The sequence below is a fragment of the Cryptomeria japonica genome, chromosome 9, assembly GCF_030272615.1.
Source record: "Cryptomeria japonica chromosome 9, Sugi_1.0, whole genome shotgun sequence".
Taxonomy (NCBI): domain Eukaryota; kingdom Viridiplantae; phylum Streptophyta; class Pinopsida; order Cupressales; family Cupressaceae; genus Cryptomeria; species Cryptomeria japonica.
Window position 1 is genome coordinate 568,043,504 of NC_081413.1, and position 144,179 is coordinate 568,187,682.

Genomic DNA, 144,179 nt, shown 5'->3' on the forward strand with positions numbered 1-144,179 from the left:
AATATTGTAATTAAAAGTAACAATTACTTAACTGACAATAGCAATTTTCCACAATTAGCAATGACTCTAGCATGTGATGTTAGAAAAAGAAAAGATAGATGGAAAGGTTAACTTAGGTTGTAGGATATTTATACTACTCCAATGTAGGATTGTATGGCTCAACAAGATACAAAGTAAAGGAGAACACACAAAAGTGATTGTTGGCCAAGTAAAGTACATAATACATTCCACAAACAAATAGAAAAGATTCAAACACCAAAGATTGTATACCTCTTTCAATTCTAAACTTACATTAATAAAAAACCAAATAAGCTTTCTATTAAGCACCTATCAGGATGAGTTTTTCCTCCCAAATTGGTATTTTCCCAACTAAAAAAATTGTGTGAAGCGTGTTGAATATGTTGCTTGCAATCACCAACATATATGCATTTTAACTATAACATTACTAGATTTAATTAAAACAAATTAGTTATTTACAATTTGTGTATTAAAGTGATTTCATAACCACAACCTCAATCTTTTTTGCAATTACAAATCATTAATTTACCAATGCCAACTTCTTTTATCTCAATCTTGTGATCTTCTACCTATGCTAAATCCCCAAGGCAAGATGGACTAAGGTTTGTAGAAAAGATATATGATATAGAGAATGGAATTGTGTAGTAATGGTGGTTGATGACAAACACTATAGAGGCTACAAGAAATTAATTTTGGTAACAAATTTTAAATTCAAAATGGTTTGTACCATAATAATTCAAAACATAAGACCTACAAGCGATCAAAAAGAGGCTTATATGAGAAAACTATAACCTTTTTGAGTTCAAAATATTATTTGACTCTGTGAAAATGGTAAAAAAAAAAGCTAAAGAGAATCATATATTTAGGGAAAACCATGTGTGGATAAGTGTTAAGGATATAGCTTCATTCGGATTGAAGCAAGTAATATATAACGACATTGAACGAAGGGTCATGTCCCCGTAGGGTCATGACTCTATGTGGCATAAGCCACGTAGAAGTCATGCCCCTACGTGGACATGACTCTTCATCCTTTTATTTATAGGCATCGACACTTGCTGTGAACCGAAACTAATAATTGTGGCAGTTTCACAAACCAACAAGTTGTCGATATTATCATAGAAGATTAATAGTTAGAGTTATATATATATATACACACACACACATCGGAGGTAAAACATATTCATTGCAGTGCTCTTATTAAAGTCTATCCTCACTACATATTACCAGACTATTGTATTCTCTATCTCTGATCTAAATTCCTTAACATGGTATCAAAGCCATTGGTAGAGAAATAATAAAATAGTGACACCTCTTTTCTAAAAAAAATCAGACTTGCACTCAGAATCAAAGGAAAAACAATCATGGTGAACAATGTTAGAGTGAAGGATAGACTCAAAGGCGCATCTAACTTCGTCTCATGGAGAATTCGAATAACAAAAATTCTTCAAGAACTCGAACTAGATGCATACATAGAAAAACATACTAAGATGCCCGAAGACGAGCCAGAGAAAACAACCTGGAAAAGACACAACAACAAGTTAAGAAAATCATAATTGATGTTGTTAAAGATCACATTCTCCCAACCATCTCAAAACTAACTACAACTTATGATATGTTCAAGACCATTCAAAACTCATGAAATAAATAATGCAAGCAGATTGATCACTTTAAAACAACAATTAATGCATATCTACATGAACAAACGAGAAACAATCACATCCTATTTCATGAGGATTTTAGAATTAAAAGACCAATTGTCAACTATTGGGAATAATATAGATGATATGAAGCTATCTCTAATAGAACTTAAGGGATTACCATCCAGTTGGGAATCCTTTATTCAAGGCATTAGTGCTCGTCCGACACTACCAAAATTCGATCAACTCAAGAATGATTGTACTCAAGAAGAATCTTGACTAATCACAAGAGCATTGGGTCCAAACAAAGGGGGAGAAATTCAAGCACTACATGCTAACACAAGCAACAAAGGAAAGGAAAGAAAAGGAAGTTCAAACGGAAGAGAGGAAATAATCACAAAAGCAAAGGCTTCTCCAAGATTCAATGCTACAAGTGTGATAAATTTGGACACACTCACAGGTTCTGCCCAGAAAGAAAGAAAGCTCAAGCAACCATAGCTGAAGTCAAGGAAGTAGAGAATCCTCTATTTTTCTTAGCCTTATCAAGAAAACTAAACTCAAACAAACATATGTGGATAATTAACAGTGGAGCATCTCGTCACATAACTGGTTTTAAAGATCAATTCGAAACCTTTGAAGGCCACTCAACTGAAGAAGTTACAATAGGAGACAATTCTACCTATCCAGTGAAAGGAATTGGGACCTGCTCAATTCAATTAAAAACAGGAGTTACATTACAATTGAAAGATGTTCTCTTTGTACTAGGTATCAAAAGGAATCTGGTCTCTATTTTAGGACTAGTTGATCAAGGATATCGTGTCACCTTCCATGAAGATAAAGTTCTACTCTAGCCTAAAAACTCTAACATAAAGAATGCTATTCCTATAGGATCTAGAGATGGTAGTTTATACAAATTATGTAATACTTAAAAAAAAAGCACTAAATCATGAAGTATCAAACTCTAATGAAATTTGGCATAGAATATTAGGACATCTTCAATTTAGTGCCCTACCTTCTATAGGAAAAATTACCACGGGATTACCCAATCTAAAATCTGATCATGTTGGAACTCAACAGGGTCCTTTCCCTCGAGTGAACACAAATCAAAAGTTGTACTAGAACTTGTCCACACTGATTTGTGTGGTCCAATGTCATTACCATCACTAGGGGGATTCTTGTATTACGTGATATTTATTGATGATCACTCTAGGAAAACTTGGATCTATTTCATAAAACTCAAAGAATCAAATGAAGTGTTATTGAAATTAAAAGAATTTAAGGCCCTAGTGGAAAATCAAACTGGGAAGAAAATAAAGACTCTAAGATCAGATAATGGGGGTGAATATATCTCCGAAAATTTTAAAGAATTATGCATTTCTATTGGGATTAAGAGGGAGTGTATTGTACCTTATAATCCTCAACACAATGGAGTTGCAGAAAGAAAAAACAGAACCATCATCGAAGTTGCTAAAGCTATGATGCATGATCAAAATCTACATATCTCATTTTGGGTTGAAGCCTCAAATACAGCTATGTACATTCAAAACAGATGCCCTCATTCAATCCTAGAGAATATAACACTTGAAGAAGCCTTTACAGGAAATAAACCAGATTTAAGCAATCTAAGAATATTTGGTTGCCACGTGTATATTCACGTTCCTAAAGAAAAGAGAACCAAACTAGAACCCTTCGGGAAGAAAGGCATATTTGTTGGCTACAGTGAAACCACTAAAGGATACAGAGTCAATATTCCAAGACGAAGATCCATTGAAATCAGTAGAGATATCAAATTTGAAGAAAATGCTTCTTATAAACTATCTCTAAGTGTAGAAGATGATCTAACCACAGAATTAGATGAAAATCCTACAATTGAAAATCAGAGGGAGAAAAGCATAGAAAATCATGAACTTCAATCACCTAATTTCAAGAATGCTGAAAATCCTAACAATAAGAAAATACCACTATGGGCAAGAATGATGATTGAAGAAAATAATGTGGAACCCGATGAAATCTTCAAAGATAATAAGAAAACAAGAAGTCAATCATGCTATGTTGCCTTCATGACCAAACTTACAAAATCTAAACCATCAAATGTTGAAGAGGCTTTAACATGTCAAGCTTGGAAAGATGCAATGATTGAGGAATACCAATCTATCTTAAAAATTGATGTCTGGGACATTGTACCTAGACCAAAAGACAAATCAAAGTGGTTATTCAAAATCAAATATGCACCAAATGGTAGTATTGAAAAACACAAAGCCAGATTCGTTGCTAGGCGGTTCTCTCAAAAGGCTGGAATTTATTACGAAGAGGCATTTGCTCCAGTTGCCCAATATACTTTTGTAAGAACCATCATTGTCATTGCAGCTTCCAAAGGGTGGAAGATACACCAAATGGATGTGAAGACCGCATTTTTGAATGGTGTTATTGAGGAAGAAGTATATATAGAACAAGCTGAAGGCTTTGCTACACATGATAGAAATCTCTATGTGTGTAGACTAAAAAAATCTCTCTACGGCCTTAAGCAAGCTCCCAGGGCATGGTACAGAAGGATAGATAGTTATCTCTCCAAACTAGGATATTCCAAAAATGAAGCAAACTCTAACATACACTTCAAAATATCGGATGGTGACATGTTAATACTTGTTCTCTATGTTGATGACTTGTTGATAATAGGAGAAGATCGCCTCATTGCAAAATACAAACAAGATCTTGTGGTTGAATTCGATATGAAGGATCTAGGTCTACTACACTATTTTTTTCGGCCTGTATGGCAATAAGAGAAATATATTTTCCTAAATCAAGGAAAATACACCACTGATATCCTGACCAGATTTGGTATGATAGATTGTAAGCCTCTATCCATTCTAATGGAAATAAATCTTCATAAGCTCAAAAGTGAAGCAGTAGATTCAGAACCTACAGATCCTACATACTATAGACAAATTATTGGATCTCTTATGTACCTGGTAAACACTCACCCTAATATTTGTTATGCTACCAATGTGTTAAGTCATTTCATGTGTGAACCTAAGAAGATTCACCTAATGGTTGCTAAGCATATTCTGATATACTTGTGTGGCACTATTGGACTTGGCCTGAAGTATAAAAATGTTGAGATACAACTCCAAGGGTATTTTGATTATGACTGGGCAAGAAGTTCCATTGATCGTAAAAGTACAACGGGGTGTTGCTTTAGTCTTGGATCAGCTATGATATCCTGGTTTAGCAGAAAACAGTTAACAGTTGCTCAAAGTTCCACTGGAGCCGAATATATGGCTGCCTCCATGGGACACATGAGGCAGTATGGTTAAGGAAATTGCTAGTTGGACTATTTGGGAAGCTCCTAAACCCCACTATGATTCACCGTAATAATCAAAGCTGCATCAAACTTTTTGTAAATCCAATTTTTCATAATCAATCCAAGCATATAGAAATCTCATACCATTACATAAGAGATATGGTAGACAAAGATCTCATCAAATTGACCTACATCAGCACTGAAGAGCAAAGTGCCGACATATTCACCAAACCTCTTGCAAAGTTGAAAGTGGAGTACTTTAGAGGTAAACTTAGTATGACTAAATTTTAATGGAAATTTCTTATATTAATCTTAATCATATGTAATTGATATATTCATGAATATCTTGAATGCAATATTGCATGTATGTGTTATGTCATGGAAGGCGACGATCTTTCATGTGATGTAAGTGTAAGATCGCTATTGTAAGGTGACGATTTTCACAATAGCCTGATCTGTTATCAAGATTGACTACATTAAGTTGTTGTCCCAGAATGTGCCGGAAATCTTGATACTAGACTTTATATGATTAGTTAATGAATTGTTATCATTAAATGATTGTTCTGAAATATGTCGGAAATTATGATAACAATCATATCATGATTGACTACATTAATTTTCTGTCTCAGAATGTGTCGGATATCATAATACTAAAATTATTTCACCTGTGATAATGACAATGTTATTGTCACTAGAATCAAGGTTGTAATCTGATAAGACTTCAAGTAGTTGTTGTCCCAGAGTGTTGGATATCAGATAATCCATATCTCTCTGAGATATGAAGTATTTCACTAGTAAGTGTTACTAAGTGAATGATCATGTCAAATGAATGTGTATATCTAGAATGTTGTTCCTTAAAACTTAATTATGAAATTCAATCCTCTTTTGCTAAGAGGGAGTGTTAAGGATATAGCTTCATTCGGATTGAAATAATACATAACAACATTGAATGAAGGGTCATGTCCCCGTAGGGTTATGACTCTAAATCCGAAGTAATATATAACAACATTGAACGAAGGGTCATGTCCCCATAGGGTCATGACTCTACGTGGCATAAGCCATGTAGAAGTCATGCCCCTACGTGGACACGACTCTTCATCCTTTTATTTATAGGCATCAACACTTGCTGTGAACCGAAACCAATAACTATGGCAATTTCACAAACTAGCAAGATGTCAATATTATCATAGAAGATTAATAGTTAGAGTTATATATATATATACACACACACACACATCGGGGGTAAAACATATTCATTGCAGTGATCTGATTAAAGTCTATCCTCACTACATATTACCAAACTATTGTATTTTCTCTCTTTGATCTAAATTCCTTAACAATAAGTATATTGAGTTTGTCAATTTTTTATGAGTTCACTACTTTGACATGGAAATAGTTCATTGATTTTGAAAAATGGCAAACTCAAATCTAAAGGTGGAAAATAGATTTTAGAAAAAACTAAAAGTTTAACACTTGACAAATGACAAATAAATGACAAATGACCAACATAAAGGACACACGAGAAGATCTTGAACATAGCATCAAATATCAAAGCTTACAAATATAATCACCAAATGGATTTTATGGTGGGGATTACAACATATTTAAGGTTACACAAATTGGCTTGACATCTTCAATCTACTTTTTTCAGTCACCACAATCAAACAGCTTGAAGGAATATAAAAAATTAACAACTTATTCTTTGAAACCTATATTTGATTGTTTATATCTATTACAAAAATAATCTAATGAATCTACAAATTGTAACCCGTGTTTTTTACACCTTGACCTTATTCAATTGCACATACAAGTGTAAATAGTATTTGATACCATTAACTTATATTTAAATAGTAATTCAAGAAACAATACACTAGTTGATGAAATTAAAATATTATAAGCAAAAATTGAACTAAATGGTTAAGTACATTATTTTAATTGAGAGTTTACACACAAAAGATTTATGTCTTTCACTTTAATTACATACTTCAAATACAGCCATTATATAGTGTTTTGTAAAGGAAACTAACAACTTAATAAATTTGGTGTTTACTCAAAAGTAAAGTCAGTAAACCCTAAGACATGCGATGCCTATGTAATTCAAAGTTGAAATGATCAAGCAACAAGTGACAAGGTTATTAGAAAATTAAAATGTTTGTTAAGAGTTATAACTTCTAACACATTACTCAATTTTAGGTTTTATGTGTTGGAAAGCTTAATTAATGAAATAATTAATTTGAATTGAAACATAGTAAAACCAATGTCCAATTATCACATTGCCAAATTTTGCTTCGAAGAAACAAAAAAATGCAAAATAAAAAAAGGCATAGAAAAAATATAAAAAAAATAAGGCTTTCAAAAATCTTTATAAATGTCAAATAAAATATTCCCTCAATCATAATTTGGTATTTTGAGGATGTTTTAGAGACTGATTGCCATTGACCAAAGACTCTGGCCATAATGTTGTACTTTAATAACCAAGATTTCTAATGACATCCATCTCCTCTTTCATGCCAACCACATCATCACTGCCAGCCAATCATTATTGTGTTTGGAGTTTGTTATATATTAGCAATCACAAGGGTTTGGATTGACATCATCTCATTCTATCATGTGGACATTCGAGTAATTTTCAGAGACATGCATCATTTGGGCTTGAATTCCTTATTCATCTAGCTTATGGCAATGACTTCTCCAATCACTGGTGGATTTGTTTCTTCCCAAGGGGAGAAAAGTTCTTTACAATCACCAATTGATCATGTCCTATATTCAAGCGTTCATCATTGGAATAGGAGCTACTTCTTTATGGGGGGGTTCAAATTATTATATTCTCTCTCCTATTGGTGGGATTTCTATTGTACTCTGTGACAGAAGCAATCCTTAGGGGATCATATTGAGTCCCATCCTTCTTTCACTAGTAAACCATGAATCTTGCAACACGAATGTGTTAGTACATCACATAGAATAAATAGAACGTATACACAACACTTACAAAAACAAAAACTAGAAAGCACATATATAAAACTATTACAGAGGAAAACTTATATTGCTGAGAAGAATGTAACAAGTAAGAAGTTTGATTCAGAGAGAATAAACTAATATACACAAAGAAAAAAGAAAAGTCAATATGAAGAAAATGCTTAGCTCAAGATCTGGCTTTCTCTATTGATTGTAAACATTAGTACAGTTAACAACATAAATAACATATACCATGGTGTTTCACTGTTTGGGGTGTGATTCAAATAATGGTGGTTTTTTTCAAGCATACTATACTATACTTACAACATGTTGCAAATGTTAGGAATGATGCCAAAACTGTGAATAGATGTGATAGTATATGCTTCCCTTTAAATAATTGCATATTTAGTAGTGTGTAAACTTGATTTTAATGTAGATATACGGGGATATAAGAAAAGAAAGGCTATGTAGGACGGATGTATGAAGGACATACACCCTCACTGTCAATGACGATTTGCCTCCATAACTAGGCAAAATACAGAGGTTGCGGTTGTGTTTGCACCAAGATAATCGACAAGGAAAACAAATATATACAGTAAGCAAGATTTATCATCACCAAATATATCCTTTTGTTATAACATAGTCATTGCTTGTTTTATTTTCATTGTTAAGGATATACCCATCTTATCATAACATGCTTGATTCAGAAAGTTTGGTGATTCGTATACATCATATATTCTTCTTGACACATTCAACATGTCATCCCATTACATTGCTTATACTACAATTTAATTTCAACACATTAGGTGCTACTACATTTACTAAATGCATTGATCATTAGGTATTCCATTCAATTCAGTAAATGTTTAATTCAATCAAATGAATGCTTCATTCCTTCCATTGGGTTATTTTCAAATGGGACTTGTATCTTTCGAATTTTCGACATATATTAACTCAACTTCACATGAAATGTGAATGGACGAGGATGACACACCTTTCCCTTCATGCATAGCTCTCTTTTGTTGTTTTGCTGCTAATTTTCTCTTTTTTCAAAAAAAAACTTATTTTTCTTCAATTGATTGTTTTCTTTGCTTTAATTAGACGAACCAAGGATAAGAAAGGTCTCATACTAATCAAAGACTTACCAACTATAGGAATGCAAACACACTCAAATGGGAATTGATTTTGTATGTTCGAGAAAGTAATTTTAGTCCAAATTCTCTTAAATATGTGCAGATCAATCATTTTTAGATTGAAGATTCTTTGTGAAACTACTTGAATTAATAATTTAGAATTTTGTGTACTGGAGTAACATAAATCCATTACTCTTGACTGTGAAAGTTTTCCTTTCCTTCCTAAGCCTAAAAGCATTCCAGCAACCATAATGTAGCATTGTAGTTGCAAGTGTATTCCAGCAGCCATTTTTCTTGTGTTTTCTGAATGTAAAGGTAATAATATTAATCACACAAATCTTATGAATTGTATTAAATACAATTTAATATGTGTGTGTTTGAGAAGGCCCAATTGTGCACCGTCTTGAATCATTTGAGTAATTGGTTCAATGGGGTGCATAGATATAAATAGCCAAACCCTGTGCATCCTAATTGCATTCAATCACTTTACATTGGGGCATAAATAGAACTATTTGCACATCTTGTTGAACCAATCAAATGTTTTGTTCAATGACTTGTAAATTTGGGTTTGGTAAGAGATTTTGGAACTGAGTAAATTTGTTTTACATCAAGAGAAAAAAAAATTATTAGTATTAATCTGCTCTAGTTGTTCATCTACTTAAACAAAATGAACTACTACTCGATGAAAAGCGAATACTAGGCTAACAGTGCTCTTCAAACCAAACTTTGTGGGGCTTGATTAGCCCTATTTTAGTATTTTTGTGTAATATTGGACCAATTGGCTTATTCATTTAATGGAGTGAATAGCTAAGGCCAGTCAGGTCCTATGACTCCACTTTTCCTTCAATCATGGTGCACAGTGCACACTAGGACCAGATTTTTCAAATGATTCGCTTATTGCGTCAATGGGGTACAAATATGGGGCAAATCAAGTCACATGCACCTATTTTCCTAGAATTAGTAAATATTAGGATTTTATTACCCTCATTTGTGCACGTTTTACAACTAATACAATAGTTGGGTTAGTGGGGTGCACAATTGAAGTCCTACCAAAGTAATTGAAAATTTAACTACTACAAATTGAGGCTTGATTGACACTAAATGCATGCCTTATTAATTATTGATAAATTGGTTCAATGATGTCTACGTTGGCTCAAAACATGTGTGTAATTCAATTTCCACCATTACCAACTCTGGTATCGCGTCTTAAGCAAGGAATTGTCCAAGTGAAACAATTACATTACTTTTGCAAATTGGCATCAAAAAATTGATCTCTATTACCTTCCAGAAAGAAATAGTAAAACGTTGAAAAAATACTTCTATTCTGAAACTCTGAAGCATTTAGCTCTGCATTTATTTGCATCTTATAGTTACTGCAGATCGCAATCCATTTTCCCTGTGCAATAATTCTACAACAGCAGAATACAACTCCTTTCCCTACCACACTAATGTCTAAGCTAAGTTGCAAGCCTAAAAAAGGAATTGTCCAAGTAATACATTATCTCTGTGGTACTAAACAGTTAATATCTATTAGCATACATATATGAATGGTACAATTTTGGAAAAAAAAAAAAAAATTCTAAGATGGAGAGCCGTTAACTCTCAATTTGCTTGGCATCCGATACTCATCTGCATATTGCTGTTGATTTTCACTATTCAATAGTTCTATAACAGCAGCTACAACTCCTTTCCCAACCACAGTAATGTCTAAACCTGGATTGTCAATCTTTTTCTGTAAGAGCTTGTCAAGCTCTGCTCTTAAATTCTGACAGTGCAAATAAGAATAAAGTAAATATTAAATATTGAAAACAGAAAGGTTGAATAGAACACTGCAAAAATTAGCACTAAAGGGATAATACATTAATGAGCATAAATTAACATATGGTGAATAAACACAAAAGATTTTACCTGAATTAACTGCATTGTTCTTTTTGACGCAGAAAAATGCAAGTAACCTTCAAGCATCTCAATCCCTTGCCCACTTTGGCTTAGAGCAAGACTGCCCCCAAACATTAGTAGAGCATAATCTGATATATTTGTTGAGTCTCTGATAAAGATATTAGTGGTTTTTACCTTCTCTTTGTACACTAGATATGGCTGAGGGAATGGACATACAACAGAATTAACTGATGCTGGATGGGGTTCAACTCTTCCATCCTCTTTAGTGAAAAGTAATGCTATTTTGCCCCTTCGCTTGCACTGGACTACATTGGGAAAAAGGCCAGCACATAGAACAGCAGAAACCATGTTTCTATCTGCACTGTACTGGTTGTATGCCTGAAAAGAATAACATTAAGCAAATAAAACAAGATCTTAGTCATCACTGTGGATCCATGCAGATAAGATCATTTTAATATGCAATTGTAGGCACAGCAAGCCATGAATAAGTAACTCATAACTTGCCTGAGAACCAAAGGACTTATCAATGAATCCTATCTCAGTGAGTAAATCACGAAATTGGTCTCGCATATCTTCCATCATTTGTAATGTATGCAAAGACAAGAAGTTCTGCCAACAAAATGTCCGTCCTTGACCATCACGCTTCTTTGCCCGTTTCCAAGCCTCAAAAGCCCTCAACAAACAAATGTGATCGCTGTGGTTATGTAATAATATAACAGTCAGATTTTGTTCATCAGTTTTACACAATACATTTTCAATGATGATATGATATGTCGTGAGGGTCCATATATACAAACACTAAAATTAAGATATGTTTCTTGACAGGGAAGTTTACAGAACAGTAGCTCATTTACAATAAGTTTTCCAAATATATACACACAAATACACAAACCCATATTCTTGCACCAAAAAAAGAAAGGAAGAAGTGTGTTTGAACCTATACGAATCTCCTGCGAAGTATCTCTTTACTTTATCTGCTTCCTCTTTTTTATCAATTGGAAGGACAAATGGATCCCGATAAGCTAAGGCAGCAGCTATTGTCAATGCTGGTTCTAGACACTGAAAAACAGCCCCCATGAGAAGCATTTTTCCAACCTTTGGATCCAAAGGTAATTTTGACAGATGGCACCCTGTGATCAAGAAACAAAACACAGAGTATTAATTACATAATTTCAAACATTAAAGGCATGCATCAAGAACTACAGACCACATTATGAGTTTGTACACAAATACCTAATGCAGTCAGTTCTTCCCTCTCATCTAGAGCTCCAATGGTCTTCAGAAGATTTATTGCATTTTGTACCGCAAGAATTTCAGGAGGCTCGAGTGCTTTGGAAAGAAATGCAGAAATATTTCCAAAATGCAAAGTTTTGATTTGTAAGCAAAGTTCTTCTAAAGGTGTCCGTAGAATTTCAGGAGATTGATATTGAGGCATGGCATCATAAATAATCTTTGGATAAAGATGATAACACCATCCAGGTTGAACACGACCAGCACGTCCTCTCCTCTGCAGGATTACAGTAACATCCAACAAGATGAAGTAAATAAAGTTTGATATCACCACTATATTGCTTATATTAATAGTTTTGTACCTGATGGGCTGATGCCTTTGAGATCCACGTTGGAGTTAGACAAGCAAGTTTGTTCAGAGCATCATAACTTGTTTCTTTTGCTTTTCCACAATTAACCACGAAAACCACATCATCAATGGTGATACTTGTCTCTGCAATATTAGTAGCAATTATGATCTTCCTGAAAATATAAATCAAATATTAGCAGAATATTCATGTAATATGCCTAATTTTTGTAGAATAAAAAATGTCTTTACTTCATGATTTTCCAAACGTTAATACACAGTAGGAAGTAAAATTTAATAACTCATGTTTATTTAATGCAAGAGATATTGCTGAATCTGTATCCCAATTCAACCAATAACTGAAAACCAACGTAAATGTTTTCTACAGTGATGGATAATTTAAGATCATATACAATAGAAAAGCAGAACTAAAACACAGAAAAGGAAACTAATGATTTGGAAAATAATCACATACTTGTCAATGGTTGTTGATTAAAGTATTAGTCTGCAGTACTTTGAATGGATACTTGTTTAATTTTTAAGCAAACCAGCGTATATATCTACTCGGCACTTTTATCTATCTTTAAATGTGTAAATACTTTGTAAACAAATGAAAAAACAGGTATTAGGGAAATGATAATTCTTAGTAAGTGTAAAACAAGTAAAACATTTCATCAATCCAAGATGAACAGCTAGAATAAGATCCTAATTCCTCTAATACAAATTTTGACAGCAAAATTAAATTCAATCTTCTAAACACCACAACCAATAATTTTTCTTTGGATGCAGGCAAAGATAAGGAAAGTTATTAAATGAAGGTAGATAAAAACTGTAGAGATGAGAATTAGTTGCAAGATTCAAACTCACCGAAAACTCAGCAAGCCAAGTTTTGACTTGGATTTGGCATAAACTCGGGAAAGTTTTAAAAAATATCCTATAAAAAGAATTATTTTTAGAATTTTTAATTTTAATAGTTTTTCTGTTTGTTTGTATTTTGGTGAGGGAGTGAGGATGGATGAGACTCAGCAAGTACTCACAAATTTTCATGACTATGGAACTTTGAGGAACAGATCTGCAGTTCTCAGATTCGTTTTTTTATCTAATAAGTGTATTTTCAGTCTTTCTGCAAGTCATCACATACAACTGCAAAATATTAGATAAGGAACAGTAGTAGAACATCTCTTCGAATAACTGTCTTCTAAGTACATCAAGAAAGCAGTTCACCATATGTATCTGAAAAGCATGACACTGTAAAAGACTTGCTAGTCAAAAGAATGATAGAATAAGATCAGACACTAGAGGTAGAGAAAATAATGCAACACAAGTCTTGGCAGATCTTGGGATATATGTCACATCTATCAGCATGTCTTCTAAAATAACCCTGCTGAGAAAGCTCTGTATAATTATTACAAACATCCACTGGTGCCACTTGCATTCCTTCAAACCCTACTGTCAGGTGTTTGCACATGTTTCCACCCTTACATTTAAGTTTTACCTTTCAGCACAAAACTGTCTTAATGATTCAACTGCAAATGAATTCATGATCACATGAACAAAGTGAAATTGATGGTTCCAAGTTCTTTCAACCATAGTTCACAGACTCAGACTCAGAGTACTTAATTCTTTTGATGCTTCTGGATTCGATTGTGTGCAAAAAAATTTTATACAAAATTTTTTGATAGCATTAATCAAAGAGTACTTGGCAAGCCAAAAAATTCTGACTCAGTTTGTACTTGACAAAAACTCAGCAACTTAAAAATAAAATTATGGTTTGGGGGAGGCAGCCCAAATGAAAACCCTCAAAACCACAAAGACCTTCCTAGCACACACCATTTTCATAATCTTTTAAAAGGCAAAAAAAAAAACTTTTAAAGCCAAAAAAATCAAAGTTTTTTGTAGTGTTTAACAGTAGCCCACATTTTTTCCATGATTTGACATTTTACTGGAATGGCAGATCAACTGGAAAAATTTTCTGAGTTTTTGTCAAGTCTTGGTGAGTTTTTCCAAATGCACAAAAAACTAATTTAGCGAGTAAACCTTGTCAGTACTCGAGCAAAAAAACTCACAAGTACTAAGCAAATCACCAAGTTTGCAGACAATGGTTCCAACCTAAGTTAACGAGTTCCTTACCTGGACCCCCTGGGTCCCAGTTCGGTTCCCCCCAGGTCCAGGTCTAGGTCCAATTCTTCCTGGGTTCGGACAGTGTCTGGCCCAAACTCTCTGGGTTTGCCCCTGCCGAACCTAGAAGAACCCAGGCAGAATTTTGCCCCTTTTCGCAGAACCCGTCAGGAATTTTGCAGAAAAAGTGTTTTTTTTTTTACTTTTTAAAATTGTTTTTTAATGCCAAAAAGGCAAATTTGACCCCCAACCCTAATTTGATTACTTAAGACACTAAAAAGGTAAAAGCTACTTCAGTTTTGCACAAGAGAATGAAAAACAAAACTTCTTTGCTCCATTGCTGAACTTAGTTTTTTGCCAGTGCCAATGCCAGTGCTAGTGCCGTTTCATGTCCCCTCCTTGGTCGTTATTTACATCTTAAATGAAACAATTATAATTATTAAATAATATAATAGTTATCAAACAAATGATTATTTGAAATTAATAAATATTATTTATCTCATTAATTAATAATTTTATAGTTATTTATTAATTATATAATTTAATCCATTCATGTAACAAAATATATATAATTTAATACATATTTCAAATTGCTCAGAATAATATAATTGTTTGGATCCATTATGACAAACAATATTTGATTAATCTGACTTAATTAATGTCTGATTATCATAACCCTTAATCGATTCACATAGTTAGTAATGCATTGGACAGAGGTGTTAGAAAATGGTCAAGAGACACGACCTTGGAAGAAGGCACACCCTTTTGAGAAGGCAAATCTCTCAGACCCAACCATTCACTCAACTTAAATAGGGTCGGGTGTCATTGCTGAAGAGGGAAGATAGAATTTGGGAGGAAGTGAAACAGGGGTACGGGGAGGGAACAATAAAAGATAGGAATAGGAAAAAGAAGAAAATCACCGATGAAACCGATGAAATCAAATCAGAACGGTTAGGAAGTGGCAGGCAGTGTTTGGATGTGATTGAGGTCTGTTCTTAAGACGGCGGACTGTATTTGATCAGATCAGACCGGAAGTGTTATTAGGTGACATGCAGAATCACCCTTGTTCTTGGTGGTATGCACGGTGACGTGCTCGATTTGAATGCTTAATATATATGAGGCGCGTTAATGTTCTTATGCAGAATTTATAATAAACAAATAAATAAATACTGATAATAGTATAATAATAATTATTACTATAATATAGTCTGAGAACTGCTCTGCAGTTGTATATAATAATAATAATAGTGTATATATAGAGAGAGAGAGAAATAATGTTTTGATCAGACAAATAAATATTATAATATAAATCAGAAGAATTCTTAAGTTAATATCAGAAAAGAAGAATATGTTTATATACAATTCTTGTTATTAGGGATCAGCAACCCATAAACCTTGAGGGCTTGGACCCAAGATAGGTAAAGGCTTGGATTGTAAACTTTGAAGGAACCTTTTGTATTTTGGTCTCTAAGCGCTTTGGTAACATACACATCCTCTTCTTCCTTAAACTGAAGTAGTAAATAAGGTTGACACTTGCACCAAGAATTATAAATGTATGACAGATGAAAAATTTACTTATTAATTAATTGAACTATGGAATATCACAGAATTGATTCAGGTTAAGATAGTTTTGTCTCCTAATCAGTTTATTTAAGTCATAAGTATATTGAAATAGATTAATTATGGTTATAGAAGCTTAAACATAGTAGGGGATTTTACATGCCGCTCCCAGTGGGCACTATTTGTGCTTCTTCTAATCTACCACAGCATATGGAGGATGATGATGATATTTTTGATGACCCATATGATATCTGATCACTGCTGGCTGATTGTTGTAGCCTGACATTATTATTTTTGAACTAAAACATTAATATGGTGGTGTATTTACTGTTTTACTATGTTATTTGAACTAAAACTTTAATATATGATGGTGTATTTTGCTATGTTATTTGACTATTAGCATAGTGATGTATTTTGAACTTAACTACTACTGCATATATATATATCTATATTTTTTATTTTTATATGTTTTTGTACTAAAGAACCCAGAACCCCAATTTTTTTTTTGCCAAACTTTCAAGCCCGAGCCCAAACCGGAACCGGCAACTTAGGTTCCAACTATAAACAAATTTGTCCTACATAGGGAAAAAGTGCGTAACCAAAGAATTGTCTTGGGAGTTGAATCAATTTTCTTTCCAAATTTTTGCATGCAAGATGTTCCATTGCCTCTTCATGTTCTGTCCAAATTTTTGCATGCAAGATGTTCCATTGCCTCTTCATGTTCTTTCCAAATTTTTGCATGCAAGATGTTCCATTGCCTCTTCATGCACTCATGTCTTCGTCCTTTAAGCATAACCCATTGGGGTATGTGCGAAGATTCTTCCTTCATGGAAGGGTAAGGAAGGATGTGTGTGTGTGTGTGTGTGTGTGTGTGTGAGAGAGAGAGAGAGAGATGCATTCCAATCATTCACTTATTGACAATTAAAGGTAGAATTCCATTTCTTTGTTTCTTGAGATTTTATGATTGCATGTAGACTTTGGTGTTCTCTAAATTAGGTACAAGTGAGAGGATGCTAGAATGGTGTTCCTGGTGGCCCTCATTAGTAGGGTAAGCTTGTACAACTGATTTTAATAATGGATTCTTTGCTGTAGTTTTATACCAAATTAGGTTTCTCCATAGTAATCTCATGTTATATTTTGTTTGTTGACCCAAGTTTCTCAAGGCTTTTGTTTCATTAAAAAAAAATTCTTAAGTAGATTTCATTCAACTCAATCAACAACCTAGAATCTTCACCAATCATTTGATAAGACATTCCTTCAGATTACAATAATTCATTCAGTTCTTCAAAGCTTTTTTTTTCCACCTTTTCCTTTAATTTGAAGGTAATTTGGAAGTGGGTCTTGCTCCAGCATTTTTTATAGCTCTTTTTGTATTTGATTTTCTAAGCCAAAGAGAATAATTCAGTTCCCTTGCAGACATTCCTTCCACCATAATTTCACTCTTTCCTACCAAGGCATCTTTCATTCTAAGACTTTTAACATACTATACGACTAATATCAAATGTCTTATTGTCTGTTCTCTGCAATTCAGTTTTGTAGCTTGATCACTTGTCTAAACACTATGAATAAGTTGAAATAGAATTGCATCCGTGCATCCATCCACACACAAAATTTTAAGATTTGACAATTTACATTGAACTATCAATTATCATCGATATTTTGTATTCAATTTTGTGCAAATTATGGTTAGATACATATATCCATGCATGCATGTATCCATCAAAACACACACACACACTTTCAACATTTGACAATTGACATTGAATTATTGTTGGTGTAATTAAGGTATTTTACCTTGGATATTTCTTACCTAGGTCCTAAATACACTTTACTTAAAGTTATTGAATTATATAGGAGCAGTTGGAGCATTTCCACTTTAGGTAGACTTATCATGTTATTACTTTATCATATCCACTTATAGTGGTTGCACTTTTCCACTTTTGGTGGGTGATCCACCTTTTGTGGTATTATCATGTCATGAGATGACACTTGTCATTATCTAATTCATTTCACCTTGGCTATATAACCAAGGGGTCTCCTATGTACATTTGTCTAATCCATTTTGTATTGCATCATTGATAGGAATATAGTTTATTCTTGTCACATTTATTCTCTCTTGTTATTGTGCTTTCCATTAGACCTCTAGATCTTTGGTGGCTACCTTCATAACCAATTCTTACATGGTATCAGAGTTGATAGAGTGCCATTGGAGAGGTTTTTTTTTGAGCAATTTTGGAGTTTTGGATTTGTGGCTTTTTTGTTGCAGATCAAAAGTGGAGCTTGTTGGGTCAAGTCTAACGCCACCATTAGATTCAAGAGGTTTGAAAAAGTCAAAATTGCCTTTTGTTTCGTCTAAATCTGACTCTAGAGGCCAAATCTAGAGCCATTTGAAGTTTGGAGGTGCAGTGGCGATTCGAGCATCATAGTTATGTAGGCAATTTTCTAACAATGATATCTCAATCATCTGAACTCCTTTTTTTGAGCAATTTTTATTATTTGGGGTAGAATTTCGTGCTCTTCACAATGGTGCAGGAGTTTTCTAATTTTCGTACACAGATTTTCCAAAAAATTGCGAAATCCTTGTTTTTGCAACTTTTGGGGCATCATTCAGGCTCATATGGACTCCTTTTTAGATGCATTTTTTTTTTAAAAGTGCATAACTTTTCTTGTATTTTGCAATGGTGCTATCAGTTTGTAGTCATTGTAATCAAAAATTTCACTTTTAGCACATGGCCTTATTTGACTTATTTTTGGCAAATGTAATGCATAGATCACAGTTTGGTCTTTTGCATATTGATTTGAGTCTAATATACGCTAATTGTGACAATTGTAATCACTAAAAATTAGAAGTCCACCTTGCGTTTGTTTTGCAAGTGGCTATTGTAATTGCATCAAGTATAAAGTGCCAAATCATCATTTTGGGGGTGGTTGGGTGTAATGTCTTCATTTTTTACCCTTCCTAAACATCCGCTATTTTCTAGGGATTGGCCTATCAGCAAGGTCCCGTAGGCCAATGAAATGGATAGGGAACCCATCCAAGGGTTGCAAATTCACACAAGACATCTTCTGACCGAACTTCAGAAGTTATCTAATGTTTCCAGGGGTTAGAGACAGTCTCCTAAATTTTAGAAGTGGCTCCTATTTTTTAGGAGGGTGCCTAATTTTGTGGAGGAGATAGGTAGAAGGCTCTGTGAACCGTTCTGGATGTTTAGAGATAGTTTCCTAAATTTTAGGGAGATCCCTGTTTTTTAGGGTCGGACTGACAGTTCACCCGGAGATCACCAGGAGCCTATAGAGCATAGCAGGAGACCCTATGAGCATTTTCAGTTGTTCAAGGATTGTCTCCTATTTTTTAGGAGTAGATTGGTAGTCACCAATGGACCCACTAGGATGTCAAGAGGATTGTCAGGGAGCCAATGGAGTGAATTTCAGTGATTAGGGGCACTTCCTTAGTATTTGAGGAAGATTCCTAATTTTTAGGAGAGACTGGCAGTTGGAGCACTACGCTCAGAAACCAGTGGCACCATCAGGTTTCAATTTGGGGGTGATTGGGAGTGATTTCAAGGAATATATCTGAATATTTATATGATCATAAAAAAGCATTGATTTAATGAAGTTACTTTATATTATTTTAATAAAGTAACTAATAAGGGGACCACCATGGGTCATGATGCCTAGGGAGGCTCAAATAAGCTGTTTTAAAAACAACTTAATAAAAAATAAAAGGGTACTTTGAGAAGGTTTGATCATCGAGGAGGGAAAATAAAGTGAATCTTTGGAGGGAGAATAAAAGTAACTTTTGAGGGTTCATTTCATTCATTCTGTGGCATTGGTTTTGGAGAGCAGTAGCTGTGTGGAGAAGAAATTCTCAGATCTATTGTCGAGGATGAAATCCCTTCATAATTTGGTGGCTTACAGAGGTGAAAGACACTCCAAGGGTCATAAATATCCATTTTCCTGCAGGTTATCAGCATTTTGGAGGGCATTTGCAGGCATCACAAGGTTTCTATTTGAGATGGTGTTGCAGACTTGAAGGTATTATTGCAGATCGAGGTCTCCTTTCAGCACATATCACCATTAATTTTATTTCCCCAGCTGGCCGTACCATCTAATGATCATTTCCAGCCAAACCCTATCTGGAAACTAGGGCTTTCAGGCCTCTTTGTGGCGGAACAGACCTAGGAATTAGACTGTAAGCTGGATCAGTCTTAATGGAGGGGTTAGATGGTGTTTCCACAAGCCATTGGCGATTTATTTGCTGACCCAGATTTTGTATCAGACCTATATTTTCTGTTAGGGGTATGTAGCCAGCCCTCTTATCAAATAAATATCAAAAAATTGTTATTGCTTGCAATTGTATTTGTTCCTTTCATTTCCAGCAATCATATCTCTTTATTGCATTCGTTTCCAATTTGCAAACAATCCAAAACTCAAAAAAATCAGAAAAAACTCACAAAATCACAAAAAAATCAGAGTAAAAAAAAACCTACAAAAAGAAAAAAAATCAAATTTGCATCAGCCAACCAGGGGTGGTATACTACATTGGGGTGGGGGCGGGAAGGGCAAGGGAGGGGAGGGGAGTTCTTTGATAGAGTAAATTTGGGGGGTGTCTTGTGTGTTTGTGCCTTCCTCTCTCTCTCTTGTGCTCTTTTCATTTTCAGTTATGGGTTCTCCTAAATTTGCACTTTTAACTCCACAAAATTATGCAACATGGAAAATAAATGCATGGAGTAAGCTCATGGAAAAATGATTTAACTCATTATATTGATGGAACCATCTTAGAACCATTACATGCTAATTTGAAAATGGATTGGCTTATTACAAATACTATGGCTCTTGGAACATTAAGGAAATATGTATCAATTGATCTTATCTTTCATATCAATAAGTGTAAAATAGTTAAGGATGCTTGGGATAAACTTGCTCAATTGTATGGTCAAGTTGATGAGATTAAAGGATACACACTTGAAAGTGATCTCCTAAATTTGGATCCTAAGGATTTTGATACAATCCAAGACTATGTCACTAAGGCAAATGAGCTAAGAACACAACTCAAGCATTGTGGCATTGAGAAGAAGGATGCATAGTTGGTCTTCAATTTGTTGGGGAAGCTTCCTTCCGAATATGCAACTTTTGCTTCTAGTTTCCACATTCATTGTTTGACAATAAGGAGTGTCCATACTACACTATCCTTCGATTCATTCACTAAGATGTTGATGGTTGAACAAGCAAAGTTGAACACAATGGTATTCTCAAGTAATCCAAATCGCATGCTTTGGTGGCTAATGGAAGCAGAAGCAATCAAAGCCAAAGACACAAAAGGATAGAGAACAATCATATACTCAAATCAGAATAAGAGTAATATAATGATTGTAAATATAGATATTGATAATAATAGATATTAATATAATAGTTATGGTTACATAATACTTTTAGAAATTACTCTGTAATATCACGTAATAATTCATACAAATAATAATTAATAAATGCGTAAAGGATTTATATGAATCACAATAAGATTGAATATTTAATTACGCCGAAGGCGTCTCCTTACTTGAAACGGATGAGCTGATTTTCATGATCGACGACATGTAATTAACGAGGGTTGCAAGACGATTCAAACGCCAAGAGCCGTTAGATTTTTTGTTAAGTTTTTTACTGGTCTCCTTGTTTTGTCCTTGCGCTTCTTTTTGTCCTCGCTGTTATTTGTGTAAATGTGAGTTTTTCGTCATTCTTTTTTCCCGAATTTCTCTTACCTAAAGTCTTTTCGGTGCATTTATAACGCGCTGACATTGCTGGTAGGAAAATATTATACGTTGCAGTTGAAATTAAATTGCAATGGATGTATCACTCAAAAGTCAAAGCCTGTTCCAATAAATAGAGGAGGATAATCTTATCCTTTTCCTGTCAGTTACCGATATTGTTTTAATAATTCATCTCAAAAGATATCATGAAGTGAATTTGTTATTCTGTAGAGAGAAGGTAAAAATAATAATATTAGTTATTCTATAGGTTAACCTTTCTCCATGGCTTATTTAGGCCAATTCAACAAAATTTATATATTTTGATTCAATTAATTTTGATTAATATAAAATATTGTGGGAGTAATAATTTTAAAATATCATATATTAAGTTAAAAGTAAATGTAATATGAAACATATTTGGTTTTAGGATGATAGAAAATGAATAATTTTAATATTAAGTAGATTTTAATCATTTGGGTATTGTAAAATAGACAGTCTAGATGTATTTATTGTTTAAAATTTTATGACAAGTGGTTATTAGGTTTGAGTTGAATATATAAATCTATTTTGATTAATATAAAAAATTGTGAGGGTAATAATATTAATATATTGTATATTAAGTTAAAAGTAAATGTAATATGAAACATATTTAGTTTTAGGATGATACAAAATAAATAATTTTAATATTAAGTAGATTTTAATCATTGTGGTATAGTAAAATAGATAGTCTAGATGTATTCATTGTTTAGAATTTTATGACGAGTGGTTATTAACTTTGAGTTGAATACGTGAATCTAGATCAATTTTGAGTGTATGAATTTGTCACATTCTTTGTGGATATGAAGCTTGTGTGATATAATTTTATGATACAGTTTGGCTGAGTCCGTGCATCTACAATACACACTGTTGAAGACAAAGTGCAAGATGATTCAAATTATCTTGATAGTTGAATGTTTGTTGTATTTCATTCATTGAATTGACATCAAATGTAGTCATTTCCTATACTAACCACAAAACTCTATAACTAAATGGTGACATCATTGTCATTACGTCGAAGGCGTCTCCTATCTGAGAATGGACAACCTCATTTTTCAAATCTAAGGTTGATATCATCTCTAAGCCCATGCAAGACAACTGAATTGATTAGAAACGTCTGTTTTCGTCAGTCATTTTCATGCATTTTTTCTCCCTGTACGCGCAAGAGATAAAGACGAAGTACTACCATTCTGGAATACATGGCTGTCAAGCTTCGTTAGCCAGCTTGGACATGCATTTGATGTGCACGCCTGGTCTGACACCAATGCCCGATGGTCAAATCACCAGCCGTAGTCCTCCTCGTTCCTTCTGATTCCATAAAATTAAATGGATGTGTCGTGAATTTCCTGTTGATGGTTTACTAGATTTGTTAAAAAATGAGGAAAATTAAAAAAAATAGTGAATTTGTCATGTGACATTGCTAACACAGCACAGGTTAATAAATTTCGTAAATTCTTTTTTTTTTAGTTGTGGCTGATTTTAGTAAAAAGTATAAGAATAATATTATTGTAGCAAATAAAACCCTTTTCCCGGTACGTGTTTCCCTAATCTCTTAAATAATTTGACCAATCATTTATTTACTACCATGGCAAAGATTAATTAGTCCATAAAATAGATGGAACCCATCAATTACCTTTAGGTGTTTGAAACAATAGTTTACATATTAAATCTCATCCGTAGAGAAAATTAAAGGAATTATGTCCATAATATTATTATGAGCTAAAAGTTGATTATATTAATAAATAATATTTTGCATTTTATACTATATTAATTATCTTTAATCTGTATCATATTATGGATTACTATTATAGTAATTATCAATACTAATTTAAAATCATAACTATTATAATAATATTATAATATAATTAAAAATAAATGAAGTATTTAATCATATATGATATTAAGTAAACTTTATAAATTAATATCATAGGCTTTTTAGTGAATATCTTTTGAATAAATTAAAATCATCTTTAAGAAATAAATTTTGATTGTTTTTTTACAATTAATGTCAAAAGAGGAATAGGAATAGGAGTTGAAATAAGGAGAGAGATGCATTTTTCAACTCGTAAGTAATATTATTCAGGATTCACTATATAATAAAATTGTATATTACATTTTTTATATTAATTTTTTCTTCACTTTAAATATAAGTATAGTTAATGTTGAAACTAAAGATAAATAAATTAATGATGCATACCATTTTAGTAATTAACTTATAATCATTTTTTAAAATTCTAATATAGATCTTATTTTATAATTTATCATTGTAAATTGTTTAGTGTCTTTTTAGATAGTCTTAAAGTAACTTGTTATGTACTCGATTATCATCATTACTTGTGCCACATTTATCAAATTGAAAATAGGATGTTAGAAAGTTACGAACAAAATTTGTTAATTAAATTAAATATATTTATTTATTTATTATTATATACGCTATTTTAATTTATCATAATATAAATTATTAAATATATTTCAATGAAATTAGAATATAAAATAAAAGCTATTAGAAGTAGTTTAATTTAAATCATTGTACAATCATTATATTTAAAAATTTATTCTCTCTATCTTTACCCACTCTCTCTATTTACTTGTTTTTGTCACCTTTATTTGGCACTATTGCCCTTTCTATCTCTATCTTCCTATCTTCCTCTCTCCCTCTCTATCTATATCTCATTATCTTCATCTATCTCTCTCTCTCTCTCTCTCTCTCTCTCTCTCTCTCTCTCTCTCTCTCTCTCTCTCTCTCTCTCTCTCACTCTTTATTACTTGTATGTACATCGACATCTTTCTCTCTCTCTCTCTCTCTCTATATATATATATATATCTCTCTCTTTTCATCCATATCTTTCTTCCTCTATCTGCCTATCTCTTTAACTTTTTCTCTAACCCTCTCTATACCTCTCTCTCACTATATATATCACTCTCTCTCCACCTCTCTATTTATCAGAATCTCTCTAACCATACTCTTGTGTGTGTGTGTGTGTGTGTGTGTCAATCCCTCCCTATCCTCTATCTATCTCTCGTCTTTTCTTCCCACATATATCTATCTCACTCTCTTCTTCTTCTCATATATCTAGACTACTTCCTCTTTCTCTCTCCTTGTCTCTCTCTTTCTACCTCTCTTTACCTCTATATTAATCTCCCCCTTCATCTTTCCCTCTATCTTCATCTCTCCCTCCATCTTCTTATCTCCCCCTATATGTCTACATATGTCTCCCTCTCTCTTCCTATGCCTCTACCTAGACTTTTGCAACTGTATATCTTTACCTCTATAGCTCTTTCCCTCAATATTTCTTCTTCCATCTCCTCATGTATCTCTAGACATGTCTCCCTCTTTCCCTCTTCATCTCCCTATTCCTAGATATTTATATATCTTTACCTTTTTAGCTTAAGTTCTCACTATTTCCTCCTCCATATCACCCTCTATCTCTATCTTATTATCTATCTCTCTATCACCTCCTATATCTATCTTCGTATTTCTCTCTTTCTAATATATATTTATCTCTTCTATCTCTATACATCCTTCTCTCCTCTCTCTTTGTCTCTCCCTCTCCTTCTCTGCATATCCCTCTCCATCTCAAAATATCCATCTCCCTCTATATCTCTATCCCCTAAATCTATCTCACTATTCAATCCTCTATCTCTTCCCAGATTTATATATCTTTATGTCTTTCCCTATTGCAAACATAATATGAGCCTATTCATAATGAATCGTGATTGTCTTCCTTATCTTACTATCACTTCCCCACTACTACCTTCATTGTGGAAGCAAAATTATTTTCTAAATTGTCTCAATTGATCTCATGTACTATACTATTGTATGCAAATAATAGACCAATTTTTTTCCTAATTGACCTCCCATACCTATTCGGCATACCCATTGCACACCAAGGTGCAATTGCTAGTATAGTAAGTTAGCAAGTACTTGATAGACTAAAGAAAGATCGAATATCATAGATTTGACTCGTGTGAGATAGACTTGACTCTTAATCAAGTTAGTATAAGTCATTAGTATTTTGAAAATAGATTAATTATTGTTAAATTAGACCAAACCCGAGTAGGGGACATTACAAATGGTATCAGAGCAACTTTCCTACCATCCTGTGGGAGTTAGTTAATGCTTAGAAAAGGAAACAAAATGAGTGAATGGCTGGGCAATGAATTAAAGGCACTCAGAACAAACAACCCAAACCACTCAAGCTCTCATGGAGCAAAATGAGAAGACCAATCATTTATATTCGATATAAACACTTAGTATTCAGTAGCATCACTGGAAACAACATATTATATTCTCAGCCATGCAAGGCTATCTAAGGTACGCTTCAGCATCAAGTCCAACTGCAATAAATTGTAATTTATGAATAAATAATGAGATAAACAAATAGTTGATAAACATAATATCTTTAAATTTTCCTAAATTATAATCAGTTTCGTATTTCTCCACATCCCCAAGGGAGACGGGAGTTGCTAGGGAGGGGCGGAGTAATTCCATCTGATAGGATGCCCCAAGGGTGAAAGACTCCTCCTGAAAATCTGGGCTGCATGCCCCAAGGGTGAAGGGATTGAGTTCAGTAATCTGGGCTAACTTGAGAGTTGGTTTCAAGCACCCTAGACAGCCAAGCCCTCTTTTGGGAAAAGGGACGGATTGGTTTAAGTTTAGGCATGGTTTCAATGGCATCACAAGTTATATTACGATATTTTGCATTTGAAAATGTTGATGATTATGTGCTTACTATATGCCTGATGTGCCTTCAACCTGTTTGCTCCATTGTATATGTATGTTTTGTATGAATGCTTATGAGATTGCTTAATGTTTCCAACATGATTACATCATGCACCTTTCTAATGTATGTTTCTTGTATTCCTACTACGTGTATTCATAGATTGCTTCATGTCTAATATGTTTTTCAACATGCATGCCTTGTGTCTTTATGTGTTGCTTCATAACTGATATGTTTTCAGCATGTCCACTCCAAGTGTGTCTTTCTCATATGTGCTTTATACCCTATGTATGTTTGTGTGTTGTTTCTTATCTTGTGTGTATACTTCATGCCTCAATGTATTGGTATGGTACTTTGTATTTTATGTGAATGCTCTATCTATGCTCCATGCCTTATGTATATTACCTTGTCTTTACTTGTGTGCTATTTCATACTTCATGTATATACTTATGGATTTGTCCTACCTATGTTTTTAAGTGAATTGCGTTATGCTTTAAGTTTATTCACGTGCCTTATGTATGCTTCTCTTAAATATATATACTCTTCATAATATGTGGATAATGATGTATTCACTGTGTCTTCAATATGTTTGCTCCATTGTATGTGTACATGTATAATTGTATTGTACAATTATGTGATCACTCCATGATTGTCTTTCTTATGAATGCCTTGTACCTTAGATGCATTTGCGTATTGCATCAGGTCTTATATATCTTATAGTGCATATTTCATGCCTTAACTAGTGCATATTACTTTGTGCTTTACGTGGATCCTCCATGCCATGCATCTATGCTCCATGTTACTGGTGCACTCATTTAAGTGCCTTATACTTCACGTGTATTCATTGTGCTTCAAGCGTATTCGTTTGTATGCTTTGTACTTCAAGTGCATATTTCTTTCCTCAAGGTATATTCATTTCTATGCTATGCTCAGGTGCTATGTACACGGTTCTTCATGCTTTGTGGATTCATGAACACTTTATGCTCTATGTGTTGCTTAGCGAATATGTGCTACATGTATGCTTCATAACTTATGTAAACCCCTGCTTATGCACTACATGATTCATGTGTTACTTGTATTTCACTTGTATATTGCATACCTATATTGTATTCACCATGCTTCACACCTTGTGTATATTCATGTGTATACTCCATGTCTGATATAGATTCTTCTTGCCTTGTATGCTTTGGATTTGCACCTTATGTGTTCTCTTATGTATGACTGAGGTCTTATGTAGTCATGTGTATTTCTAATGTATTGGGTTTGTACAAGGAGTGTTTATACATGCTTTGCACCTCCATGTGATGTGTACGCTTTATATCTTGTGTATTATGGATATTTCTATAGGTATTACTTTGTCTATGCATCAAGACTTCCATGTATACTTCAAACTTTGCATGCATTTAAATGACTTCGTGCGTATTACTTGCTTTACACCCATTTCGTGTTTAACATGAATTTACTTGTTTACATACCTTATGAATGATTCATGCCTTAAGTGTACCCTTGTGTATGATTCATGTGTATTTTCATGTATTCTTAATACATGTATTGTGTGTGTACTTCATATATGCTTCATACCTTTACCTATGTATCCCTTGTGTTTTTATTGGGGGATGACTCGGTTTGAGAAAAGTGTCAATAGCTTGAGGACAAGCAATTTCGGGAAGGGCGGACTGTTATGTCCCCACCAATGGCACTAGACCAAACAGTAAACAAATCTTAATTACAAGCTTGAAATTGTCTTACAATATGTAAGACTTCACAGTTTCCCCTTGATCGTTAATTACGGTGCTAGCAACGATGAAATTAAAGGTTTATGTTATGAGAGCAAGATTACTAAGAGGAAATGCAGAGGGTGTTTGTTTAGAATAAACAACAATTAATAGACTCTCGCTGATGTCATTTGATTCAAGGGAAAAGAAAAGTCAATATTCAAAGATGAATTAACTAGCAAGGGTTATTCATATAGAAGCAGCGATTGGCAATGATCAGTTTTCAAAGCAATGTATTAAGACCAGTTCTTATCATGCTGGCCGATTCAGAATTCAATTCATATTAATATAACTAGCCAAGATAATTAAGTACAATGTGCTAAGAGAAGTGAAGTATATTCTATCAAAGATACATATCCTTAAGAGGATGGGATTTGATTATAGCTAGTAATGATTTTCTAAGAGGTGCAATTTGGAGAAGATTTGCAAGTGAAGGAATACAATTAACAAATAAGACATGCCTCTTCAGTTAAGTGTCTATTCAAAAGGATATGATCCTTAGATGTAAAGATATATAGAGATTGGAACATGGGATGGAATATATAGGTATGGTTCATGAAGAGCATAAAAGGGCACAGCCTGAAGGAAAGAAAGACAGGAAGATAATTATATATATATTGGAACAGATATAGCATGTGTTAGATCAGATAAGGAGTGATATAATAAGTATGGTGTGGAAGAGGAAGATCTAATGTACATACACCAGCCAATGTGTATATAAATTATAAAGAGAATAAATCATTCAAAGACAGATTTACAAAAGGGATACATATGATGGGGGACCACTGATCAGAACACATCAGAATAGTATTAAGCGACGGCGTAGCATCCTTGACCTTGATGGTATGCGTGGGGATATACTTTTACTATATGAAATCCAATAATGTTTCCATGCAGAGGTTAATATTAATGAAAATATTAACATAGAGAGCACTATATTTAATAAGGATATCAAGACAGTGGCAGACCAGATCTGACATGTGTCACATCTGTCTGCCAATACCAGCCACTAAACACATTACGAATTAGGATTGTTTTAAGTAGTAATAGTATTAGTAATAATATAAAAAAAATACTAGGAAATCCATAAATAATTGGTAATACTATTTAATTCATTTATTTATACATACATATATATATATATATATATATATATATACTCAAATCAGAATAAGAGTAATATAATGATTGTAGATATAGATATTGATAATAATAGATATTAATATAATAGTTATGGTTACATAATACTTTTAGAAATTACTCTGTAATCTCACGTAATAATTCATACAAATAATAATTAATAAATGCGTAAAGGATTTATATGAATCAGAATAAGATTGATTATTTAATGTGGTAAGTTAGCAAGTAATTGATAGACTAAAGAAAGATCGAATATCACAGATTTGACTCATGTGAGATAGACTTGACTCTTAATCAAGTTAGTATAAGTCATTAGTATTTGAAAATAGATTAATTTTGGTTAAATTAAACCAAACCCGAGTAGGGGACATTACACAATCATACATATATGAATGTAATTGGGAAGGGATCTATTGATATTGGAGATGGCACCTTCAATGATGTGTGTGTGTAACTCACTTGACAAATAATCTTCTTTCCATCTATCAAATCACTCATAGTGCATGAAGGAATATTGTGGAGTTCACTCTTGGTTCAGTCATCATTAAAGACTTGGAGAGTAGAGTTATCATTGCTATTGGGGTGTGTTGATGTGTATTTTGTACACGACCAAATACAGAATAAAATACCTAAAGGTACCTTATCCTCTCTTGAGCAAAGTTTCCCGACTGCTAAAGATCTCACCGAAGGATCAGTCGAGGCAACTCCAAGGTTCTTGTATGTAGGTTATCTACTCGTGGATAAGCTCTCTGTGGTATGATATGATTTTGTTGGAATCACAAGGGGACTTACACTTCATGACTGAACGTCTGATTCGCTTTGAATATTACTGGAACACAGGATTTCACTAGTCGAGATTTTGAAAAAAAAGGAAACAGATGAGGGCGAGGAAAGGATCTAATTCTGACACTAAGAATGTAGGAGCAATGAATAACCTTTGATGAAATTCTAACTAAGTCTTGTTTTGACATCCCAGGACCATCTCCACAAGGTTAGTGCGATCTTCGGAGGAAAACTTTATGATGTTCAGATCATCGCTACAGGCATAGACACCATCAAGCTGATGCATATCAGTGAAGAAGCGACAATTGAAGTTAAGCTTAAACTGAATGATTTCAGTTGACTACACAAGGCAAGTTTGCAATCAATAAACTGCTAGTAATATGGATATACGAATTTCACCATCAATCAAACACATTTCTTCCACTCATCTAATAACATGAAATCAAATATGAGAAGTATAGAGACCATGCAAATTGTTGAATCGACCCATAGATTTCACCATTTCTTCAATGAAGTTTTACAAGTCTTTTACAACAACATCTTGGCAACAATCTTTGCCTTCTCTTTCTATTCTACTTTAATTGCTATTCTATCAACTGACTATTCACTATTTCTAACTATTCACCTTCTAACTACTGACTAACTATTAGCCTTTACAAATGAGGAGCCAAGGCTTATATAGCGCCCTCAATACAATTCATTGGCTTACATCAATTTGAGATCAATGGCCGAGATTTTACAATGAAAACCCTAATTAGGGTTTGTTACAACAAACTCAATTCTGGCCAATGAAATAATTGCATTATTTGGACACGTGTCTTCTCTGGAATCTTCGACCAATGGATAACCGGGGTAGGTACATCGAAGTTTGTGTCATCCTCGACGAGTCAGGTACATTGAATCTAGACACGCTGAGGTGGACCAATCCAATTGGAGGAATGATGACTGGGACACTACCTTGTCTGACACTTGGTTGATGTTCAATTTGGTGATGCTGAGAAGCTAACTTTAATTAACTCTTGCTTCAACCCCCTTAGTCTTTGATGAGCAGGATCGATGGTGTACCTTTCCTTGAAATGCTGGACTGGAAGAGGTCGTCCTTGATGATGCTGGACCGGAGAAGGTCATCCTTGCCCTGGCCTGGTCTTTTTTCATCTGCACAACAAACCAAAAGATGATTAAGGTCATATAACATCGCATTTTCCACCATAAATCATCAACAAGAAGATATAAAAAAAATAAAGCTTGCTCAAGATTCTCCCCAGGGACAGGCCCTATAAGAAGTTCGCCCTAGACCCTTTGGAAGGGTCAGGAGTGAAATTTGCTATTTTGCCCAATTTAGACCTCTCTTCAACATTATTTCAGTATTAGCTCCTCACCTAGCCCCAACAAGGTGAAAAATAGTAGTTTCAAAGGATTTCGCCCTGGACCCTTTGGAAGGGTCAGGAGCGAATTTTGCATTTTTGGACAAATTCCATCATGTCTCTACTCCAAAATGCCTTCCAAGGCAAGCATACACTATCCTTCTCCTCACCAAAGGCTAGGAATCCACAACTTGACCTTCCTCATGGGCAAACTAGGTGATTTTGGGAATTTCGCTCTGGACCCTTTGGAAGGGTCAGGAGCGAAATCCACTCTTTAGCTCAAAATCCTTACCTCTTGGACTCAAAACCTATTGAAACACATGCCTATGGCCATCTTTAGGTCCAATTTGCCTTGATCATCGTCTTGGCTTAGCTCAAACTTGAAGGAAACGGGACATTTTGTGAATTTCGCCTTGGACCCTTTGGAAGGGTCAGGAGCGATTTTCATCATTTGGCTCAATTCCTTCAAACTTGATAATTATTGGCAATTTGAAGTTATTCCTAAGGCCTTCTTTGATCTTGATCCACACTAGATTTGGCATAAAATTGAGGGTAAAGATAGGTTTTGCACAATTTCGCCCTGGACCCTTTGGAAGGGTCAGGAGCAAAATTCTTCCTCTAGCCCAAAATCATCATTTTTGGAGACAACAATCAATTCAAGGGCAATCTCAAGGGAATCCCTCACCTTAGTCTAGGCATGGCTTGGCACAAATTTTGGAGAAAATGATGGGTTTTAGGAGTTTCGCTTTGGACCCTTTGGAAGGGTCAAGAGTGAAAATCTTGTTTTAGGCTCATTCCTCCATCATTTCAACTTGAATCCACCTTAAAAGGCAAGAAAACACTTCTCCTCGCCCATCCAAGCTACAAAAACCCAAGTGTGACTTGACTTTGCTAGGAAAATAAGGGATTTTAGGAATTTCGCTCTGGACCCTTTGGAAGGGTCAGGAGCGAATTTCCTATTTTGAGCTTGTTTTGACTACTCCATTACCTCAATCCAATATTCAAAGGCAAGAACACATCAAAGTCCTTCTAACCATGCAATAAAACTCAAGAATTTGACCATCTCCAATAAGAAAATATGAGTTTCCAAGAATTTCGCTCTGGACCTTTTGGAAGGGTCAGGAGCGAAATTCACCCTCTTGGCTAAAATCCTTCATTTTTCAATGCTTTCAAACATTTCCAAAGGCCAAACATGTCCATTCTTCCTTTCAAGATACCTGGCAAATCAACAAGGAAGGGAATGAGGTCTAAGAAGATTTTCGCTCTGGACCCTTTGGAAGGGCCAGGAGCGAAAATCATGATTTGGGCTTGTTTGTTCAATTTTCAAACTTTCAATCTCATTTGGGAGCAAACATAGATCATTATTCATCTAAGGAGCAAGGTTTCAAGCTAAAACAAGGGAGCAAATGAAGTATATAATGAATTTCGCTCTGGACCCTTTGGAAGGGTCGGGAGCGAAATTCATCTCCTAGGCAAAAACTTGATTTTCTAAAGCATCCCACTCCCTCTCAAGGCAAGAACATACTAATTCCTCCTTCATCATGCCAACGCCTAGCCAAAACAAGGAAGAAAACAAGAGATATAAGGATTTTCGCTCTGGACCCTTTGGAAGGGTCAGGAGCGAAAATCATGTTTTGACCTTGATTCTTGATTTTTCAAACTCTAATCTTCCTTGGGAGGCAAACATAGACTACTTTCCTTTCATTTCCACCTTGGTCCTCACTTTGGCTAAAAGAAAAATGAGTGTTTTCAAGAATTTCGCTCTGGACCCTTTGGAAGGGTCAGGAGCGAAATTCCTAATCTTGGCCAAAATCCTTCACATTTTCATATCCCATCACCTCAAAACTAGAACGTTGGTCTAAACAAGGGAGAAAATGAGGTTTTCAAGAATTTCGCTCTAGACCCTTTGGAAGGGTCAGGAATGAAATTCCTACTTTAGGCTAATTTCCATCATTTTGTCACCTCAAATCTCCTCTCAAAGACAAATGTGCATCAAAACCTTCCCATCACGCCCCAGAAGTCAACAAACTTGGTCATGTCAAAAGAGCAAAGTGGAGAAAAATGAATTTCGCTCTGGACCCTTTGGAAGGGTCAGGAGCGAAAATCATCCTTGGGCTCAAATCTTGACTTCATTTTCACATTTCCTCATTCAAACAAGCGTTTTTACCTTCATTCAAGCCAAGGAATGCATTAGTTCTAGGTTTTGGTCAGAGTAGAATGTCTTATGGAGAATTTCGCTCTGGACCCTTTGGAAGGGTCAGGAGCGAAATTTGACATTTTGGTCTCTCCGTCAAGATCATTTTATGGAATATAACATTTAAGTATAAGTGTTATATTCCATATATACTGTCAGGATGTTTGAGAGTGGTTTTGGACCTCCAGGGGTTATATTGCAAAATCTAGTTTTTGGAGGATAGTTCAGTTTTCCAGACAATCAAATTTCAGGATCAGGACATTCCAGACAGCCAAATTTCAGGATCAGGTCATTCAAGACTTAGCCAAATTTCAGGGCATTTGAAGATCAAGCCCTAAGGAAGACTTTCAAAGAAACCCTAATTTTGGGGCCCCAAAGACTCACCTCGGCTCAAGCAGAACCTGCCATCCTAGTGATCCCCCTGGCGACACTCGAAAAGCAAAGGCTAACAGACAAAACCCTAGAAACCCAAAAAACAAACCCCAGAAAGCAAAAAAGCAGGGGTCCCCATTTGCAATGGGGCGATGTGTGAATACGTCACAACAGGGTGGTGGATCATGCATCTCGTTTGTACTCCTTTTCAGATTTTGTTCCTATTGATGACTTTGATTCTTCCGATGATGATCACACTTCTATTGTGGATTCCAATATCAAGGAGAACTTTGGTTACTTGAACTTGGGTGTTCTCACATGTGATTCAATTCTTGAGCCTTGCATTTCGTCTCCTCCTATTGACATCACATTTACTGTGGCTCCTGATGATGCTTGTGTTGCTATAATTTTGGCTTCTTATGATTCAATGCAGCAAGATATACATTGTCTTCAATCTACAATTCCTTGGCATGATTACTTGACAGACATTGCAAGTTTGTTTGTGGAGTCCTACATTGCAGATTTGGGAGACATCATTGATGATATTCAACTTCTCTTTGATGGAGATGATGCTTCTTCAGTTGTTCTGAGGGAGCACTTTGACCCTCTTGTCCATTCTCTATGATCATTCTTCCGAGTTTGATGTGATTGTGGATACTTATGTACAACATTTGGAGGTCTTTTTATCTTTAGATGAGACACTTGAGTCTTTGAATCATCCTCTGCATTCATCTTCACTAGATCCTGGATTGTCTTTTTCAGTAGTGTAGCCTAGCACACCTGATTTGGAAGGGGCAACTTTCAGCATCGACATGGGGACACTTGAGCAACTATCAGAGACTCTATACATCTTGAGTTTTCATCCTACATCTTCCTTTCAGGATTGGGGATACTTCATTCAAACACCATTGGTTTGTTTCTTCCTAAGGGGAAGAAACTGGCTACCATTGGTGCACATTCTACATTGAAGGGGGGCTACTTGGTCTCTCTTCTTCTCGCTTATGGGGGGCACTTTTCCTTCAAATGGGGTTTTGTCCTTCTCATTCTTCTTTGAGAGTTCTTTTGTATTGTCATATATCTTTTGGGGGGGAGTTTTTACCCACTAGGTTTTCTTCCTTCCTCAGTTGTGAGAGATAGCACTGCATTTGTACATGGATACCTAACATGGCTTAGTAGTTGGGACCCATCTTGCATTGTTATCTCTTCTATACATTCTCCCTAAGTTGCACTTAAGGGGGGGTGTTGGTATAATTAAAGTATTTTACCTTGTTTATTTCTCACCTAGGTCCTAATTACACTTCAGCTTACTTATGGAATTATATAGGAGTAGTTGGAACATTTCCTCTTTCGGTGGACTTATCATGTTATTACTTTATGATATCTACTTATAGTGGTTGTACTTTTCCACTTTTGGTGGGTGATCCACCTTTTGTAGTGTTATCATGTCGTGAGATAATGACATTTGTCATTATCCCATTCACTCCACCTTGGCTATATAACCAAAGGGTCTCCTATGTACATTTGTCTAATACATTTTCTATTGCATCATTGATAAGAATACAATTTAAACTTGTCACATTTATTCTTTGTAGTTAGTGTGCTTTCCATTGGGCCTCTAGATTTTGGGTGGCTACCTTCATGGCCAATCCTTACAATTATCAATTATCATCAAAATTTTGTATTCAATATTATATTTTTTGTGCAAATTATGATTAGATACATACATCCATACATGCATGCATCCACCGACCCACACACACACACACACTTGAATTACCCATGTAACCTAAAGCATCATTGAGAACATTAGCATCAATTCTCGAATTTGAAGAAGTTTGTGTAAAGAATACAGGTCCTCACATTGTCTCTTCATCATATCATATTCATTGTTATTTGTCGTGTAACCATTATCATGTTCATTAACAACTTCTTCTAAAATCAACCTCACTTGCAGCTTCATCTTCTTTTTGTGAAATTTCCTTTATGACAACACACTCTATATAATGCATTTGGCACACCTCACACGACAACCATGGATCATTACATGCTAAAATTTGATTTTCAGCATCTTCATTCGTGTCTTTTGGAAAAAGATCAATTGTGGATGAAATGCTCCACAATAAAAGGACAGATACACTAGCTCATTAAGCCTCAAATTCTAACAGATTTCCCTTAATGGCTCTACAAATCTAGTGTTATATACACAAATAGACCCATCATTTTTTATTTGAACACAATATATTCAAATCAATATCATCACCAACTGATAAATGAAAATAGTTTCAAGTTCTTCCTAGGATGAATAGTGCGGTCCCAGAAGCTAATATATCAATCCCTTGCATGTAATGTCCCTTTTTATTAAATGCACTAGATTTGCCCTAAAACTAAATTTCCAAGGAAGTAGGAGATGGAATAGGGTTACATACCAACTTCGATCACCCAAATTGAGGTCCTACAAACATGTTAGATAATCATTGTAAACATAATTAAACAAGTTTTTGTTAGAAATGGTAAGCAAAACATAGATCTCGTTACTAGGGTTTTGGAACATTAACTTGATTATAAGATAGGCATATTTTAATGATGGATCTCAACCATAGGGAAGCTAAGATAAATAGTATGTTAGGGAGCATGAATGTTCCTCTACCCTAGGCTCAAGAGCGGATATCCAATCCTTCTTGGCCTCAAGCGGCAATTCAGTCACTAGCACGAGGTGGCATACCTAGTGAGGATTCTCATAGTTGTTCCCCTCACCATCCTTCATTTATCTTCCCCTATGATCTATATTTCTTAATCTCATGGCCAATCATGGCAGATGGTATTCTATTAGTGCATAGAGTTTCATATAGCAAATTGGAGTTAGCGACATCTTTTACCAATTATGGGACACGATAGATCCTGCATATTTTGATCTGTTCTCTTGTTCTTCCCTATGCTCTAAGTTGAATGATCTTTTCTTTATACTTTACTGGTGAAAGAGTCACCGCCTTTCGTAGGGATTGAGGTACCACCTTTCATAAGAAAGGAGTCACCACTTTTCATTGCTGCCTTTGAGAATAATATATTATCCTCCAAACTGATCTCCCTTGGATCCCTTCCTCAAATGAACCTTCTTCCCTTTATCTCTCAATGCCAGGGAGAGGTCACACCTCTTCATCATGTATGCCTTTTGGCAAGAGACACACCCTTTCAAAATTAGCACCCTTTTGAAAGAGTGCAGCCACTTCCTTATCTACTTCTATTCCTTTTCTTCTTCCATTAATCTGTCCATGATTTAAAATGCTCCCTTCTTCCTTTTTCTCTCCTCCCCCTCTCAAATGAGGTTCTCTTCTCCCTTTTATATCTCATGTTTGAGGGAGTTAATAATTTTTATTTCATGTCTTTTGACCATTCATTAACTTAATTATATTCTTTTATATTTTTATTTTTATTTTATTTTTATTCTATTTGTATTTTAATTTTATTATTATTATTTATTATTAAATTATATTTCAAAGTGCGGACATTAAATTGCATCATCGCTTCACGACCACCTCATAATCTTTCATTATATTCATGAAAGCATGGAGATGCATGCGACCTGGTGTTAACTCATTCCTAGGAAATTGGGTTAATTGGTTTCTAATCTCAATTGGTATGGGATTAGAAAGTTGGGTATTCTAGTGAAATCTAACTGTTTATTTATATCAACAACAAAGGGTAGCCTCAAAGATTGACATTACTTAAAGGATGTTATGTATAAAATAATCCTGGTTAACAAATCCAAGTCTGCAAAACCCTTGGCTGGCCAACTATGGTTGAACATTTTGGGCTTGTAGGCAAGCATATTGAGTTGTCGATAGAGCAATATGCCACACACAACACACATATATGGATAGACACACATAATATATATCAATGAAAGATCAAGACTTTTGACAAAAAGAGGAGAGCATTTATGTACTTGATCCTCCATCCCGAGGAGGTGATCCACCCCCTTGAACATCAAACAATCTAGTATTCAATCCATAATCAAGCCAATATTCTTAAAATTGATCTATGAAGTTTGTAATCCTACAAACTAAGTTGCCAGCTCAGATTTGGTGCTTTGTCGATTTTTGTTTCTTGGTTTAAAGGACAACTAGGTTTGGTTGTAGTTTGTACTATAGTTTGGGGAACACTTTATCCTATTCAGTATCTAGATAGAAGGTAGGTCAAGTTGGGGATCACTTATGTCGTAAGTGTTAGTACCCAAAGCTTTATAAGGGTTGTTGTCCGCTTCTCATCACCAACTCATTTACCACCAATCTTATAGATAGACCACCTAAATAATACAACCCCCCACCCCCCACTTTCACTCATAGGTTGATCACAAAAATATTTGCTAGGCTGTGCACTATATATTGAGCTAACTGATGTTCAGGAAGGTTGATCACCTCCGCAGGATGAATAGAAATGTGCATAAATGATTTTCCCCTTTGTCCTCCTTTTGTCAGACTCCTCAACTAAAGGGGGAGAGCATTAATGCACTGACCATTCATCCTGGGGAGGTGATCCAACCTTCTGAGTATAAATCAGTCCAGTATTCAGTTCACAATCCAGCCAGTATTCTTATGAACAATCTATAAGTAAAAGCAGGGAAGTGGATTATTTAGATGGACTATCTATAAGATTGGTGGTAAAATAAGCGGTGGTTAGTTTCTGATGGTGTTAAACGAGATGGTTGTAAAGCTTGGGGCCCTTACACACAAGACACTAGCAATCTCCAAACTTGACAATGGTTCTGTCCAAGGACCCAATAGGACAAATCATCCCCCGGACTTTAGTACAGTTGAACCCAGCTGTACTTAACTTGGGAAACAAAAAATGACCACTGAACCTGAACTGGCAAATTTGTTTCTAGAGTTACAAATTATAATAAGGCAAAACATCCTATATCTCCATACATCCTGTACTGTTTTTAATATTTATTATCAAAATGCAAGTGAAAATAAAATCTTAATCCAAAGCATCAAAATATTTAAAACAGCTACAGAGAAGATATATAGTTTCACAGTTTCACCTCATGCCATTAGGTGGTTTTTGAAATATCTCTCGCTGATATTCTGTAGACATGGAACCATGTAATGGCAACAACAAATATTTTTCGGGATCTCCCAGAAGTATGTTTCCCTTAAGCTTCTCCAGCAATTTACTAATTTCATCCCACCCTGTGAGAAATACAAGAATGGCCCCCTCTCCTTCGTGGCGACAGATGTATTCTATAGAAGCTTCAACCTGAAAGAGGCAGACAGTCAATATAACTCATCAATACATTAGTCAAGTTGATAAATGTACCAGCAATGTGTGAGCTGCATGAAATATGTGGTATATGAACTGCTTGGAAAAATATTCAGTAATTAGTGATAACCTGACCTCTATGCATGTTGGTCTAAGAACTACACAATCACAACACTCTCTCAGAACTAATTGTTGAGGACAAAAAGAAACAAGCATGGGAAAAACTCAAGAGACACGTGCATCTGAAAATGCAATGATTGAAGAAAAGTGTTAGTCTGAAGTTATGGCAAAGGAGTACCTAACATGAATGTCATAATACATAAATTTTTACATCAAGTTTGATTTTTGTCATTTGTCACTATATTTTTCTCATTTTTTGTCTTCATTTTATTATAAGCCTTATCCTATTCCCATCATGCATCCTTGTAAAATTATTGTTGCATTGACCTATATGGTCATATTAGATTTCAATTCTAACTTTCTGTGCTGATCCTTTTGTTGATTGTAAATTGGCAAACCTGGTTTATCTGAATTTTTCATTAGCAATTATGCAATCTTACCATGAGATTTTAAGGGCTTTCCACCAGGTTTTCCTTACTATCTGAGGTATCTATGGTGTAAGACATGGAATAGATGAGGATTTGACCTTTTACTATTTAGTCATGCAATAAACAGATCCGTCCATTGTACACAGACAAACTTATCAAGCTTTCCATGCACTGAATCTACACAGATGGTTCACACTTCGCTATCTTCTTATTCTATAAATGGAGTTATATCTACTTCACTTTGTTGAGCCGCCATTCAGTGATTATTTCCAGCTTATAAATTTCAGTATATTTTAATGTAAAGAAACTTGATAATTGAAAATACTCATTATTGCATTGCAATACATAATTGCTTTGCGATTGTTTTAGAGTTTGTCTTCAAGATTAATTTTCAGAATTGTCCATTTTAACCCAGTTATATCTGCACTAAAAATGCAGGTTTGTTCCTATATTCTGGGCAGGAGCAGCAAACATAACAATTCCAAGCTATTTAGGGTTTGTCATCTACCACCTTTTATACATGAATTTCGTTTTCCTTGATTAATCTAATAAACTTAAGGCTTTCTTGGAATCTCTCTATGTGAAATTACCTAGACAAACTTTGGTCATGGATCCTAGCATTCCTTTATATTAAATTTCAATGTTTGGCACAAATAATTGTCCATAAAATTTTGTCTTTGACCACATGAACCATACAAAACCTTTGTTTTCCCACCAACCAAATCATATAAACAATAAAAAATGTGTTGCTTCCACCAAGTAGACCATCATCATATTCTTGTTAACATTTGTTGGTTTCAGTTTCAGTGGTTCTAAAGAATTTATGATTCAATGTGCAATGATATGCAAAACCAATTCAAAGTGCTCTTCACGGTGTTTGCCAAAACAATATTTAAAGGAAAACAATAGAGTTTATTAACACCGCAGAAGGTGTATATGTCAAATTCATGGCTTTTACCTTTCTAAAGATGTAATGTCCCATTTGAATTTTTAAAATGCTAGATGGAAATTTTTATAATATCCAATCAAGTTTAATTTCTAATTTCTATCCAATACTGTATACACCAGAAACTATACTTTTTTCAAATGGTATTTCTGATAATTAATTAAATTTGCACAATTACATATCTCTTCTAAAGATAGCAATCAGATTTACTAATAAAAAGAAAATGCTATTTATTAACTCAAAATTTTAATGATGTCTACTAGACAATCAGTCAACTTGGCACAAAAGTGATTTCTGCATGAAATCACTCTTGAGAAATTGTAGGTTTCCGTTTTTCTATTCCTGCCATGAGGGATTTTGTCCTCAGATTAAATGAACTGCAGTTCCATGTTCCAAAGGAGTAATGATCAGATAATAAAAGATGGTATTGTTCTTATGGTCCTCACTTCTCATTAATTGGTGTGTCTTACATATCTTTTTCCTTAAATAGTCTTGATTCTTCATATGCCCCTTGACTTTTGACAAAATTAAACTTTAATTTTATATTTTATTTTTTATTTTTTAATATTTTAATTCATTATTATAACTATAATCCAATTTTGAAAAGAGGACATTACCAAAGGTGCCAAAATTCAAAAGTTCATTCTTATATATGTTAAGTTTTAATTGATAGTATTATAGGATTCCCTGAAGTACCGACCAAATGCTTTAATCTATAGCTACAATTCTCAGTTATTTGTAGTGTCAACTAACAATGTGGACTGCACAGTTTAACTAATCCAAATTTGGATAGTTTTATTTTCATTTCTCTTGATAAAAATTCACGTTTTACCACTCTTATATCATGTCATAAATAACTTGTCCTAGAACATATGCAAAAACTAATGACTCTTGTCATTGCTTGATCTCAGGCATCAAATGTCTTTGTTCACTTGCTATTTTGCATGACACATCCTTGCACTCATTGCAAGGTAGTGCCAGCCACCTGGTACATTGTAAATCCTATGAATGATTTTAAACTTTATAGAGAGGAGGGATGTGGAAAGTCCAATATTTTGAAGGGGTAAATCTGGGTGCTTACACCAAGTATGAGTGCTCAGTGGAGTAGACACGTCATATAAATTATAAAAGTGAAAAGGAGAGAACAATTGAAAACTTCTTGTTTAAGTGTCAGTTTAATGATCAATAAGATGAAGACAAACTGGAAAAATATATAGGATGATAACTATAGACTATGCATGGAAGCAAAGTTTCAAGAGGACTATTTGGAATAGCAGAAAACAAAGAACAATATTGGAGAAAAAATTCAGGGAGACACGCAAGATCAAATAATTAGAAGCTTCAGAAAAATGGTATCAAAATACAACGCAATTCAAACATCAAACAAGCTATCATTAAATGTCTTATATATTGCATACCAGGCCCAGATCAAGTTTGCTTCCATCCCAAGCATAAAGAGATTCCTTTGTGCGTGCATTATATTGTCTGAACTCATAATCAATATCAAGTTCCTGCACAGAAAAAGTATAATTTTCTATAGACATCTTCAGAAATTTCACAATTTCAAACAGGATATAACATTCAAAATACATCATATCTAGGGGCGTGAATGAAAACATAGTCATGGAGATGCCTTACATCATAATCACAATCAGAATTCACACTCATTTAATGAAAGAAACATAAAAATTAATATACAATAAGGTTGTACGAGACAACTGTTTTCCAATAATTTCTAGCAAACAGGGCAAATAAACTTGTAATATAGCTTTTGCTATACTTTACCAATAATCTAATCCAGAATAGATTTAAAATATGCATGCGATAATTGTTGGCATAAGTACATAGTGATGGAATTACAGCAAATCAAAAGGTATAAATCTAGATCTTAAGTTCTTAACTTGAAATAATTCCCAGTGGAAATATATGAGATTATGCATTGAAAGAAAACCCCAAGTTAGCATTAACTTCATAAACTGCTTAATACTTGGGAAATATCGGAGAGGAGAATCAAAGAAATACAAGTGCAAACTAGTCAAATAAGCCTTAACATAATGCAAAAGGACAATAAGTAATGAGCTTCCTCAAGAAGAAATGTCATCAGCAGAAATTCAGCTCAAAGGACAGTTATACTATTAGACTATTGTGTGTATAAATGGGTCCAAAGTGACATTCAAAGCTTCATTCGCTTCACTGGCAACACAAAAATGACATGGTAACACTGCTTTGCAATCTAAATTTGGCACATTAATGAGAATAATAGACAAGAGCAAGGAACAAACCCCAAAGTAATTAGTAATGTCAATCCTTCGTCAAATTTTGCATGAAATGTCATTAGGAACATTGAAAATATATGAGTTTGCAAACAGAGAAGATTATAAGGACACTATCTGTTAAATATCAATCAGATTTGAATAGTACGTAATTTTAATTTTTGTTTATACCTTGATCACAATCTGATATCAATAGATAATATCAATTGAATCCTTCTAATTTGCTGTGTGTGTAATTCTGAGTTCACTGAGTGTATAATTCACGATATGTTGTATGCGTGATTCTAAATTTACTGAATATCTATCTTCCACAATATGCTGAAGGTAACAATCTGCAATATATATCTATATGCCACGATCCGTAATGTTCACGGACTGCAGTATATCAATTTCTCACGATCTATATATTCACGGATGCTTGTGTGTTATTCGCTCATCCCCAAGTGAGGGAGAGACGTATAATAATATATTGAATTCGAATGGCATCCTTCTAGAGATTATGACCCTTCATAACATAAGACGTTTTTCAATCGGTTATACAAACCGATTCATAGAAACCCGATAATAATGATTAATACCGATCACTAACACAAACCCAATAATGATAATAATCAACCCGATAAATAACATACCCGATAATAGTAAGTTTCGGTTAAGGCAAATTTAATCATAGAAACCCCGATAATATATAATCGGATTTAATAATAATATTAGGGGTGAATGCAGATTGATTGATACAATCAAATGTGTAAGGCCGATAGGCCACTTACACATTTGATCTGCATAGTTGGCCTTATTGGATTCCGACTGAAGCTATATAATCAACATTATCAACTCACTTTGCCCTAAAAGAGAACGCAGCATACTTCACTTTTCGGTTAGTGTGAATTTCAAGTTCACTTTGAAAAAGTCTTATAAAATTCAATGTTCCAAAATAAACAATTATTTTGCATCACTTACAAAGAATCTTGATATCTGATGTAAATCATTAAAAAAGTTGGTGATGCTCTAACTTCAATTCAATAAATTTTCAATTAAATGAGAGTATCTACCATTAAACATCACATTTTCTTCAATAATGGAATGGGGTTGATTCAATGCTAACGTTGTTTGCTGTGGAGTCTACAAGCCACCAATCCAATGCTTCCCATTTCCCAGTTTAGTTTTGGATGATGGAATTTAGTGGATTCCAAGCTTTTTCATCTCCATGTGATTGCTTGTCTCATCACCCTTTTGCTCTACACATCTGAATAAGATGTCATTCTCTCAGTCCTCACATTCTCCTGCCTCTAATAACTCATGTAAGGGAGCTTGCTTCTTTGAATCCATATATGTGTTTGATCCAGGCTCTAGTTCACTTATGCCAAATTATTTAGTAATTCCAAGGAATTCACAAATTGTATTTATTTCCGAGAAACCAATCTCCTTGATTTCAATATTGTCCACCTCCACCTCTGTTGGGCTAACAAAACTATTGGGTGCTTGTTCCACAATTTCCCGCTCTTCTATCTCTTGATCCCTATAGCCTTGCTCCTTCTCAAGGATTTTTTACGGTTCTGTCATAATTCAATGCTTTTAGCAGGGTTTGCCTATTTGAGATAACCTTAAGTTGTAGATGGACCTAGGTACAAAGTTATAAGGTGGAAGGGGCATAATTTTCTTCAATTTTTTGCATTCGTAGGAGAGCCACTCTATAGCCAAGTAAATAAATGTATTTAATTTTTAATTTACTATTTATTTTAAATTTTAAGTTTACAAAAATCCTTACTAAGTTATGAATGGCAAATGTTATATGTTGTTTATTTTTAACTTAGGGAGTAAAATAATATTGTAATCGGATTCTAATGGGGCTGGGTCCATACCTTCAACACGTTAGGCAATCATAAGGAAACGTGTGCATTCAAAGTCTAAATAGGGCTGGGCCCTTCTCTCCATCAACACGCCAAACACATAAACTTAACGTGTGCACACTCCTATAGGGCCGACCCTATATCAGCAACATGAAGTGTGGGAAAAGAAAATAATAAAAAGAAAGAGGTTGGCGCCAAAACTAATATTGGGCCGACCCAATATTAGTTCCCCTTCCACATATAAATAAGGATTCATTTGTATGCTTTCATTATTCATTTTTATATCAACACATATGTGAACTACCTTTGCAATTTTGGTGCGAAATCTGATTGAAGGTGAAATACATCTGCTGCTAGTAGGTGAAGTATACTTGTTGCTGAGTAATTAACTTCAGTCACTAGGGCAAGTTTACCATACAAGTATAATGTGAAATATCTCTGCTCATAAGAGGGTGCGAGATTATCCTTCTAAAGGTGCGAACTGTGTGTGCACTTGGAGCTTCCCAAGTGTGAAGAAGTGCAGACCTTAGTACAAAGGATGGTGTGCAAATTAGTATACAGAGAGTGCAGATGCAAGTATGTAGGGCAGATTGGTGTGCACCTTGGTGTGGGCTGGTCAGTACATAGACGGTGCAGTGCAGATGCAAGTATGAAAGGAAGATCTAGGGTTGTTTGTGTACTGACCTAGACATCTGGATCTTGCTGTTGTTCATCCTTATCAGCCTAACAGATAAGTGTGTAATCTGCCTATTTGTGAATAATTCATAATCAGATCTAAGGATCTATTCTGGCTGGGTTTTTCCTCCTAGGAGGTTTTCTCAGGGTAATGGTGTTTTGTCTTATGGTTGTTCATTTTGCCTACTTATTGTTTATTACTAATCTGTAACTACTTAACTAACTGCAAACAATCTGAAAGTAGATATTAATTTCTGAATTCTGAACTTACTGTTAATCTGAAAGTGGAAAAATTCAACATTATATGTGCAAATTTGTAGTGGGAATATTATGTTGTCATCTAAATGTTATATTAGCCATAGTGCATCAGTTATGAGTGCAACGAGAGTGTTTTTGAGGCATTCACACAAAGAAGCACAATAGATTGACTCACAAGCACTTAACTGACCTTGTCTATGTGTGGTATAACCTCCAATTGCATAAAAATAAGGTACAAGGGTATAGTACACATGAAGCACTTGACCTTTGATGACATTGATCCATATTCAAAATGGGTTGAAAAACTTGGGGATGTCGATGTGGATCCATTGTTAATTGATGATGATTTAGCTAACTTGGAGAAGGAGGCAACTAAATGGGAAGCAAATGTGGCAGCATATGAGGAGGCAAAAAGTGAGGTCAATAAGCCATCAAGGGTGTGTTCCTCGTATACACAACTTGATCCTATCACTATAAAGAGGCTTTTGTTGAGGATATTGCAACTATACCATCCACTTTTGCAACAGCAACAAACTTTATCGAGCTTTAGTTGTAGACAAAATTTATGATTTATATTTCTTGTTGATATTGATATCTAATGTCCCCTTCTTAGCCAGAGTCAACAAATCAAGATCAGTCTATTAACGAAGTCCTCGTAGACTGATAAGGACGGGTAGAGGGCACTAGACTAGTGATTTTCTCCTATTTCAAAGGGCACTTTAGAGTAAACATGGGTGGAATCAATCGACAGTATTGTTAACTCCAAGTTGCTAATCTAAAACTGCATTAAAACCTAGAATATCTCCTTCAAAGGCATACACGAGTCTAGAGAGAGAGTGAGGTGCTTCCTTGCCAGGTATCTATTAGAATATTTAATTATATTTTAGTCACCTATATTTAGTTCCTTGTTTAATGGTCATTTAGCTTTTTAGTTAATTAGCTTTTAAGCTTTATTTAGCATTTAGCTTTTTCTTTTTAGTTAATTAGCTTTTAAGCTTTATTTAGCGTTTAGCTTTTTGGTAGTTCACTTTAAACGACTTGTTCTTAATTTAGAACGTCGTCTTGTAATCTCTATATATACGCTTGTATATTGTTGAATACATTATCCGATTATTGAATCATTCATTCAATTTATTTTTCATGGTATCAATGCAGGTCGATGGGATTCTTTAAAGTTTGGCAATTTTTTTAATAAAAATTCATGGCCTTCTTTCTGGAATATTTTCCAGTTTTTTTTAAATTGTTTTTTATAAAAATAACGATTTTGCTTTTTTGAAGGCTTTTTGAGGGTTTCGAGGGTTTCTGGTTTGTGGGCGAATTTCTTTGTGCTGGGCAGCAATTCATGAACCTGGAGGTTTTTTTTTTGCAAATTGAAAATTTTCCTAGGATTTATGCAATTTTCGACTAGGGTTTTGACCCTTCAGTTCAAGTCGAAATTTTTTTCTGGTTGCAAATGTTAATTTTAGTACTTTCAGATTGAATAAAACTCAGAAAATTAGATTTAGATTAATTAATTTATTGTTTTCAGACTTTAAGCATAATAAAGGAAATGAAATGCTAGAGACAATGCACAATTACCCTGGGAAAACCTCCTAGGAGGAAAAACCCAGCCAAAGGATCCTCAGATCTGATTTATGATTTAGAATTCAACAGGAAATTACACACTTATCTGGTTTTACAGCCACCATGAGGGAGGAATAATTAGGTTACAGTCTGATTACAGCCCTTTAATGGAGTCTTCAATGTTGGATGATGATCTGCTGTCCCTAAGGGAGTTCGCTGCCTTCAATGTTGGATGATGATCTGCTGTCCCTAAGGGAGTTCGCTGCCTTCAATGTAAAGTCTGCTGCTGTTTGATCAAGTTCGCACCCTCCTATTTGGGTCTGCTACAACATGTGAGGAGGTTCGCTGTTTGCTAATGAAGTTCGCACCCTCCTGTTTGGGTCTGCTACAACATGTGAGGAGGTTCGCTGTTTGCTAATGCAACCCTTATGAAGTTCGCTGCCACTATATGAAAGTTCGCTGCTTACTATGTGGAAGACTTTGATCTTGCATAAGTATAAATTTCGCTTTTCACCAAAGATTGTTTTGTCAACATAAAACTTGATTGATTTAAATGAGAGGAAAGTGATGCATTTATAGGTGACATATAGATCCCTAATCATGTCGGCCTCCTTTATCCTTTAAACCATTTTATTGCTTTCCTTTTAATTTACCTTGATGGGGTCGGCCCTATCAAGGAGGCGTTTTTATTTGAGTGTGTGGCGAGCAACCTTAAGTGCCGAGTGGTGATGGGCCTAGCCCTATATGAAGGGGGGCGGATTCCAATGTTGCCTAAGGCAATAGGAATCCGCTGGCCCTAATTACAACCAACAGCAAATTCTTGGTGGGTTTTTCGAGACCTCAACTGGGTCGTCGTTAGATTTTTCGGGTGCATCATTTTCCGTGCCTCGATTTTTGAGCTGTCGGATCTGCATTCTGATTTCAAATTCTTGGTGGGTTTTTCGAGAGCTTTTCTAGGTTGGTCTCATATTTTTCTGGGTGCCTCGTTTTCTGTGCCTCAAATTTTGTGCCAGCGAATTTGCCTTGGAATTTAAAAACAGTCCGCAATTTCTGCTAATTCTGTGGACGTCGGGAATTTTGGTGTTTTCTGGGCACCGTTTATACTGCTTTAAGTTTGCAGAAATTTTTTAATTTCTGGGTTTCTTCCAAACCTTGAAATTCGTGCCTTGGAATTTGTGCCAGAATTCTCCTCCAGGGTTTCAGATTTTTTGTGCAGTTGCTTCTATTCTGATTTTTGAATCAGATTCTTCTGTCTCATCCTTTCACTAGGTTGATCTTGTTCAACTTCCATTTTCGTGATGGCATCTTTGACCAACATCATGTTGGAACACAGTCAAAAGTTCAACAACTGCCACAACACCTGGAAACAATGCATGTTCACGATATCTGAATATCGTTGCCTTGATCAGATTGATTTAGGCCAGACCTCGTCCTACAGGTCCCAGGGTTTTCACATTTTTTTCCCTCAAAAATTGTTCACAGGGTTTAGAATTTTTTCCTTAAAAATTATTATCTGTCATCTGCAAAGCTTGCATGGGTTTTTTTATTTTTCTCCACAAAAAAATCATGGGAGGGTTTTGCTTGATTTTTCCTCAAAAATTAGGGAGTGTTGTTTTACCACGTGATGTTTGCTATTTTACTGCGTGAGGTTTGTTGTTTTACCATGTGATGTCTGGTATTTTACCACGTGATGTTGTCTGATGTTTTCTTGCATGATGTCTGATGTTTTACCGCGTGATGTTTGGTGTCTTACCATGTGGTGTTTTGGGTCTTGCCATGCGAAGTTTCAAGGTTTTGTTCGATTTTTTCCACAAAAATCGTTTTAAAGGTTTTTACCATTTTTTCCCACAAAAAATGATGATTTGCAAGGTTGCATGGGTACAAGTACCCAGACCCTGGGTACGAGTACCGGAGACTCGGACGCGTATCCCGCACCGAAACTTGGTTGGAAACATCTCCATAGAGAGGAGACTTCCCGCTAACGTCTCCCACCGTCTCCAAGCCAAACAAAAAAAAAGGAAACCTTAAAATGTTAAAAAAAAAACAAGGACAACAAAATAATCAAAATGTAGTACAAATGGAAGAAAAACAATGCTCAAAACAAATGCAAGTCACAAGGATTTCTTAAAACGTTGCAACAACCATTATTAAATTATTATATTATATTTAATGTTCAATGCCATTATATTTTTAGAATTTCTATAAATTATTAAATTATATTTAAAAGAAATTGGCGTCTCCAAGTACCCACTTCTCCTATTTTGAAAAAATAGTCGTACCAGTACCAGCACCAATCTCCAAAGTCTCCAAGTACCCCCGTACCCGTGCAACCTTGATGATTTGTATCTTCAGTTTTGGAGGGTTTGTCGATTTTTCCTCAAAATCATGGTTTCAGGTTTCAGTTTGGTTACCCAACGTCAGGTTGGATGGATTCTAGTATTCTTGGTCATTAACACTTTTTAGATCTAGGGAGGGTCTCCACCGCAGCAGAGTGTTCTTTTCGTTTGTGATCAAAAGACCTACAGTGTCTTTTGTAGGGTAGTTAGTAGATAGAATGACCATTAAGGGAGGGTATTAGAATATTTAATTATATTTTAGTCACCTATATTTAGTTCCTTGTTTAATGGTCATTTAGATTTTTAGTTAATTTGCTTTTAAGCTTTATTTAGCATTTAGCTTTTTCTTTTTAGTTAATTAGCTTTTAAGCTTTATTTAGCATTTAGCTTTTTGGTAGTTCACTTTAAACGACTTGTTTTTAATTTAGAACGTCATCTTGTAATCTCTATATATACGCTTGTATATTGTTGAATACATTATCTGATTATTCAATCATTCATTCAATTTATTTTCAGTATCCATGAGGAAAGAAAAAAAAATTAAAAGAGATATTAAAGTTGATGCATAGAATTTCATAATCTCTCCTTGGGTCACTTAAAACATATTTATAATATTAAGTTTAACCTTTCCTATGTACCTATTCCTAGTGAGAGAGTGAATGGGGAGGAGAGAGATAAAAGGTTGGTATAAGTGGAGAAAACATATATGATAAAGTGTACGTCCTAAGTGGGAGAATTGTTATGAGGATTAACTTTTATTAAATTCATTAAATTTGATTGAGGTGTTAGGGTTTCAACCCTAATTAGGCAGCTTTAGGAGAGGTTTTGAAAGGTCATTAGAGACTCATTTCTTATTCATGTTTTTGCTGATAATTATTTCTGCCTCCTTGTGGTTCTTATCAACCTTAGGGTTTTGAAGACCTTGGAGATGGAAACCTCCATTGATCTTACACGCTTGCAGTTGTGAGAGACCAGCCAAGAGTGTGCAAGGGGATTCTACTTCAGGGATCTCAATTGGGCTACAAAGAAACTAGTTTTGGAAGAGGTATTTGCTGATAGAAATCTGAAAGAGGAGCTTGCTTGTTTAGCCACTCCCTATTTGGCTTGTTGGAAGTGAACAAGAGTCTTTCGATGCATTTCCATATTGGGCTTTGTATGAAACTCCATTTCTAGCAGTTTGAAGGTATTTGTATCAGATTTTGGAAGGGGTTTGGAGCAGCTTTAACATAATTTCTGAGTGACCTGCCTTTATGCTAATGTGGCTGACCCCTTTCTTGGCTTGTTTGAAGCTAAGGAGAGGCATTACTTAGTGTTTTCAAAATTAGGATAACAAGTCTTACTCATACCAACAAATTGGTTGAAGATTACATCAATTTGATAGGGTCTGGAGCATTTTTGACATATTTGCTCAGAGAGAAACTTGTGTGATAGGCTGACCCCTCTTGGCTTGGTTTGTAAACAAAGATGATCACTTAGTTTCAGATTTTGAGTGGTCTACACAAGTCAAATCCATCACCAACAGTTTAGGACAGTTTACATCAGTTTGAAGCAGAGTTTTGAAAAGCTTTAAGGTGAAATTCTGAGTGTGCAGTTTGCTTGACAGGCTGTACTCTCCTTGAGCTATTTTGGAACCAAAATAAACCCCTAGAGGTTGTCCAAAGAGGGAATAGTTGTAAGCACCATCAAGGAATCAGACCCAGCTGCTGAGCTATCTTGGAAAGGAAATGACTTGTTTAAAGCTACTGCAAATCAGATTTTCTGAGTGACTTGGTTGGCTGACTGCTTATAAATCAGACTTGGGAAAGTCCTTTCTAATTCATCCAGCCTCAAGTTTCAAAGATAGCAAATCGGGTATGCCTAAATAGACTTGAAAAGTCATTTGAAGTACTAAGCTACAGGGATATTGTAATATTCTGACTTTAAATTAAATCTGAAAGTTCTTTCATAGTTACAAAATATCATCATTTTATTTAGTACTAGATATATGCAATATTTGTACGAGTTCATATTTGTTTCTTCAAAAACATTGCAAACTCTTTAAAAAACACATCTTCTGCAACTTCTGTCTGGTTTTGAAAGACCACCATCAAAAGAAATATAGTATTTTTAATCTAAAATAAACAAGCAGGGAGCTACAGAGCATTTTCTAGTGTTCCACTGGGGGTGGGACACTACAGTGGTATTTGATAAGAATATATTCATAAAAAAATTAATTGATATCCAACCTTATTCTCATCAGTTGATAGGAGCATGGCGAAAATCAACCCAAGAGGTGGGACATTTGCAGTTTATAGGAGCTACCCATGAGTTGTTTCACCATTTGCAATTCATATCAAGTTGACAGCATGGCGCAGCGACAGCATGGTGGATTCTTCTTGATGAGTTTTTTGTAGCAAATCTGAACAGTCTCAGTAGTCCCAAAGAGTTTACAGGCAGAGAGTTAATGATGATCTTATGGTGAGATACATTTATCTCCTTGCTGTTGGCATGGGTGACAGAATGATTTGGGATCCTAGCATCATCATGATCAATGCTCTACTTCTTTGGGATCAAGATGAGTTGTTCAACCATTCAGGGCAAGATGATATTTATACCAGAGTGGTGCAGCGACAGCATTGTGGATTCTTCTTGAAAATAATTTGGGACCCTAGGATCATTCATGTTTTCAGTAGTTTCAGGCACCTTGTGGAGCTTATCAACCTTAGGGTTGTTGTTTATAACTAGGTAAGATGGGTTCGGATTGCCTTAAGGCAACATCCAAACCCATATAGGACTGGGTCCTACCTTAAAGGGGTAGCGTGCCCCCAAGACAAGTCCGGCCATCCTCCACGCCACACTAAAAGCACCACGCCTCAATAAAGTAAATTGGCGCCAAAAAAGGATTAAGGCCGACCTAGGATATATGGGTTAAAGACTCATATAAATAAAGGTAAATCGCAAACACAATTAATCACTTTATCTCTCATGCAATCAGCGAACTAGCTCTGCAACTAAAGGTGTGAAATTACTAAAGAGGATTGTGCAAACTTGTCCAAGTGGATATAAGGCATTTTGGTGCAGACTTGAAGTATTTAGAAAGGTAGATCTGATATACAAAAGGGATCAAATCTGGAGAAGCAAGCTAAGTATTGTATTTGTGCAATTAAGATTGAATACATAATCTGACCTGTGGGTCTTTAATGCTGGGTTTTTCCTCCTTGGAGGTTTTCCCAGGGTATTTGTGTTTGTCTCTTGCTTTCTTGGTTCATTCTTGAATTTACTTGATTATGGTTTACTAAATGACAACAAATAATTAAATGTTACAAATCTGATTATTGAACAAGGGCACAAATTTAACATGGTATCAGAGCTAAGGTGTCACTAACTTCAGATTTTAGTAAATCATTTGTTGCATATAGTTGCTGTTTGTTTTCAGATTAAAATGTCAGGGTTGGGGGCTGAAGATAGACTTGATGGAGCCCTTGATTTTGCTGCTTGGAAAGTTCGTATTCTACTGATCCTTGAAGAGAATGATCTGCTGAAATTCGTAGAAGAAGAAAGGCTGTCCCCTCCAGAAGATGCTGAAGAGCTGAAGCAGTTCAAGAAAGACTCCCTCAAGGCTAGGAAGATCATAATTGAATCCGTCAAGAATCATCTTGTCACTGTCATATCAAAATTTGCGTCTGCTAGGGAAATGATCAAACACTTGGAAGGGATGTATGAAGTCAACAACCTCAGTAGGGCTCTTGCTCTAAGGCAGCAGCTTCTTCACATGAAAATGAAAGAAGAAGACTCAATCATAGCCTACTTCATGAAGATCAATGAACTAAAGGACAAGCTAAGTACTCTTGATTGCCAAATTTCGGATAAAGATCTTGTTATGATTGCATTAAATGGTCTACCTGATGAATAGGAACCATTCATTCGTAGCATTGGTGGAAGAGTCGATCGTCCCAACTTTGAGCGTCTTCAATCTGATTGCATTGAAGAGGAATCTCGAATTGAGGTAAGAGGAAAACTCAAGAACTCTCACAAAGATGATAATCATGTTCTCTTAGCTAAATCTAGGAAAGGTGGACATTGGAATAAAGAAAAGAGAAGCAAAGATTTTAGATCCTCCTCCTATGATCCAAGGAAGAAGTCAAGAGATTCCTCTCACATTCATTGCTTCAGATGTGATAAGTATGGTCACTATGCCAAAGATTGTCAGAATGATCCCAAGGAAAGGGAAGTCAATTTAAATGAAGTTGCCGAACAAAGTGAGGATTATCTTCTTATCTCTGCTCTATCCAACAATGTTCCTACGGACAGTAATACTTGGATAATTGACAGTGATGCCTCCAGACACATCTCAGGTTTTCGTGAGCATCTTTCAGATCTGATTGAAAAAGACACCAACCTTCATGTGGTAATCGGTGATGATGCTCGATACTCGGTAAAAGGTTCTGGTACTACCTCTTTAAAACTAGATTCTGGTATTTCCTTACAAATCTGTGATATCCTTTTTGTACCTGGTATTAAAAGAAATCTTATTTCCATTTCTGCCTTAGAAGATAAGGGTTTGCAAATAGCATTTTCTGAAGGGAAAGTACTTGCTTGGTCGAAGAAATCTAATTTCAAAACTGCTCGTGTTATTGGAAATAGATGTGATAGTTTATATAAGCTTGCAGCTAGTCCAATTCAAGCTCTCATCCATGAGGCCCCTAAATCATGCGAGTTATGGCATAGAAGACTTGGACATCTACACTTTCAAGCTCTACCCACTCTCGGTAAAACTGTTAAAGGCATGCCTAAACTTAGTTTATCTCATGATGATGCTTGTAAAGGTTGTGCAATGGGTAAGAATGTAAAGAACCCTTTTCATAAAAGCGATAGTAGGGCTAAAGAAAAGTTAGAACTTATTCATTCAGATTTATGTGGTCCTATGTCTATAGCATCTCCTAGCGGCTTCCTTTATTATGTTATCTTCATAGATGATTTCTCTAGGAAAACATGGATTTACTTTCTTAAATCTAAAGAGTCCGAAGAAGTCCTAAACAGATTTAAAGAATTCAAAGCCTTAGTTGAAAACACTACAGGAAATCGAATTAAATGTTTAAGGTCTGACAATGGAGCTGAGTACACCTCAGGTAGTTTCTATGATTTTTGTGTTAAGGCAGGAATTAAGAGGGAGTTTTGTGTTCCCTACAATCCTCAGCAAAATGGAGTTGCTGAAAGAAAGAACAAGACCATTGTTGAAGCTGCAAGAGCCATGATTCATGATCAAGACTTGCAACCTTTTCTATGGGCGGAAGCATCCAAAACAGTAGTTTACATTTAGAATAGATGTCCTCATCGTGCTCTAAAGGATGTAACTCCTGAAGAAGCCTTTACAGGAATCAAACCTGACATCAGTCACCTAAGGATATTCGGGAGCCCGGTGTATGTTCATGTGCCTAAAGAAAAACGAACCAAGTTGGATCCCTCTGGAAAGAAAGGCATCTTAGTGTGATACAGTGAATCTTCCAAAGCCTTCAGGATCTACATTTCAGGTCAAAGGTATGTTGAGGTAAGTAGAGATGTAACCTTTGAAGAAGATATTGCTTTCAAAAGATCTAAAGGTTCATTATCTGACAATAATGATATGGTGATTGAAAATCAAGATTCAATAGTTGATGCTAACCCTGAGATACAGAAGGAGTCCACTGACCTTCCCGATCAGGAAGTTCAAAATGACCCAGCAGAACCCATGGACTCTACCGATATACCTCAGGATATTGTGGTCTGCAAGAAGAGACCACTTTGGGTTAGAAACACGATTCAAGATGCTGAAGGATTTGCTGCTCCCAGAGGAACCTTTAGAGATAGCAAGAGATTCCAAAATCACGCCAACTACATTTCTGTGATGTGTAATATCATTGAGTCTGAACCTCACAGTGTCGAAGAAGCTATGTCCCATCATGCTCGAAAATCAGCCATGGATGAAGAGTATGGGTCTATCATCAAGAATGATGGCTGGGACATTGTACCCAGACCCAAAGGTAAGTCTGTTGTTTCTTCTAAATGGTTGTTTAAAATTAAGCATAATGCTGATGGTAGTATTGAAAAATACAAAGCTAGGTTTGTAGCTAATGGTTTTTCTCAGAAGGAAGGAATAGATTATGAAGAAACTTTTGCTCCTGTTGCTAGATATACTTCTATTAGATCTATAATAGCTATTGCTGCAGCCAAAGGTTGGGAGCTGCATCAAATGGACGTTAAGACAGCCTTGCTCAATGTTGTCATTGAGGAGGAAGTCTATATTGAGCAACCAGAAGGTTATGTAATCCATAAAAGAGATTCTCATGTTTGCAAGTTGAAGAAAGCCTTATATGGGCTCAAACAGGCTCCTCATGGTTGGTATGAAAGAATTGATAAGTACTTACTAAGCTTAGGATTTCTTAAGAATGATGTTGATGCTAACATTTACTTAAAGATTTATAATGATGATATGATTATTTTGGTTTTGTATGTGGATGATTTATTTCTCACTGGTGAAAATAAATTAATCATAAGATGTAAAAAAGAATTAGCCTCAGAATTTGAAATGAAGGATTTAGGACTAATGCATTACTTCCTAGGGTTAGAAGTATGGCAAAAATCCAATGAAATTTTTCTAAGTCAAGGAAAATATACTATTGATATTCTGAAAAGATTTAGAATGATGGATTGTAAACCCATGCATACTCCTATAGAATCTAACTTAAAGAAGTTAAGTGTTTCTGCAGCTAACTCTGATTTTGCAGATCCATCTGAGTACAGGCAGTTGATTGGATCCTTGATGTATCTAGTCAATACTAGGCCAGATATCTGTTATGTTGTGAATGCCCTCAGTCAGTTCATGAGCTTGCCTAAACTTGTTCACATGGTGGCTGCCAAGCGCATTCTAAGATACCTGTGTGGCACTATTGGTTATGGGCTGAAGTATTCACTTAATACCTCAATCTTCTTGGAAGGCTATTCAGATTCAGATTGAGCAGGAAGTGTCAAGGACAGGAAAAGTACTTCGGGGATCTGCTTCAAATTGGGCTCTGCAGTGATCTCTTGGGCATGTAGAAAGCAATCTTCGGTAGCATTAAGCACTGCAGAAGCTGAGTACATTGCAACATCTGTTGCATCCAGAGAAGCAGTGTGGCTTCGCAAACTCCTTGTTGGATTATTTGGTCAAGCTAGTGGTCCTACCACCATTCATTGTGATAATCAAAGTTGTATAAAGATGTCAAGAAATCTTGTGTTCCATGACCGGTCCAAACATGTGGAAACGCACTATCACTTCATTCGGGATATGGTGCAAAGAGGCACCATTCAACTAAAGTATATTAGCACAGATGAATAGGTTGCAGATATCCTTACCAAACCATTATCCAGAGTGAAGTTCGAATACTTCAGAGACAGACTTGGTATTGTGGAAAATGAAACCCTAATTGAGAGGGAGCTCCAATCTCAGTGACTCTATCTGTTGCGCTTTGAACATTCTTTGCTTGTGTGCAAGAATGAAAAGTATCCAATCTATGCTTGTGTGCTAGATGGAAAATTGTAATTATGTAAAGACCCACTTGTGTATTACACTTTCTATGCTTGTGTGCTAGAACCATCCTATGCTTGTGTGCTAGATGGAAGATGTAATCCTATGCTTGTGTGCTAGATCCATTCTATGCTTATGTGCTAGATGGAACTCTAAAGGTTCAGATTATGTATTCTCTTCTTCCCTAGTTACGAGGGAGTGTTGTTTATAACTAGGTAAGATGGGTTCGGATTGCCTTAAGGCAACATCCGAACCCATATAGGACTGGGTCCTATGTTAAAGGGGTAGCGTGCCCCCAAAACAAGTTCGGCCCCATCCTCCACACCACACTAAAAGCACCATGCTTCAATAAAGTAAATTGGCACCAAAAAAGGATTAAGGCCGACCTAGGATATATGGGTTAAAGACTCATATAAATAAAGGTAAATTGCAAACACAATTAATCACTTTATCTCTCATGTAATCAGCGAACTAGCTCTGCAACTAAAGGTGCGAAATTACTAAAGAGGATTGTGCGAACTTGTCCAAGAGGATATAAGGCATTTTGGTGCAGACTTGAAGTATTTAGAAAGGCAGATCTGATATACAAAAGGGATCAGATCTGGAGAAGCAAACTAAGTATTGTATTTGTGCAATTAAGATTGAATACATAATCTGACCTGTGGGTCTTTAATGCTGGGTTTTTCCTCCTTGGAGGTTTTCCCAGGGTATTTGTGTTTGTCTCTTGCTTTCTTGGTTCATTCTTGAATTTACTTGATTATGGTTTACTAAATGACAACAAATAATTCAATGTTACAAATCTGATTACTGAACTAGGGCACAAATTTAACAAGGGTTTGAGGACTTTGGAGACGAAAACCAACGTTGTTTTGCACATCTGCAGCTGTGAGAGACCAGCCAAGGGTGTGAGGAGAAACTCCATTTTCAAGAGTTTCCATTGAGCATCAAAGTTGAAGAGTTTTTTGTAGCAAATCTGAACAGTCTTAGTAGTCCCACTAAGACTATAGGCAAAGAGTTAAGTTAATGATGATCTTATGGTGAGATGCATTTATCTCCTTGCTTTCAGCATGGGTGACAAAATGATTTGGGATCCTAGCATCATCATGATCAGTGCTCTACTTCTTTGGGATCAGGATGAGTTGTTCCACCATTTAGGGCATGATGACATTTATACCAGAGTGGCGTAGCGACAGCATGGTGGACTCTTCTTGAGAATATTTTGGGATCCATTGTCCCAAATCCAAGTTTGAGCTACCACTGGTGATTTTCTCCTATTTCAATTAATAGGATATCAACTAATGAATATATTGTGTTCTCCCACCCCAAAGTTGAGAACATTGGAAACTGCAAACTATAGTGTTTTTGTTTGTTTTCTGATTTCTAAAAGAACTTGCAACGAATATACTTAAGACAGCTTCAATACTCAATTTATCAAATACCCAGAAATTCTTATCAACTAGAAATGTAATTAAGAAGTAAAATCATGAAGTAGCCTCATACAGCAATCAATTCCAGATTTTACTACAAAGCTGTAACTTCAAAATTTGATTAAAAAACAAGTAACCCAGTTAAACAAAATGCTTTATATCTAATTTAGGCATACCCAGAAAAAGCTCTTTGCACTTTGATGAAGCTAGCTCTAAAACAGTTGATTGCATGTTTGAAACACAAAGTAGCATCCACATAGGTCACTCAGAAAATACATTCCAAATACCTTCAAAACTTGGGTCTTTGTTGTTGCACACTATAAACCCTCATCTTTGTAGCCCTAACTCACCATGTGCAGATTGGAACTCCTTGGATTCTTAGTTTGTCGAGAAAGGGGGCTGTTGGTAGCAAGCACCTCACTCAGATTTTCTGTAACAGCAACAAAAACTATCCCCAGCTGATTCCTGACTGATATAAACTTACTCAAATCTATTGGTCATGATATGACTTGATAAATCAATGCTGAAGATGCAAGGAAAGTACTTTCCTACACTCCAAACAAGCTGAAGTATGGGTCAGCCTCTTGTAATGTCCCCACTTTGAAATATAATTTAATAATAAAATTAAAATATAAAAAAAGAAAAAAAAAATATATATATATATATATATTAAAGAATATAATTAAATATAATTAAAATTTGATTATAGTTAATGAATGGTCAAAAGGCATGAAATGATAAGTTGTGACTCCCCCAAATATGGGGTATAAAAGGGACAAGAGAACCTCATTTGAGAGGGGGATAAATTGGAAATCAGAAGTGCACATTTGATTTAAATAAGAAGGGCAGAAATAATGAAGTGTTGCACTCTTTCAAAAGGTGCTAATGGTGAAAGGGTATGTCCCTTGCCAAAGGGCATGCATGATGAAGAGTAACCACTCCCTCAAATTGAGAGATATAAAGGGAAGGAATCAAGGCATCTAGTGTCACCACCATCGATTCGATCAGATCAGATCAGTACTGTTATTAAGTTACAGGCAGTAACGCCCTTGTTCTTGGAGGTATGCATGGGGATGTGTTTAATAAGTATGCTTAATATATGAAGCTCGATAATGTTATTATGCAGAATTAATAGTAATATTAATGTGGACTGCAATATGTATGATAGTCATACTTAATTTCATATGTATTCATAATATATAAGAAATTAGTATACTTATAGTCTAAATCATGTTATTATTGTCAATACTTAAGAAGATGGGAATGAGATGTTACAAAGAGGGGCAGTCTAAATCCAAGCAAAAGGTTAAGTCCTAAGATAGGGTGGGATCAGCAACCCATTAGCCTTGAGGGTATAGACCAGTGTTCCACGGGGATGCGTCCCCCCCCTTTTTGGGCGCGTCCCCCCATCAGAAACGTCTCGAGGATGGGGACGCGACGTCCCCCGCCACCACCACCCAAGCGCTGCCGAGACGCAGAGACGTCTTCGCGTGTCCTAGGGAGACGTGGAGACGTCTCCTGGGTGACGTCTGGGCATCTCCTTGGGAGACGTCTGGGCGTCTCCCCGTCTCTCGAGGGACGAGGAGATGCCCGGGCGTCTCCCGCATTCCCAAGCCAAAACAAACCAAAAAAAGCAATTTTTTAAAAACATGACTTTTGGGGGGATAAAGGGGTAACCCTAATTGGACGTGGGCCCCACCCTACCCCCCAAAACAACACAAAAGCATGTTTCTTGTAGATTTCACTCTCATTTTGGAAAACTGATTTTTTTTCCAGCAAGCTGAAGAGGAGGAAAAACTTGAAGAAGACTAATTGAAGGGGTGAGAAAAGTGATTGCAAGCGTGATAGGAGCTAGAAGAAGCAAGAAGAAGAGGAAGAAGAAGATTCTTCTACATTTTGGAGAGATTTTTCAAGCACAAGGCAGGGTTTTTCAACTTTTTCTTGTTTTTTTTTTTTATTTTCATTGTTCTATGTCATTTTTGGATTTTTTTTCCCTATTCATCTCAAGACTCAAAATGAGATTTGATGTTGAATCTTGAGGGCAAAATTCATCATTTTGCCCTCAAGATTCAACATCAAATCTCATTTTGAGATGAATAGGAAAAAAAATTAAAAATATATTGTTAAACTAGGCTGATTTTCATTTTCATTTTATTTTTATTTTGTGAAATGCAGTGTCAATTTCACAATGAGCTCCCAAGGCATGAGTGAAGATGACATGGAAATCCATTCTCATAGTGAGAATGATTCAGAATATGGACCTGAAAATGAGGGGGTTGACCATGGGGCTGATCCTAGAGCCCAATCTAGTTCTATGGCGAGTGCACCAGCTAGTACAAGTTGCCCTTCAGAGTTGTTGGCACCATATGCTAGGGGTCATTTTGATCCTAAGTCTCCTCTAAAATAGTTTGTTTCACGAATATCAGTACAAGGCACATCACATTCAAGTGGGGGAACAAGGAAGTGGAAGTGCAATATTTGTGACACAGAATGGTTCGGTAGCATTAGTAGGGTGAATGCATACTTTCTGTTTTGGAGAGGAAAAGGCGTGAAACATTGTAAGTTTTTGGAGGAAGCCAAAAATATACAGTACAGAATTGAGTTTAACAAGCTTTGGGGGGTTCCAGATGACAAAAATATTTCAATGCCTACTACTTTGTCTGCTAGGGCAGCACTTCAGGGCAACCAGAATGTGCTACATACTTCTCATGCTTCGCAGACGTGAGGAATGATGTTTGGACCTCCATCCACTTCCACTTCTACTGCCGCTAGGGCTGGGAAACGTAGGTTGTAGACACCACAGAGCAACCCCATTGCCGATATGTTTAATGTGCAGCTGAGAAATGAGATAGATGAATCCATTGGCAAGTTCTTCTTTCCCAATGGCATTCCATTTCATGTTACATGGTCTCCTTATTATAGGGAGATGATGGCTATGGTGGCCAAGGGAGGACCATCTTATGTGCCACCAGGGGAGACGAAAATGAGGACCTCGATCTTGGATAAATGCTATTCCAAGATCAATATTTTGATGGAGAAGATGAAGGCATGTTGGGTGGCATCGGGATGCAACATAGGGTATGGATGGGTGGACGGACATTAGCCATCATCCACTCACCAACGTCATGGTCACATGTGCAGAGGGCCCATACTTCCTTAGAGCAGTTGATTGTACAGGGCATCGTAAAGATGTTGATTTCCAGTTTCAGGTCCTCAGGGAGGCTATTGAGGGGGTTGGGCCACAAAATGTGGTCCAAGTAGTGACAGATGCAGCCCATGTGTGTAGAGCAGTAGAGAGACTCATTGAGGCAGCCTATAGACACATTTGGTGGACCCCATGTTGTGTGCATGCCATGAACAATGCACTCAAGGACATGGGGAAGATAGACTGGATTAGAGGAGTGGTCACCGATGCGAGAGATGTGCAGATGTTTATCTGCAACCACCACACTTCACATGCACTCTTCAGGACCTTCGCGAAGAAGGAATTCTTGAAACCAGTTGAGACTAGATATGCATCCTATTTCATTCTCTTGGAGAGAATGATTGAGTTGCAAGAGGCATTGCAACTCATGGTTATGACTAATGAGTGGAATAGGTGGGCTGAGGCCAAGACAGAGCGGGGGAGAAGGGTGAAGGAGATAGTGAAGAGTGATGTGTTTTGGACTGATGCGAAATACATTGTCTCCATCATTTCTCCAGTATTCCAGGTGATCAGATATGGGGATGGGGATGCACCTAACCTTGGAGAGGTGTATGAGTGCATTGACTCTATGCTTGACCAAATGAGGGTTGTTGTGCGAGTGAAGGACCCCTCTTTAGCATTCTACAATGAGCAAATCCTGCCTATCATTCAGCGTAGATGGGACAAGTTGAACACTCCTTTGCATATGGCTGCCTTTGCCTTGAATCCTAAGTGGTACACGGCTAGACCGGGTAGATAACACCGATTCAGGATGATGAGGTGAAGGCGAGTTTCTTTAGGTGCATAGAGAAGATGTTTGATTCCAGAGATGTCGGCACAATGTGCACTGAGTGGGGAAGATTTGCCACTCTTAGAGGTTATTCAGAAGCAGCAAAGATGGATATAGACACTATGGCACAGGAGGACCCACTTTTGTGGTGGAATCGTCATGGCCCGAAATCTTTGACCACCACTCTAGCCATCCGTTTGCTTTCCCAAGTTTCTAGTTCTTCATCTACTGAGAGGAACTGGTCTACATATAGCTTCATCCACTCTCTTAAGAGGAACGGACTTACCTCTAAGAGAACAAAGAAGCTTGTGGCTGTACATAGTGCTTTGCGTCTCATGGACTGCATGTCACTCGTGTACAAGGAGAGTCCAGCGGCACGATGGGATGTAGAGCCAGAGGAGCCTTATAGATTGATGAGGATGATCCTACCACTTCAGATACAAGGCTAGTTGGTGTGAGCTTGAGGGACCTTGATCTTCAGGAGTCCAACAGTTCTAGTGAGGAGGAGTTCGCAGATGATTAGAGGCCTCCATTAGCTACATTTTGAGTTTTGTCATTTTGTCTTTGACTCTAGTCTCTTTTGTAATGTTATTGCTACACGTATTTGTATTTGGCTACTCATTGTAATGATGAATCATGTAATCATCTTTATTATTATAGACTTTGCAATGGCATCAGTTATTCGTATTTTCGTTTTCCTTTTTCGATATTCATATGATAGAAATGAGAAATCTCCAGTTTGGCAATTTCATTTGTCAAATTTTATTTAGCATTTAGCAATTAGTATTACTAATCTAAGTAATCTTGGTATTTCCTATAGTTTCATTTGAAATCTAATTCTTATACTGTTATATTGTTACACATCTTTTCAAAACTAGTTTTTCAAGTACTATATGTATATGTATAAGTATATGAGCACCACCACCCCGCCACCCCACCGCCGTCATCCCCCCGTCGTCCCCAAATTTAGGCCCTTGGTCCCCCCGTCCCGGAAACGCGTCCCCCCATCCCCAACGCCCGTGGAACACTGGTATAGACCCAAGATAGGTAAGGGCTTGGATCTGTAAACTTTGAGGGAACCTATTGTATTTGGTCTCTAAGCGCTTTGGTAACATACATAAACCCTTCTCCCTTAAAACTGAAGTAGTAGTGGGGTTTGATATCTATATTAAGAACTATGAATAATGAAATTAATCATCTAATGAGGAAGATAAATAAGCACTTGTTAATAACATAAATTGAAGAATAACAATGATTGGCTTCATGATTAGTCTCTCAATCAATTTTAGTATATTGAAATGGATTAATTATGTTAATCAGGTAGGGGACATTACACCTCTCGAGCAAGTAGCTCCTTCATATTTCAACCAACAAGAAGTCTTCTAGAACTGATTTCTTTGTAGCCCAACTGAGATCCTTGAGGTAGAATCTCCTTGCACACTTGGCTGGTCTCTCACAGCTGCAATTGTGTAAGAACAATGGAGGTTTCCATCTCCAAACTCTTCAAAACCCTAAGGTTGATAAGCTCCACAAGGAGGCGGAAATAATTATCAACAAAAACATGAATAAGAAATGAGTCTCCAATGACCTTTAAAAACCTTTCCTCAAGTTGTCTAATTAGGGTTGAAACCCTAACACCTCAATCAAATTTAATGAATTAAATAATAGTTACTTTATCCTCATAACAATTCTCCCACTTAGGACGTACACTTTATGTTATATGTTTTCTCCACTTATACCAACCTTTTATCTCTCTCTTCGCCATTCACTCTCTCACTAGGAATAGGTACATAGGAAAGGTTAAACTTAATATTATAAATATGTTTTAAGTGACACAAGGAGAGATTATAAAATTCTATGCATCAACTTTAATATCTCTTTTACCTGGCAAGGCAGCACCTCACTCTCTCTCTAGACTCATGTATGCCTTTGAAGGAGAGATTATAGGTTTTAATGCAGTTTTGGACTAGCAACTTGGAGATAACAATACTGTCGACTGATTCCACCCATGTTTACTCTAAAGTGCCCTTTGAAATAGGAGAAAATCACGAGTCTAGTGCCCTCTGCCCGTCCTTATCACTCTACGAGGACTTCATTGATATGTAAAGCATTTTGCTAAACCAGGTTACTTGTTTTTTAATCAAATTTTGAAGTTACAGCTTTGTAGTAAAATCTGGAATTTATTGCTGTATGAGGCTACTTCATGATTTTACTTAATTACATTTCTAGTTGATAAGAACTTCTGGGTATTTGATAAATTGAGTACTGAAGCTGTCTTAAGTATATTCGTTGCAAGTTCTTTTAAAAATAAGAAAAAAAAAAAACACTATAGTTTGCAGTTTACAATGTTCCCAACTTTAGGGTGGGAAATTACATGATACTTGAAGTTCATAAGTATTCAGAGTTGACCTTGCTTTTTGGTCTATGATATGTATTAAATTTTAATTTTGATTTATGTATGATGGAAATCAGTAGTATGCTCTACAAATTCAGTAATATGTCTGTTTTTTAAGAATATTTTTAAAAATTTATGTATTTTCAAATGTTCAAATAAATTTGCCAAGATATTTCTAAGTTTTTCCTCAAGTTTTTACCAGGCCCTGATTTTATCAAAAATTTAGGCCTGCCAAGTAGTTGCAGAGTCCTCATTTTCTAAAAATTTTAGGCATGCCAAGTAGTTGCTGAGTCCAAGGTTTTCAAATATGAATAATATGTCAAACTTGAGAGTATCCTTGGAAGACTAGATACCAATTAATTTTATTATGAATATATTGTAAGCCTATCACATAAAGCAATCTATCTTATTGAGCATAAGAGTATCAAGCCAAATTCCACTTGTGCAACGCCCCAAAGAGATTATTTTGACTTTTATAATTCAACCTATAGCTTGAAGATGACAAGTCAGGTCATAGAGCGATCTAAAAAGATAGGCCTAATCTCATCTGCTGATTGCATACCTGCTCAATTAGCAAGAAACTCCATCAAAGCATATCCTCAGTGGTAGAAATTTTAAAGGCTTTTCTAATCCACCAGACATGAAAGCATGCTTGGAAGTCCAGTTATCAACTAATGTTTTCACAACTGCAATGAGAATTCATCACCAAGAGCAACCTATCTAAAAGAACCTGATATTATTGGACAACAGTTTCCTTGTGTAATGCCTTCAAACAACTATTTTGAAATTTATTCCTCAGTTTTAAGAAACCCGTTGAGCTTAATTGAGCCTTCTTAATAGCAATTTCTAATATCGGTTACAAAAGCAAAATTTTGAATAGTTGCAGGTACCCTGTCTTCTCAACTCACACTTGCATCCTCACTGCTCAAGATGATGTCTATGCTCACTAACAAAGATATTTCTGCCTCTATGATGTCCATGTCATGAGAAGAAATAATGGACTGAAAACCATTTCAACATTATTTTCACATATCCCAAAATGAACAAACTGCTTACAATGCTATATTGTGCTGAAGCATCTGATTCAAAAGGAAAATTGAGAATTGTACCCTGTAGAATCTGAATCCCTAAAATCTATTATACACATGACAAGTGACATCTAGAAGTTTCATACAGGCCACTAGACATATGGGTGAAGATCTCAAACAATGAAGTCGTGAACACTAAACATGATCCAAAAATTTGTATGTAGTTGACATTTGGACATGCCATTCTAGCTTAGAAATTTGCCGGGAAGCCCAATAGTAGAGTTCACCATTAAATCTGTAAATAGAAATGTCTTTGAACAGTGGCTTACTTGTGTCATTCTTACATAGGCTTTTTACTAGTATGAGACATCTTGGAATCTTCGTTGGTGGATGAGACAAGTTCTGGATTTGTTTCGGTTCAATCAGGACCTCATAAATGAAGCTATTTTACACGGGCAAAATGAATGGGTAAATGGAATCAAAAGTTGGATTTGACTGCATATTTGTATGGCCCTTGAGAAATAGTGCATGTTAAAAAAAACATCTAATTTCAAGTCTGGATGCAAAAGTTTTGGCCTTTGGAAGAAGTAGGCAAAAATGGCTAAATCAAGAATTCACCCCTGGTATGGGAATCAAGAGGGAGTTAGGTTACACCTTCTTCATGCCTGGGAGAGTAAGAAGACTCTTCATTTGGCATTGTTGGAGCCATAAGGAGGATATTTCTCTAGATAAACATGTAACTTTGTAGTTTTGTGTGTGTGCTTACCTATTTTCTACATTGCTGATGCTTTATATCTACGTTCAAATGATTTGCATAAGTTAAAGTGGGTTGTATGCAAGTTATAGTGTGTTTTGGGTGTTGCATCAATCGGATCTATTGTTGATGAGCTTGTGTGCAGAATGATGTTATGAAACTCGAACTTGCCTCAGTCTTAACAAGCTGATTTTGGACTCGGACTCAGCACAAACTCAGCAAGACTTGGCAAATTGAAAAACCCAAGAAATTCAGAGATTTTCAAGGATTTAAAACTTGTTTCATGCACGCTTTGATAAATAAACCTTAAAGACATAATAGCCTCATCAAATAGAAGCTACTTTGATCACATATACAAGTATACATCGATAAAATAACTATAAACACAAATTTTAGCTGAAAGAAATAACACACTTAGATATTTAAATATTGTCAAATGTATACAAAATTCATGGAATATGAAATCCATTGCATCAAAACAAACATTAAAACTAAAATTATAAGTCTATGGCTCAAAAGAGGTTGCATTACTCATCCCAACACCACAACAAGTCATGCGATGGCGTCTAAGATAGGTCTTGGACGATGATGTAGCCATGATATTTGCTTGTGTCTCAATGACTGGTGTGTATATTCAAATGTGGAATTTATTACTATTTTTTTCTTGAAGCCTTCAAGACTACATGTCTTGTTGACAAGCTCGTTAACAAAGAGGAATGATCAAGTAAAAGATAAATGGTTATGTTCTATTTTGACCTTAGCTAGAATACTAATAGATGGGATTCTTCTATGAATTGTCTATGAAAGACATGATTGATACATTTTGCATTATGAAAATGGCATTTCTTGCCAACTATGACTTAACTTGTATTCAGCAATACAAAGACATAGCATGCCAACTTTGTCTACGGCAGTCCCTGTATACTAGGCAAGTCCAATGTATGAAACAAGATAATCCTTGATAGTGACTTTGATTGTGAAGATCCTAATATTTGCAACAAGGGATATATATTTTGTAGATTTTATGATCATAATTTATCATTGGCCTATTACTTGCTTAGACTTATAGTAAAATAGCCGAATCTTTGCATCCAAACTCGCCAAGACTCAACAAGTCTGGCAAGTCCACCAAACTTGGCGATTCTAGTGAGATTCGGTATGCGAGTCTCAGACTCAATGAGGGTGCCTTGCAAAGTTTGGGTGTCTCATTTCTATAAACTGCAGAATATCATCCCTATTTATGGAAAAAACCATTATTGAAACTTGAAACAAAAAGAAACTTTGTGCCCATATAGCTCTAGGATCCAGATATATAATATAATTGCTTCCACAACAACTCTCAAAAGCATGCATAAGGACCCCAATAAATTATTCCTCAAGGAATAGCAATAATTTTGGAATTGAAAAAAAAGATGTTTGAGGAAATTAAAGGGAGCTTGGATGTCTTTAACCATATGAAACAATATGTACACAATTGATACAGAATACATATGAATGGACCTATAAATGAAAGTTTTGCCAATACAGTAGGTCAATCTATAATGCATTCAAGATTACATTAATTTTTTCAGTAGTGTGGCACCAAATCAATCTACAGTGATATGAGCCCTTTGCTGCAGACAAATCAATAGTGATCAATATGTTCAGGAAAAAAAATTTTAAAATCACGTCATCACAATGAATTGCATATTACCTTCCATGCAGGCATACTACATTTGATTTTTGTGATTATGCATTAGATGACCTAAACATATTACTAAGGCCTGTTCTGTATACACAGCAAACTGATATTAAAACTTGAGTTTTAACTACTTTTTTGGAGCACATTTTTTAGTTTTACATATTAGCTTCACTCTAAGAAAAATACAACCTAATTGCACATTTAAGCATATTGATACAACCAAGCTAAGAGAAATACAACCTAATTGCATATTTATGCATATTGATACAACCAAGCTAAAGGGCAAACAATCACCCTATAAATGTAGGATAAAAAAGTAAATAGTACAAACAAGTCTAATAGGTAGAAGAAAGCAGCTTGACACATCTACATTGTAAGTCGAAGATTGGTAGGAATATCAGAAAATAAGATTAGAAAATATACACAATCCAATTGCCAGGATAGTATATTTATTTATTAAACAGCACTAAACTTCCTACAATCACTCAATACAAGTGTGCTTCCCAAGAATCAAAGTTATACCGAAATTCAAATTATCAAAGGTATACCAAACAGGTAAAAGATGAACTTGCCTCAAACAACATAGTCAAAGGATCTCTCTTCTGATCTGGTTGTTTTCTTCTCCTCCCGAAACTGGATTGGGAGCTTTTTGATTCTGATTCAATTGCATAGCTTGTTCTTTCTAATATATCTTCTAAAAACAGCTCTTTGACAGGAAAAGTGAAACCCTAGTGTACAAGGAAAACATTAACACACTATGAGATTTATGGAACATATCACACAAAAAGCTAATAAGCAGGCAACAAAATAAAGATCATACAGAAACAACTAAATCACAATGAAACTATGAGTGAAAGATTTGCATTTTAACATACTGGTATATGCATCATTGGCGCATTTCCAAAATACTTTGAGAATAGTTCTGCATTAATAGTTGCACTCATTAAAATAACCCGTAGATCAGGACGACGAGGAAGAAGGTCTCGCAAGATTATTATTAAGAAGTCTTCGTTCATTCCTCGCTCATGGATTTCATCCACTATTACATGACTAACACCTTTTAAATCTGGTTCATCAATCTGGTAGTGCAACAGTACAATAAATATCAGAAAAGGTACAGAAAGTCATCACATTTGTTATAAACAATATCAAACCATTAGAAAAGCCAATAAAAACCTCTATTATGAAATAAAATTATACAAAAATTTAGTGGTTGCTCTGTGTCTGTATGAATAACAGTGTGATGAACTATGCATATGGATGGATGGGTGTGTCAATGCTTTATAAGAATTAATGTAGCTATCAAAGAAATTTGTTGCATGCCAATGTGTATGGATGCAAAGATGTTTCAAAATTCAGACTCATCCATGTGAAGAAATATGTTGGATGCCCATACACATTAAAGAGCAAAGAGAAAACGTAAGACACAGAATGATAGTCTATGAAAGCCCTATCCATCTAAGTATTGCACAACAGCATATGCATTTGCTACATTTAACTTCCATATCTCCTGTATTTCCCTTTCTTTATCATCAAAGCCTTTGACCAGCTCAATCAGCTGAACAATCTTAGGCAAAGACGTCAATGTTCTTCAATAACTTAACTAACACTACAACATGCAATAATATCTGATATTAAAGCCCTTGTTACTGTATGTTTGATGTAACTCCATAGCGTCTACCTGTTTTTCTGAATATAACAGCATTTACAACTTCTAGTATTTTCTTATGTCAATGGAATCAATAATATATATCTAGGTCACGACCAGAATTTGGAATTATCTTTATCTTTTGAAATGGTAAAGGTCTGTCATTTGATTCAGGAGTAATCCCCAGAGAAATGTAACACATGAGCAAACATGAGGCCTAATATAATGAGGGATGACACACAAAAACAAGTATTAAGACAAAGTGATAAACCAAGTCCACTGCCTATGCTTGCAAATATTAAAAGACCATGTCAATAGTTCTAACATAGTCATGCAAGATAGGGCATCAGAATTAAACCTACATACAGGATCGAAACCAGATAAATATATTGCAGTCTCTTCACTTTCAGCCAGCCACACAAGTTAAAGGTCAGAGTTTCACAGTCCAAGGCTAATAAGTCGATTCCCCTAGGCAACGGGTAACATGTCTCACATGGTAATGATAGATCATAGTTTACAAATTTACTTACGGGAATTTTTCTTGGGCAAGTATTTGGCATGTTTACGCAGGTATATGCAGATAAGCTCGTAGTGTGTTTTCGCACCAAACTCGTAGTAATGATAGATCATAGTTTACAAACTTATCAAGTACTCAAAGGAATTTTTCTTGGGCAAGTATTTGCCATGTTTACATGCATGCACATGCAGAAGAGTTCCCAGTGTGTTTTGACACAGAAATCATCAGCAAGTCTGATGCCAAAACTTGTTGGACGCAAGATTCACAAAGGGGCATGCAAAAAACAAAGAAACTACAATTAAAAAAAAAAAAATTGAGCACCCACACCTGTGCATCTTCCTTACACAGCATTTTTTGCATCTTTGGAGTATCCTCAGACATTAAGTGAATTGGAGTGGATTTGAAGAGCAGATATGAGAAATTTCAGGTTTACAAATTTATTCTTTTTTCAATACAGTAAATTTGTTCTAGAATGTTAATATTAAGTTTGTAAACATTATTTATAATTCAATGTGCAAGGAGTTTAATTTATGGGGATTTTATTGCTGATTTATGCACTTTTTAATGATATCACTGGTTTTTCCCCCAAACAAAGGGTTTTACGATTGAAAACCAAAACAATGTTATTTTGGTTAAATTAATTAACATCATTGTTATTTGATTACTGCACAATGTTTTCCAAGCTGCTTTTCTAAACCATGTTTTTTTGTATTTAAACACGTAGATCAGATACAATGGCATCTAGCACTGCATCAAACTGATGCAAGAGGGAGGATTCACATCAACACAATAGATTGATTTTTGTAACCCTTTAACCATATCAATGTACTAGGACAGAATCTGCCACTTGAGAATAGTCCTTAATAACTTTCACTAGAGACATAATTAAGCCAATCACTTCGGTGAAATTTAAGAAAACCTAAATACAAATATTTCCTCCAAGTTATAGCCAAATCCAACGGTTAAAACAAAAGTTATAATACTTTTTCCAAAACTGCTAGCCCTAGGTAGGGTTCCAAGCAACCTGCACCAAATTGCTTATAACTTTTGAAAGACTTAATGAAATTGAGCCAAAACACCTTTAGATTAAACTAGAATCATTTGTTAAACTTTTCCAATTGGTTTGAGGGATTTTATTGTACCAACAATTTCCATACCACAAATTTTGTAGACTGTTATCTTCACAAAAAACTGTCAAACTGGACAGCCTTCACCAAAATCGCCATATCTTACACATAAACTCAATAAAATTTAATGAGACAAAAAGATTTGGAAACTAAAAACAAATATCTTTCCATCCATATATTATAGTCCTCAATATGAGACCATTAAAGGGCCGTAAAATAGCATGTTTCAAACTGTAAATTCTGAAAACTTCAAAAAAAACAATGTAAGGATGCTACAAAAATAAATTCCTTCTTTATTCCATCCTTCTCCAACCTTCAAAAACCTTCAACAACTCATGGAATTCGTGTTGGAGGCCATATTTATGTCTTTTCCAACCAACAATGATCAATTACAACTGACTTTTAAATGACTTGACCCTTCACCTTCCACATACAACCAAAAATGCAAATACATTTTGCATTTGACAACATGACAACTTTTTACAATATTTTCCATGTAACCCACAAATGACCTCCTAAGACTCAAACTCAATACAAATAAGTCCAAAATGGTCTAAAAGACCTCGTTACATTATCAAAACACAATGCTAAAGCCAAATTTACAAAATTGCCTCCTGGATGCATAAAGTCCATCAGGTGCTCCTGCACCACAAACTAAGCATTGGGTTAGTCAAAGCTGTCCCAATGGAAGCCATGACTCCACATGTAAATATGTTGTAATAGGAGCAATATCAGGAAGTGTGATTTGCCTCTTATGCTCAAACAAGCTTAATGCAACCACCAACCATCTCAAGTACCATATTACATGCATTTCTGAATAAGATGTCAGGCCATGTGAAAAAGTAATAGAAGCAACAAAACAAGAGATAAGGCATAGCGGCAGCCACTAGTTCTAACATGCCAACAAATACAAAGGTAGATATCTCTAGCATTCTGAGCTCTAGTCATGGTCCATGAATGAGGCTCATCCTTCTCATCTAGTTCAAGCAAAACCCAATCATAAGGATTTTTTGCACCTAGAAATGTACCTAGAGCCAACCTTTGTTGCAAGGTATAGAGAGGAACAAGAAGGCAAATTCGACATGTGTGAGTTTTTGGTTTCACAACAAAATTCCCTTTAACATGGTGAAGAGCTCATATTGAGGAATTTGGTGACAACGTCAATAGTAGTCAGGAAGGGTAGAAGGTGCCCTCTCCAAGAGATTAAGTGGGAAATTTCTCTAAAATGATATTGTTCTTGAAGAATAAAAGAGGCAATGGTGAAATTTTGGATGCACCATTCTTTCATATGGAAGGACCACTGAAAGGAATCACACCATCATCAATTTTTTTGCAGCTTCAAAAGGCTAGATGGTTTTGCTGAATTCAGTTCATGTCCCTACCAAAATAAAGAATGTACACACTTTGAAACTAAGATTGGAAAAGGTTGGTTTTAAGTTGGGAATAGGAAAAATGTAGTAAATTATATTAATGTTCACAGATGGCCAAAAGTAGGTCTATGGAACACCCATATAAGTGTTCAATAAACTAGTACAAAAATCCAAGAAGAGGGAACATGAACCCTAAAGAACAAATGTTAAGGAAAACAAGAGTTCATCAAATATCTCTATTCATGTTTAAAATAGTGAAGTCACCAGTGCCAGCATTGATCACTATGAAAGAAGTGATAAAAGATTTGATAATGCTCATTGAGGAGTGTCGAGGGCCACAAGGGTCAAGAAAGGTACCCCAAGGATTACATCTAACATCCAAGGCCAAAGTAGCCCTTGTATTAGGGAAAAATCATGCATTGTTTATTTACCCCATGGGCTAGAAGTTGAACAAAGCGGAGTAGAGTTATGTCAACAGGAAGAAGCTAAATCGTGTGGTTAGAAAAAACAAGACCATGATATTGAGGAGGAACATGCCAAGACATAGCCTATGGCAAACTTCATCTCACAAGTCTATCCCCATCAATAAGAAAAGTAACAATATCAAAGGCCGTTTAAAATTGCTAATCTCCTAGATGTGTTCAAAGGAAGGTGAACAACATAGGGGCTCTAGAATCCTAGGAGACCTCTAGTAAGGAATTGTGTTGAAAGATGATGGCCTCCTAAAGATAAAGGACCAAATACTATTGATCCAAATACTTTAAGAACGTTGAGAGATTGTTGCCTAAGTCCCTTCGAGGCAATAGTTCTCATGATAATGGGGGTTCTGAAAACGGAATGCTCCTTGATGTCTACCTCCTAAGGGGAGCAAAGACAATAGATCTAATAAAGTTAAGGAATATGGTGATCTATCTTAACCTATAACAAGTGGTAACAAACCCTCATTTGGCCAAGGGGAAACCTCAAGCCATGTGACCAATGATGTTGAAGATAGTGAGGAGACCATAAAATGTTGTCCTCCACCTATAAGAAACGTTCAATGTAAAAAGCAAGCTTCAAGTTGAATAGCACAAGAGGGGAGGTCTAAGTGACTTGGATGTATTGCTTGTAGATGTCCCTTCAGCAACTTTGGCAATAATCTTCATCAAAGGAAGGAGCCAAGAGTAGCATCCGAGGAATACATGAAAGCAAGTAGTTTATCGATAGAGATGCCAATGGAACAAACGAGCAAGCTTGTCTCAAAGTACCAACAATGATAGCACCAAACTAGGACTGATGAAGCAATCCTCTCAAAAGAAGAAAGAGCCAAGAATAGATATCTATCACAACTAGAAGTAAAATCTCCTATAGAAGATGTGGCAGTTAAAATATTGCCTTGACAGAGACTGTAGTCACTTTTTAAACCCCTATGTGTTATATTGCTTTGATTTTCTTTTTGAGGACATAAGCAAAATTGATTGGATGAAACTAGTAATTGAAGATGAAAATACATCATCGAATATATTTATAATCATCATTGGATTCTTAACCTGATGAGAGATCGCGCCAAGGGAAAGAACTTGTGCAACCGAGTGTCGAAAAATTTGCAACTAACTTCCTAATTTTGCAATGGATTTGCACTTATTGGATGGGGATCGACAACTAATGGGACAACAAATGGGATTCCATCTGCAGGTCATTGATTTGTGTAACAATCAACTCTAAACCATAAATGCAATGGAGTACTAACTCAACCCAAGTTTTCCTACTCCAGTAGCTTCACAGTTCTTAATGGGAAGTTTCTAGAGAGACTCTCAATATGCATTGAGAGGATAATACCCAAGTTTGAGGTGGTGACCTCATTATTTTTGAGTTGCAAAATTACAAGCAAGCTAGGGGGAGGCTCATTTCTTTGACACAAAAAAAGCATAATAAGTTAACTCAACAAATGCTCAATGACTATGCAATACAATCTTTGACTTCACACAATGACTTAGATGATATTGATCCCTACAATGACTGAATTATGTAGGATAACGAGACCATATGTTCATAGAAGAAGACGTTGATTTTGAAAGGCAAGCTATAGAGAGTGTAGGTGCAAGAAAAGCAAAAGACTTTGGATAGGAATACATCATTGTAGATGATGTCCAACATGAAGCAAAGGAATAGTCACTACCAACAAGTACTAAGATGAAGTCATAGGCGCAACCTTCTAGTCTAAGTGAGCAGTTGCATCCAAGTGCAAGAACTATACCCTCTCCCTTTGTTTTCACTAGAATGAGGAAGAGGAATTTGTAAAATCTTGTAATTTGTAACTTGCCTAGATATGTAGTTTATGATGATGATTTTCAAAGACAATCATCTTAAATTCATAATAAATAACATATTTGAATGTTTGTCCAGAACACAAAGTAGATTGATATATACTATATATGCCACCAAATCTATTATCTCACATGATTAACACTTAAATCATCTCTCTACTTGACAGAAATGCTTTTTTTTATCTTCCTCGGGGAAGGAACAAAATACACATCTAAAATCACCCTTATGGGTGTAAATTATAACTATCTCAACTATTAGCAGCATAAAACAATTAAAAATTTGCTGATAAAAACTTAATATACTTGTCATTACAAAACACTTAAGTATAGAAATACCAACAAGGCAAAAAATAGTAACATTGGTAAGTCATTTACCAAACGCCTAAGTAATACTCCAGTGGTGCAAAATAGCAGCCGCGTTTGCATGGATCGCCTAGTCTCTAGCCGAATTTGATATCCAACTATCTCTCCCAAATTTTCACCTCTTTCAGAAGCCACACGAGCAGCCACAGACATTGCAGATATTCGACGGGGTTGAGTGCAAATTATGTTACACAGAGCACCATTAAGCGATTCTATCTGATCTTCAAGTATAAACTGAGGTAGCTGTGTGGTCTTACCGCAACCAGTCTCACCTGAAACCACAAGTACCTGCAAAGCATAGAACAACATAGAGGTAAAGGATACACAAAACCTCAGTATTATTTTTTTATATGTTTTAACTATCAATTCTAAAAAGAAGAAAAAGATTTTCTATCTATAAACAATGTTAATAAAATGTGAAACCAGTCTGCCTGAAACCACAAGTACCAGCAAGACCATAGAACAACAGAGAGGTAAAGGATATATGCATAAATTCAATATTAAATATGTACAACTTAAAGGACGTATGCATAATCTCAATATGAAGTTTGTAAGAGTTTTTAACTATCTAGATAAAAAAATTCCTGTCAGAAAACATTGTTAAGAAAATACAAGGCCTTTCCACTGGTCTGCTTTCATTGTAATCTTTTTTCCTCCATAACCAATTTTAAAAGCTAACTCCAATTATTGTGAAAATATTGACTCTAGAAGCTAAAGGTCTATGAAAAACTTTAAAGGCTAATGGTTTTTCAGAAGTTAAAATAATGTCCAAAGTCCTCAAGTTACTGGCACTTAAAACTAAAAACTATTGTAATCTTTTTTCCTCCAGAGACAATCTGAATGGCTAATCCCAACAGATAGTCAATACACTGGATGCTTCTAATTACAAGACAAAAAGAGCATCCAGGACCAAAATCAAATAGTGCAGGGAAAGTAGAATTGTGAAGAAAAACAATAATGCACACATAAAGGATAAACAGAAAACACAAATAAGAGGTAAGAGACAGAAATCCTATGAAAGTTTATTTTAGATCTTCATCAACAACTATGCATTCTTTTACAACCGTGTATTTTTATTTCCACTATTTGAGTGTCATCATGCATTACCATTTATTTGTCCCGCACATTATTAGCTTTACAGTATTGTCCAGTGATCTAATTTTTAATAATCTTTCCAGTGTTAGCAAAGTTAAAAATGTTGAAAACCTCATCCACAAAGGCCCTACCCACCTAAACTTCTCAAACACATCATCAGAACACATATCATGCAGTTTAGAAGTCTTCAAACCTCTTGTTTACCATCTTGTCTACTTGACAAGCAAGAATACTAGTGACAGTGAATAGTTCCCCTTTCTAATGCACTTGTATATTGAGAATCATCGCCAAAGAATCTTCTCCATGTTAGAATAATATTTATCTACTCTGTTAATGGTCAATAATCTATTTAGTTAGGTGATACTTTTGTAGTGTGTAGGTAGTTAGCTGGGTTAGTTGGCATATTAGATATCTACAGTATTTTATATGCCTATATATTGTAATTTGTTCTCAGTTAAAATTAACAAGTTTTTACCAATAAACCATCTCTGATTTTCACATGGTATCAGAGCTAGGGCACGGAACCTGTTTTTCTCAGAAAATCTGCACGTTTTTTAACGACCTAGGGTTTCTGCAACTTCGCCTCGGGTTTTGAGCATTTGTTTCAAGGCGAAAAAAAATTTCGATCGCAGATTCTTGGTGGGTTTTTTGAAACCTCAACTGGGTCACCATCAGATTTTTTTTTCGCCTAGGGTTTTGACCTCTATTTCAAAGCGAAAAATTTTTCTGGTTGCAGAATCGTTGTGGGTTTTTCGAGAGCTCAACTAGGTTGTCGTCAGATTTTTCTGGGTGCATCGTTTTCCGTGCCTCATTTTTTGAGCCCGCGAATTTGACCCTTCATTTTCAAAAAAATTATTCTGATTGCAGATTCTTTCTGGGTTTTTCGCAAGGATTTCTGGGTCTTCGTCATATTTCTCTGGGTCAATCGAAAATTTTACCTCGAAAACTATGCTAGGGTTTTGCGATTATCTCCTTCGTTTCAAGTCAGAAAAAAAAATTATTTGCAGAATCTTTGTGGGTTTTTCAAGATCTGAACTGGGTTGTCATCAGATTTTTCCGAGTCTTCCGTAAAATTTCTGCCTCGAAAACCCTCTGCCTTTGAATCCGTTCAGGGTTTCAGTTTCTGCCTTTGAATCCGACTTGCAGAATTTGTTTCTAAAAACCCTCTGTTTTCATCCTCTAGTTTTGTGCATTCATGCCTTCACCAATTCGACCTTGGGGTACGTGATGGCATCGCTAACGAACATTATGCTCGAAAGCAGCCAGAAGTTCAATGGCCACAACTACAACACCTGGAAGCAGCGTATGTTGACAATTTTTGAGTATCGATGTCTTGATGCAGTTGTTCTAGGCACGTCTCAATGTCCAGACACTGCCAGAAAAGATCAAGACAAATGGGATGAGCGCAACCAGGAAGCCGTCATGCTCATCAAACTCTCTATTACCGATGAGCAGCTACCTCAAGTACCGTCCGGCAAAACTGCGAATGAGATATAGGATCATTTGAAGAGTCTCCATGAAACCTCTAACAAGAGCAGAGCATTCTTTTTGAAGAACATGCTCTTTTCAATTATGATGGACGAAAGGACACCTCTGCAGGATCACTTGACCAAGATCAAGACATTCGTGACCAACTTGAGGCGATTGGTCGTACAATGGAGGAAGAGGACATGTTCGTCATCCTACTGAAGAGTTTGCCCAAATCTTATGAGCATTTCATTGAAACGCTCAATATCACTTCCATTGACATTGATTTGAAGTTTTCCGATCTTTGTAACAAGCTTTTATAGCAAGATCGCTGGCCCCAGCAATTTGGAAGCAGTACCAATTCCACCTCCACTGAGCAAGAGTTCTCTGCCAAATCTTCTGCTAAGAACAAAGGGAAGACTCAATCTTCTCAGTCGAAAGGCTTTGGTTCTTCTCAGGACAGCAAGAAGAAGAACGTTCAGTGCAATTATTGTCACAAGTTTGGTCACATGAAGGCCGAGTGTCGAATTCGATTGGCTTCTGAACAAAAGAAGCAGGGAGGGTCTCAACAAAAAGCAAATGTCACCAAACACTCTGAGCAAAAAGAATCTACTTTCTATGCTTTTATGGCCAAGAGAACAGCAAATCCAGTACACTCTTCTGCCTGGTATATTGATTCAGGAGCTTCACGGCATTTTACTCATCGTTGGGATTGGTTCGCGAAATTTGAACCATTTTTGGATTCAGTAATCTTCAGAGGAGGAGAAGAGTACACAATTGCTGGTAAGGGCACTGTCCAGATTCACTCAGGAGGTAGAAATTTAATTTTTCTTTATGTTTCCAAGCATGGAACATAACCTCCTCTCCGTCAGTCAGATCATGAGGCATTCTCCTCAATTAGATGTTGTCTTCAGTTCATCCATCTACAGTATTGTTGATAGGGAGACTCGTACTACAATCGCTATGGGAGTTGAGGATCATGGTCTGTATAGACTTGCTGATTCTGGTGATTCTCAGGAGCACGCTCTGGTTGCTCTGAGTACATCCATCAGAACACTTTGGCATCAGTGTTATGGGCACTTAAACGTGCACTATCTCTCTCAGTTATATCGGAAGGGTTTGGTTGTTGGTCTACCTGAGATCCAACCTCAAAATCATGGAGTTTGTGCAACATGTCAAGATGGGAAGCAGCATCGAACACCATTCTCGGCGAGCCTCCAAGGTCCTTCAGTTGGTTCACGCTGATGTATGTGGGCCATTGAACACTCCATCTGTTACTGATTGCAGGTACTTCTTGTTATTTGTTGACGATTTCAGTCGTAAAATGTGGGTATATTTTCTGAAAAAATAATTCAGATGTGTTCAGTACATTTAAGCAATTTAAGGCGTTAGTTGGGAAAGAATCTGGTTCTCAAATTGTCACTCTAAGGTCAAATAATGGGGGGGATTTTTGTTCCAGACTTCTCTACATTTTGTGCTACACATAGCACTAAGCGCCAACTCACCACACTATACACCCCTCAACAGAATGGTGTCGTTGAACTTAGGAATCGCACCATTACTAAAATGGCTCGTTCTATGATAGAGCATCGAAATGTTCCTAAGAAATACTAGGCTGAAGCAGTTTACACTGCAGTCTACCTTTTGAATCGGTCACCTACACATGTCAAAAAGACGACTCCTGAAGAAGCCTAGTTAGGACACAAGCCAAAAGTGGGCCATTTGAAAGTCTTTGGTTCTACGGCTCATGTATGGATTCCAGACGCTAAACGTGCTACACTGGATTCAAAGAGTCAAACACTTATGTTTATTGGTTACAGCGACAACCACAAGGCCTACAAGTTGATTGGTGTGGAGACAGATCGTCTGATTTTCAGTCGTGATGTTGTGGTTGATGAGACTACTGGTCCATTTATGCCTTCTAATACTCCTAATCTTGTGACTCTATCTATGAAGACTCCTAATGTTGGTGTTCGTCTTCCTCTTGGTTCCCATGATGAGAGGGCTTCAGAGCATTCTGACTCTGAAGATGAGGAATCTACTGATCCAGGACCACCTGTTTTTCCACAAGATTTGCATCCAGATGACTTTGTTCCGGAAACTCCAGGGGATGTTGTTCCTCCAATGCCAGATGTTGGTACTTCTATCCTCAGGCCTAAGTGGTGGGCCAAGACTATCGGAGATCTTCATAATGATGAGCTTATTGAGGGCAGATCCGCTCGCAAAAAGAGAAAGCAACAGAATACAGTCAATTTTGCACTTATGGCCAACATTCACAACATTCATGAGCCCCAGACATATTCCAAGGCTAAAGGCATTCCTGAGTGGGAAAAGGCTATGGAGACTAAATAGTAAAATACCATAGTCTTCTGAAGAATAACACTTGGGTTCTTTCTGATTTGCCTCCTGGGAAGAAACCTATCAGCTGTAAATGGGTTTACAAAGTCAAGAATCATGCAGATGGTACTTTAGATAAGTACAAGGCCAAATTGGTTGCTCGGGGTTTTACACAGCGGGAGGGCATTGACTACGAGGAGACTTTTGCTCCTACTGCCAAGATGAGTACCATTCTTCTTCTTCTCACCATTGCAGCTCAGTTTGGATGGAAACTTCACCAAATGGATGTTAAGAGTGCATTCCTCAACGGTGAGTTGTAGGAAGAAGTTTATATGACTCAACCCCTAGCTTCAAGGTTCCTGGTAAGGAACATCAAGTTTGCAGATTGGTAAAAGCCCTCAATGGCCTGAAGCAAGCCCCTCGGACTTGGTACTTCAAAATATATCAGTATTTGGTTGAACATGGTTTTCATCGCAGTCCCTCTAACACTAATCTGTATGTCAAACTCTCTGGTGATGATATCTTTTTTCTTGTTGTCTACGTGGATGACTTGATCATTACTAGAAATTCGCCACATTTGATTGCCACAATCAAACAGGACTTATGCCAAGCCTTTGACATGACAAATTTGGGGATTCTCCATTATTGCTTAGGTGTTGAAGTGTGGCAAACTGATGACAGTATCTTTATTTCACAGTCCAAGTATGCCCGCAGTTTGCTGGATAAGTTTCGAATGCAGGAGTGTAAACCTGCTTCCACATCTATGGAGAAAGGCCTGAAGTTATCAGCCAAATCTGATTCACCTACAGTAGATGAAACTAAATTCAGGCAACTAGTAGGCAGCCTCATCTACCTCACTGCCACTAGACCTAACATTTGTTTTGTCGTCAGCTACATCTCTCGCTTCATGACAGCCCCAAAAGATGATCATTGGATTGCAACGAAGCGAGTACTGCGATATGTGAAAGGCACTTCAGACTATGGCATTCTGCATACTAGGTGCAAAGATCCAAAGCTGATTGGGTATATTGACTCGAATTGGGCAGGATCAGTGGATGACAAAAAATCCACTTCTGGGTAAGTATTCACTTTGGGTACCGGTACCATCACTTGAAGCAACAAGAAGCAACAAGTCGTGGCTCTTTCCTTGACCGAAGCCGAATACTGGGGAACAGTCAAAGCCACATGTGAGGCAATTTGGCTTCGAAGGATGCTCTCTGCTATGCAGATGCCACAGACTGGTCCTTCTCCCTTGTATACGAATAATCAAGGGATGCTCAAACTGGCCAAAAATCCAGTCTTCCATGAACGTACCAAGCAATTCGACTCCGAAGGTTGCTCTCTGATATGCAAATGCCACAGACCGGTCCTTCTCCCTTGTATACTAATAATTAAGGGGTGCTCAAACTGGCCAAAATTCCAATCTTCCATGAACGTACCAAGCATGTCGAACTTCATTGTCACTACATCCACCAGCTGGTAGAAGACAGATCAGTTCAGTTGCAGTATGTTCCAACAGCAGATCAGACTGCAGATATCCTCACCAAGTCTCTTAGAAGACAGATCAATTCAGTTGCAGTATGTTCCAACAGCGGATCAGACTGCAGATATGCTCGTCAAGTCTCTGAACTCGGATAAGTTTGTAAAATTCAAGGGGCAACTTGGTGTTTTTGACAGATTGACCATTAACGGAGGGTGTTAGAATAATATTTATTTACTCTGTTAATGGTCAATAATGTATTTAGTTAGGTGATATCTTAAGTGCCTTTTGCAGTGTGTAGGTAGTTAGCTGGGTTAGTTGGCATATTAAATATCTACAGTATTTTATATGCCTATATATTGTAATTTGTTCTCAGTTAATATTAACAAGTTTTTACCAGTGAATCATCTCTGATTTTCACACTCCAAGGAGATGGTCATTGGTACCATTTCTGTTAGTGGACCAAAGAACAAAGGATTCTCAAATTGGGTAATCATTTGGAATACAAACAAGAATCGATATCATTAAACCATAAGTAATCCATATCAATGGTTCTGCATTCCAACAACAAACTAAAATCTACAGCAACAGAAGCAAGGAGCAACCAATTCCATCTGTACCAGTTTATCAACAATAGAGTGCTGTGTATGTTACAAGCACTAATGCTATAAAAGCTGACAATATTTTTTTCAAAAACAATATTGAAGAAACAATTAATAACCTATTGTATAAAACAGCTAAAATTTCAGTATTACTTAGGGCCAATTTTTCAATAACAGCAGCATCATCCAATCCTTTTATAATGTACAATTGCTAAAGTTTTAAAAAGCTGTCAAATTCTTTTCAAAAATAAAGTTAAGAAAAATTCAGTACCTGATTATTTGCCACAGCTTGTAGAAAATCATCTTTCTTCTCATAGGCAGGCAGTTTTTCTCTGAATGACTGCATAGCCTTAACAGATGAGCTATCCTACAAAAAAAGAACATGTAGGTCAGGCGGAAACTACTATAATGCATTCTATGTGGATGGACTTAATCTATTGCAACTTAATTTTTACTAAAGGAATGAAATGAATAGATCCATAAAGTTGTGATGCTAGTAGAAAGACCTTAAGGGCATGGGCATGTTGCCAATTGCGTAAATCAAGGCTTATTTTCTTCATTTCAGCGTCACACTTCATAGCTGAATTGGATTCCTGAGCGCTTGAAGTATATTCCGGCTTCAATTTATTTTGACTTGATGCCTCATCTATTCTCTCAGAATTACTGGTACCCTTGGCATCTTCCAGAAAATTTTCCACTCTACCCTCTGTAACTGTTGACATCCGGATCTGTCCATAACATAAACCAAATATTTACAACCTAAAGGTTTATATTGGAAAGAAAAATTATCACTGCTCATATAGATGAAAATATACCTCACGCTGTGCAGATCCATGCATCTCATCAAGATCTGCCCGATAATTTGGCAACGGAATCTTGCTTACAACAAGAACTTGGTTTCTCCCTTTATTGTATGCATGACTTTGGTTCACATATGCATACCAAATACATAAAGGTCAGAAAAAAATTAAAAGATATACAAATTAAGTATAATCTCATTGTTGAAATCAGCAGGTAGTGCATAGGCACCAGGATCATGATAACATCTAGCCAAGATAACAATTACTCTGAGTCTACCATTTAACAACATCTCAAAAGGAACATTTCAAATGTTATGGAAAAAGAAACTGTTCCCATACAATAATATAGCAACAAGTAACAATTTCTTCCACCAAGATATTAATTTCTCTTATTGGATCACAATTTAGAATATGAAAGTATCATGACATTTCCCACTCACAAGAAAAGTCCCACTTTCTGGGCCATGTCACTAAGAATACTAGCACCTTCTCTTCCATAATTACGCTTGATTACAATTTCCTGCTCATCTTGAAATTTGAACTCCTCTATTTTTTGCCACCACTCATTCTCATTTAGTTTTTCCACCTATACATAATACAGTAAGTTAGAAGACTTCTTTTAAAGCAAATTATATTCATCCAATAACAGTCTAATTGAATCAATTGAATGTAACTTTTCTTCCTACAAAAAAACCAAAGAAATAAAGAAAAGGTGTTAATAGGTTGGGATTACTCCATATTGTCAAATAATCAATAGGGGTTGGAGATCCCCAAGATAACAACTAAAGGAGCTGTTTTTGCTGGAAACATGGTGCTAAGACCAGTTGCAGAGGCTGTGCTTGCCAATCCAAGCTGATGTATAGGGTCAAGAAATCTAGAACTCCTTAAAGACTTATGACATAATTGGTCAAAGCATTCATACTTTTTAGTTCGTCACCGCATACAAAGTGACTTGATAGGAAGATGGTGTCAAACTTTCTCCATAGTAATTTAAGGGGCCAACTGATGCTTGTTAGCTTGTAGCAAGCCAATTTGGACCACATCACTCTTCTAGCATTCAATTTGGTCCCCTTTCCAGGATTCGCTGGTAAACAATTGGGTAAAACCGATAATTTTATAGACAGGGAACCTAAGGAATCATTAGCATATAACTTTCTCCATGGCAATTTACGGGGTTAAGGGATGCTTGGGAGATTGTGTCAAATCATATTTAACACTTTATTCTTCTAGCATCCAGCTTTTTGTCGTCTTGAATTTGCTGGTAAATATTAGCCAATAGTGAATATTTTATTGAAAGAATTATGGAACCATTAACCCCAACAATGGCACAACTGGCATCTTTTGAATTGATCCAAAAGGGTCTTTCAATACCTTTGTAGGTTACACCAGCCTTTCAAGTCCTTCATAAGTTGCAGGTTTACTCCCGTGTAGATTGAAAGTGAATTAGCACAAAAGCCCTCTACAACCACATGAAAAAAGATCTCTATGAATAGTCAGGTAAAAGGCAACTCTCACCACTCCTTCAATAGATGGTGGAGGTGATGAAGTTTGAAGTGCATTAACAAAGGAGATTCCAATCTATTCTGAAATTACAATTTTCTTTCAATCAGAAAGCTTTGGGGTTATCACAAGATTATAGATGCTCCATGAAGGATTGGAGATCTAGACAAGGATTCAAAAATCTAGTGTGATAAATTCTGCTAGCAATCTTTATCATAGAGATGAGCATTTGATTATGACTTGTTATAATTACCATTAGGAGTTATATTGCCTTATTGCATCCAATTGAGTACTCGTGCCAGAATCAGGAAATTTGAGAATTTTCATTTTCTAAATGTACTCGTTTATTTATAGAAAACCTGAAAAAGAAAACTATTAGACCAGTTGTGAAATGCAAGTTTTTCTTATATATGTTACATTGCATGATATCATCCAATTTATTATTGTGATAATTGATAATAATTGGCACTATTCTACAAAGACATGTTCCCCCTCCCCCAAAAGAAATTAAAAATCTCCATGTATCCAAGATGGGTACATTTCCAAGGTGCGAGGACTTGGGGAAACGTCCCCCCGCCACACTGCCACCTCCACCAAGTTGCCAAGGAAAATTGTGATAGAATTGTGAAACAAAAAAATTGTGATAAAACTATGAAAATGACATTCATTATGAAGGTCTCTGAGATTTTGGATTCCTTATTTGTGTTTGTTAGCAGGGGACTTGCCCCTTGTGCCTGTGAGAGGTGCTGCCCCCAAAGCTCGCGAGGGGCGCTGCCCCTCAACTCCACTAGGGGCTCTGCCCCCATATCCCCGCAAGTGGCATTACCCCTTGACACCACTAGGAGGTCTACCCCAAAACCCGTGCAAGGGGTGCTACCCCTTGATCCCATTGGAAGATCTACCCCCAAACCTCCACCCACAATTGTTAATGATCAATACAATCATTGCCATGTTTTTAATGTTCATTTACAATTCTTATACTTATTCTTGATTTGCTCTCAAAATTCCAAACCTCTGCCCACCATTAATAATGTTCAATACAATCATTGTCATGTTTTTAGCGTTTATCAGTTTTAACTTTACATAGCGTGCCAAAGTTTCATTTGCAATTCTTATACTTATTCCTTACACATCTTTTTATAACAAATTTTTCACATACTATATGTATTTGCGCCACCCCTTCACTGCCCCACCTTCCCCCACCAATGCACCCCCACCATCCCCAAAATAAGGCCCTTGGTCCCTATAATCTACACTTTTATTTGATTAAAATAAGGGTTTATCTCTTGATGATATATTTTTGGAGTAATCTGTATCCCTTGTTTTAGTTATATCATGTCCTTGGACTTAGTTGCAGCGAATGTTCTAGGCACCCTATTGTGCTTTCCTATCCAATCTCTGCAATGGTTGGTTGTTAGAAGTGAATTAAAGAATGGAAGCAAACATGTATGGGTTAGTAAGTAGACACAAGTAGGGAGGGCTGGGATGACTTCCCCTTCTGAGTAGGCCACCACATGTTGGATGGACAAAAGCTCTTCCCACTTGTGGGCCAAGGGGTGTTATTTCACGCCCTTGGGCTTAGTTGCGGCGAATGTTTTGGCACCCTATTGTACTCTCCTCCTCAAACCCTACTATGGTTGATTATTGGAGATAAAACACTATAAATTTGATCCACATATGAGATGTTATTTGATTTAATTGCTTATTTCCTTTAAAGATTCAATAGCTTTTATACGTTTTAATTATAGAATACTATTTCTAAACAAATTTTGTTGTGGAATTGTTACTTTGGGTAAAAATCAAGTATACCCCAGCCTGGAGACATTACAAATAATTCGCTCAAGGAACTTGCTTAATCCCATACAAAGATTTAAATAACATGTAAACCAGAGGTTCACGTCTGAGAATCTGAAAAACCCTTAGGATACACCATATAGAGTTCCTCATCCAAGACCTTGTTCAAGATGCCAATTTTGACATCCATTTGATACATCTTCCAATCGAATTGGGCGGCTATGGAGAGAGGCAACCAAAATAAGACCATCTTAGCAATAGGAGCAAAAGTCTCTTCAAAGCCTATACCTTCTTGTTGCAAAAATCACTCAGCAACAAGATGTGCCTCATGCTTGCCTATCGAACCATTATCTTTGCATTTAACTTTATAGACCCATTTGCACCCAATGGGCTTTTTACTTGGGAGGCAAATTGACCAATTCCCAAGTTTGATTTTTTAACAATGCATCATATTCAACCTTCGTAGCAACTTTCCATTCCAGTTTCCCCTATGCCTTGAAAAACTTTTGTAGTTCAGAAATCTAAGAGAAAAATGAATATGTTCAGCTACTAAACTAGTGATCATATTTCCTTTTCTTCAAGGACATTCATTTGATTGAAGAAGTTCATCCACATGTACATCTTCCAAAGAGGAATAGTATCATTCCAGGATATAATATGTCTTAGGTGAATGTTGTGAAGGCAAGTTGTCAACTAGAGCCTTAGTAGAAGTAGAAGCACCTTTAGTCCTATGTCTCTGATTGACAAGTCGTGAAGCAACCAAGAGCTCACTTATAGGTTGACCTAATGAACTAGAGGGTTCATCCTTCAAGGGTACCATAATACTAGATTCAGAATCTTCACTCACTTTATGCTAAACATTTGAAAATATGGCTCTCTTTTACTCAACGTTATGTTGTGAAGGCAAGTTGTCAACTAGAGCCTTAGTAGAAGTAGAAGCACCTTTAGTCCTATGTCTCTGATTGACAAGTCGTGAAGCAACCAAGAGCTCACTTATAGGTTGACCTAATGAACTAGAGGGTTCATCCTTCAAGGGTACCATAACACTAGATTCAGAATCTTCACTCACTTTATGCTAAACATTTGAAAATATGGCTCTCTTTTACTCAATGTTCATACTAACAATGACCTTGTTAATAGAAATATCAATAAGCTTGTATGTGTTAGATTGTTCTCTATAAACAACAAAGAAATATAGAATACCTTTGGGATCTAGCTTATGTTATTTTTGTGCAGGAACTAAAGTGTATGCAGTGGAAACAAAGGCAGAAACTCAAAAAGAAGTCACCTCAAGTTTGTTACCCATCCAAGCTTACTCCAGTGTGATTTTTTGTAAAGCGTACACAAACATCCATTCAAGATATAAACCACATTGTCATAGCCTCTCCCCAATATTGGTAGGGAACATTCCTACTGCACATCATCCATCGTGCCTCTCCATGATAGTTTCAATACGCCTTCCAACCACTCTATTTTGTTGTAGAGTGTATGGTATTGTTAACTAGCATTACATACTTTCTTTGTCACAAAATTCTTTGAATTGAGTGGAGGTGAATTCTCCTGATTATCAAATCACAAAATCTTGATCCAAAACCTTGTGAATGTTTCCACCAACACATTGAATTTGAGAAAGGTATAATAGCAATCAAAAAAAAAATTAAGTAAATCCAAATCCTTTTGGAGCCAATCATTCAACAATAGCAAAAAATACCTTGAAATGGGGAGGCCCACAAAGATTTGCAAGAATGGATCCAAAAGCCCCTTAGCTCACCATGCACTTTCTGTGGGAAACAACTTCCTCTTTTGCTTTCTAGCCAAACACCCAATACACAAATCTTGTTTCTCAAGTATAGGGGGTATCTCGTGAACCATAAGGCCTCTACCGAGTTTGGCCAAATATTTAAGATTCAAATGACCACACCTTTCATGCTAAAGAACACTAGTATTATCCTTGACGACTAAGGCATGCAAATTAGTTGTGGCAGGATCAATGAGCTTATGCAGGCCTCTTTGCCCAATGCCTATGGCAATACCTTTGTCCTATCACATCTGATACAATACATTTTTTTAACAAAACCTGACTTGAATGTTAGAGTTCTCAATTAGCTGACTAATAAAAAATAAATTCATGTTCATGGCAAGAACATATTGGATGCTAAAATATTGAAAAAATCATTTAATACAACCCCAAGTCTCCTATCCCTTCAATCACATGTGATCTACCATCCCCAAGCGAAATTTTATCCATATGATCAGACAGCGCAAAAAATTATTTACCAATCTTTGTGGCACCTGAAATGTCAGGATGCTTTTGAATCAAAAAACTAATATCTATCAATAGTGCTATCTGAAAGAGATGCCATGAGAGAAAACTCATCATTTAAACCATGTTCTTCCTCAATAGTAGCCATATTAGCTTCACCATACTGCTTGTGGGATAGATTGTACAGCCATTTCTAGCATTCCTTTCTTACATATCCAAATTTGTTGCAACAAGAACACTTCACCTTTTTCTTAGATTGAGTGGAAGAAGTGTTGCCAAAAGAATTTAGAGGTGTGTTGCCAAAAGAGTTATAAGATTTGTTTTTAAAATAGGCAGAAAAATATCTTTCGATGGTCTCAGATGTAGATTTTCCTATCTATTGTTGTCTTCACTCCTTTTGAAATAGATACTAACTCGCCTTATGAAAACTAAAAGCCTAACTTTCAACCAATAGATTCAATGATTCCACAAAGGTCTCATAGGAGGGCGGTGGGTTGTTAATGGTCAATGCAACCATGTCCTCATTGTCTACTGCTTCATTGATAGCAGTAAGCTAATAACTAAGATACTTGATTTAACCGATGTTATAACTAGTGAACCACATGGACACATTCCCCCCCAAACCCCTGTGCCTCCGAGACAAGGGGACGAGGACGACGTGTCCCCCGCTGTCCCACCACCGCCACCAGGACATTGAGGACATCCAAACGTCTTGGGGACTCCTAGGAATCTCCTGGCCATCTCGGGGACGCCTAGGAGTCTCCCATAGCCCCAACTTAGAAATTTGAACCCTAAGCAAAAATGGTGGAAAATTTGAGAAAATGGCATCCTTGTCTTCAAGCCAATCTAATTCTCTTCATCAGATATATACATGAAATATAACATTTAAGTATTATTTACTTATACTTTATGTTATATTTTATGTATATATAGGTAGGATGTTTGAGAGTCCTTTTTCCTTTCTTATACTTTAAGTTATATTTCTTGTATATATTGGCAGGATGTTTGAGAGTGGTTTCAGATCTCTAGGAGTTATAATGTAGATTCCAGGTTTTAGAAGACTTAAAAAATTTCAGACTTAAGTCAAATTTCAGTAATCAGCGACATCCTATCAGTATTATTTCACTCTCTCTATCTCACTCTCTTTGTCTCCCTTCAACTCTAGGCCTATCTCTCTACCTATCACTCTTCCTCTAACCCCTCTCTCTACCTCTCTCTATCTCACTCTCTTCACTTTCTAACAAGATCTAGACCTATCTCTACATCTCTCTCTCTTACCCAGACCCCTACCAAGGGTGCTACCCTCAACCTCGTTTTGGTGTTGCCCCTAAACCCCCATCAAACTATAATTTTAAGCAAGCAATAACTAATAAGCCTATCTCTACATCTCTCTCTCTTACCCAGACCCCTACCAAGGGTGCTACCCTCAACCTCGTTTTGGTGTTGCCCCTAAACCCCCATCAAACTATAATTTTAAGCAAGCAATAACTAATAAGCCAATGATGAATCATGATCATAAACCATCTTTTTGATATAATAGAAATCTCCAATTTGACGATTTCATTTGTCAAATTTTATTTAGTATTCAAAAAATCTTAGTATTTAGTATTTGCAATTTTACTATTTTACTAATTTGCCATAGTTTCATTTGAAATATAATTCTTATGCATCTTTACATACTAGTTTTTCAAGTACTATATGTATATCAGCATTGCCCCCTCGCCACCCCTTGCCACCGTCCCCAAACTTAGGCCCTTTGTCCCCCCGTCCTTGAAGCTCGTCCCCCCGTCCCCAACAGCCATGGAACATAGGTTATACCAATGACCCACCCTCATGCAATTTTGTAGAAAACATGTTCTTCAAATACAAGACCCAACTTTTCTTGGAAATTTAATACTTTTTTTTTAGATTAACCCATAGTGTAAGTTTAGATATGGCATTCCAAACGTGAAGGATTAAATCATCAAAAATAAATAGCTTGATTAATAGTCGAGCTTCTTGATGACAATTGTCAAAATCATCAAGATTGGTTGCAATCCCAGTTTTGATCCCTAGGATGATTCCATCACACATCCTATACTCAACAATCGTGAGTATTTTGTGACTCCAAATATTATAATGTTTCCTAGTCAGTTTTTGTAGCCTTCAACAACACTAAATTTTGGGTGCTTGCCATTATCCAAAAACATAGAGATTTCCCAGAATCCTAACCTCTTTAAACTTGACCCCAAAAAATAAGCCTTTCCCATAAAAATTTAAAATGAAGCTAGAAATTGCAAATAAAAATCTTGAAACACTACTTCATATATTTAGCAATTTCCACTAAATCTATGTTACCCGAGGATGTGTACCCAACCAAAATTGGGTCGTCTGGAGGTGGTAATGTTTGAGGGCCATAGGGATGCCTCGAAAACATTCCCAATCATCCCCAAAAAAGATTAAAAAATTGGAGAAGTTTCCAATAATTTATAAAACATCTAGAAACATCTGGGTACAGCTAGTCGTACTTGATGGCATAGCAAAGGAAAAGTGATTTTTTAAACAAAAATCTCAAAAATAATTTAAAAAAGGGGTGGGGGTGGGGGTGGGGGGGCACAAGGCCCCCCTCACCCCTTTGCAAAAGACTTAAACCTAAAAACAACAACAAAACATTCAAAACAACCAAAAAACTTATTTGTGTCCATATTCAAAGTGTGAATAGTTTAAGGAAGAAGAACACAGCTAAAGGAAAACCAAGTGAAAAAGGAAAGAGGAGTGAGCAAAGGATAAAAGAAGACTAGGTCTCCATCATTTGATGGTAAGTTCGTAACTTTTTTTTGTTTTCGTCAAAATTTTGAACACTTAAGAGGGTACTTTTGTGTGTTTGTCTTCTATGATTTCAATTGAAGCTGTCATTTACATTTCAACTAAAAAAACAATGAGCTCTAACAGCAATGAGGGTAGTGAGGATAAAGAGATTGAAATTGAACAAACATGCCATGGTAGTTCTTCAATAAGTGTGGATATTTCAAGGACACATGGTTCAGAAATCCATTTAAATGCCCTTATGAAACTTAGAAAAAATATGCTAAGGGCCCATTTAACCCCAAAAAACCCACTTTTACAATATGTGATAGCCATAGACACTTAGAAAAAAATTCAAAAGGAAGTAGAGTATGGCTATGTCATATTTGCGAGAAGGAATATAGGGGCAGCTACACAAGTTTACTCACATCTCTTCACCCTCACTACCCTCACAGAGATTGAAATTGAACAAACATGCCATGGCAGCTCTTCAATAAGTGTGGGTGTTTCAAGGACACATGGTTCAGAGAATCCATTTAAATGCCCTTATGAAACTTTGAAAAAATATGCTAAGTGCCCATTTAACCCCAAAAAACCCACTTTCCAAATATGCAATAGCCATAGACACTAAGAAAAAAATTCAAGGGGGAGTAGAGTATGGCTGTGTCATATTTGCGAGGGGGAATATAGAGTATGGCTGTGTCATATTTGCTACAGGAGTTTACTCCCATCTCATAGGCATAACTCACCAAGGGATAAAAAAATGCAAAACCATCAGATTTGTTGAGAAGGCCGAGGTGACTAGGTTACACATGGTGGGTGAAGCCAAAAGAATAGGAATGCCAATGGAATCTTCGCAGCTATTGTCTAGTGCTACAGCTACTGCTACTAAATCTACACATATTGAGCCTAAAATTCATAGAGGAAAGAAAAGGTCTATTGGTGATGCAAGCATGTTTAATATGCAATTAAGAGATGTAGTTGATAGTATATTGCCAAATTTTTCAACACCACTGTGTTGTGACGTATTCACACATCGCCCCATTGCAAATGGGGACCCCCACTTTTTTCCTGCTTTCTAGGTTAGATTTTGATTCTTTTCGCTATTAGCCTTGCATTTTGGAAAAAGTGTAGTATCCCAAGTGGCTATGATGTGGTCAGGACGAATCTCACTCTTTAGGATGAGGCCTCTCCCAACACTGTCAGTGGTTGCCCAAGCCCGATCGCTTCCTCATCTATCTCCCCTTTTCATTTCCACTTCCATACCACTTCCATCTCTTTCCACTTCACCTCACCTTTCAATCTTATTTTCCCATCTTTCCTCTACCCACACTTATTTATCACCTAACCCTACACCTCCTTTACATCCTAAACCTTCCTCTCACCCTCACTTCCCACCTATCACTCCCTACAACCCTCATCCCATATCTCATACCTTTTAATCCCCTTAGCATACCCCTCATAACCCCCCTTGCTAAACTATCATAACCTCTTTTCCCATTTACCTTCCCCACTTTCCATTTTCTACACCCTCACTAACCCCTTATTTCCCTAAGCTTACCTATCCCTTAACCCCCATCCTATCCTAGCTTACACCCTAACCATATTTCTTTATCACCTAAACCACATCCCATCCTAACCTATCCTACCCCCTCTCTATCTCCTCATGACTCCCACCGCAGCCCTTATAACTCCCTCCTACCTTACCCCGCCACCCCCATGGCATCTCTTTCTCACGTCCCATTTCCTCTTCTTTACCACACCCTTCCACCTCATCAACCTTGTTTCCTCCTCCCACTACCGTGCCTTCAGCTGGGCCCCACCAAAACTCTAATATGGGGAAGTTTAGAAGTTTTTTTAGGACTTTTTTTAAAAGCATGGCATGCTGGCCCACCAAATTTTAAGATGGAAAAGTTAAAAGTTTTTTTTTTGGAACTTTTTTTTGTGGCATGTTGGCCCCACACAAAGCATTATAGAGCAGATTGAAAATAATTTCCCAAGGCATTAGTATAGAGTTAGAGTCTTTTAAAATTAAAAAAAAATTAAAAATTTTCAAAAATACAAAAAAATTGAAAAATTGAAAAATTGAAAAAAATCAAAAATCAAAAATTTGACTGAGGCATGGAGAAGCATACGTCGCGCATAGCTTTCATGCGTAGCTTTTGCATACGTTGTGCCTAGCTCTCGCACCCACTATGCATTTTTACACTTATCATGTGTAGTTGTCGCACGTAGCTTTCGCACTCATCATGCGTAGCTCTTGCGCATATCATTGATTTTATGCTTATCGCACGAAGCTTTCGCATGCATCGTGTGAAGCTCTAACGTGTACCATTGATTTTTACATTCGTCATGCGAAGCTTTCACACCTATGCATTAGCTTTGCGTTCGTCATGCCTTACTTGCACACACGTCACGCATAAAGCTTTGATCAATCTCGATTGCAATGAAGAGGAAGTCACACAATGAATGTAGAACGAAGAAGCGTATAAGGTATGGGCGTCACGCGATGAGGCATTACGCAATGCAAGTCACGAAATCAATAATGCCTAGCGAACACTCAATGAGAACTTGCACTGCACGACATATCTCTTGCGTTGCATTCTATGTAGAATTTTGAAAACCAAGATCAATTCAAGCAATTGGTGAAGACATTCAATGCAAGTGGTTATAATAGTGAGCCGCAATTTGTAAGTTCGATGAAGGTGATAATAAAATTTCAACTTGGTGAAATTTAAAGGAGCATCATAATTCAATCAAACCACATTTAATGAAAAGCCCAGCGATTTGAAAAACCAAGAGTATCATTTAAAATTTGTGGATTAACATTTAATCAGGGTGGTCAAACTGTTTATTATCCCAATTCAAGATCATTTAATAAAAGTCGCCCAAGTTGTGATGGTCTATCGATTGCTAAAAGCTTCACATTGATCACTTTGTTTGATCAATTTGTTATTGATTTACCTGTGTCTGCCTATGACCGAACTGCACACAGCAAATGGATACACCAGTGATCAAATTTTGGTTAAGTTGGGAGCGTTTTCAGTCTTAGACATGCTGCGACTTCACTTTTGGCATTGACCAATTTACATCAGCAACATTAGCAATTTGGTGATCAGCAATTCATGTTTGAGGCTGTGAAAGATGGAAACCAAGGCACAGCAACTTCGTTCAATGGCGATTATCCACCTTGCATCATAAGCGACCACCTTGATCAGTAATTCACACTCACATTGTCTCCACAGTGATCAGATTTTGGTCAACAGCAATTTATAATCAGCTAACTCATTGATACATGTTCAAAGAGGCATCAAAGTACATGAGTTTGCACAGTGAATTAATAGTAAGAGGCGACAATTCTGAGTTTCGATCAGCGATTCATATTTCAACAAGTGATTAGAGGACAGCAAATTGATCTCCCACACAGCGAATTTGACCTCTAAGGTGGCGATTCAAGGCTCCGATCTGAGGTTCAGAATTGTCTCAGTGATTGCCAAATTCAATCAAAGTGTTCCTCTTTGGAACGATTTTGTGCATTTTGAAAGTGCTAAACATCGTCAAAACACAACCACTTCATTCTCCAAGTCGATCTCATTGTCAAGTCGATATTGTTAAATGCTTATATCAGCAAATTGGACTGATTTTATTATTACCCTGACAGTGGCAAAAAAGGTCAAAGTCATCTCATAAGCTCAGACATGTTTTGAAGGTGATTTTATTATTACCCTGACAGTGGCAAAAAAGGTCAAAGTCATCTCATAAGCTCAGACATGTTTTGAAGGTTTGAATAGCAATCAATCATTTAAGTATATGTATTGGGTCACAATGCATAAGTGTCGATATACGATTTCTCTCTGAAATTATGTGACAGATCTGAGACAAGTTTTTTTATTATAAGGGTTTTATTGTCTTCACTTTGCGTATTCGGGCATTTTGTTCAATAGGGGTCAGATTTACAACTAAGGGTTTTAGCTTAGCTTAGGTGACCAATTTATATTTATTTGGTGAAATTGACTTAGACAATTGGGGATGACCCCACAACGCAGTGGTTAGCTGCGAGCCTCCTACATGGGAGGTCTTAGGTTCCAGTCTATTTGACTGGTTGTTAGCTCCAAGGAAAAGCTAAATTACCGCTTCGGCTGTGAATTAACAAAAAAAACAGAAATTGACTTAGACAATTCTCACAAGTGAAAGATGGCTGGAGCAAGACGAGCTCTTGTCAAGAAGGATATTGCACTTCGAGTCTCTACAAGGCAGCCGATGGGATCGTCAAGTCACAAGCTCATATAAGGTAGGAACAGGAGTCGTATACATCGAGGGGAATACAGGAGTCACTCCAAGCGCCTTAGGCAAGAACACAATCCATCCAAAGCAATGACAAGGTCTAAGGCATTCAAGGTACAATGAGGATCAAGCATAGGCAAGACAAGGTCTACATTGAATACAACATCAAGGAAAAAGATAAGCATCAACGTCAAGCACTCAAGGTGGAAACTTTCACAATCTTGAATTTCCTTAGAAAATCCAAGAATCATTGCCAGTATAGCCAAATAAAGCTCAAGAATGCAAGATATCAAGACAAGCGATAATTTCAAAAGATTTAATCAAAGTTAGAAGATCAACTTGAACAAAGTCGTCATCACATCAAGAACTTGGACATGTTCGGTATCAAGAGATATGCCTCATTCATTCATTCACACACTTGTGATGAGTTACAAAGATCGAGCAAGTTGAGATGGCGCCCAATCATCATTTAACCAATCACATCATTTCAAGATAAGGCATCCAAGTTCAATGTACTTAACTCATCCTACAAAAGAAGATAACTACTACATGGGCACAAAGTTCGATGTACCTACCCTCGTCATCTATTAGTTGAATTTTCTAAGGAGGACATGTGTCCCATCAAATGTAATTTTATCATTGGTCAAGCATTAAATGCTTTGTAATGGGTTCAAAAAACCCTAATTAGGGTTTCTATCTTTTGATCTTGGCCATTGATCTCAAATTGATCTGAGCCACTGAATTGTAATGCGAGCACTATATAAGGCCTCACTTCTTCATTTGTAAAATTAATAGCAAATAGTCAATAGATAGTTGATCAATAGGTTAGCAATTAGAGTAGGAAAAGAAGGCAAAGATTGTTGCCAAGACATTGTTGTAATAAGTATGTAAACTTCATTGAAGATATGGTGAATTGAAATGTCGATTCAACAATTTGCATGATCTCTACTTCTCATTTGATTTTCAAGTTGTTTAGATGAATGGAAGACTTGTGTATGGTCAATGGTGAAATTCGTACATCCATACTACTAACACCTTGCCACTAGTAACATGCCTTGCGTAGTCAACTGGATCTATATTAGCCATGCTTGACTTCAATTATCGCTTCTTCATTTATATGCATCAACTTGATGGTGTCCATTCTTGTGGAGATGATTTGAAAATCATAAAGCTATCCTTAGAAGATCGCACTAGCCTTGCGAAGATGTTCATAGCATGTCAAAGCAAAACTTAGAGTTTCATCAAAGATCGTCCATTGCTCTTACATTCTTAGAGTTAGAATAGCCTCCTAAACCTTTTCCTTTTCTCAAAACAAGTGAAATCTCATGTTCTTGCGTTCTAGCATCATTCGAGCATTCAAGCATTCAGTGTAAGTCCACCTTGTGATACCTGCAAAATCACATCATACACCATTGAAGCTATCCAACAAGTCAAGACTAGACATAAAAGAACCTTGAAGTCATCTCAAGTGATCCTTATGCAAATCTTCAGCATTTAAGAGTCTTTACTCAAGAGAGGATAGAGTATTTAATACTTTATTTTGTGTTCGATAGTGCATCAAAACACCATCAACACACTGCCATACCATTTCATGTAAAAATGTTCAAAGATGCATTTGCAGTTGGTCCTTCATACGCTCCACCTAGAGATTATAACCTACACACCTCTCTCTTTGATAAGGAGTATTCTAAGCTGAGTATAATGATGAAGAAGAGGACACAAGTTTCGATAAAGGATGGATGCTCTATCATTATGCATGGGTGGACCAATATTAGATATCAGCCACTCATCAATGTTCTTGACACATGTTCAGTAGGCTCTTATTTTCTTAGAGTCGTTGATTGTTTGAAGAAGAAGGATGAAAGCTTCCAATTTCAATTTTTCAAGGATGCCATAGAAGGGGTTGAACCCTCCAATGTTGTACAAGTAGTGACTGATCCAGCTCATGTATGCAAGTTAGGTGGCTTAATGGTAGAGGATGCTTACAAGCACATTTTTTGGACCCCATGTTGTGTTCATGAGTTGAACATTGCATTAAAAGACATTGGAAAAATAGATTGGGTGAAGGAGGTGGTGTCAGAAGCTAGAGCCACACAAATGTTTATTTGCAATCATCTGTAATGACCCCTACTAAATTTATATGCACAGATATGTTTGCCCGAATTAACAAATAGGAAAATAAATCAGAAACAGAGAAATATCTTACCAAAAGGAAATTTTCTGTTAAATCCTATAAGACACCTGTACTCATAAATCATTACATACACAGCAGATTTTGAAGTTATACAATTGTATGTTAAAGGATTGTAAGCATAATTCATTTTATCATATGATTTGGAAACAAGGTATGACCAGGTTTGCCCAACCGTCCCATTCTGAGCCCAAAAGCAGTCACCCAGCCCTTTTGGCCCTGGCAACAGCTTAATCACCCACCAGAGTGGCCTACTCATTATGGCGTGGGTCTTATCCCCTTGATTATACCTTATTTCATAATTAATTAATTTCCCTATGCCAGGGAGCCAGTGGATGGTAGTGGTGGCTTATTTCTGCCAAACCCAAGCCCAGTAGCGGTCACCTGCCCTCCTAGCATATTGATTTATTACGATTCAGTAGGTGGCCTACTTGGGTGGACAGTATTTCCTCTACAAATCCCTTTACCTCCCTGGAATGATATCCATATAAGTGTAGATTAATAAGTTCATTGTAAATGTAGTTTATTATTTCTATTTACTGTTATTAATATAGAATTGTACGTGTTTAGTCTGGATTGATAAAATTAACCTGTTAGTATTACATCAGTTCATAACTTACATTGTCCTTTTATGTAATTTTTATGATTATTCTAACAGATAACCAGAATATGAATTCATTAGAGAACTTGTTGTGCTATTATGTGATTTATTTCATTATCAATCCTTATACGTATCATCAAATTAACAACATACTATATGTTACTGCATATCACATAGCAGAATTGTTACAGACTTATTAGTTGTTGAAAATGGTTTACACCCGTATCATATTGTGACTGTTTTTAACTTCTGATACACGTATTACTCTTTTTGCATTGTTAAACAACAGTTACCAACATTCTTTGGGATGACAATGACATACCTAAAGCGTCTCCTCCCTTTATAAAATCCAATGATTTTGGCTGGTACTAACTTTTCTTCCCGTGATCTCCTCTTATTAATCTCTCTGCCCCTGTGGGATGCCACCACGCACCCATAAATATCCCATGGGGATCAAAAATACAAAGTCACGCCCCTTAGAAGAGACGTGACTTGCTAAAGGTCACGTCCACCATTTGCTGACTGTTACCTAGGTTACATCCTTTAGAAATGGGGTAATAACCCATGCGATTTACTTAGGAATTGAGCACCGTTAATATAAATAGTCATTTATTAATATTCGCCATTAATTTAATAGTTAATAGTGATTCATATTAATTAGAGTCTAAATAAATATTTGTTTCTATTATTATCTAATCAATACAGGAACAGATTGAATTAATGATCAATGGTAAAGAATTAATGGAGAAAATGAAACCAATATCTGAATTCTGATTAAAATTGTAATACATGAATACATGTTTATTTGGTACATTTATTATTGGGACATGACAGTCCTCCCCTCCAGAATTTGCTTGTCCTCAAGCAACTTGAGTTGGGGATGGTTAAAAATTTCCTCCCCTTCTCATGTAGCATCTTCTTCTAGCAATCCCTTCCACTTAACCAGAAATTGAGGAATGGTTTTGTTCCTCGATCTCTTTTCCCTGATATTCAAAATAATCTCAAGTTCCAATATTACTTTGCCTTCATCATCAAGGGGAGGTAACTCAGCACAAGGAGCAACTTGCTGCCCCATAACTTTCTTAAGCCTGGATACATGGAAAATGTTGTGAATCCTGCTGTTTTCCAGCAGTTCGATCTCATAAGCTACCTCTCCAATTTTCTGCAATACCTTGTAAGAACCATAAAATCGTGTTTTAAGCTTTTCAGCACTCTTGGCCTTTAGTGAGGACTGTCTATAGGGTTGAAGTCTCAAGAAAACAAAGTCTCCTTCCTCAAAAGTTCTTTCTTCTCGATTCCAATCAGCATAAATTTTCTGCTGATTCTAGGCAAGATGCAAGTTATCCTTTAGAGAATTCAGGATATCCACATTCTGTTGTATAAACTATAAAGTCCTTAGCTCCAAGCACTCTGCTCTCTTGGATGGCCTATCCTCCAAAAGTAATAGCATCATATCCATAAAGGGCCTTAAAAGGGCTCATGCTAGTGGACATATGATGGGTGGTATTGTAGCAATACTCCCCTAAGTGCATCCATCTAATCCATGCGTTTTGCTGATTTGTAACATAATTTCTCAAATATCCCTCTAGCCACTTATTTACTATTTATGTTTGTCCGTTGGTCTAAGGATAATAGCTAGTGCTGGAAGTGAATCTGTACCTGCTAATCTGAATAATTCTTGCCAAAACTAGCTAAAGAAGCGGCTATCCCGATCATTGACAATATTCTTTGATAACCCATGCAACCGAAATACTCCTCTAAAAAAAACCTCTGCCACTTGGTGTGCTCTATATTTAGTGGATATTGCAAAGAAGTGGGCATATTTGGTTAGGTGATCTACCACAACCAAAATGCAATTTTTGCCTTGGACTTTCGGTAGGCTGGTAATGAAATCCATAGAGATAATCTCCCATTTTTGGTCAGGAATGGGTAGTAGTTGCAGAAGCCCGGCAGGATGAGTCTGTTCAACCTTGGGTTTCTGACATATTATACATTCTTGAACGTACTTTAGTACATCTCTTTTGAGGCCCTTCCATGAAAATTTCTCCCTTATTTGTTTGTATTTTTTATAATACCCCTGATGTTCAGCCAAGGGATTATCATGGTATTCCATCATAATTGTACCTTTAAATTTGGAGTTAGGTACAAAAAAAATTCTATCCTTATAGAGGATCAGTTCCTCCACGAACTTGTAGTCTTCACTTGGCAAGTTCCCTTCCATTATTTTGGTGGCTAAAGAGTCCTTGGCATATTCGGCTGTGATTTGAACCTTCCAATCCCCAATAATGCTAGTTAGAGAATTTAAATAAGACCACCTGGACAAAGCATCAGCTACCACATTGTTTGTCCCTTTAACATATTCTATATCAAAATCATAAGCCTGAATTTTGCTCACCCATTTCTATTGCCGATCATTGAGATCTTTTTGATTCATGAAAAAACTAAGGCTGTTGTGATCTGTCTTCACATTAAATTTGCCACAAACTAGGTACTGTCTAAATTTTGTAAATGTGTGCATAATGGCCAATATTTCCTTATCGTAGATAGAGTAGTGTTTCTCAATTTCAGTCAATTTACGGCTTTCAAAAGCTATGGGGTGCTTGTTCTGCATGAGGACTGCCCCTATTCCTTCTCCTAAAGCATCACATTGTAGCTCAAAAGGTTGTGTGAAATTCGGAATGGCAAGGACTGGGCATGAGCTCATTGCCTCCTTCAATTTTTCAAATGCTTCTTGTGATACCTCACTCCAAATAAAAGCTCTTTTCTTTGTCAAATCTGTGAGAGGAGCTGCTATCTTGGAGAACCCCTTAACAAATTGCCTATAATAAGTGCATAACCCTACAAACCCTCTTAGCTGAGTCAAATTTCTTGGTTTTGGCCACTCTTTGATGGCTTTGATCTTCTCTTCATCTACACTACCTCTTTGAGAATTAATCTTGTAGCCAAGGTAAAGAATTTCCTCTAAGCCAAATTCACACTTGGAAGCTTTAGCAAATAGTGTTTCTGATTCAAGGATACTCAATACTTCATCAATATGTTGGAGGTGTTCTTCCCAAGTTCTACTATAAATAAGGAGATCATCAAAAAATACCAATAATCATTTCCTGAGGTGTTTGCGGAAAATGTAATTCATGCATGATTGGAATGTGGCCAAAGCATTTGTGAGACCAAATGGTAAAACTAAAAATTCAAAATGCCCATAGTGACAACAGAAAGCAATTTTTGGCACATCCTCTTTTCTCATCCTTATTTGATGATACCTTGATCTTAAATTAATTTTAGAAAAATATCTGGCCTCATGAAGCTCATCAAGCAGTTCATCAATTTGTGGAATAGGGTATCTATTTTTTATGGTCTCTTTATTCAATACCCTATAATCAACACACATTCTCATTGTTCCGTCCTTTTTAACCAAGACTACCGAAGATGCAAATGGACTTGAACTAGGTTGTATGTGCCCTATCTCTAACAACTCTTTAATGGTTTTCTCAAATTCCTCCTTGAATATGTGGGAATGTCTATAAGGAGTGGTAATCACAAGCTTAGCTCCTTCTTCTTATTGATTTTAGGCAATCAGATGTTAATCTAGTTACTTGAATTATAATCAGACTAAGAATAAGCAGAAATAATAATAAAAGCACACAACACAAGACACAAGTACCCTGGGAAAACCTCCCTCTTGGAGGAAAAAACCCAACATCAAAGATTCAGATCAGTTCCTTATTTATAAGCAAATTACATGAATCAGATTACTTATCTGATTGAGCGCCAATCTAGGGCAGACTGAACCTAGAATATGCAGTTGTAGTATGTCTTCAGATAGAGCAGAATGTCGACACCACTTGAAGAGGGAGATCACTGAAGTATAGCACACCACCTTGCCCAGCAAGTTGTCCAATGGATTCGCTCTCTAACATGCCAGATTCGCTGACTGTTCTTGCACAAGGCTGATCACACTTGATAAGGATATGGTTGTGTAGAATGAATCTTGTTTATATACAAGATTCATGCTCAAGTTTTCCCAAGTCGGCTTTTGCCAAATTCCCTTTATTTTACATATTTAACCTGCACTTTTGACGCCCAAATTTGGGGCCTACATAACTTGCAAGTTGAGCCACGTTTCCTTTTAGGGCCCAGCCCTATAGGACATGAACCACACATTACATTTGGGCCCAGTCCTATTAGACGTAAACCACACGTTACATTTGGGCCCAGCCCTATTAGACATAAATTACTTTAACCTTATTACAATAAGATAATATTTTAATTGCCACATGGCATCATTAAAATATGATCCGAACTAGCTAATCATTTCAACACTTCTAACTCAATTGAGTGTTCAAAACCTCGACTGGGAGGAAGACCTACAAGAATGTCTTCAAAAACCTTTTTGTGTTTTCTTAAAAATGGTTGGACATCAATATGGATTACCTCATCATGGGGAGTGGACTGATCTAAAACCAAACATCGAGCAATCCACTCACCTTGTCCATGTCTAAGAATCTTTTCCATTTTTTGCATGTCACTATTTTTGCTGCTCCATCAGGTAGTCCCTTTAGGGTGACTTCCTTCCCATTGTGTCGAAAACAAATCTCCATATTTGGGAGATCCATAGTGAAGCGGCCTAATGAATATATCCATGGAGCAAAGTTTTAAACAGAGTATCAAAACTCGCCGTGAATCAAGCGAGTTTGCCGAGTTGGCGAGTCGAGCCAAACTCGACGAGTTTTGACAACTCATGACTCGGACTCGGCGAGTTTTGCCATAACTCGCCTGACTCGCGACAACTCGTGACTTGGACTCGGCAAGTTTTGCTCATAATTCACCTGACTCGCGAGTCAGGCGAGTTATGGAAAAACTCGTAGAGTCTGAGCTCCAGGACTCGCGCCACGACATGTCAATGTTTTGACTTGCAAAAACAAAAAAAAAGTTTTTTGACATGTTTTTTTTTGTATTTCTTTTTCATTTAACCCTAAAAGGTCTTCTAATTGCTAGTTGTGAGAAGAAGAGAGGAAAAGTGAGAGAGAGGAAGGAAAACAAGAGGCCATAGGTTGGCAACCAGCAGGGAAAAAGAGCATCAAGGAGACCACCAATCACATTGGGGAGGCCATAGGCTTGCATTGAGAGCATCAAGGAGTCCATAGCAAGACTTCTCAACTCATTTGAAAGAGGTAAGTGTTAAACTTTGTAGATTTTGTTGGTTTTTTTTGGTATGTTAATGGATTTTTTCCATTTGTTTGTTGATTTTTTTTAGTTTAACAGTTAACTTTTCAAATCTTGAATGTTTTTATTTTTTTAGTTTAACTTCAATGAGAGAAGTAGACTAATAGCAAAGTGCAAACCCTACATTTTTTTAGAAAAAATTTGTAAACATGTATTTACAATTTTTTCTTAAAAAAAAGTAAGGTTTGCTGATTTTTTCTATTAGTTTATAACTTTATAAAATTTTCTTATTGCAGCAGCCTTCACGTTTTAAAAACATTCATTTTTCACAATGCCTAAAAAGGATGAGGCTTGGAAATATACTAAAGAGTTTCCTGGCACGATCCAACACAGGCACAACTGATGTTGATCATTGCGGCACCTCACAGGCGGAGACTATAGCTACTCAGTCATCCAGGACCTACCTTAGACGCCTTTGTAGGAGGCAGACAGACTACTCTGAGGCTGAGGCTGAGGCTAAGCTAGAGACTGAGCCATAGACTTGCTTTTGTTTACAGTTACATATATGTTTGGGACCATTTGATGTCATGGATTTTATATACATTTGACAACATTTATAACTCTATATATCTATGTTTTTTATTTCCTTCAGCTACAATTTACATTTCTACGCATGTGATGGATGTATGTTTATGTATGTGATCAAATTAGCTTCTATTTGATGATGTTATAGTGTCTTTAAGCTTTATTCAATAATGAGTGCATGAAACAAGTTTTAAATCGTTAAAAATCTCTAAATTTCAAGGATTTTTTTAATTTTGCTGAGTCATAGGCGAGTCACGAGTCGAGTCGGCCTTGCCGAGTCCAAGTCTGGGAACTTTGGTTTTAAAACTCGGACTCACCACAAACTCAACAAATCAAAAAATTAGACTCAGACTTGGACTCGTGAAAGACTCACAAAAGGACTCGACAAAAAAAAACCATAGTTTTACAAAAAAAAACATAAAGAAATTAATGCATTTAGAGAACATAAGAGCCATAATTGAAACATTACACATGTCATATGATCTCCAAACACTCAATATTTGAGATTTAATCATTCATACTAATAGTTTCAAACTTTAAAATGTATAATAGCAGCATAAGTTTATAAATGTTTACAAAATTACATATAATGATATGTCCAAATGTGAAAAACAACAATAAACAGACTAAAGAGAAGACTACATCTTCCTCTTCAAAGCTCTAGTGAAAACCAAGGGAGAGATAGAACTAGAGGGTCTAGTTCTAGGAGTCTGATGTGCCTTCTCCAACTCACCAAAATTAGGTTGAGGGTAGCACCACTTGCTGGGGTCTAAGGGTGAGAGAGAGAGGGGTAGAGAGATAGGTCTAGATCTTGGGGGAGAGAGGAAAGAAGGAAATAGAGAGTGGTAGAGAGAGGGGATAGAGGAAGGGTGATAGGGAGATAAATAGGTCTAAAATTCGGGGTAGATAAAATGAATGAGATAGAGAGAGCGAGAGAATGCTAATAGGAGTCTACTGATTACTAAAATTTGACTGTCTGAAAATTTAAAAGATCTTCTAAAACCTAGAATTTGCATTATAACTCCTAGAGTTCTAAAACCACTCTCAAACATCCTGCCAATATATACATGAAATATAACTTAAAGTGTAAGAAAGGACTTATACTTAAATGTTATATTTCATGTATATATTCTAATGAAGAGAATGAGGTTGCTTTAACTTTCCTCTCCTCCTTCAAACCCTACAAGCCTGTTTTTACCAGGAAACAATGCCAAATGAGTGAAAAAAGTGAAAAAAAAAACACTTAAAAATCGTGGTTGGGCATATTCCCTTGAATTGCGCGAGTACGAGTGAAAGACTCGCACAAGTCCACTCAAAAAACTCGTGAGTCTTTGGGATGGACTCGCCTCGTGAGTCCTTGGCGAGTCGACTCGACCCACCAATGGACTCACGAGTCCGTGGCGAGTCCACGAGTTTTAAAACTATGCTATGGAGTATCCAAAATGGCATCATTGTCAAGGGTCACCGTGTAGAAATCACCTTTGATTGTATGGTTCCCTATGTTGAGCTCTAATTGTGGAATAAGCTTGCTGCATGGGGCTATGAATCCATTTGCTAGTGCCACCTTAAATCCCTCAAATTCTTGGGTCTTTATCTTTCTTCTAGTCACTAGTTCTTTGCTAATAAAATTGTGGGAGGCCCCACTGTTGACCAAAGCAACTACCTTTTGTCCTTTAAGTGTGCCTTTAAGTTTGAGGGGCATATGCCCATAATTCTGAAAGATGGTTGCTAGAATAACAGGTTCAGTGTCACTGAATTTTGCCTTTTAGCTCGGATTTTCCTCCGTTTCATCAACAAACTCCCTTTCTAAGTGGTCTACTTGTATCTTTTTACATTGGTGATTTCTTTCCCGGGTTCTTTACATTTGAAACATTAGTTCTTCCTTCTTAAATCCTCACATTGTTTCTTAAATTCTCCATTTTTACGAATATAAATTCTCCATTTTTACGAATATGGCCCTTTTCCCATGGTTCTTTACAATAATGGCAAGGTCTTTTATTGTGATGCTCTTTCCTATATTTGTCTCCCCTATACAAATTCTTTGAATGTGCATTAGATGGAAAAGAATTAGATTTCTCCCTGGATGAGGGAGTATCAAACTATCTTGCTTTCAAAATTGCCTCCTCTAGATTGCTAGGATCCATGGCACTTACTATACTACGGATTGAGTCTTTTAACCCCTCTACAAAGAGGTAGGTAAGCCTAACCTGTGAAATTTCTGGTACCATTACTGCTAACTTTTGAAATTCAGTGGCAAATTCTTCTACAGTCCCCTCTTGCTTCAATCAGGTTAGCTCCTTAAAGTACCACTGTGGGTGATTTTGATCAAACCTTTTGATAATTTTCTGAGTAAATTCTTCACAGGAGGTGATGTTCTGATGGCCTAAGGTGATGAAATGGTGCCACCAATCATGGGCAGCTCCCATGAGGTGTAATACTGCGAATTTGATTGCATTCTCTTCCGTCATGGCAAGTATCAAGTTTTGGATCCATGACTGGGCAGAAAATTTCCCTGAGCCATCAAAGTTGGGAATAGTAATTTTGATTATTCTTTCCTTAAGATCCTTATCCCCATGTTTTTTCCTTTTTTGGGGAATAGTTCTTAACTTAGCCTCATGGTAGTCTCCGAAAGATGCATTTGCCTTTAATTCAGGGTCTAACCTCGAATATGCCCTTAAGATTTCATCTACATTATCCAAGGGGAAATATTTTCTTCTTCCCCTTCTTCCCTACGCTCTTCTCTTGGTAGAAAAGGTTGGTCTTGTGGGCCTTATGTTTGAAATGTCATTAACGTGATTATTTTCTGAATGATTGAATTTTGTGTCCCTACCATTAATCTGGGTGGGTCTAGAATTATTGCTGCTTAAAGTTTGAAGTGTTTGGAGGAGTAATTGATTGGTTTTCTCATTATGCTCTATGAGGGCTTGGGTAGTGTTGGCTGTTTGCTCTATGAATGCTCTTAGATCATTGCTCAACTCTTCACTCATTTTGCTTCCGCGTCTATGCATTAACAACTCCTACAGGGTAGCAGGAAGGTTGCTCTGATACCACTTGTAATGTCCCCTACTAAATATATATGCACAAATATGTTTGACTGAATTAACAAATAGGAAAATAAATCATAAACAGAGAAATAACTTACCAAAAAGGATTTTTCTGTTAAATCCTATAAGACACATCTACTCATAAATCATTACATACACAGCAGTTTTGAAGTTATACAATTGTATGTTAAAGGATTGTAAGCATAATTCATTTTATTATATGATTTGGAAACAACGTATGACCAGGTTTGCCCAACCTCCCATTCTGAGCCCAAAAGCGGTCATCCAGCCATTTTGGCCCTGGCAGCAGATTAATCACCCACCAAAGTGGCCTACTCATTATGATGCGGGTCTTATCCCCTTGTATACCTTATTTCATAATTAATTAATTTCCTTATTCCAGGGAGCCAGTGGATGTAGTGGTGGATTATTTCAGCCAAACCCAAGACCAATAGTGGTCACCTACCCTCCTGGCCCACTGATTTATTACGATTCGGTAGGTGGACTACTTGGGTGGACAGTATCCCCTCTACAAATCCCTTTACCTCCCTGGAATAATATCCATTTAAGTGTAGATTAATAAGTTCATTGTAAATGTAGTTTATTATTTCTATTTACTGTTATTAATATAGAATTGTACAACGTGTTTAGTCTGGATTGATATAATTAACCTGTTAGTATTACATCAGTTCATAACTTACATTATCCTTTTATGTAATTTTTATGATTATTCTAACAGATAACCAGAATATGAATTCATTAGAAAACTTGCTGTGCTATTATGTGATTTATTTCATTATCAATCATTATACGTATCATCAAATTCACAACATACTGTATGATACGGCATATCACATAGCAGATTGTTACAGACTTATTAGCTGTGTGAAAATGGTTTACACCCGTATCATATTGTGACTGTTTTTAAATTCTAATACACGTATTACTCTTCTTGCATTGTTAAACAACAGTTACCACCATTCTTTGGGATGATAAAGACATACCTGAAGCATCTCCTCCCTTTATAAACTCCAATGATTTCTGCTGGCGATGACTTTTCTTCCCGTGATCTCCTCTTATTAATCTCTCTGCCCCTGTGGGATGCCACCATGCACCCATAAATATCCCATGGGGATAGGAAATACAAAGTCACATCCACCATTTGCTGACTGTTGCCTAGGTTACGTCCTTTAGAAATGGGGTAATACCCCATTCGATTTACTTAGGAATTAAGCACCATTAATATTAACAGTCATTTATTAATATTTGCCATCAATTTAGTTGTTAATAGTGATTAATATTAATTAGAGTCTAAGTAAATATTTGTTTTGTTATTATCTAATCAGTACAGGAACAGTTTGAATTAATGATCAATGGTAAAGAATTAATGGAAAAAAAGATCAGAACCAATATCTGAATTATGATTAAAATCGTAATACATGAATATATGTTTATTTGGTACATTTATTATTGGGCCGTGACATCATCACACATCAGTTGCTTTGTTTAGGACTTTTTCGAGGAAAGAATTCCTCATGCCTGTGGATACCAGATTTGCCAACTACTTTATTTTGTTGGAAAGGATAATTGAGGTGCAAGAGAAACTACAATCAATGGTGGTTAATTCAGAGTGGGGTACATGGACGGAGGCAAACACAACTAAAGGAAAACGTGTCAAACAAAAAATCCTCAACAATAATTGGTGGTCCACGATGAGGTAAGACATTTATTATTTATTAGTTTAAGCAGTGCTGATTTTTAGTATTAAACTTCTGATTTTATTATTAACTAATACATTCATGATTTTAGTATTAAATTTCTAATTTTGTTTCTAAGTTTCTAACTTGTAAATTTATTAAATTATTTTCATTCTTTGCAGATATATTTTCTCCATTTTCTCACCTATTGTGCGGGTAATAAGATATGCTAATACAAACTCTCATGGACTTGGAGAGATTAATGAAACATTTGATAGCATGCTTGGATAGATGAGGCAAGCAATTCATAGTAGGGACCTAATTTGGTATTTTATGTAAATGATGTTCAATTCTCAATCCAATATGCAAGTTATATTCTAGTTTATATTTTCTTGATCTATGTATTATCTATTTTATATGATAAATCCGACATCTTCTTTTCTATGGCAGGTGAGAGGAGCATTTATTGATTTCGATGTCCTTCTCACAAATGCCGATTGATATGTATATGCAAGCAGGGAGGATCAAGCAATGCCTTGACCGGTCATGTCTTTTAGACATGACTGATCAAGACATTGCTTGATCGTACCCTTTGGCTTATCGCTGTAATTACAATCGGTGTATGTTTAACAAACCGATACCAATCGGTGTATACTTAACTTAACAGCCCGATAACAATCGGTGTGTATTTACCTTGCCACCCAATACCAATCGGTGTATACTTAACCCGATATCAATCAGCGCATGTTTAAATTAACACCCAATACCAATCAGTGTTTAGTTAATCCGATAATCATTATTGTTCACTGTTAAATATATTAACCAATATAAATTGGAATACATGTGTTAGCCCGATTAATAGTCGGTGATCACAGTTAATAAGACAAACCGATATTAATTGGGATTCATACATTAGAATATAAATCGATATTAATCGGTATGCTATAGGATGATTATCGATAGTTAAGCATTGATCGAACTAAGTAGATTGAACATATACGAATGAAGAATGGTCATCAAATGAAGGATTAATAGCTTGAAGTTTTTCACCATAATTTATCGATAGGATAAATGATTGAATGAGAGACTTCATTTATCTCTCATTCAATCATTTATCTTACCGAAGCTATCATGCATTAACATTTTATGAGGAGCACATTAGGCCCATTGTGACACCAACGTGGGACACTATGAACACCCCACTTCATATGAGTGCCTACACTCGAAATCCTGAATGGTATGCTGCAAGACCTGAGAAAGTGCCTCCATGTGATAATGAAGAGGTGAAAGAAGGCTTGATGAGGGCCCTTGCAAAAATGTATGCCAAGGAGGCCCCTAGCAAAATTAGAGCACAGTGGCTAGACTTTGTGAATCTTCTTGACCCAACATTTAGTAGACTAAAGGTGAGGATGGACAGAGCTACATTAGCTCAATTCAACCCCATTGGATGGACATGGCATGGCAAGGATGCACCAGAGTTGAGGATGCTTGTCACTCGTCTTCTTTCACAAGTTGCTAGTTCCTCTACTACAAGGAAGAATTGGTCTACATATAGCTTCATTTAATCAGTCTAGAGGAATAGGCTTACCTCTTTACAATTAGAGAAGCCGGTGATTGTGCATAGTGCCTTGCAGCTTCAAGATCAACAGACACCTGAGGATCATCAAACTCCAACTGCACGTTGGTATGTTGATCATGAAGATACTACACAAGTTGATGAGGAGGTGGCACATGATGCATCACTTGGGGTTCCCCTGGATGAGACAGACTCTCATAGTGGCAGTGACTCAAACTCTGATTTTGACACAGTGTTAGGGGAGGCTCATTAGGGACAACTGCATATTAATATTTCTATATATTTGTCATTTTGTAGTTGAAATTTGCAGCCTTTGAACATTTTGATGTAATTTTTAATATAATATGGCAAGTGTTTTGTCAATGAATGCAATTAAATTTGGTTAAAACTTCATTTGTTTGTCGCTTTCTATGAAATGAAAATATCAATTGAACTCCAATGTTACGTGTTAAGGATCTATAATGTATATGATGATTGCCTTATGAATGCTATAGTTCGAATATTTTCATTTTTTACATTTTTTTAATTTTCACTTTTTTTAACAGCAGTCCCATATCATCCATTTAAAAATGGCTCCCTCCCGTCCCCGTCCCCAACATGCATCCCCCCATCCCACTCACATCCCCTAAACGCAGGGTAACATGGCATTAATTTGAAACCCTCCCTCTAACTGAAATTGTAAGCCCTCTCAATCTAGAATTTGTTAAGCTTAAAAATTTAAATATAATTTTTCCAAATAGAATTGAGGAACTATTAAATAAAAATAATACCCAAAATTTCTGCCCTACCAAAAAATGGTATTTTTGACCTGCAGACCATCAGCAAATAAAAAACCCCCTTGCATAAATTTTAATAACTGCAATTTTTATGAGGAAAGCTACACAATTTCATGCCCAAAAAATTGCTGCAAGTAATTAAAATTTCTGATCTGCACTTTTTTACATGCCCTAATCATTTAGGACTATTTTTCACATCTCATGCCCTGGTCACCATTAGGAAATCATTTGCCCTAAATTTGTGATATGTTGTAGGAAAAACATGAGAAAAAGTATGCATCTTTGTAGTTTTTTTCTAGGAAATTTTCTGCCTTTTCGAACTGCAACTTTTAGTAGATGAATCACCCACAATTTTGAGCTAACAATTGCCTGCAATTTTCAGTTAACTATTGCCTTCAATTTTCAGCCAACAATTGACCACAATCTTGCTAATTTTTTACCACAATTTTTACTATTTTCAGTCACACAACTATAAACCCCAGCCACAATTCCTTATCTGTAACCCACTTTTTTTGTTGGATTTTTTTAGATATTTCTGCTCCACTATTTTTCACCTTCTACGACCCACAATTTTGACTGATTTTCTGCCCACAGTTGTGCCTTGACCAAATTGATGACATCAACCCATGATCAAAACTTCTTCCCAAATTTCCTTGCAGGAACAAATCCTAACGTAGAACTCTAATACCAATGTTAGAAAATGCAAATAAACAAGATGAGAGAAGTTTGCTAGGAATAACTTCACAAAATATAGATTTAGAGAAGTACTATTACATCTACCATATTAAATGGTACAATAACCATATTAAATGACTATCAACAAACTCATGATGACCTACACAGTACACCTAACCACACTTATTACATGCACTATTAAATTATTATACAAATATCTACCTATCTAATGATTATTGTCAACTATGACTCTTGTGCTAGTATGCATGGAAGTAATGAAGGGTTTGAATGCCGCAAATCCAAAATTCGCAAATGCACGGAAGACATTCATACAATCGTTGGTTGGAAACAAACACCCATATGAGGACTACTTTGGCCAAGACAAGTAACTATTCTAAAACAAATTATGTATTCTGCGATGATCATGAGGGAGAACCTCATCAAAGAGTTGCACAATGGTGAATTGAGAATTCACTTCGGATCAAACAAGATGCAAGCCCTATTAGAGAAGAGATACTTGTAACTTGACTTACACAAAGATGTGTGCAAATTTGTTGAGAGATATAAAATGTGTCAACCAACAAAATGCCATGGCATAGAGCACAAGGTTGTATAAGCCATCACTGGTGTGAATAGACCTTAGGAGGAATTGTCCATGGACTTCATCCTTGGATTGTCATGAACACAGAGATAATGACTAATTTTTTGAAATTGTTGACAAATTCTCAAAGATGACTCATTTCATGCCTTATAGGCAAACAAATTATGTGAAAAGAGAATTGAATCTTCAACAAAATAGTACAATTGCCTGGTTTTCCCAAAGAACATTACTTTAGACCAAATGACCAAGTTCTTTAGACACTTTGGTGGACACCTTAGAAGTTGGGTACAAGGTTCAAATATAGTTGTGCATACCATCTGCAAACCAAGGTTGTCGACCAAAGTTTTGGCAAATTGCTTAGATGTTTGGTTGGAGACAAGCCCACTAGATGGACATATCAAGTGAAGAGACACCATTTTAGGATGTGTATGGGACAGCTACGTTTGGTGTCATCAATTTTTGAGGACAAAAGTTGAGACATATGTTAGCACAAAGGCTGAAGATTTCACATTGCATATGTAAGAGGTACATACACAAGTCAAGAAGCAAATAGAGGAGATTAGCATCAACTAGAAAGCACAAATGGAAGTGCACAAGAGGGAGAAGACTGACTTGGAGAGTTGGTCATGGTGCATTGAGGAAAGAGCAACTGCCTAAGGAACCTATATTAAATTAAAGCCCAATAAAATTTGCCCATCTAAACTATCACATAAATTTAAAGAAAGTACATATGAAATTGAGTTCTTAGAACCAATAGATATTTCCCTAGTATTCAATGTATGCGATCTTTATGCCTATCCTATAAATGGTGAACCAAGGAGTATGGCACAAGTGTAGGATAATTTAGATTGGAAGAAGTAGATTCCTAAAAAGCAACAAGATGAAATTTAAAATAAATTCAATACCTAGCCAACTTGACCCTAGATAGGTACATTCAGCGGTCAATTTGTACAGAATAAATTCAAAATCCCGCCCTTATTCATGCAAATAACCTCCTTAAACCCGTTCAGAAATGAGAAAGGCCCTAGGTCGGCTCTAGTTGAAAGCAAAATTCAAATTCAAATTCAAATTCTGGATGGGTTTAAGGAGTGTAATGTGGCAGTTGGATGCATGGAGGAAAGAAGTGAACTCATTAAGATGAAGGGCAAAATCTATGAAATCAAGGTGTAAGAGGCTTGGGGCAAACATGATCAAGAAAAGATAGCTTCAGAAGAGTTAAGCAAAGTTAACTTGATCACTAAAATGATGCAATTTGGGAATATGCCTCTATCATCATCACAACAAGTTTGAAGATGTTGAGCATCAAGAGATATTGCTCAACCACATACACTTGCAATGATCTACAAAGAATAGACTGAGGTGGCATCTTCATCATCATTCAACGGGCTAGTTGAACAACTCACCGAGTTTTCGGCAAGTTTTATAAAACTCGCAACTATTTTTCTTTGGCGAGTTTTTTTGACTTTAACTCGTCAGAAAAACTCACAGCTGCATTAAAAAAAAAGGCCCAAACATGTCAAAAAATTATCGATTTTTCTTTTTTTTCAAGTCAATCTTATTCTCTTCATCAAAATATATACATGAAATAAAACATTTAAGTATATATTTCATATATATATTGGTAGGATGTTTAAGAGTGGTTTCAAATCTCTAGGAGTTATAGTGCGAATTCTAGGTTTTAGATGATCTTTTAAATTTTCAGACTTAGTCAAATTTCAGTAATCAATAGGCTCCTATTAGCATTCTCTCGCTCTCTCTATTTGACTCACTTTATCTGCCCTGAATTTTAGACCTATCTCTCTACCCCTCTCTTTCTCACCCTCAAACCCCCGCAAGGGGTGCTACCCTCAACCTAATTTTATTTTGCAAATGCTTGGTGGCAAAGTTGGGGTGGAAATACCCCAAATCTCAAAAAAATTGCCCTTAGAATCTTATGTCAGCCTTGTAGTTCATCCAGTTGTGAGCGCAATTGGAGCTTGTTTGAGGCCATCCACACAAAGAAGAAGAGCCAGTTAGCTCAAAAATGCTTCAATGACCTTGTCTTTGTGCAATATAATCTTTAGTTGCGCATAAGGAAGGTAGAGGAAGTACCAACTAGTCCAATTGATTTGGATGATATAGATCCTTACAATGATTGGACATCGCAAGATCAGCCTACATTGTTTACAAAGGCTGACATCAATGATTTGGAGAGGCGGGCTATGGAGGAGGTGGGGGGTGGATTTGGTTTCACATTGGATGACATTGAGGAGGATGAGGAGTCATTGCCAATGCCAGGTGTAGCTAAAGGCAGAGCTACATCCAGGATGGAGGACAAGCCACGACTTGAGCCAGACATACTGAGCAAGGAGGCATAGTCACACCCAGTGTAGACTTCTAGGACTAGACCCTCTAGTTCTACCTCTCACCTAGTTTTTATTAGAGTTGGGAAGAGAAAGATGTAATTGTAATGATGTATTTACTTTTATTTATACAAAAACTATTTACTATTTTGCTTCCAACCATCAACATTCCTCACGAGGATGCGATTTTGTACCCACTTTGCATTTAAATATACCTAGACTCAGCTTGTTTCTTTTGTGTTCTCATTTATTGACTCATTGGATGCATCTTCTCATTGAATTTTGCAAAAAAAATGCATTTCTAATTAAATTTAAGCAATTTTTTAAGTTCCCGAGGTTTTCGCCGAGTTTTTCTTGAGTATTGGCCGAGTTTTTTTTTTTGGGCCTTGGCCAGTTTTTGAATTTGGCGAGTAATTCAACTACGATTCAACCAATCAAAGGGTTCCACATCAACTTGCCTCTCTTCGATGTATCTAACTCATCTTATGCTAGCACAAACTTCGAGATACCTAACCTCATATTTCATTGGTTCACATTCAAAGATGAACATGTGTCCAAATCTTAAAATTATTTCATTGGCTAAAATGGAGTTTGTTGTAACAAACCCTAATTAGGGTTTCCATCTTGTAATCTCAACCATTGATAGTGAATCAATCTGAGCCATTCATTGTAAAGAGCTATCTATATAAGGCTCAAATCTCTCATTTGTAAAGGTTAACAAGAGAAGAGTAATAGTGGAGCAATAGATAATAGTTCATAGATAGCAATCAATACTTAGCAATTAGAATAGAAGTTAGATTAGGAGAAGGAAAAGATTGTTGCCAAGACTTCCTTGTAAGAAGGATGTTAATTTCATTGAAGCTATGGTGGATTTGATGTGTTATTTCAATAAGTTGCATGGTCTCTACTTCTTATTTGCTTTCATGTTGATTAGATGGATGAAAGGAATAGTGAATGAGTGATGGTGAAATTCGTTTATCCATACCACTAGCGATTTGCTAATTGTAAGTTTGCCTTGTGTGGTCAACTGGAATCCTTAAATGAGCTTAACTTTAATTGATATTCATACCTTGATGGTATCCTTGTTGTTAATAGTGATTAGAACATCACATGCTTACCTTAGAAGATCGCACTAGCTTTGTGAAGTTGTTCGTTGATGGTGAAGCAGAGCTTAGTTGAATTTCACCCAATTGTTCATTGTCTCTTGCATTCTTAGGAGTAGCGTAGTCTTCTTAAACCCTATCCTTTTGCCCTTTTTAATCAAGTTAATTTCCACATTCCAGCAACATCCAAATGTTCAACATTCAAGTACTCAACGTAAGTCCCCTTTGTGATTCCAGCAAATCACATCACAACCATTGAGCTATCCATACATCAAGACCTAGCTATAGAAACCTTGAAGTCATCTCAGTTGATCATATAATTCAGCATCCAAGAAGATTTTGATCAAGAGAGGATAGAATACCTTTGGTATTTTATTCTGTGTTAAAGGTGTCTAAAAAACATATCAACAATACCCATGCCAAACTTTTGTGTATGGCCTTTTTGTTCATCCAAATCAAATTGGTAACCAAAAAAATTCTGAATACCTGAAAGGTTTTTTTTCCTCATATTTATGTTTTTACGACTCTCCACGACAAAATTCCAACATTAAAGTGCATGTTCATCTTTTCAGTCAGTCTCGAATCACTCAAACTTATAATTTTATCCAACATTGGTGCAACATAAACAAGCACTAGGGATTAAGGTTTGCATACTTGAAGGCGCTTCCAATAATGTCCGAGCAGCAATTTGCAGCCTGTTCCACTAGAGAAATTTGACCTCTAATCCAGGCATTAAAATCCGCAAATACTCTCCTAACACAAAATGGTATTCATATTCAGAGTTCTCAGTGCTGGGTTTAAATCCTTTGCTTGATTTTACAAAAAGGAAATTCCCCCTCCAACATAGGGTTCCAGTTGGAGAAGGTTTGCGAGTTCCAGTATTGCTTGGGTTTTTCTTTCTAGACACTTAAATTTTCTGCTGACCTCTCAGATAGCAATGCTTAAGATTCACATTTTCCATTGCATTACTTTTGTGAAATCTGAAGCTTCTCTTCAGATAAGAAATCTGGTAGGGTCTTCGTGCCTTCTCCATTTCCGTGCAGTGTATCCTTCTTTCTTGGTTGTCATGTTGGTACTTTGGTAAATGTGAGCTTGTTCAACTTTCGCCTCGGGATCGTTGGGTATGGTTCTTTCCATGGTGCCTAGAACTTATTATTAAAAAAAAAAATTGCATTACCCCTTTCTAGTGTCACTTAACATTTGATTAATTAGAAACTTAGACCCTTTCTTTTTTGGCTCGCCTCCTTTTTCTGGGCCTGTATACCTTCTTTTGAAGCATTTATTGTATGCTCCTTATGACCCTTTCCCAGGATCATGAGCTTCGTATCACTCCCCGCCAATGTTGTTTTCTAATTTTGCAATTAGAACGTTTTAACAAAAATCGATGTCTTTCTCAATGTAGACTACCACCTAGAAAGTGGAAGGGATACTTCTGCAATCTATTTTAGAACGCAATTGACTTTTATTCTAATAGATGTGCCATGGTGACAGCAACCCACCTACATTGGTCTAGAAAGCTGAACAGAATTGCTCGTATACTGAAACTATATATAGGAATAAGGAATATCTTCGTCGTGTAAAGAACAGATAAAAGGTAAAGTGGATTCGTATCAAACAGCACCAAGAGAATTAGGCGCTGATGTACCTGTGCATAACCAAAAAAACTGACAACTGAAGTTGGCGATTGCTCAGCGTGATATAACATTTAATATAAATGGTTAAAAAGGTGAAGATTAGTTTTTTGGATCACTCTCTTGACAGATATTGATTTGACGTGTGACATTTTTCTTGTATAAGACATTACTAAGAGGAAAGTCGTCCTATTCAGCTTATATCATTATAAGCCCTCGGAATTCGGAAACATCTCTGTAATAAGCCCTAAGATTTTCAGGGTTTAAGTTACAATACAAGTAATAAGTACTGAGTGAAAATAAAAAAGGTCTATACCTCCTCTTTCATCTGATTAAGTCGCTCCGCTCGCCAGACAGGATCCCACCATCGCTGCTGCCCACCCCTTCCTCCGCCTCTGCTTCCCTGTTGCCCCCCTACTGCCCCTCCTCTGCCTCGCTGGTGCCCCTCTCTTCCTCTTCCTCTGCCTCGCTGCTGAGAATTAGGTCCCCATCTTCCTCCTCCTCTTCCTCTTCCCGACATGCTGCTCTGTATTTTTCTCCAGTGCCCAACAAAATGTTTTTGCACGACCTGTATTTTTACTTCCACAGTCAAAACTTTATATGCAAACATATGAGCGCAGCTAAACCTTAAATGGCCACCAGTTCAACAGAACATAAATCCCACTTGCAACGGTCTATTCAAAAATCATAGACAACCAGTTGCAACTGAGGTGCAATGGTTGTCTATGGAAAATTCAGTGCAATTTTGTAGTGTAGAAGACCTAGTCTTTTTATTTATTAATTTTGATATTTAAAATATAATGTAATGAAAAAGCTTTGAATATGGAATTATTATTTTTATAGATTATGTTTGTATTATGTAAGCTTTGAATATGGAATTATTATTTTTATAGATTATGTTTGTATTATGTAGTTTATAATCATTTGAAATAATGTTGTGTAATCATTTTAGTTTTGTTTGAAATGTCAAATGATTTTAGAATGAGCTTCTTTTGCTTGTTTCTTTTATTTTAGAGTTGAAGAAAAATAGAAAGTTAGTGTATGTTAAGCAATGGAAGTAATGACAAAAATGTTGGCATTATAACAGACAATAAGAGATTGTTGGCATTTCAGTTAGGATATTGAGAAGGTTGTTGATAATTATGGATATAACTGATTAAGGATGTTTACTGTATTCACAATATTATTTTGTCATTGATGTCAAGAAATTGATTTTCTGATTTAGTAGGATGTTGTCATATCTTAAGAAGTATGTTTTGAAGAAAATTAAGATGTCGATAAAAGACACAGAAGAATGTGATGAATAAGGGGAGGAATAAGTTATTCAATGGGCAACTATTACCGAGTTAGACAATGATGAGATCATGTTGTTTAGATTGTTTTGATATCCTACATATGCTATTGTTTGTAAGGTTAATACTATACTATGTTACCGAGCAAGGAACCTAGTCGGTAAACCTTAAAGAACCTAGTCGGTAAACCCTAAGGTTATCGCTATCGGTTAATGAAGGCGGAATGTCTACCGAGTTGCAACTGAGTAATAACAGAATGCATTGGATGTATACATGCGTTATTTAATGAAGGAAGTTGATGAGCTGGATATGATTAAATGATTGATACAACGTGTATGAAGTTTATTAAGGATCTATGGCAATGGAAGATGGGCAGGAAGATCTACAGCTCAGATTGAACCGCAATACCCTAGCACAAGTTCCAAAAAATATATGCAAGTTCCAAGGCGAGGTAAAATGTTTTCTGATCAAAGGATACATTGAACCTGGTCAAAATTGAAGATCTGATGGCTATGATTGATCATGGGAAATGTGATCAAAGAGATTAAGCGGTTAGCAAATTGTTTATAAGTAAGGAACTGTTGATAAACAATGTATGCGAGCAAGTGTAAGCACAGGGATGCTACATAGTGATTACTGAGCACAGAAACTTGAAGACCTGTTTGAAAAACAGAGTAAGGAGCCCAGCAGAGGGACAAGATAAGTCCTATGACTAGATTGTATTGAGCAAATAAGAATCTGCTTTAGCATTTTAGATGCAAAGTTGCAGACATACTCATTACTGTTGTTTATTTGTAAGTGAAAGAAAATCTCTTAACCGAGTGGACTTAACAGTCTTATTTGTAAATCCTCTAGCAAGGTGACATTTTGATTGAGCGTTTGAAACCCTTTAACAAGGTCACTTCTAACAAGGTGAAGATCCTAACAGATCTGAGGGAAATCCCTTAACCGGGTCACATCGAGCAATGTGTTTGTAATCTTTAACAGGATTTGCTTTTAACTGGGCATACTCTAGAAGAGTATATTTCTTAGTGGGTCCGAAATCCCACAGTGGTTTTTCCCTATTTGGGTTTCCACGTTAAATCTAGTGTTATGAGTGTTGTTATGATTATGTGTTCTTAAGGTTGCATGTTTTACAGTTTTGGTTACATATATCTGTTAAAGCTACCGAGGTTGAATCTGTTGAATATATTAAAGATTAAGTTTGTATGATTCACCCCCCCGCCCCCTCTCATCTTATTAACTATTGGCTTCGAAGTTATCAAAAAAATATAAAATTCATAAGAACATATTTTTTGATGCATTGGTATGCTATTGTCAAGTATCTACCTATACATCATGAAATTGTGAATGTATTAGGTTAAAACTTTTTCTCTGAAACACTTAATAATGAAAAGAATACATTAATAGGCTATCTACGTACAGTTGTAAAAAAAATTGTGTACCTAAAACTATTATATTAAGAGTAATTATACTTGAATCACACATTTTTCCCTCTAATAATTATGTATGAATTGTTTATTATTCTTTAATATTTTGATCAATGGAGAATGTTGCGTCTATATGAAGTACCTTTATTAATTTAGCTCTAAATATAGCTATAAAAGTTAAGAATTGTCTTTATGTTTTACTAGTGTCATTTGTTGATTTGTTGAGAGTTAATCATTGGCATTTATGTATATAATTATTCATGTCATGTATAGAGGTATTTGTCTATAGCAACCTAATGATATGAATTATATAGGTATAATTTTTTTGTTCATTTTGGTTCCATAGTGAACCATTGTAATTATCAAGTCTTACCACAATGTACAAAGGTAAATCAAGTGGCATTGACCCAATTATGTAAATAATATCTATAACCTCTCAAAGGGACCCATTTACAAGACCTACTTGAATCCATAAGTTCAATGGGAATGTGATTTGTTGGTTAGTATGAAACTCTTGGTGAAGTTAGTTCTCATCAATATCAATGTTGAGTTTATGCATGTTTCTACTACAACGCTAACTAAAAGTGGAAGATTTAGTAGTTTTAGCATTTTTTGTTGTGTAGCCTTGTTGAATCATTTGTAACAAATAGGCGCATTGATTTGTTAATATCTTGTTGTTCATTTTTTACAATGATTTGTTTGTACAATTCATTAGTGGTTCTCAATTGTGTTCAATTGGTTGTGCATTACATATGTTTCAAATGTAATGTTTTACAAAAGTGAATTTAAGTTGGAATGTCACCTTGTTAACAAAAAATTGTCTATAATGTAAAACAATATGGTGAATTGTTATGATACAAATTTGGAATATGAGCATGATGTGTAGGCTAGTTTGTCCATAATAGGCAATAGTTCAACAAAGTGACCTATAAGAATGATAGATATAATATTGAATCTTTGGTGTTATTGGTGAGGAGATGCCTCACATAATCTACTACCTAGCCTTAACAATATTTTTGGTCCTATGAAGCTCATCTCATCAACAAGAAGGTATTTCACATGTTTCATGTAGTTTTAAAATATTGTTAGTGACCAACCCTTTAATAGTTGCATCTCTTTTATTTGAATCTTAAGGTTAAATGTATATTTGATTCTTGTATGTTAAACATTGTCGGAGCAACAAGGAGTGATTTTTGTTTGTGTAATATAAAATTTTCAAGTGCATGTTTGATGAAACAAATCAAATAGGATTTTCCTGTACTCAATATTTCTTAAATGATCCAAGTCAAAGGTTGCTTGAAGCAATTATTGTTATGGTTTCATGTAATAATAGTAAGTGCCAATTATCATTCAGGTGACAGAACATATAATGGATCATTCAACTTTAACATCAACTAGTCATCTTATTTGGGCATCATGTTTATCCTTATGAATTATTGTGCAGTGCCATATAAATGTGGGGGTATAGTATGTTCCTCCCATTTGTTGTTGTCAAAATCATGCCTACCAAGATTCAATGTCATTTATATTTCCATTGTTGCCAAGGCCCAGTTTTAATAGCAACTCCCATTTATTCATTTCTATTACATTTCATATATATGTTTTCTTAATAACGTCATTGTCCTCTTCATGGATAACATATATTTCAATTTTATGGTCGATGTGTCAAACATGCTATTTGTTTATATCCATTTCCTTCTAATTTTTGTATTACTTTGTCTTTGATGAGACCCATATTTGTAGTCATCATAAAAAAGTGTCAAAGAAGTTGCTTACTTCAATTGAATATTTTTAAATATTTCAAATCCTCTTTTGGAAAAGAATAGAATCAAGGAAAAACATTGAGTGTTGCATTGTATTTCCTATATTTCCACTTGCACCCTTTAAAGAGCACAAGCTTATATTGATAGGGGGTGAGTAAGTATGAGACAAACTTTTACATTTTTCAAAACTTAACTAACATAACAATATCAATCACACAAGATCTAAAAATTATACAACATAAGAACACAAGTTTTATGTGGAAAATCTTACGTGAGAGAAAACCGTGACAAAATATTACTTGTATAAAACCTTCTTACAAATTTCATCAGCACTAACCTAATGGAGACACCTGTCCCCACAATTTGTAGGCACCAACCCCCACAACTAAACACCAAATTAGCAAGAATCTCTTTTAATGAGAGGCACCAACCTCCAAGTGAATAAATAAAATTATTTGAAACTTCTTCTTGAATCAACTCTAATTCTCCTTCACAAATCTTTTCATGACTTTAGAAAAAATCTATCTTAATATTTGTTCAATATGTCTCTTAGATTTGCCCCCAATAAACTTCACAAATTTGCTCCCAAACTTGTTCCAATAATCTTTATAAAACTGTGCTAAAATGCTTATATAAATATACTTATAATCTTCAGCAACCTTGGCTCATAAATCTTCCATGATCTTGCCTTTGGATCTATTATAAACTTGATATAAATCTACTCCAAAATCTCTCGTTTTAATCCTTTAGATCTATTTTAATATAGAAATATATTCAATTATTTCTTACATGTTACTGTAGTATAAATCTGACCACTTTCTTAAATAAATATTTAAAATTTATTTTAACCCCATCCCTCCTATTAATTGATTTCTTCATTTTCATCTATTTGATTAAGAAAATTACTCAATTTATTTAATTAAATTCGCCTAAACCTTGCCTTCAATTAAATAAATCACTTTATTTAATTAATTCCTCTTTCTTCCCTTTAATTAAATATACATTTAATTAAATTGACCCTTACATATAAATAAATCTAATTTATTTATAAAAATCCCCCCACTTGTATTTATGCAAGTTGCATCTATTTTCATTGAAATAAAACATTTTATTTTAATTAAAATTATTTTTCTCCCACTTGCCCTCTCCTACATTTCCCACTTGCCTCCTAAACATTCTTCTATAACCCATCTAATCCTAATCAATTAGCTTTAATCCCTCTAATCATGTCGTTTCCCTGAATTTGAGGAGGTCACTTCTCGAATTTGGAAGAAAGTCTTCCAAATGCATTAAAGGCTTTATTTCTTCAACAAGATAACTTGCTGAGTTCCCCCAAATTTGGAAGGACACTTACAAATTTGTCCCCAAAGTCATCCAAACCATTAATGGTTAATTCAACCTCCCCTCATGGTTAGAGACTTTCTCTCTAACTTAACCCTCATCTAACCCAAGGGTCTCATCAAGCACCCATGGCATTGACTCTAGTTATCCTATTAACTCTTGCACAAGAGTTTACCCCTTGGGTAAAAGCTTTATCCAATGGATGACCTTAACCTAAGCATAACCTTACCTCCTAAGGTAACCTTCATGTCTCCTCATGCATTTAATGTCTCTAGCATCTCCTCTCAAGCCACCTCTTGTTGACAATTGTCACCATTTCATTGGTGAAGATTGTAAACATGGATTGAGTAACTTTCAATCCTAGCCATTGTTAATATTATTCAATCTTAACCATCCATTGCCCTATTTTCCCTATAAATAGAGATCTCATTCATCATTCTCCATATCCAAGTTTCATGCATCTACATTATAGTCTAATTGTATTAAGCATTTTAGCCTCTCTTTGTTAGAATATCATCATAGCATTTAGAAGCATTTTCATATCAATAGTATATCTATGCTAGTATATCATGTTAGGATAATTTAGCAATGTCTTTATCATATCACTTTCTTCATCTTAGCTTAATCATCATAGCTTTTAACATATCATATAGATCTTAGAATGTATTCATACATATAAATCACAATATCACTTGTTCTTGGAGTTGTCATTTGTAAGTCATTTGCTCAATGATCTGAGAGCAAAACATTGACTTTAGGGATCCTGTGAGCTAGAGAATAATGGGACACCCCTTGGGAAGTTAAACTAGTTTGATTTAGTTCATACTTGCACTAAGAGTCTCACTGGTATGTAGGTCATTTGATCTTAATTTATTTGTTTTGATCACCACATTTCCTTGCATATAGTTACATCTACCTCTTTCATTGTTTTATACCCCACAACGTGTCACTTCACCCAAAGAAGGCAACTTTCCAAGAGGGGTCAACCCAGCTCAAAATAATTTTGATTTATTACTTTTAATTCCTCAAGAGGGGTTTCTAATCAAAGGAGATCAACCTATGCAAGGATGCCTCTAAAAAAGACTTTAGATTATTTATTACCTTTACAAAGAGAGGTTGCTAGATATGAATTGAAATTAATTTAATTTTTATGCATGAAAACAAGGCTCTCAAATACATAAAATGGCAAGCCAAAAAAATCATTTTCACCTTTGAAACTCAATATTGATCCTTCTTGCATCTTGATATTAAATCTCCTTGACAACAATGACAAGAACTTTCCAACACCCTTTGTGGTAAGTAAAAAATAAGAAGGATCGTGTATATTTGATGTGTTATAGTTTCCATTTAAAAATGATATTGAATATAAGACAATATCTAGCTAGATTCTAATGCCTTTTTCATTTAAAATTATTATGATTTGATGGAATATTTTGCCAACATTGAACGAAGTAATAGAGCGGTTACAAATAACTAATAATTATGGACTAGATGGCAAATTCCTTGTGTGTCTATATCAATCTATATCATGAATTTTTTATATGTTGTCCAAGAATGACTTACTACTATCTTTATTGTTTATATATTATTATAAGTATATTAACACAACTATTTGATTTCCTTTCTACCTTAGATGCACATTTGAAAATATATCTAAGAATACATATTTATTAAATTACAGGTTGGCAATTCATATTAGCTCGTCATAATAAAATTGTGTGTGGATTATGTATGTTTAACCTATCACATTTGTGTAGGTTCATATTTTTTTCTTTTTAGAATCCTCACAAGACAAGATAGATATAACACATTCCTTCCTAGGATATTTGTATTAATAATCTATATTTTGTATCTTCTTACATTGGCATGTCCCTTCTATACATTTTGTATGCCTTTGCACACAGTTGATTATCTCCTTATAGTCACCATGTGAATTCTTAGAGAAAATATCAATCATGTTTGGTAAGAAAGAATCATATAATGAATAAATGGACTATGAGGGTTGCATGTAGTGACATGTTTGTTAAAAAATGTTCTTGCTTTTTATACATCTTCTTGATTTCCCTAGTCAAGTTTGTCCATGTCTACTCAATTATGAGGCCAAATAAATCCATGTACATGTGTGGGCCCTTAATGCCTACCATTTCTACCTATACTATTGTATAGAATATATTCTCTATTGCTTTTCATATAAGATTGTGATCTACTAATGTAATGATAAGGATTTGGTATGTGGGTTATTAATTATGTTGTTTATGAAGTTTCCATAGTTTGTGGTGTAATTATTATGCATTCAATTGCTAGCAATATCTGTTGTCATTGATGTCAACTTGATGAGTGAGAATGTGTTGTTATTGATGATGTTTGGGTAGTAGATTGTGTGGTCATTGATGTTGTTGATGTTAATGTTGCTGATATTATTGATGTTGTTGAAGTACTAGTGATGTTCTTAAAATGTTGTTGATATGTGGTCATATGTAGCGTTTGTGTTTCTATAGTTTGATGAGGAAGATGGGATGCAATACTAATGGTTGATGGTTGTAGTTGCTTTGGATTGTGGATGTCCACCTTCTTTGGTGTCTATCATCTACATTCTATCTGAAATATTGTATTATTGTTTGAGATATTATTGTGATACCTTTTGAATGGAGACTAATGATGATGGTTAAGGATGTGTTATGATTGGTCCTAACACTTTTGGTATGTCCAACAATGTTTCTTGAAGGTTTTGTAATATGATGAGTTGTGATATGCAAGAAAGAGTATTTAATATTTAGTTGGAAGAATGCTCCACATTCCTCCATAATTGCAAATTTGGTCTTGTGGATTTGCACTTAATGTTTGTGTTCCATGGACATTGCACTACTATCTTTTTAGGTTCTTGGTGTTGCAACTAAAGTGGTTTTTGATGGTTGTTTGTTGATAGTTTAGCTATATGTCAGAAGTGGTTTGACTGGTTTAGGAAATGCTCCCCATTTTTCCGCATAGATGTTTTAGGTGTTGCAACTTGGAGGACATACTTCTAATGTTTGTGCATTGTCTCACTTCCAGTTTGAGGTGTTGAAGTTTCTACTAGAAGGTTTATTGATGTTTTGTTCATGATTGTGTTTCCTAGAAATCTAGTGATGAGGTATTTTGTATATTTTTGTATTGCACCAACATGTATCGATGTGGTAGTGAGAAATAATTGTTTATAAGTATTTTGGGATGTTCTATGATTGTTCTTATGTGATTTTCATGGTGTTTGAAGTTCAGCTTGGCGTCACGTCATGTCTGATGTTGTGTTTTTGGATAGCTGCACTTATTTGGCTGGCACAAGTTTATTTTCTAACTTGTGCTTAAGTCGTAATGGTATGTGTTGATGCTGGAGAGTGCGATGAGTTGTGTTTGAGTCCTACCTATTCTTTTTGGGGATCCACATTGAGTTATTTGATTTGGATGATGTATTTTGGGTTGAATGGTTGTGTGCTACATTACTTATCTATACATTACCTTTTTGTCAACCTTGGATTGTGTGCAGCACTTATATATGGTTTGGATATACTTAGAGAAGTATAATAAGATGTGTTTAGGTCCTCTCTATCTTCTAGATTGGGCCACATTCACCACAATTATGTTTGGTGACCAACTTGATAGAATCTATGCTTATCCCTTGTTCTAGCCAACCTAATTGACGTTTGTGATGAAGAAGATGGTATATATAGAATATCAAATATATGTGATTGTGTGTCTTTGAAGGTGTTGTGAAGAGGCAGAGATGATGAAGTAATGCACAAAGTATTTTTCATGCACAAGTGTTTTCATGTTCATCTCATTTCTAGAGTGTTGAGATGTGAAGGCAGTGAATATGGTGGTGATTGTTGTTGGAGTTTATTTCTTATAACAGAGGTTTAAGGGCAGCTTCATTGTTGAAGAAAGATTTTGTATTTTTTATTCAAATATTTGATGTGCATGTATCTATCCCTGAAGTAGTGAGTTTTAGCTTGCAACTCCTTTGTTTCTTGCCTTGTAGCAATGAGATTCAATCTGCAAGTCCTTTGTATCTTACCTTGGAGTAGTGAGATTAGCCTGCAAGTCCTTTATATCTTGCCTTCAGATAGTGCATCTCAACCTACAAATCTTCTAGGTGGTAGTGTGATTCCCTAAAGCAAATTTGTAATGATTACATGAATATTGTGAGTTGACTCTCACAGTGGTTTTTCCCTGTTTATGCTTTTCCATGTAAATCTAGCGTTCTCTTATGCATTGTGTTTTGTGGTTCCATGTTCCATTACTGATGATAAATTTAAAGATATTTTGGTTGTGTTTTGAAGATTAAAACTTCAAGAAAAGTGTTTTAAGGTTTGGAATAATTCACCCCCCCATATCTTACTCTTAAGGTGTGTTCAACAATTGGTATTAAAGATCAGTTCCTCTAGAAGAAGCTTAACCACTTGAGGTAGATTCGAGATGGGACAAGAAGGCTCTTACAAGATTCCCAAGTTTGATGGTACAAACTACTCCTTTTGAAAGATGAGGATGAAATCACATTTGAGCTCTATGGAGTATGGTATTTGGGACTATGTTGTGGATGGTGTACACAAAACCCAATCATCCTATCTCTACTCTGAATGAGATTAGGGCACATGTGAATAATAGAAATGTGAGGAATGCAATTATAAGTGGACTATGTAATATTGAACTTTTAAAGGTGACAAATTGCAAATCCACCAAAGCAATTTGGGAGAAGCTTAGTAGCATTTATGAAGGAGATAAAAAGATAAAGCAAGCCAAGTTGTAGAATCTGAAGAACAAATTTGAGGACCTCAAGATGTTTGAAAACAAAGTTATTGATAGTTGTATACATCAAATAACTAAAGTTGTCACTGGAATCAAAGGTGTTGGTGGAGAATTGAAAGAAGATGAAGTTGTGAGAAAGGTACTCCAAACTCTCCCTAAATATTATATTCTTAAGGTGTCAATCATTGAAGAAAATTAAGATTTAGATAATTATACAATGGAACAGCTATATGGAGCTTTGTATGCCTTTGAGATGTGGAATGTTGTGCAAGATAATCCAAAGAAAGAAGTTGCATTCAAAGAAAGCAAAAAGGAAGATGATGTTGACCTGGATAACGACATTGATGATGCAAAAGCAATCTTTGTAAGAAGATTAAAGAAGGGTAACGACAAATACAAAGGTAAGTTACCTTTGAAATGTTCCAATTATGGAAGGATTGGTCATTTTGCTACTAGATGTCCTTATAGAGAAGAAAGCATTGGTCATTTTGCTACTGGAATCCCTTATATAGAAGAAATAAATAGAAGAAGAGATGATAAAAGCAAGAAGATATATGAAAAAGAAGATAAGCCTAAAAGAAGTTTTTACTCCAAAGAAAGTAGTCAATCATCAGAAGATGATGACTATGACGACTCTAGTGATGATACTCTATTTACGGAATTGTAAAAGTTAATGATGATGAGGAAACCAATATACGACAACCTGATGAGAACAAGGAGATGTCTCTAATAGTGTGGTTTTCTTTGCATGCTAAAGAATAACCAAATGATTGGTGATTGACAATGGTTTCTCTAACCACATGACTAGTGATAGAAAGAAGTTTATCAACCTTGAAGAAAATAATAGTGGATTTGTTAAGTTTGGTGGTGTGGAGTCTTCTCAAGTTTGTGGCAGAAGAACAATATCCATTGGTGGGAAGATCAAGACAAAGGATATTCTATATGTAAAGGGTTTGAGGCACAACCTTTTCAGTGTTAGTCATATGTGCAATAAAGGATATATACTTACATTTGACGATAAGGGTTGTGAGATCGAGAAAGGTAACTCTAGAAGAGAAATTGCAAAAGGAACTGTAATAACCCACTTAACTTAATCCAAAAATCCCAACTGAGTTTTTTTTTTTGATATATAAATATTGATTTCTTATTCTTACTTATTTTTAATTGTGTTTGATTCAATCACATACTCAGATACATCTATCCAAACAGGATAGGCATCCATCCAGCCGGGATGGGCACCTAACCATACGAGTTGGGCATCTAACCATACATGTTAGGCATCTATCCATATGGGTTAGGCATCTAACCATATGGGTTATAAATATGTCCATACGGGATAGGAGGTTTCATCTATCCAATCTGGGATAGGCATCTACCCAAATGGGGTAGGCATCTATTCATAAGAATAGGATATGCTCTAGCCAAAGACTTTAGACTCATCAGGACCATCCAAGTCTTGAGCCACTCTCTAAAGACTACACTCCCCTACTAGGAGTGCATCGAGGTCGCCATCCTTAGGATTATAAAAATAATTACATAAACAATCTTGAGTTTCACCTCGGAATTCGGCCTAAAGCCTCGGGAAGTCAAGAGAATGCATACGGGATTCCTTTTGAGTATGCATTGAATTAATTTTAACCTTTCAAATTAGTATTTGTGCCATTTGATTAAAATACCAAGGAGCTTCGAGAACCAACTACTCACCCATAACCAAATCCTAATCCCCATCCCCAAACGCCTAAGTACAAGGGACAACTCTGTCCCTAGACTGCCTATATACTAGTTTCGGCACGAGATCAAGGCGTAAAGTATGTAGTTATGGTTTCTAACTATGGTTTAATGTAAACTATTTGGTGGGTACACAACCCTTTCTAAGGTCAATGTCCTAGACAGTTTCTCTACGGTTGCTACCCATGATGGTAGCTCTATAGCAAAAAATCTCAAGATGGCCTTCTGCTTGTGGCCTAAAACAACTAATTCCTATTTCCTATTAAATAAGTCACCCTTAATCTGTTATCATCAAGATAAAATAAACTTTTGAAAATCATCACTCACAACCAACCCTGATGGGGTTTTCTAAGGTTTAATTGAGCGGATGTAATTTCATTTAAGATTTATCTTTTTAGATTATCGATCCAAGGGGGATTACCCACCCCTTGGATTCTAACTTCCAAATGACCTTTTTTTCTCCCGGGCGATTTAGAGGGACAATGCCACAGACGTCATTGTTGCAGCTTTATTAGTCGTTAAGTGCAATAATTCATCACAACGACATTACCCGTAAGTGTGACCCAGAGGCACCATAGATACCGAACACTGCTAAGGTTTTTGGTTTGAACTCCTCTTGTTTAGTTGTCTATCTAAAAATCTAACTTAAATTCATGAAAACTTAAGCAAAGCACTATACTAATACAACTTTAAAAAAGGAAACTATTATATACAAGAAATTATCGCTTGAAATTAAAAATGAAAGGAACATAACAAATCAACTAATTTGGAATACTGTTTCCTTTGAATGATACTTTTAAAGATAACTTGCAAAAATGACTTGATTTACTTGCTAGATATAATTGTTTTGGAATAAACCATTACACATTAAGTATGAATCCTAATACTCGAAGGTACTAATTTGCTTGAAATAAAATTAAAAGATTGAATAGCAAGACTTTGGAAATGAATTTGACACCTACTTGTTTGAAGGGAAAAACTATTTAATAATAAGCTCAACTAGTTCTTCAATATGAAATAACATGATAACATTACTTTAAATGTGAATCCTAATACTTGAAAGGTACTAAATTGCTTGAAATAAAATAAAATTATCAAATAATACTTTGGAAATGAATTTAATATTCACTTGTTTGAAGGGAAAAACTATTCAACAATGAGCTCAAAATAACCACATTATCCTTAATTTACTAATTGTTTGAAAAAGAGATTAGAAAAGAGTGTAAACACTTGCTAGTTAACCAAAGTAAGTAATACTAAGTCTCTTAATAGACAATTCTAATCAGTCTACTTCTAGTTTTTTTTGAACTAATGCTAAATCATTTGCAAGACTATAAGGAGACAACTATCTATTCCTTCCACCTAAAGTAACATTAACTTTATCTCACCAATTTCAAAATCTTAGAAGTGAGCTAAAGCTTGTTGTTATAATTTACTTCAATCTAATTCTCTAAGTGATCATAAGATAGTTTTCTTGAAACTCATTTTAAGGTAAGAATCCAATAACAAGTTATAACTTATTTCATCTTCAAAACTAAATTCCTTAGACAAACACTAAATTTGAGATTTATTTCTTGTAAAAAGATTACAATTTTTGTTCTATTTCCATTTGCTAAAAAATATTTTGATTTCAATAAAAAATTATTTACATCCCAATCAATACTAATATTCTTCCAATATAGATAACACCATTTAGATTGTATGAAGGTTTAACTATGAAATTTACCTCTAAGTTTAAAAGTTAATTAAATTTAATTATACTAATTTAGTGCAGGGTAAATGGAACTTCTCCTTTTAGTAGTCTTATGTATCTTTGTAGTTAGAAGGTAAACGTTTTTAACTATTAATAGTTTTGACTATTCAAATGCCTTGTATACTCTATATCTTAAAATCTAACTTTGCATAAAGAACAATCTAATATTCAACTTTTGAATTAGTTCATATTACTTGAAGTACATAGAAAGGTATTTACGAATCTAAACACATTTACTTGGGAGGTAAACCCCCTTATCCTTTATTACTTTACACTAATTGAAGAAAGGGTATTTCTGATATCCAACGAATAAAGGACTTAAATATTTGAAATGTATTGAATATCTTGAAGGGATCTATCTACTACTAGAATTATTTGTGGTTAACATAGTAATACTTGGTGAAAGAACTCTTACTTTGAGATAAATTCATTTATTTTAAGTCTGCAAAAGCTTCCCAAGGTGCATCATGGATGCAATATCATTTCCCCATTCTTTGATTTTCATAATTTAACTAATTTATTTAATGAGGAGATTTAACTACTATATCTACATCCTAAGAAAACTAATATAAGGTAATGGTTCTCTTAATGTTTGATTATACATCCGACTCACTTATGTGTTAATTGCTCATTTGCCTTTTGCAATATTCATTCATTAAAAAAAAAAAAAAAGGGACTCTTTCCTATCATTGAGGAGATAATAACTCCTTAGAAATAAAATATTTGTTGAAGAGAAAGTCCTTTTAAAACTTAAATTTTCACATTAAACTCCATTGAGAAGACCATTAACTTAAGAGACTAATTACTACTCTCTTTAATATTTTAAATGATCCATTCTATCATACATTAAGGAAAACATTTATTTACAATAATCTCGTAATAAATTTCAACTATTCAATTTATTTATAATACTTAAATTACAAATTAATTATAATGACATAAATGACTTCTTAACTATCAAGTGTACTCAATTTTAATAATATCACATTATCTTTATCTCTAATGGTTTGGACAAATTGATATGGTGCCCTGCGAAGAATGGAAAGTACTCTATCAAGGAAGGGTATAAGGCAATTCATCAGATGTTTGTTCAATCCTATTCACAAAGAGCCTACAATTTCTATTGGAACAATAGTGTTCTTCCCAAGGCAGGGATGTTTGCTTGGCTTGCTCTACATAAGAGAATACTCACCAGTGAGAGACTTGTTAAATTGAATATTGCACATCGATTTGCTTGTTTACTTCGTGGTGAACATAATGAAACATTAGATCATCTCCTCCTCCAATGTGCTTTTGCTCACTATTGTTGGATGATTGTGCTTGATAAGCTTTCCTTTAGCACCCCTCTTCCAAATAATGTACGGGATTTGTTCCAGTCATGGCCAGTCTTATCTTCTCTTTTTGCATGTATTTGGAAAGTGATCCCATCCATAGTAGTATGTTCGCTTTGGTGGGAAAGAAATAAGCGTATTTTTAGAAAGCAAACATCTCATATTTCTAATGTTTTCAATTATATTGAAAATTCAGTATCAGAACCGGTTAATTCTTATGTTTTAAATCAGTTCAATTCAAATAGGGAATTTACTTCTTGGGATGGTCAAGTTATTAATTGCTGGAAAGGCATCTCTATTCTTGTATCACCTTGTCTTCCAAGAGTGAGAACTAGTAAAATTGATAGAAATAAAGTGAAATGGTGTCCTCTGGATTCAATGCATTTCAAATTGAATTTTGATGGCTCCTCTAAAGGGAACCTGGGTGATGCGGGGATAGGAGTATGCATAAGGGATCACACAAGATGTGTTTTTTCTTTGAAATCTGCTTTTATTCCACTGGGTACTAACAACTTTGCAGAGGCATATACTTTACTTGAAGGCATTCTACTAGTAAAAAAACTGAACATCTCTTATATTCACATTGAAGGCGATTCAACTATCATTATCAACGCTTGCATAAAGAGAAATATTGATAATTGGCAGATAATATATTTACTTGAACAAGCATGGACACTAATTGATACATTTGCAAACTTTACCATTTCACACGTGTATAGAGAAGGGAACCGGGTTGCAGATCATTTGGCAAATATGGGAAGTTCCAAGGAGGAGCTTAATATGATGGGTCTGAATTGTGATTTCGATTCTTATCCAATTCTCAAGGGGAAAATTTTGGAGGATATGGGTATAGGATAATATTACATATAGCTATGCAACGGTCTTTTTCATAATGATATAAATCGATATGTGTGGTATTATAAGTGCAGGGTCCTGTGGTTTTGTTGTATCTGTATGTTGTGAATGGATGTCGATTTGAGAAGTGTGTTGGATTGTAAGTTGGATATATGCATAAGTGAGACAGATTGTGGACTGCTATGTAAATGTGTACAACTCTCGTGATGTTTTGGTTCGGACTGCACCTTGTTCAATATATTCCAGAAAGCATTTGATACTGGGGGATGTTTTGTGGCACTCAATATTCTGGACATTATAAGATATTGTATTTTTTGGCATATTTGAGATTTAAGTCTCACAACCTTTCTATGTATTGTAGAGCAAGGATCGAAGTTTTCCTTACTGGTTCTTTTCTCCGGAAGCTCTTTGAATCAACTTTATATAAATAAAATATATTAAGTGGCACTGCCACCTTTTAAAAAAAATAAAAATAATACCAATATATTTCAATTTAAACAACTTAATTTTTTTATTTTATTTTTTTTGGTAGGTAATAGGCCGAAGCCGCAATATTTTGAATTATTATTATTATTATTATTATTATGTTTGATTAGATTGACCCTAGACCTTCACCATTTTTATGGAAGGCCAAGAGTCCCAAGAGTCACAGCTTAGAATTCCACTTTAGATGTCCTTATTGGGAATTGAACTTGGGTCTCCACAGTGAGAACCCAGTGTTTTAACCAGTTAAGCTCAACCCCTTAGACTAAACAACTTAATTTTTAATGAAGTAAATAAATTCTAAATATAAACTCTAAATTATATTTTAATTTTAATAAAATGATTTACAAACTCAAAACTATAAATTTAATTTATTTTTATCAAATTTTATTTGTAACTTCATTTTTTATTAAACTGACTTTTATTTATTTATTTATATTTGTTTAATGTTTTATATATATATTAAAATATAAATATAGTAAGAGGGAGGGGGGTCTCGCGGGCCCTACACATGCAGGGAGGTCTGTAGCGGGGTGTGGGCCCCTCTTCTCCCTGTGGTCACTGTGCATGCAGTGGTTGCATGGGAGGGGGGGGGGGAGGGGGGAACCACCCCCACTCTCTCGCAAATTTTTAAGTTTTATTTTTTAAATAAAACAAAATTTATTTATTAGATTTTATTTTAATATATGTTTAAATAAATTAAATAAATCATTTTAAATTAAATAAATTAATTAAAATTTAACAATATAAACAAATTTAGAACATAAATTGATTTAACAAAACAAAATAATAAAAATAAATTTTGATTTTTAATTATTTATTTATTTATTTTTGTCCTTAACTAATGGAAGTATATATATATATATATATATATATATATAAAACCCTTAAAATAATAAATAATTTGTTATTGAATCAAAGAAATATGTATTTTTGAAAATACCCTTATTTTGAAAGTAGCTATGAATTTATAAATTTAAAGGGGAGAAGTTACATGCATGTATTATGCATGTATTTTGATAAGACATAAATATATTTTTAGAAAACAAAAAGGAAATACTCTTTTTTCTGATATGAGAAATGAATCTCCTATTTTGTTTAACTCATTAAACGAAATATTGTTATCTCTATTAAAATACTTTAATCCCCTAAATTTCTAAAGAAACTATGCATGCACACGTACTCCTATTAGAATCTAAAACAAAATGGTACATGCAAATAGATTTCAAAATCTGAAAACAAAGAATGCAAAAACTCTATATTATGCAAATAAAAATCCTTCCCCTTTTTTCTCTTTTTGAAAGAAATCATGCAAGTGAATATGGAAGAGAGGAACCCGATTTCTGCAAGATAACTGAAAAAAAAAACCTTGTTGTTGATTCACTACTTGTTTTCCGTGATGTCCTCCTTTAATTCCTCCTCGAAGCCTGGTAATGATCTTCTCCAAAATCCCGCAACACATCTACAGATTTTCTCCTACAACTAACATGATATTGAAATTAATTTCATAAGAATTTCAAGACTACTTTATTATCCAAAAACAATGAACACCCCCTTTTTCGAAAATCTAGAACTCAATATATAGAAAAGAGAGTCATTTTCCCACTACAAAAGAAATTAATTGATTTTCATATTCTTTTCCCAAAATAATTTCATGCAGAGTGATTAATTGTCATAGTGGGGGTTACATACAAAAATTGAATTCGAAATTCTCTTCTAGAACCTTCTCATTTCCTCCTACAACATGTGCTAAATAACAAATTGAGAAAATAAACAATTTCTAAATTGATTTCATGCAAAATTTATTGTTGTCATAGTGGAGGTTACATTTGACCATGCATTCAAAATTCGAATTTGAATTTTCCTCCATTTAATAAATTTCGTAACTCCTTTGTCATAAAAAAACCATGAATAGAATTATTCTTGTCATAGAATAATTTGCAACTCCCATGTCATATATTTGCTAAATATAATATTTATTCCTTAATATTTTGAATTTGAAAATTCTTTTCTAGAATATTCTTAATTCTCTTACACCATGTGCTCAATTAGAATATTGAGGAAATAAATAATTTCCTAGTAAATTATGACCTCATGTGCGTGTCACCACTTAAATTCCTTTTTATTTAAAAACTTCAACCTCATTTCAATTTATCTTTTCTATCTAACATTACTCATAGAATTAATATTAATAGTAGTAGTAGTAGTAGTAGTAGTAGTAGTAGTAGTACTACTACTACTACTAATAAAAATAACAACAACAATAACAACAACAACAACAACAACAACAACAAGTCTAATCAAGGTCAGAAAAGAGGGTTATGATAGGAACAAGTCATTGATAGAAATATGTATTACTTGAAGGAAGCCACATATAATAGTTGTTTGATTGCTCATAATAGTGAGATTTGGTTGTGGCATAAGAGGTTGGGGCACAAGTTTTGGTATCATGGTGAAGAACAATCCCACACAAGTAATAAAAGATTTACCAAAAATTATCAAGCTTGCTAACACTTTATGTAGGGAATGTCAGATGGGAAAGCAAACAAGGACAAGATTCAAGAGCAAGGTGTTTTATTCATTCAAACATTTGGAATTGGTACATATTGATCTATGTGGACCTACTAGAACAAGAGCACTCAATGGTGAAATGTACTTTATGGTTCATGATGATTACTCTAGAATGACATGGGTTACTTTTCGAAGTGTTGTCATGGGGATTTGCACCCGATGAAAGTGTGAAGAACCTGCAATTTAGTGAAACATGAGACTACTCTTAGGCTGTGGATATCCTATTGGGAGAGTAGACCTCTGGATTATAGGTCGGCTTCCTGTTTGATCACCTAAAACTAACTGAGAATTTGACTTGGGAAAAGAGATAGAAGGATATGCAGATAATGAAGAAACTACCGCCAGGTGATGTACCGGTGGATAAAAGACTTGCAAAGTTGACAAACTCATGAAAATACTCGGCTAATAAGCTATCACAACTCACAATTTAATTGCACATGCTCTGCATAACTGTTTCAATGAAAGGCTTCAATATTTGATGCTTGTTTGAAAGAAAACAAATACTATTTTCATAACTTGCATTCATAAAAAACACAACACATCAGGGACTTGCACTATAGCATGCTACTCTATAATCAAACATTGAAGGAATATATAAAAATAAAGGATCTTAAATCAAAATCACAGTATTGTTAACTCACTATTCACATTAAACAACTTGACCACAAGATAATCTAAAAAGTAGCTCTACTTCTTTATTGAGCACAAGGAATTGCTTACATTACAAAATCTGGAAAATACTCATAAGAAATGAGTTACATAAATCTCAAAAAGCCTGTTGTCACCACATGTCTTCCAAAAATCAAAACTTTAAAAAAAAAAAAAAGAGTAGAGAAGAAAGACTTATACAATGAGGATCGAAAAATTCAAATTTGAATTTTGGCTCCAAAAAAATGTTTTGTCACCTCTCCTCAAAATTAGGCACCTAACTTAAAGAGAACTGCTCCAAATAGGGACAAGGAGTCATGATTTTGCAAACCACTCCAAGAGGTCGGATGTAACTGAAAAATCCCTCCAAAGAAGGGATGTAACTGGCTGAAACAGGTAGTTAAGGGCCTTAAAGCACTCTTTGACTCAAATTCCAACTACTTGGACTCTTAATTGGATTCACACTGACAATTAGGTGGTCAAATCACCTAATTTACCTCCTTGTGTTTGCAAATTATCTTAGTTATTTCCTAGAAGCATGCAAAACACTAAGACTTAAAGAATTAAGCCTTTTCTCTTATTTATCTCACCTAACACTTAACTCCTAGTTTTGCATTTTAAACATTATTTATTTGAAGTTATTATATTTTCACTTAAATAAATATTTACAAAAGTATATGTAAAAAATAAAAAGACATCCCCTATAACCCTAAAGAGGCTTATATAACTAATTCCATATAAGTGTTTATTTAACACTTAAAAGAATTACAAAATGGAGGAAGATGCCACGAATAAGTGAGAATAAAGCTTTTCTTTAAAAACAAAAGTCTTTCTATGGGGCTTTATTAGGTTTTCAAACCCTAAAGCAACAGTAAAAGGTCAAAACATTTATCTTTACTTCATTTTACATTTTGACTGCTTGAGTGTTGCCATGATACAAACCCTAACCGAGCTGGAAAGCACTCCATAGCTGGTATTTTGATGACTTTCTGGAGATTTTTTGGTAGGGAAATAACTTGTAAGCTCATCTTTGCTGCATTTCACCTCTATTATTGGTATTTTCTTCATGATTGCACTATCCTTTGACTCCATCATTGACTGGTAAATTAGACTAATATGGCAGTGTTATTGTTGTTTCTTTCTCAATACCACTCTATGACTACTTAGAATAACTTGCCAAAAATTCATGGCTTCTCTATTTCATTGTTCCTGGGCTTTGTCTGAGACTACTGATCTAGGCTATCATTGATGTATAACCTAGTTCTTTGTTCCTCTGCATGAACTGCAACGTTGGATGTGTGCACATTACTATCATAATATGCTATGTGACTGAGATATGGCTTTTTAGGCATTGAATGCTGCTATACGGTCATAAACTCTATATATTGTTATGACAAGAGACAATGATCTCTTTCTGTTCTTTCAAAACTCTGTTCATTGTCTTATTAAGATTGAATATCTCTTTGTGTTCATCAACAACCTCTACTTCATGAATCTTTGATAGCTAAACTAGACTTCTGATCTGCTTCCAAAGTCTGGGATTGCATGTGTTCTTTGAAGATACCTATACGTTGACCGTCTTAACAATCATTTGAGAGTTCACTATGTTTTTAACAATGTCTGCATACTTCTCATGGATACTTGCAATATGAATGATAATTTCTGAATTTTTTATGCCCTGACAGTTATATACTCAGATTGAATGACTTTCATTACAATTGATTTAAGTACAGTATCTTTGGATTATCTTCTTGACAGTGTCTTAGCCTTATGGTCATCTTGTTCATGGAAGATCATCTAACCTCTCTTCTCTAATCATGCCTTTTGGACTGAGAGTTCTACCTTTACACTTATGACTACTTTGCAACTTTGGCACTCATTTATACCCTTATCATTGCCATTTGTCATTACCTTAGAAAGAGGACTATTTTTTTACAATACTTGAACTATTTTGAAGCTGAACTCTTACCTTTCAATTATGATCTTTGTATATCTTCTGATCTTGATAGTCCCTGCTTCCTTATTGGTGTCCCCATGAGCTACTACATGTATTCTTTATGATGCTTGACTTATGCATTATGTTGTGTATCCCTGAGTATTTTGATAGAAAATACACTCACCGTGCTTTTCTAATGGATGATGATTGTTCTAAAGCCATTTTGTCACTATTTCATGACAGTAATGTGATGTGGTTGCTCTTTGCTTTCCCGTGACCATGTTGCTACTAAGCCTTTATCTTCTTTAAATGTTGCCACACTTTGTTATAATAACATTTTCTAACCTGTATCTCAATGCCAATGGCTGTATTTTCTTATTCAGTGTACCAAGACCTTAAGTACTGTCCAATTTCTCTTTGTTGTGTTTTCTGTAATATGACTTTTATAGACATACTAATTTGCTTTCTCCTTAGTGATGTTTCAGTCCTCTTTCCTGAAAGGTGGTATTGCTACTATTGCAGAACTTCATGTGTTACTGTAGGTCTGAAAACTGTCATCATCCTTTAATAATGTTTCAGATCTTGTGGCTATCCTTGAGGTTAATCCCTGTTGACTATATTTTTCTTGTTGAAGAAATCTTTGTGTTTGTTCATATTTTACTGTCTGATGATATTTATTGCCTTTGTCTTGGATATGATCTTTGTAATGATAATGAACATTGCCCACTATTATGCTCTAAGATTACTAGTGATTGAGAAGATCTCCATAATAACATCTTGATCCTTGAACTAAAATCTTACTATCATTGTGTTTCAGGACTGTTCTACTAGCTCACTGCCTTAGAATTGGTTTTGATGACCAAATCATCACATTTTTGCTCAAAATCTACCTTTGGATGCTACAACAAGGTTCGTCTCACCTTCATCATCATTGAAGCTTATACACTATTATTTACCCTCTTGGCTAACTTCATCTATGTTTTGATAGCTATATCTCTCATCTTTAAAGACTGCTCACTATTTTATCAGTTCACTGTATATAATCTTCCACTTTTGTATTTGAATTTGCTCCTTATAATAGTGGTTGCACTATTATTTGATGTTTTTTAGGATTATAATCTGTCATCTTTTGCTACAGCTGTCGTAGACCATTTGGATTTGACATCTCTATTTTTGACCTGTGAAGTGACACTCATTACTGCTACATGTATTCTCTCTATGTCTTCATAGCACTGTCTTTTTCATGGTTGTTGCTTCATTGTGATTTGTACATTGGTAAGACTGCTATGTTTTGATATTGAGTGGCCTTAGTTTCACTGTTCACGTGTCATGTTTTTCTGATTTGTAATAGTGAGCCTTTATGGCTCAAAGGTCTCACCAAGGGTATTTTAGCCTTGTGAGCTATCAAAAGCATCCTCTTGTTGTTAGAGCTTGCACCTGGAACCACTATGAATGCTATAGCAAGGCTATAATACTATTGTGTATGCATTTTGATGAAGACTATGATTATGTTGACCGTTTGTAATCATGGGATTTGATATTTACACCTTAACTACCAAGCTTCCACTTTTGTGATGACTTCTACTTAGTCATTATACTATCAATCATGTTCAAGGACATGCTTTCAAAATAGTCTTTTGAAAACATCTCTGTTACATTTTGACTCTTGCAACCTTTAAACCCTACTCACAATTATAAGCATTAATGATTATACTTGTTATAACCTTCTAGGACTGTCTTCCTAATATAGATCCTGAACATATTGTCACAGTGACTAAATTTATGATGCAAGCTCACTGTCTTTGGACTGCATACTCTTGTTATTCATGAATGCTTTGAGCTCTTCCCTATACTTTCTTATCTTGTCACAAAACTTAATAGCTCTTCTTTTATGCATGTAGGCACTGTTTTTGGTAGTGACTATGAGATAGAGAGTTGCTATTGATGCACACTGAAAAGGATGCAAGAAACAAAAGATTCAAACGTTAGTGTTGTTAGTGACAATAAAAAACAAAAGATGAAAGAAACTACAATCCTAAGCATACATATCAAGAGAGATATAAAACAGATTATGGAAAGCACACAAAAACGAAGGAAATACACAAAACCCTCCCAAATGCTCTCCAACATGCTCATAGTTGCTCCTCCCTTGTTTCTCTCCTCTCCAAGTTCCACATGAGTGTAGCCCTCAACTTTTTGCACTATTATGGATGTCTTATGGAGATTCAAGATTATGAAAACGAAGATAAAAGATTATGCAAATGCAAACAAGCTAAATATGAGAAAATACCTAATTAATCTATGTTAATTTTATCCAAAATAACAAAGAAAATTGCTTCTAAATGCTCTCTCAAATTTGGTATAAGTTTGATGCATACAAGATTTCTGGATTTTTTGGATGAAGAAGGAATGGGCTCTATTTATAGGAAAAACGGGGCAATGGATGGTTGAGATTGAGTAATATCAACAAGGGTCGGGATTGATGGGTTTATGATCCATGTGAGAGCTTTCAACTCAATCCCAGGATGACAAATGTCAACATGAGATGGCTTGAGAGGAGAGGGAAGAAGCATTAAATGCTTGAGATGACATGAAGGTTACCTTGGGAGGTAAGGTTAGGCTTGAGTTGATGAATAAAGCTCTTATCCAATGAATAATGCCTTTATCCAATGGACAAACTCTTGTGCAAGAGTTAGTGAGGGTAACCATGGTCAAAGCAATGAATGCTTGAAGAGACCCATGAGTTAAATGAGGGTTGAGTTAGAGGGGAAGTCTCTAACTATGTGGTTGAGTTGAGTTTAACCATTAATGGTTATGTAAGAGCCATAAATGGTTATGTAAGAACCATTAATGGTTTGGAAGACTTTAGGAGTTAACTTGTTCAAGACATAAAGCTTTTAATGTTTTTCAAAGATTTTGAGGCTTTGAGAAGTGACTTCAAGTTGCTTAGGAATGTGACAATAATTAGGGGATGGGATTAGGCTAATTAGCAATGGTTTAGAAGAATCTAGAATGGGTTAGAAGAGTCTAGAATGGGTTAGAAGAGTCTAGTGGGTTTGGTGGGTGAGAGAAAATAGGATTTTAATTAAAATAAAATTACTTTATTTCAACCAAAATTGTTGCAACTTGCATTTGTGGGAGAATGCAAGTGGGGGGGGGGCGGGGGGGGGTAGTTTAGGGATTTAAATAAATATTTTATTTATTTATTTAAAGGAGGAAAGGGGTTAAATTAAATAAATATGTTTTATTCATTTAATTGATTTAGAGTATGGCTTAATGAATTAATTTAAATAAATTGAATAATTTATTTAATTAATAGAAGAAGAGGTTGAGTATGAAATTAATTAAATATTAATTTAATTAACTGATTATTGATGGTTAAGTAATCAAATAAATAGTAAATATTCATTTAATTGAGTGGACAGATTTATGTGACTACAGTTATCATTTACAATGATTGTGCAACTACTTCTAAAAAGAAGGAAACTATGACAAACCATTGTACATTTCAAACACTTGAATTTGTTACTTATCATAATATTTTCTCACCGAATCTTCACAACTAACCTCTGTTATATCTCTTTTATAGAATGGTCCTTGTGGCCTTTAATAGCGAGAACTACTTCATTTATACTATACCTTAAGTATAACTTAGGGCAGCTCTGTGGTAGCATTGTCCATGAAGGTTCTCGATGACTAAGTATAGTGACTGCTCATATTGCTCCAATGACA

The 144,179-nt window shown here is 35.6% G+C and overlaps 1 protein-coding gene across 1 annotated transcript; it reads right to left on the reverse strand.

The window, feature by feature from the left end:
• Positions 1-10,297: 10,297 nt before the first annotated feature.
• LOC131051274 (DExH-box ATP-dependent RNA helicase DExH1) lies at positions 10,298-119,278 on the reverse strand. Its single transcript, XM_057985706.2, has 16 exons — positions 118,854-119,278; positions 84,368-84,513; positions 83,943-84,048; positions 83,634-83,855; positions 83,399-83,494; positions 76,159-76,434; positions 69,691-69,894; positions 69,388-69,543; positions 42,498-42,590; positions 39,368-39,582; positions 12,536-12,695; positions 12,177-12,450; positions 11,881-12,073; positions 11,448-11,637; positions 10,953-11,321; positions 10,298-10,809 (listed from the first exon to the last, which is right to left on the reverse strand). Exons 1-16 carry the CDS (start codon positions 119,145-119,147, stop codon positions 10,624-10,626), a joined length of 3,180 nt encoding a protein of 1,059 aa, XP_057841689.1. The 5' UTR covers positions 119,148-119,278; the 3' UTR covers positions 10,298-10,623.
• Between the last annotated feature and the right edge of the window lie 24,901 nt (positions 119,279-144,179).

What these genes read in the sequence shown, in the direction of transcription:
- LOC131051274 (XM_057985706.2), bottom strand. Translation starts at nt 119,147, where the DNA reads ATGTTTGCATATAAAGTTTTGACTGTGGAAGTAAAAATACAGGTCGTG. An exon ending in CAGAAAGTGGGACTTTTCTT is followed by an intron (nt 84,049 to 84,367) that starts GTGAGTGGGAAA and finishes TGTGAACCAAAG; the next exon opens with TCATGCATACAATAAAGGGA. An exon ending in CGCCAATGATGCATATACCA is followed by an intron (nt 69,544 to 69,690) that starts GTATGTTAAAAT and finishes CTTGTACACTAG; the next exon opens with GGTTTCACTTTTCCTGTCAA.